Raw genomic sequence first — 133,786 nt, forward strand, 5'->3', positions numbered from 1 at the left:
CTTTGCGTCTGTACAGCCCTCGTAGGAAGGGTGATCCCAGACCCCAACCTGCCTCGCCCTGCGTGTGGGCTGAGTGTGCAGGCTGCACCAACGATCAGGGCTGTCGGCTATTACCAGGCGCTCTTTGGTTTAAATAATTCTTTTTTTTTTTTTTTTTTTTTGACAGGCAGAGTGGACAGTGAGAGAGAGAGAGACAGAGAGAAAGGTCTTCCTTTGCCGTTGGTTCACCCTCCAATGGCCGCCACGGCTGGCGCGCTGCGACTGGCGCGCTGCGGCCAGCGCACCGCGCTGATCCGATGGCAGGAGCCAGGTACTTATCCTGGTCTCCCTTGGGGTGCAGGGCCCAAGCACTTGGGCCATCCTCCACTGCACTCCCTGGCCACAGCAGAGAGCTGGCCTAGAAGAAGGGCAACCGGGACAGAATCCGGCGCCCCGACCGGGACTAGAACCCGGTGTGCCGGCGCCACAAGGTGGAGGATTAGCCTAGTGAGCCGCGGTGCCGGCCTAATAATTCTATTTTTTTATGATTAGTTTGAAAAACACACATACAAAGAAAAAGAGAAAGAGAAAGAGAAAGAGAGAGAGAGAGAGAGAGAGAGAGAGAATTCTCATTTACTGCTTCACTCCCCAAATGTCCATAATAGCCAAGGCTGGCCCAGGCCAAAATCCAAGAACCAAAGTACTTGGGCCACCACCTGTTGCCCCCAAGGGTGTGTGCAGGAAGCTGGAATCAAAAGTGCAGCCAGGACTCAAACTCAGGCATTGTGATGTGAGATGTGGCACCCCAAGTAGCTTCCTAGCCACTGCACCAAATTCCACTTTCAATAAGCATGTCTTTCTTTCTTTCTTTTTTTTTATTTAATGAATATAAATTTCCAAAGTACGACTTATGGATTACAATGGCTTCCCCCCCATACCGTCCCTCCCACCCACAACCCTCCCCTTTCCCACTCCCTCTCCCCTTCCATTCACATCAAGATTCATTTTCGATTATCTTAATATACAGAAGATCGGAATAAGCATGTCTTTCAATTTCATCTTTCCATGAACCTCTCGATGTATCCTGTATTACCACGATGCTGAAACAGACAAACACGTCGCAGCAGGAGCGGGTGGTTAAGATGCTGGTTGAGCTCTTGTGTCCCATGTCGGGTCACCTGGACTCAGTACCCAGTGCCAGCTCCTGGCTCCAGCTTCCTGCTAAGGCGGATCCTTGGAGATGGTTGTGAGGGCTCAAGTGCTTGGGTTCCTGCCACCCATGTGGGAGACCTGGGTCAAGTTCCCAGGTCCGAGCTTCATCCCCGCCCCCACACAGCTAATGTGAGCATTTGGGGAATAACCAGCAGATAGGAGATCTCATTCTTTGTCTATCTGTATATCTCTGTCTCTCTGCCTTTAAATAAATAACACACACAAAGTACAGACTCCTACGCTCAAATACAAACATCGATCAAAACAACACCAGTAAGATACTAGCGAATAAAATCCACAACAGATAAATCACGACCAATTGAGATGTACCCCAGGAATGCAAAGTTGGTTTAATGTCCAGAAAGTGATTAATCAAAGTATAAAGGGCATCTTACAAAACCCAACCCCTTTGCATAATAAACACACTCAACGAAAGGTGCATGGAAGGAAATGTCCCGGAGCTGGTGCTGTGGTGCAGCGGGTTCAGCTGCTGCTGGCAACACTGGCATCCCACGTGCAGCGTCGGTTCAAGGCTCAGTGCTCTGCTTCCCTGGGAAGGCAGCAGATGACGTCACAAGTGCTGGGGCCCCTGCCACCCCAATGGGAGAGCCAGATGGAGTCCAGGGCTCCTGGATTTTGGCCTGGTACAATCCTGGCCACTGGGAAGTGGGATGGGAATCTTGCATCCGCTGGAAGTGGATGGAAGATTTCGCTCTCTGGTCTCTCCCTCTCTGGCACTCTGCCTTTCAAATAAATAAATCTTTAAAAAAAAAAAAAAGGGATTAGGGTAGGGGTGGAGGGGTGGGGAATGGAATGTACTGATCTTCCTAAAAGGCCTCTGAAAAACCCAGCTCGGATGCCACATTGAAGGGTGAGAAGCCAGGTGCTTTTCCTCGGAGTCCAGGAACAAGACAAGGATGTCCATTCTCACCACTGCTGTTCCGTCCTATATGGAAGGTTTCAGCTAGGACATTTAAACAGGAACCGGAAGTGATGGGGCATGGGGACAGACATTCCGTGCAGCAGTTAAGACGTTGCTCAGCAAGTCTACACCGCATACCACGGGGCCTGGGCTTGAACCCTGGCTCCGCTTCCGCTTCCTGGGAGGCAGCAGGTGATGGCTCAAGTTCTTGGGTCCCTGCAACCCACATGGGAGACTTCAACAAAGTGCTGGGCTCCTGGCTTTGGCCTGGCCGAGTTCCAGGTGATGTGAGCATCTGGGGAGTGAACCAGTGGATGAAAGGTCTTTAACTGTCTCCTTGTCTCTCTACCTGTCTCTGTTCAAGTGAAAAAAATTTTTTAAATAAAAAATGTGTGCAAATTGGATAAGAAGTAAAACTTTCTCTTTGCAGATGACAAGGTCTGTCTACAGAGAAAACTAAGGAACCCACTGGGAGTGATCAGCAAGTTTAACAAGGATGTGGGACACAAGATGAATTACTATCACTGGTAGTGACATCAAGGAGGCGGGTCCTGAGTGACAGGAGAATGGAACCGGCAGGTATACCCTGGGCAGTGTCACCGTTAGTGGGCTGGTGACCACCATTCCCTCCCCTGACAGCTGCCTTCCTAGTGTGGGTTGATAGAGCCAGACCTGGTAGAAAGTCAATTGTGGGCCGGCAATTGTGGCTACTGCCTGTGATGCCAGCATCCCATTTGGACATGGGTTTGAGTCCCCAGATTCAGCTTCTGATATTCACTTCTGATTCACTTCTGATTCAGCTCCATGCTTATGTGCCTGGGAAAGCAGTAGAGGATGGCTCAAATGCTTGGGCCCCTGCACCTGTGTGGGAGACCTGGAAGAAGCTCCTGGCTCCTGGCTTCAGCCTGGTCCAGCCCTGCTATCACAAGTGGCAGCTTAACCAGATGAGCCACAATGCCAGGCCCCCTAGTTCTTTTATTTATTTTTTAACATTCTGTTTATTTATTTGAAAGTCAGAGCTACACAGAGTGAAGAGAGGCAGAGATTGGCCTTCCATCTGCTGGTTCACTCCCTAGTTGGCCACAACAGCTGAAGCTGTACTGATCATTTTAGAACCAACCTGTCCATCTCTGCAAATAATGCATCTGTAATCTTGAAATCAATTTTGTGGCACTTATCTATTACTTTGGGAACTTTTGGCGTCTTAATATTAAATTTTCTGATGCATGAACATGGAATGTCTTTCCACATATGTAGTACTAATTTAATTTCTTTCAAAAATGATGTTTTATAGAATTCAGAGATGTTTTTCTCTTATTTTGTGAAACTCAATCCTAAGTATGTCACTTGTTTTTGGTGCTACTGTAGATGGAATTGTTTTCTTCAAATTTGGTTTGCTCATTGTTAGTGTATGAAAAAACAATTAGTCGGGGCTGGCGCTGTGGCGTAGCAGGTAAGGCTGCTGCCTGCAGTGTCAGCATCCCTTACAGGCACTGGTTCAAGACCCAGCTGCTCCTCTTCCAATCCAGCTCTCTGCTATGGCCTGGGAGAGCAGTGGGAGATGACCCAAGTGCTTGGGCCCCTGCACCCACATGGGAGACCTGAAAGAAGCTCCTGGCTTCAGTCTGGGCTTGCTTGGATTGAACCAGGGAATGGATCTCTCTCTCTCTCTCTCTCTCTCTCTCTCTCTGCACATCAGCAAGAAGCTGGATTGAAGTGGAGCAGCTGGGGCTCTCTCTATGGGCTGTGGCCTCACAAGTAGCAGCTCAGCCCACTGTGCAACAATGCTGGCCCCCATAAACACACAACTCACTGAGGTTTCATACATCGCTAAGGCAATTCAGTGCAGAGAGAATACTTTTTTCAACAAATGCTGTGGGTGCAAGTGCTTAGCCACATGAAAAACAAAGAAAGTGGTTGGAGCCCCTTGCCTGCTTACCGTATGAACTCTGAATAGACCACGGGTCTAAATGGAAGGGATAGTTAGAGCAGAGTGCAATGGAAATATTCTAAACTTGTAGTGATGGGTAACTACTCTGTGAATAGTCACAGCACCGACTGACGCACCTCAAGCAGGTGAACAAGCTCCCAATAAATTGTTTCAAAAAGCAAAGTCAAAGCGATGGGCATTTGGCACAGTGGCTAAGGGGCTGCTTAGCGCACCTGCATCCACCGCAGACTGTCTGGGTTCGAGTCTCAGCCCTGTTTCCTATTGCAGCCTCCCAGGAGGCAGTGGTGAGGGCTCACATACCTGGGTCCCTGCCACTCCCGTGGGAGAGCAGGACTGAGTTCTAGGCTCCAGGCTTCGGCCCAGGTCCAGCTGTTATGGGCATCCGGAGAGTGAACCCGTGGATGGAAGGTGTCTGGTTGGTTCTCTCTTTCTCTGATTTTCAAATAAAAGTTAAAAAAAAAAGAAAGGACACTGAGGCTGGACAGAATAAGGATAAGAAATGAACAGTGAACAAGTCCATGTTCATGAATTTATTGACTTACAGGAAATGGTCCAATTCCCTGAAAAACAGAAACAAGAGAAACTCATACAAACAGAAATAGGCAACGTGACTATTTTACAGCTTTATTCAACAAGTAGCCACTCAAATAAGAAAGCACTAGGTGCAGCATTTTAAAGATTTGTTTATTTTATTTGAAAGGCAGAGTTACACAGACACACACACACACACAGAGAGAGAGAGAGAGAGAGAGAGAGAATCGTCTATCTGCTGTTCACTCCCCAGATGGTTGCAATATCCAGGGCTAGGCCAGGCTGAAGTCAACATCCAAGAGCTTCATCCACATCTCCCACGTGGGTGCAGGGGCCCAAGGGCCTGGGCCGTCTTCTGCTGCATTCCCAGGTGCCTTAGCAGGGAGCTGGATTGGAAATGGAACAGCAGGGACTCCAACTGGTGCCCATATGGGATGCTGGTGGTCGGCGGTCACAGGCAGTGGCTTAAACCCTTTTGTGCCACAGCGCTGGCCCTGATGCAATTTTCAATGCTAAATTGCACCAAAATACCTAAGGAAGAAAAACTAGCTCTTTCAGGCCACAGGGGCAGGAAGAACACTTCCTAACTCTATGCAGCTAGCATTCCCCTGATACCAAAACCATACAAAGAGAGTAGAAAAAAGGTTGTGGGGGGCGGGGGGGCGGGAGGTATCATTTATAAACACAGACACAACAAAACACTGAAGGAATTAGAGACCAGAGCCAAGTGGGATTGATTCTGAGTACGCTGATTGCTTCAACAATAAAAACCCATCAGTGTCATCCGCCATGTCTACAGGCTGATGAAGAAAACCCACAGGATCAGACCACTTGATGTAGAAAAGCATTTGCTTTGAATTCCGCCTCGGATTCAATGTTTGAAAACAAAAGGGACTTCCTCAACTTGATAAAGAACAGCTACAAAACAAAAAAACCCCAGCATGAGACATGTGGTGAAAAACTCAACATTTTACCCCCAAGACTGAGAGCTAGGGAAGCCAGGCCTGGGAAGAAGGAAAGGCAGTCCTACCTACCATCTTACCGGAAGTCTGGAAAGATAAGGGGCAGGACAGGAAAAGGACATAGAAGGTACAGACTGAGAAAGAAGAAAGAAAGCTGTCCACAGATGGAATGCTTGTTTGCTAAGAACTGACCGAGAAAATGCAAAATACTGCTGCTGGTCTAGCACCCCTGCCATGCTCCAGGTTAATGATGTATCGATAGCAATTGCTGTCCTGTATGCTACCAGTGAACACTTGGAACTCGAAAGTAAAGCACAGTACCAGTTATGATCATACTAAAAATCAAATACTTCAGTACAAACCAAATGAAACATGTACAGGATGTGGATGAGGGAAACTACAAAACTCTGATAAAAGAAATAAAAGATCTCAATAAATGGCAGGATAGTTCACATTCATGGATTAGGGCATTCAGCATTATTAAGAAGTGTAAGAAGTATTATTCCCAACTGAAAGTATGCAATCTATATAATATTGAAGTCCCAGGAAACTATTCTTTTTTTAAAGATTTATTTTATTTATTTGAAAGACAGAGTTAACAGAGAGAGGAAGAGGCAGAGAGAGAGAGTCTTCCATCCAATGGTTCACTCCCCAGATGGCCGCAATGGCCAGAGCTGCGCCGATCTGAAGCCGGGAGCCAGGATCTTCTTCTGGGTCTCCCACATGGGTGCAGGGGCCCAAGGACTTGGGCCATCTTCCACTGCTTTCCCAGGCCATAGCAGAGAGCTGGATGGGAAGAGGAGCAGCTGGGACTAGAACTGGCGCCATATGGGATGCCGGCGCTTCAGGCCAGGGCTTTAACCCACTGCGCCACAGCGTTGGCCCCGAAACTATTCTTAAAATGTATGTTTGTATTTGAAGGGCAGAAAGAAGGGGATAAGAGGGAGGGGGGAAGTTTAGGGAGGACGGAGAGGGAGAGAACCATCATCCGTTGTCTCTTAGGGTGCCCATAAGCGGGCAACTGAAAGTGGAAGGAACCGAGACTTGAAGTCAGGCACTAAGATATGGAATGCAGGTGGCTCAAGAAGTTTTTCTGTTTTTAAAAGATTCATTTATTTGAAAGGCAGAGGGACAGACAGACAGGGAGTCAGAGAGAAGACTTCCATCTGCTGTTTCACTCCAAATGGCTTCAATAGCCAGAGCTGGGCCAGACCAAAGCCAGAGAGTCAGCAGCTTCTTCCAGATCTCCCACATGGGTGCAGGGGCCCAAATACTTGGGCCATCTCCCACTGATTTCCCAGGCTTAGTAACAGGAACTGGCGGGCGCCGCGGCTCAATAGGATAATCCTCCGCCTGTAGCGCCGGCACACCGGGTTCTAGTCCCGGTCGGGGTGCTGGATTCTGTCCCGGTTGGCCCTCTTCCAGGCCAGCTCTCTGCTGTGGCCAGGGAGTGCAGTGGAAGATGGCCCAGGTTCTTAGGCCCTGCACCCGCATGGGAGACCAGGAGAAGCACCTGGCTCCTGCCATCGGATCAGCGCAGTGCGCTGGCCGCGGTGGCCATTAGAGGGTGAACCAACGGCAAAAGGAAGACCTGTCTCTCTGTCTCTCTCTCTCACTGTCCACTCTGTCAAAAAAAAAAAAAAAAAAAAAAAAAAACACAACAACAACAACAACAAAAAACAGGAAGCTGGATTAGAAGAGGAGCAGCTGGGACTCAAACTGGCGCCCATATAGGATGCTAGCTCTGCAGGCGGTGGCTTTACCCACTGTGCCACAGTCCCGGCCCCCCAGAAAGTTTCTTAACCCCTGCATCAAATGCCTGCCCCTAACAAACAATACTGAAGATAGCAACGCACATATTACCACATTTATATGAAAAAAAAAAACAGAAGATCCAGAATGGCTAACACAATAGGGAAGAAAAAAGAAAACTCCTCTTCTAGGCTTACTGTAAAACTAGTTATCAGCGGAGTAGTGTCTGAGAAAGAACAAACAAGCAGCCCAACAGAACGGAATGGAGAGCCTCACAGCACAGCCGACTGACCCTGACAATGGAGCCATCTAGTGGACAAAGGATCTTTTTTTCTCCAACAGATGGAGCTGGGACACGATTGGATGTCCACATGCCAAAAATATACAAAGGGGATTTTGACAGACCCTATTCCATTTATAAAAATTAATGCAAAGGGTAGGAGCTGTGGTATAGTAAGTTAAGCCTCTGCCTGTAGCACCGGCATCCCATATGGGCGCCAGTTCGAGTCCCAGATACTCCTCTTCTGATCCAGCTCTCTGCTATGGCCTGGGAAAGCAGTAGAAGATAGCCCAAGTCCTTGGGCTCCTGCACCCATATGGGAGACCCGGAAGAAGCTCCTGGCTCCTGGCTTCGGATCGGAGTGGTTCTGGCCATTGCGGCCAACTGTGTAGTGAACCAATGAATGGAAGATCTCTTTCTCTCTGCTTTTTTTTTTTTTTTTTTTTTTTTTTTTTTTTTTTTTGACAGGCAGAGTGGACAGTGAGAGAGAGAGACAGAGAGAAAGGTCTTCCTTTTGCCGTTGGTTCACCCTACAATGGCCACTGCGGCCAGCGCGCTGCGGCCGGTGCACCGCGCTGATCTGAAGCCAGGAGCCAGGTACTTTTCCTGGTCTCCCATGCGGGTGCAGGGCCCAAGCACTTGGGCCATCTTCCACTGCACTCCCTGGCCACAGCAGAGAGCTGGCCTGGAAGAGGGGCAACCGGGACAGAATCCGGCGCCCCGACCGGGACTAGAACCCGGTGTGCCAGCGCCGCAAGGCGGAGGATTAGCCTATTGAGCCACGGCACCGGCCTCTCTCTGCCTCTCAAGTAAATAAAGAGCCCCTGCCATGCATATGAGAGACCTGGATGGAGTTCCTGGCTCCTGGCTTCAGCCTGGCCCACACCTGGATGCTGAGCTATTGGGGGACTGAACCAGTATAGGGAAGATCTCTGTCTCTCCCTCTCTATTGCTCTGCTTTTCAAATAAGTAAATAATCCATCTTAAAAAAAAAGAGAGAGAAAATTGGAAAGATAAGGCAAATCCAGTAAGAAACTATTAGTGGAACACATATGATAAAGGACTTGTATTCAAAATACACAAAAAGAAGTCTTAAAAGTCAGCAAGTGGGCCACGGTGGCAGCCACCTGAGACGCTGGCATCCCATATCAGAGCACCAATTCGAGTCTCAGCTGCTCCATTTCTGATCCCGCCCCCTACTCATGCACCTGAGACTGCAGCAGAGTACTTGGGCCCCTGCCAGCCGTGTGGGAGACCCGGATGGAGTTTGAGGGTCCTGGCTTTGCTCTGGCACAGCCTTGACCATTGCAGCCATTTGGGGAGTGAACCAGCAGGTGGAAGATCAGTTTCTGTCTGTTCTTCTCTCTCTGCCTTTCTGCGTTTCAAATAAATAAATCTTAATTTTTTTTTTAAAAAATCAGCAAGATGGGGCCAGCACTGTAGCATAGTGGGTAAGCTGCTGCCTTCATTGCTGGCATCCCATATAGGCACGGGTTTGAGTCCTGGCTGCTCCACTTCCGATCCAGCTCTCCGCTATGGTCTGGGAAAGCAGCAGAAGATGGCCCCAGTCCTTGGGCTCCTGCACCTGTGTGGGAGACCCAGAAGAAGCTTCAGGGTACTGGCTTCAGATCAGCGCAGATCTGGCCACTGAGACCATTTCGAGAGTGAACCAGCAGATGCAAGACCTCTCTCTGTGTGTCTCTACTCCTCTCTGTAACTCTGCCTTTCAAATAAATAAATAAATCTTTATTTAAAAAAAAAAAAACTCAGTAAGAAAACAACCCACTGAAAATATGGGCGAAGACTTGAATAGAAACCTCATAAAGAAAGCAGTAAAGATGGCAAATGCCCATCTGGAAAGATGCTCAGCATCCTGTATCATTAGATAATTGCAAATGAGAACACCGAGGAGAGAGCGCAAGGTCGAAATCCAAAATCACCGCCAAGGCCAAATGCTGGAAGGACCGGGTGCCACAGGCTCCCTCCTTCGTTGCTGGTGGGAACAGCGTGTGCTACCTTCCGCTCTGGTTTGCAGCTGCTCACAAAAGTAAACACAGTTTTACCTTAGGATTCAGGAGTCACATCCCCAGGTTTGGGCCCAACAGATGGGAAAAGTCCCTTCCATACAGAAACTGGCACACACACAGATGTTCAGAGCTGTGAGATTTCCCGCAGCCCAACGCTGGGAACAGCAGAGATGCCCATCAGTGGGGAACTGGATCAGCTGTTAGGCATTCAGCAATACAAAGTAGCAACTCACTCAGAGATAAGTCCCAAATTACAGAGAGAAAAATAAAAAAAGCCAGACACACACAAACAGTACGTACTGTGTGAATCTATTTATATGAAGTTAAAGAACAGAGAAACTTGCCTATGTCGGCAGGTGCCAGATCAGCGTTTATCTTTTGGGGGTGGGGTGATTCCAGAGGTATTCTTTCGGCGGTCACAAAAGTGTCTTGTTATCCTCAAGTGTAGTAGTTATGGGTACATGTGTTTGTCAAAACATCAAAAGCTCTGCACTTCAGACACGTGGGGCTGATGTGGTGATGCAGTGGGTTAAGCTGCAGCTTGCGAGTGAGTGCCGGTCTGAGTCCTGGTTGCTCCGTTTCCGGTCCAGTTCCCTGCTAATGTGCCTGTGAAGGCAGCGGAACACGGCCCACGTACTTGGGTTCCTGCCACCCATGTAGGAGAGGAGGGTGGAGTTGCTGGTTCCTGGCTTCAGTCTGGCCCAACCCTGGCTGTTGTGGGCATGTGGGGAAGGCACTAGTACACAGATGCTCTTTCTCTTACGCTCTGCCTTTCAAGTAAATGAAAATAAACAAATCCCAAAGAGAAAAGTCAGCTGCCCTCTAGACTTCTCAGCACTATTTCCTGATCAGAAATCTCTGGTAAGCACAACTTAACATAAAACCAATTAAAAAGTTGTGTCGGGGCCAGTGCTGTGGCATAGCAGATAAAGCCGTCGCATGCAGTGCCAGCACCCCATGTGGGCACCATTTCGATTCCCGGCTGCTCCACTTCAGATCCAGCTCTCTGCTGTAGCTAGGGGAAGCAGATGGCCCAAGTCCTTGGGCCCCTGCACCCATGTGCAAGACCTGGAGGAGGCTCCTGGTTCCTGATCAGCGTAGCTCCAGCTGTTGCAGCCATCTGTGGAGTGAACCAGCAGATGGAAGACCTCTCTCTGTCTCTACCTCTCTCTGTAACTCTTTTAAATAATTGTTAAAAAAAAGTTGTGTCCATGCAACATGTACAAATGTATCAAAGTTTTGTCTGCCATATTCAAAACTTGGTAATAACTAAAATGTCTGCTTACAATTTATTTATTTGACAGGCAGAGAGACAGAGAGATCCCTCCCATCTGCTGGTTCACTCCCCAAAAGCTCGGGCCAAAACCAGGAGTGGGGAACTCAATCCTGGTTTCCCACATGGGTGGCAGGGACCCCAGGATTTGAGCCATCGCCGGCTGCCTCCCAGGGTGCACATTAGCAGGAAGCAGGAATCGGAAGACAGCTAGGACTTGATCCCAGGTACGTGAATACGGCACATCAGCATCCCAGTCGCTGGCTCAAGCGCCACACCCAACACTCAGCCCTCCTGTATCTTCCTAGAGGTGAATAAACACCTTATGGGATATCCATACAACGGAATGCTACTCAGTAGTAAGGAGACATGGACACTGACATGGGCAACTCGAACAAACCTCAGCGTCAATGTCCACTACACTGTATAACAGAAATCAAGCTTCCTCTCCCCTGGCGCCCCCCCCCCCATTCATGTAAACTTCTAGAAAACCCGAACTAATCAAGAATGACAGCAGAGAGGCTGTGTGTTAGCGAGGGGGCAAGGATTCAGAAGCACAGGGAACTTTTGGGGCTAGCAGACACGATCATCACGACCGTGGTGAGTTTCTCAGATACCCACGTCAGAGCTCACTGAGTTACATACTTTAGGGGCGCGTACCGTGGTGCCCATGTCCCATATTGGAGAGCCTGGCCTACAGTTCCACCTGTGCGTCCAATTCAGTTTCCTGCTAATGCACATCACAGGAGACAACAGTGATGGCTCAAGGATTTGGGTCTCTGTCACCCTCGTGCGGGACCTGGATTGAATTCCTGGCTCTTGGATTTGGCTGGGCCTGGGCTTGCTGCTATGGGCATTTGCGGACTGAGCCAGCAGACAGAAGCACATTCTTCGTGTCTCTGTCACATTTCTTTTCAAACAAAAGAAACTTTAAAAAATGTGTTTACTTGAAAGGCCACTAGGGAGAAACCTTCCATCATCTGGTTCACTCCCCAAATGCCTGGGCTGAGATAAGCCAAAGCCAGGAACTCCATGGAGGTCTCCCACATGGGTGCAGGAGCACAAGTCCTTGAGCGATTTTTCGCTGCTTTCCCAGTCGCATGAGTAGGCAACTGGATCAGAAGTGGAGCGGCCGGAACTTGAATCAGAGCCTGCACGGGATGTGTTTGCAGGTGTTGGCTTAACCTGCTGCGTGCCACAACACCTACCACAACAAAACAGTGTATTTTAAAAATGTTCATTGTATGTCCACGACTCCTCTTTAATAAAGCTATTTTCAAAAATCACTGTGTTTAGACAAGGTTCATCCCCCCTCCCCTCCCAACACTGACTGTACGGTCTTCATAAAGCAAGGGATTAGCAAAAATGTTACTGTTTTGACCTGCACTGACTTCCAGGTTCGTATGATGGAAGACTTCAAAACATTCAAGGGGTTGGGTGTTTAGCCCAGTGGTTACAACGGCATCCTGTATCCAGAGTGCCAGGATCGGAGTCCCAGCTCCCAACTCCAGCTTTCTGCGAATGCAGACCCGGAAGGCAATGGCAATGGCAATGGCAATGGCTCAAGGCAATGGGTTCCTGCTCCCCATGGGAGACTTGGATTGAACTCCTGGCTCCAGGCTCTGGCCTGATGCAGCCCTGCATTTGGGGAATTAACTGGCAGATGAGTGCTCTCTCAAAAAGAAAACCAAGGGGCCAGCCTTGTGGTGTGGTGGATTAAGCTGCTGCCTGCAATGCTGCCATCTCACATTGCCAGTTCAAGTCCCGGCTGCTGTACTTCTGATCCAGCTCCCTAGTAATGCACTTGGGAAAGCATCAGAAGATAGTCCCAAGTGCTTGGGGTCCTGCACCCATGCGGGAGACCCAGATGGAGCTCCAGGGTCCTGGCTTCGGCCTGGCCCAGCCCTGGTTACAGCCATTTGGGGGAATGAAGCAGAATATGAAAGATTCTGTCTAACTCTGCCTTCCAAATAAATGAATAAATCTTTAAAAAGGAAAAATAGTGTATTATGTAAGAACCAGATTTCAAAAATCTTCATCAAAAAATCTTTTAATTCCATTTTCCACAAACTTTTGGAAATATCTGTGTATTATGCACACTGACTAGCCAGCTTCTTTTGCAAAGGAGTATCTGAGCATTTTTTTCCTACTTTCACAGAGCACATCTGTAACACAGGATCCCAAGTGTCTGAATTCTGTCCTATGGCCATCTGTTAGACCATGTGACCCCTGGGACAGGATGTGCACAGACAGAAAACCGAGGCACAGGATCAGGATCCAGCAGTCACGGCGTCAGGGGCCTGTGACAGGTGGCTCCATGTCCCGGGGGGAGGCTGGGGAAGCCATCCGGGCTGTGTGAGGCCTCTGCAGGCCATGGCCCCAATCCTGCTCTCCTGCCTTCAACCGCTTCCCACCCCAGATAAGAACTTGGTGTTCCCACTCGAGGAAAGCTGTCTCCAGAGAGCCACAGGGCTGGTCCCCAAGGCCTGGGCAGAGAGGGTGCTCCCTGTCCCGACCTGGCTGCAGTCAGGACGCAGGGAAGAGCTGGAGACCTGTGCTCTAAGGAAGCAGGGTGGCCATCTTTTTTTTTTTTTTTTTAATCCACTTATTGAATTTATCCATTTATTTGAAAGGTAGAATTACAGAGAGGCAGAGGCAGAGGCAGAGGCGGGGGGGGGGAGAGGGGGAGAGAGAGAGAGGTCTTCCATCCACTGGTTCACTCCTCAATTGGCCGCGACGGCTGGAGCTGTGCCAATCCGAAGCCAGGAGCCAGGAGCTTCCTCCAGGTCTCCCACATGGGTGCAGGGGTCCAAGGACTTGGGCCAACTTCCACTGCTTTTCCAGGCCATAGCAGAGAGCTGGATCAGGAGTGGGGCAGCCGGGACTTGTACTAGCCCCACCTGGGATGCTGGTGTTACAGGCTGAGGCTTTACCCACCACACCACAGCACCGGCACCTGGCCACATCTTGTCCCCAGAGATGGAGGCAGAGGCCACACAGAAGCAACAGAGGGCTGGTCTCATGCCCCAAGGAAACAAGCCCGGGCCCCGGAGCACGGCAGTTACCTGGGGGCCAGAAGTGCCCACCACACGGCTGTGCCCTCCCGCGGCCTCCACAGCCCCAGAGCTGGATCTGCATGGGGCCACCGCGTGGACCCCTAGTACTTGAGACAATCAAGAGCCATCAGCGCCACCGCTGCGGGAGCAGTGGACTCTGCTGAGTGACGACACCGGGACAGAGCAGAGCTCAGCACCGCGGGAGAAACCGCCGCAGGCGTCCCAGACGCTCAGGACAGCGCGGACCGCTAGAGAAAGGTGCAGACGCTCGTGTACAAAACCCTCGTTGAGTCCTTTATTAACTCTGGAGATGGGTGGTACACACAGGTGACAGCGTCTCACGAGCGACAGGACAGGGGACTGGGAGCGCACTTCAGAACAAGGACCTCAGCGCTCTGAGCCGCCCCAGAGACTCAGCTCGGACGCACGCAGGACAGACGGCACCGCGACCTCACTTGGAAACGGTTCGTTAGAAAACACAGGAAGTGAGAGCTGCAGCCCTTCAGAGCGGGGCGCGGCGCAGCGCGGCCGGGGCATCCGCAGGGCAAACAAAGCAGCAGCGGCTGGGGCGAGGCTGAGGCTTTCTCTTCAGCGTGGACAGAGAACGGATGGTCCCGGCGGTTCGCTCAGTCCCGGCTCGGGACACGTCCTGCAGGGTTCTGCCAGGCAGGTGTGGTCTGGAAGCCCTGGGCGTCACTGCGCACCCGCGGTCACACAAGACACAGAGCGGGTTTGCCAGGGCAACGTCCCAGAGAAAGACGGCAGTCCATGGTGCCGGGTGGGCTCCGAGCCACTCACGCCGCAGGCTGCCCCGGGTCCCCCGGCTTGCACGCGAGAACTGAGGAGCACTGCCTTTACTCCAACGTTCCCGCTCGGAAATAACCGGAGCCCCTCCCCCACCGTCAGCCTTCCTCAGCTCGGTTTCCAAACTCTGGGTTCTTCTGGCTCTAGACTTTTTCCTTCCGCTTCAACTTGGACACTTTCTTGGCCGTCCCGTTCTTGTTGAGCAGCTTCAGGACGCGGTCTTTGTGATCTAAAACCTTAAGCATGGAGTCTCTGGCCTCACTGATCTGATCCATCACAAGTTTACACCTCTGCATATTTCCCTGAAAAAGAAGACAACAGCGGTGTCAGCGGGCAGCGGGCGCCAGGAGCTCCCCGGGGCAGAGCCACTGCGGCGCTTCCACCGAGACCAGTGACCTAGGAGCCCGGGAACACAGGCCCAAGTGTGGGTCGGGGAGAGGCCTGGGGAAGGCGGGAGACGGTGCACGGTCAGAGGGAAGGGCCCGCTCACACCTGTATCAGTTCATTTATTCGGTGCAGGTCATCATCGGTTGCTGCCTTTTTCTTTGGGATAATCCCTTCCTGGAGATTGGTAAGTCTCTCATAAACGTCATGTTCTAGATTCGTCTGCAACACACAAGAGGAAGACATTGCAGCCTCACATACTTGGCCGCGTCCACCGCAGGCAAATGACCCACTGAGCCCACCTGGAGCCACTTCTACAAAGCGGTGTGAGAGCTGGCAGGCAAGGGGCTTTTCCCCCAGGGACCAGGGTACAAGTTAACGAACAAGAAAAAGAACTTGAGCCACAGTGATTTACCCTATACCTGGCCTAGGTCAGAATCTATGCAGCGGGACTTAACTTTTAAAGACTGCCCTGATTTCGCAATTCACCTGAAAAGCGAGTCTAGAGGTTTCACAGAAAGAGGACGTTCTTCTAAGTGAAGGTCACCAAGGCACTGCATTTTTAAGAAATCCTGTTCTCCGGCTGCTGAAAGGAAACCTGTCCTGGGATTACAGAAATGGCTGCGCGTGAAGTCCAACACTGCACAGCCGAGACTGCCGGCCGTTTATCACTCAGATACCTACGCCAATGCCGGGGGATGGGGTGCCAACAAGGGCCACGTGGGCCTGCACCCAGGAGCACAATGAATGCACAGGGGCTCGTGGGAGGCAGGCTTTGGCGGGCCACATGGGTGTCCCCAGACTCAGGATATGGACCGGCGTACCCGAGCAGTGTCAAGAGTGGGCCAGGAAGTCCAGTTTGCGATTGGGCAGCAAGCACAAACTGCTTGTGCTCGTGCTACGGGTGGCTGCTTAACTAAGAGGTGCTACCTCGGGGACCAAAGTGGTGTGGAGGCGCTTACGGCTCAGTCAGCTGCGGCCCCCATTTAAGATGTCACGACATACAGTGCTGACCCCAACCCCAGCTGTGCCATGGATTTTGGATCTAGTACCAGGAGGCCAGATTTAGACTCCGAGCGTGTCACTGACCGGTGGTGCCTCCACCACTCCGCGCCCCCCCAGAGCCCCACCTACCAGCTGCAGCAGCTGTGCCGCACACAGGTGCACCTTCCAGCCCTGGGCACGGCAGGACACTCCTTTCTGGTTTGCTATTTCCTGCAGCATAGCTTTCTTCTCCTCTGGAACCATAGAAAAGTTAAGCAAATTTTGATTTGTATCAAGTTAAACCATCAAAAAAGTTGTATCAAAAACGTCTTCACATATTTTTAGAGGGCCCCTGCACTGAGGTCACTAGTGGGGACTAACTACATGAAGGAAAGTTTCCCATCCCCCTGTCCACCCAGAACCACGCCCGAATTAGAGCACAAGTTCAGACTTTAATCCCTTCCAAGAGGGGGACCAGTGTTCGGTGAGCTCAGCCTGGCCCAGGCTGAGGCAGACAGCCCACGGAGGGCTGCACAGGAGGCCTGAGAAGCTTTGTGGTGCTGTCTAGATCTTGGGGAAACCACATGAATCAAGTGTGAGCTACGTTTCAAATGTGGGCGGAAAAGCCCAGTGACTACAGGTGTAAAACAAAAAGTAGAAAGTACACCACCCAGATTGGAGAGATAAACGTGAGGGCTGAGGGACGCTGAAAGCTGAGCCTAGCTGGACCCACAGTTTCAATTACCACCTAACTAGGACTTCGAATGTACTCACATAGCATATGGCTAATTAAAAATCATTTTACAGGAGCCAGTGCTATGGGGTAGTAGGCTAGGTCTGCGCCTGTGGCACTGGCATCCCATACGGGCACTGGTTCAAGTCCTAGCTGCTCCTCTTCCCATCTAGCTCTCTGCTAATGGCCTGGGAAAGCAGTAGAAGATGGCTCAAGTGCTTGGACCCCTGCACCCACATGGAAAACCTGGAGGAAGCTCCTGGCTCCTGGCTTTGGATCAGTGCAGCTCTGGCCGTTGCAGCCACTCGGTAGGGTGGGGGTGGGGGGTAGGGGTGGGAGGTCAGGGGTAAACAAGTAGATGGAAGACCCTGCTCTCTTTCTCTCTCTCTCCCCCTCTCTGTCTGTAACTCCACCTCTCAAAAAAAAAAAATCTTTAAAAAAAATCTCTTTACAAATAAAATCATTTTTAAATTTAATATAAAAATATACAAATTTGTCCAAGCCCACAGTATATACAACACCAAGACTGAACTTTAATGTAGCCTACAGACTCTGAGCAGAGTGATGCATCAATATAGTTTCATCAGTTATAATAATCTGTAGTGTGGGTGTGCGTGGTAGGGGGAGGTGTGTGTGCAGGGGGTGTAGGGGTGTACTCTGTATTGTTCCTTCAATTTTGCTCTGAACCTAACTGTGCTCTAAAAAATAAAGCTTATTAACTTATAAAACCATCTAGTTGACAAATATTAAAATATTAACATAATTGAAGTAGTATTTCAGCCTTCTGAGGTAACTGTAAATTAACATGCAGCTGTAAGAATTAAGAGACCTCATGTACTCCATGCAATTTCTCCCAATGGTGGTAATTTTGTGCGTAATTGTGGTATTATAATGAGGACAACGTGACAGTCCACCAACCTCAAAGATCACCAGCTTTACATGTATTTGAATATTTCACTTTATGCATTTTCATTTGAATTAATTATAGATTCACAGGAAGTTGCAAAGAAAGTATAGTGATAACCGATAAGGGACTTGTACCTAGAACATTTAAAGAATTCGTACAACTCCAAGAGGAAATTCAACAGTAAAAAGACAAACTGCTGAAAAGGGGCAAATAAGCTAAATTGACACTTCTCTAAGAACAACATACAAATAGAAACAAGCACGTAAAAATAGGTTCAGCATCACCAGGCATTAGGAAAACACAATCACAAACCATGAGACACCACTCAGAATCCATCAGGAGCAACACAATCAAAAAGATGGACAATGCTAAGTGTCAACGACACTGTGCAGAAATTGGAAGCCTTGTAAATTCCTGGTAGCAAAGTACAACAGTGTAGCTGCTTTGAAAACATTATAGTAGTTCCTAAAGTGTTAACAATTATCAGAGAACACAAAGAAATTCCATTTTTAGGAGAAATAAAAACAGAGAATCCACACAAAAACGTGTGTGCAAATGTTTGTAGCAGAACTATCCATAACAGCCCCAAAGTGGAAAACACGCAAATACCCATCAAGTGCTAAGTGGAGCAGCAACATGTGGTATATCCAAAGAAAGGAAATTACTGTTTGGTAAGAAAAGGAATGAGGTACTAATACAGGCTATAACTGGATGAACTCTGAAGACATTATGCTGAGGGAAAGAAACACAAAGGCCAAACATTATATGGTCCAATTCATCTGAAACACCCAGCAATGGGACATCAACAGAGACAGAAAGCTGTCTGGGGTTGTAGGGCAGGCAGAGAGCAGGTATGGAGCCAGAATGGGGGATGACAGCTATGGAGTGGGAAGTCTCTTTCTGGGGCTCATAATATGTTCTGTTCTTTTAATAAAAATGTATTTCTTTTTATTTACTTGAAAGATACACACACACACACACACAGATAAGAGAGACCACGGATAAGTTAGTTGGCTCCCAAATGGCCACAACAGCCAGGGATGGGTCAGGTCAAAGCCAGGAACCTAGAATCCAATCTGGGTCTCCCTCATGGGTATCAGGGATCCAAGTACTTGAGCCATCACTGCTGCCCCCCAGGATGCACATAAGCAGGAGGCCGGATGGTAAGCAGCACTGGGGATTCAAACAAGGCACGCAGCCACGCCAAGCAGGGCCTCATTGCTGCCACAGATGCCCACCTGGTCTGTTAACATTTTTTTAATTAAAAAATTATTTAAGGGTCGGCATTTCTGTGCAGTGGGTTAAATCTCCACCCGTGATGCTCCCATTCCATATGGGAGTGCTGGTTCATGTCCTGGCTGTTCCACTTCTGATCCAGCTCTCTGATAATGCACCTGGGAAGGCATTCGAAGTTGGCTCAAGTACTTGGGCCCCTGCCACCCATGTGGGAGAACAAGATGGAGTTCCTGGCTCCTGGCTTCACTTGGTCCAGTCCCAACATTGTGGCCATTTGGGGAGTGAACCAGTGGATGGAAGATCTCTTTCTCTCCCTCTCTCCTACTATGTCAATCTGCCTTTCCAATCAATAAAAATAAATATTTTTAAAAATCATTTATTTATTTGAAAGGGAGAGAGAAAAGGGAACAGAGCCAGAAGCTGAACCAAGGCACTCTGATATGGGATGCAGGTGTCCCAAGTGGGGTCTTAACTGCTGCACTCAACACCAGCCCTATGAATATAAATAATATATTTAAAGTTATTCATTTGAAAGGCTGGATGGCAGAGAGAAAGATCTTTCACCTGCTGGTTCACTCCCCAAATAGCCACAATGGCTAGGGCCAGGCCAGGCCGAAGCCAGGAGCCTGGAACTCCACTCAGATCTTCCGTGAGTGTTGCAGGGACCCAAGTACTTGAGCCATCCTCTACTGCTTTCCCAGGCACAAGAACAGGAGCTGGACTGGAAGTAGAGAAGCTGGGACTTGAACCAGCTCTCCTGTGGGATGCTCTTGTGGCAAGAGACAGCTTACCACCGGCCTTACCCATGAAAATATTTTAAAGTTGCTCTGGTGAGGGACGTACAACTCTGTGAATGTACCAAAAACCAGTGATTTGAAAAACACTTCAACAGGTGAATTGCAAACTGTGTGAATTCTCTCAATGGTTATCATTGTCAAAAAAGTAATGTGAGGGGCCAGCACTGTGGTACAGCAGGTTAAGCCTCCACTTGCGGCACTGGCATCCCATATGGGTGCCAGTTTCAGTCCTGGCAGCTCCTCTTCTGATCCAGCTCCCCGCAAATGGCCTGGGAAGGCAGTGGAAGATGGTCCAAGTGCTTAGGCCCCCTGTACCTTCATGGGAGACCTGGAGGAAACTCCTGGCTCTTGGCTTTCAATCAGCCCAGCTCTAGCCATTGTGGCCATTTGGGGAGGGAAACAGTGGATAGAAGACCTCTCTGTAACTCTGCCTCCCAAGTAAATAAATAAATCTTTAAAAAAAAAAAAATAAAGTGAGGTCCCATGCAACATTCACCCCATTTCCCACATTGTTTATACCTTAAATTCATAACATCAAAACCAGCAAAGCACCATGACACTAAGTGTACCTCCCTGTCCTTTTCATGCTACATGCAGATCTGTATAACCACCCCTGCAATCAAATGCAGGACTCCCCCAGCACCACACCCCTCCCTCATGCCTCTCCCTTGGACTTTCCCAGCTCCCTGACTATGAACCCCCGTCCATCTCTAACATGCTGTCCATCTCTGTAATTTGGTCACTTGGAGGACGTAACACAGACGGAATCGTATGGAGTGTGTCCTTTTGAGAACAGCTTTTTCCCACCAGGCACAATGCCCTTGAGATCCACGCTGCTCCATGGACCAGTAATTCTCTCCTTTCCACTTCTGAGTCGCTTCACTGGGACCACAGTTTAACCATTTGCCTATGATGCTTATGTGAGTTGTTTCCTGGGTTTTTGGCTGTTAGAAAACAAGCTGCTTTGTGGTTTGTGTGTGAATGTGAGTTTTCCCTTTTCTGGGATGAACAGCCAGCAGTGCTATTGCTGGGAGAGGCAGTAAACATTTCTTTTTATAAAACTGCTGAGCTGTCTCCCAGAGCAGCTCGCCTGGATGTGTGAATGACCAACGAGGGGCAGCACGGCTCACTGACAGAGTACGGACCCAGGGAGCCAGTGAAAACCAAACGTGGCTATGCCACCATGTAAATGTCCACAAGTGGGCTCGCCGGCAAATGACAAATGAAGAAACGTGTGCACAACCAGTACCGCACTGTGTGAGAAAAGGGGTTGTGGCATGTAAACCCAAAGTGCTCCCGCTCTCCCCGCGCCCAGCTCAGCAACGTGGAGACTCTTCCAGCCTGCAAGGGGCCTATGCGGGGCTGTGTCTCCTCCCCCGGCCGTCCCCCTGAGAAGAGCAGGACATCAGTGGCTCTCATTCAACAGCTGGCCACCTATTTAAGTCCCGGGGGAGTGCCAGTGAGTTGAGGGGGCTCCCTTCTTGCACTTAAGGTCCACTTGGGAAACAGACATTGTACCTTAGGCGAGGCACGCTGAGAATACCTGGGACCCTGAGAACTCCCCTCCTGGCTCTAGCAGAAGAGGGTCCCAGCCTGCTCCCTCCCCTCCTTTTGCTTCACTGAGCAGAGCTGTCACTCAGAGAGAAGCGTGCCACGTCCCCACCACCAGCTCCTAAACCCTGGCTCAGAGCCTGCCCCAGGGAAGACGCGGGCTATTGAACAGGTGACTTCTAAGCTCTTCCTGATCGGCAGACTCCATCCACAAGAGTGTGGAGAAGCTCAAGCCTAGAGGTGCTGCCAGCAAGGACAGCGGAGGCTGTGGTGAAGGAACTGGGAGGAGACTGGTGCATCTCAGGCAGACACAGCCTGGCTGTGCGCACAGCAATCTGCAGGAGGGAACAAAGACGGAGACGGCTGGGAGGAGCCTTCTAGGGCAGAAAACACAGGCGACACTGACTGGAAAGAAACCATTCTGCCCAGGGAACTACAGTCTGAGCGGATTGGTTCTGGAAAGGAATCTGTGTTTGACGGCACTGCTGAAAACAGCCAGCACCTAGCTAGTAGCTGGATTAGTGGGCTATGGGCAGGGCAGGAACAGGAGAGAGCCCGACCAAAGTCACTGTCCTCTCAGAGTGTGCGGGAGGCTGTGCCAGCAGTGTAAGGGGCAGAGGACCTCACAGAGGAACACTAATGTGGGGGGGACAGTCAGATGGCACTAAATTAATCCAGCCGGTTACTGCACAAATAAGGAAATAGTAACAGCAAGTTCAGGAGTGGGGAGACAAGTACTGAGAACTGCTTCTACCCGTTATCTTAACAGCAAAGTATGACCCACACTTCTGAAAAGTAGGCAACAAAAACTGCCCATGAGAGTGACCCATGATAAATATGCTCACAGCCCCTAAAAGCTGTATGTATGAAATTTGTATTCATTAAATAAAAGCCTTCAAAAAAAAAAAAAAGATTTGACCGACAACCAAAAAACAAACAAACCGCTCACAGCACTAAGAGCACTAAGAGGAGGCACTGGCAGAAGAGGTGAGGGAGGGCATTATGACCATGCACGGCAGGTGCAACAGAAAATACTGACGAAGAAACAGAAATGACGAAATTCTCTAGAGGGGCTCAAAGCAGAACTGAGGTGGCACCAGGATAATGAGCAGCGCCCCAGTGAAATGCAGGGCATTTCTCTGAGAACCAACATGGGATGGGGCACCAGGAGGGGAGACAGAGAGAGAGAGAGGAGAAGGAATCCTCCAAGAAACAGTGGAAGAAAATTCCCCAAATTTTTGACAGACACCCTACACATCCAGGAAGCTCAAGGAACAACAAGTTTGACAAATGCAAAGAGAACCACAAATACACCTCCATAGTAAAAAATGCCAAAAGTCAAAGACAGGGAGAACATTTTCAAACTAGCGAGAGAAAAAAATGATTCTTCAGGGGTAGGTATTTGGCCTCGCAGGTAAGACCCACCTGGAATGCCCACATCCCATATGAGAGTGTCCAGCTCCCAGTCCCGGCTTCCTGCTCATGTGTACCCCAGGAGGCAGCAGCTGATGACTCAGGAACTTGGGCCCCTGCCACCCACCCAGGAGATCCTGACTGAGTTCCTGGCACAGCCCCAGCTGGTATGAGCATCTGTGGAGTGAACCAGCAGATGGGAGCTTTCTCTCAAATTAAAAAAAAAGAAAAAAGGGCACTGAAATTCTTTTAAAAATACTGAATTTACAAGCAAACCCCGGTATAATTAACAGCTGACTTCTTGGCAGAAACCACAGGGGCTGGAAGGCAGTCGGACGACAAATTCAGAGTACTCAAGGCCATGTAAGAGGAATCTAGTTTTTCTACTTCTGCACTGGCATTCACAATTGTCACTATTTTCTAACTCAGTTGTTTGAATGTGGTTTTTTTTGTGATCTCATTGTTCCTTAATTTGCATTTCTGTAATAGTTGCTAATGTTGGACTTTAATTTTTTTAATGACTTTTACTGTGCCAGGAACCTTTCCAGGAATTCAGATTGATTTCTCATTGTCTCCGTAAGATTCCTCTTGGCTGTGCCACTTCTCAGCCCTTGCTTATTTCTGACATCCCTGGCAACTGTGAAGCTAACGGTCAAGTATTCGGTACACTGTCCTGAGTCCAATGAATCTCTCAGGATCAACTGCCAATGGGTTTCTGAGAGGAGCACCAGAGACTAGGTGCCATGCTCCTCACATCCTAGGAAGGACACACAGCGTTAGTCAATGTGGCTCAGCACAGCTGGCGCTGACCTCGGCACCTGGCAGACATCTGTGAAGTTACCTCCTTTGCCTGTCTATACTGTACAGCATGGAAGAAAACCCCTCTGCATGCCCTGCAGTGCTATCCCATTGTATTCTTTTTTTTTTTTTTTTTTTTTTTAATTTTTGACAGGCAGAGTGGACAGTGAGAGAGAGAGACAGAGAGAAAGGTCTGTCTTTACCATTGGTTCACCCTCCAATGGCCGCTGCGGCTGGCGCACCGCGCTGATCCGAAGCCGGGAGCCAGGTGCTTCTCCTGGTCTCCCATGCAGGTGCAGGGCCCAAGGGCTTGGGCCATCCTCCACTGCACCCCTGGGCCACAGCAGAGAGCTGGCCTGGAAGAGGAGCAACCGGGACAGAATCCAGCACCCCGACCAGGACTAGAACCTGGTGTGCTGGCACCGCAAGGCGGAGGATTAGCCTATTGAGCCGCAGCGCCAGCCCCCATTGTATTCTTTTTTTTTTTTTTTTTTTTTTTTTTTTTTATTTTTTGACAGGCAGAGTGGACAGTGAGAGAGAGAGACAGAGAGAAAGGTCTTCCTTTGCCGTTGGTTCACCCTCCAATGGCCGCCGCGGTTGGCGCGCTGCGGCCGGCGCACCGCGCTGATCCGATGGCAGGAGCCAGGAGCCAGGTGCTTCTCCTGGTCTCCCATGGGGTGCAGGGCCCAAGCACCTGGGCCATCCTCCACTGCACTCCCTGGCCACAGCAGAGGGCTGGCCTGGAAGTGGGGCAACCGGGACAGAATCCGGCGCCCCGACCGGGACTAGAACCCGGTGTGCCGGCGCCGCTAGGCGGAGGATTAGCCTAGTGAGCCGCGGCGCCGGCCCCCCATTGTATTCTTGATAGTCAGGATTTGTGTATTCTCTGATTCTTTTTTTCCAAGAACTAGTTTCTCATTTTTGCTATTATTTTTGTTTTCAATTACATTTACTTCTGCTCTTTTTGTATTAAGCTTCTTTTTTTTTGGGTAAAGGTTTATTTATTTAAAAGGCAGATACACAGAGAGAGAAGGGGGGAGAGTGGGAGGAAGAGAGAGCAAGCGAGTGAGAGAGAATCTTCCATCTGCTGGTTCACTCCCCAAATGGCCACAATGGCCAGAGCTGAGCTGAGCCAATACCAGGAGCCAGGTTCCCACATGGGTGGCAGGGATCAAAGTACCTGGGCCATCCTCTGCTGCTTCCCCAGACATATTAGCAGGGAGCTGGATCAGAAGTGGAGCAGCCAGGACTTGAACCAGCATCCATATGGGATGCTGGCGCTGCAGGCAGTAGCTTAACAAGCTGTGCCACAGCACCAGCCCCAGCTTTTTTCTTCTGAAGTATACTTTACCTGAAAGCAACCTCTTTTTTTTTTTTTTTTTTTAATAATCCTTGTACACATTTTCCCATTCTTTTATTGTCAGTCTACCTATGTCACTGTAGATAGCATAACTGGATTGTGTTTTTTCATTCACTCTGTCAATCTGCTTTTTGTTTTTTAAAGATTTATTGATTTATTTACTTGAAACACAGAGAGACAGAGAAAGAAGGGAGATGGGGAAACAAATCTTCATCTGCTGATTCACTCCCCAAATGGCCACTAAGGCCAGAGCCAGGACAGGCTGACTCCAGGAGTCAGGAAGTCCATCTGGGTCTCCCACGTGGGTGGCAGGGGCCATCTTCCCTTGCTTTCCTAGGAGCATTACCAGGGAGCTGGACTGGAACCAGGGCAGACAGGACATGAACCAGCACTCACATGGGGTCTGCATTTCAGGCGGCAGCTGAATGTGCTGTACACCAAGCCAGCTCCCTGCCAGTCTGTTTTAATTGGTATGTTTAAACTCTCTGCGTTTAAAGCAATTGTTGATGTTCTGGTTTCAGTTTACTATGTTACTGTCCATTTTCTGTTTGCTTCCTGTATTTCAGCTCATTTCCCTATTTTTCACCCCTGTCAATTATTTCCTATAACATTCCAGCTTCATTTATTTTAAGAATAGGATTTCAAAACTTAGGTAAAGTCATTCAACTAAAGTTTAATAATTAAGAGGTTTGGTGCAAAGGAGGTTTCAGGCTCATAAACCTTTCACTTGTCAAGTTATCTTTCCCAATCAAGTATTTTTTACTATTTATTTTTATTTGAAAGGCAGAGTGATGAAGAGTGAGGGGAGATGATCTCTCATCTACTGGTTGACATCTCAAATGCCTACTACAGCCAGAAATGGGTCAGACTGAAGCCAGAAACTCCATCTGGGTCTCCCATGTGGGTGGCAGGGACCCGAGCACTTCAGTCATCTCTGCTGCCTCCCAGAGTGTGCATCAGCAGGAAGCTGATTCAGAAGCAGAGGTGGGACTTGAACCCAGGCACTGGAATTTGGAATGTGGGAATCCCAAGTGGTGGCCACAACACCCACCCTCCCGAGAGTTTTGGAGGAGGCGGCCCAATAAGCAGTAAGAATGTTTTAGTAAGGCTGCAAATCCCTGAATGTTTTATTACTGCGGAACTCTCCAGGCAGGAACAGATGTCTAGAGGTCGGAAGCCTGTCTCCACTGAAGGCTACACTCTCTGACTTCCACTAGTCTCATCTTTTCAAATCTCAGAGTACAGTCAGCCCCTCTGTATCTGTGAGTTCCACATCTGTGGATTCAACCAACTGCAGATTGCAAATATTTGGGGGAAAAATTTGCAGCTGCTCTGAACATACCCACACTTTCCCCTTGTTATCATTCCTTAAACAATACAGCATAGTAGCTATGAGGGTATTCAAAAGGCTCATGGAAAATGGAGTTAAAAGACTAGCTTGTTTTGGTGCAAAAACTTCTGAAATCCATGCATAGTTCTTTCATAATGCATGTTTTCCATGACTGTTCTGAAGTGCTTAAGACATCTTAGCAACCTAGGAACTATGTCAAACAGCAACCATACACAGCTCTCCCAGGAGCGCCCTGGGGGCTAAGAGCTCATTCTGCTAGCGCTTAGGGAGCTGTTAACACAGGGAATCGACTAAAGCCAAGGCTGTCAACTTAGCCATTAGACTCGAATTCCAATAAACACACATAACTTTCTGGGACAACCCAGATACTTCACTTAAACAACCACAGTCTCCAAAACAGTTACAACAAAAATTTGGTGTTTTGGAAACTGAAAAATTCTGATTATTTCTCTTTTTATATTGTGGTTAGTATACAGTCAAGTGCTATCCCCATTGCATGCATTAACACCAGATGTCTCTAGGGAAACTAACCTTTGACCCGGACGTCACTGTACCTCTGAAAGTGATGATAAGCAGCTTTCCAGGGATTCCGATAGTGACGGAGCAAGGTGATGGGAGGCCTCGGACGCACTGGGACATACCTCACACCTTCCTCATCTGTTCAAGAGGAGAGAAAAGAGGAGTATCAATAGTTTACTGTGTATCTTCAGTCCCATCAGCAACCCGTGGGTTAACACTGAAGCCATAAAGAAGCCCAGGACGGACTCCCGACTTCCGTGGGCAGGGCAGGCGACAAGAGCGGGCCTCAGCGACGTTACCGATGTACTCCTTGGGAGGAGACTTGCGCTTCTCGGCCTTCACCAGGAGACTCTTGGCAGTGGACTTCTCGTCATCAGTGCTGTTTGTCTCCATCATATCTCCTTCTTCCGTGGAGATCACATGCTGCTGCTTTCGCGGCTTCTTCCTTGGGGAGGCACCGGGTGGTAGGTCACTTGCAGGCATGGACAGGTTGTTGGCTAGCAATGCGAGCGATGGCGACACAGTGTTGGTAGCCAGGGGAGGAACTGCTGTGAGAGAAAATGCAGCAAACACAGCCATGAGAACCCAAACTCAACAGAGAACTCGCTTTGCAGAATTGACAGTCGTTAGAAGGCAGTTCAGGCAGCTAACATGGACCACACTCTCCTGTGCGGGTGGGGGCTGTGCCAAGCACAGCAGCGCAGATGCCGTCAGCTACTTCCTAGTGCACCGGGTCCTCGTCCTCCTTAGTTGCAAGGACCCTCACTGACACGGGCACAGTGCCACTCAGCTCAAAGAATGTGTTGCAGGTGTGGTCATTTAAGATGGAATTGGAAGGGTTCTATTGGACTTCTAGGAAGTTTCCTTAAAAGGAAGGTTTGACCTTCTACTTCTCATCTTCTTTCTGTGACTCCAGAACTCAGATGTGATGGCTGGGGCTCCAGCAACCCCTCAGCAGCACTGTCTGTATACAGTGTCTCTGTTCTTCTGCTTTCTCCTGGACTTGCTCCCAGTCGGGCCTTTACCCTTCTCATTACAGGAAAACCACCCTTCTCGAGGTCTCTGCACCTCCGCGTGGCTAAACTAAGGGGTCACTGCTCAGTCCCGCCTCCCCACGGCAGGTGATCAGCACAGCAGGTGATTCCCTCCTCCTGGGAATGTCGCTGCCCTTTCCTCACAGGACATGCCATACTCTGGCTTGCGTGCCCACCACTCTGGCCCCTCTCTTCAGGCTCCTTTGCTGAATTCCACCTCCTCTCCTGCCTCACAATGGTCGCTGTCTACAGAGTGCTTCTATTTCTATCAGGATTTCCTCCCTGGATGGCCTCATGCAGGCTCATAGGGGTTGTTGTTTTTTTTTTTTTTAAACTTTCTAAGGAAGAGGAAGAGAGAGGTAAGGAGCTCTTCCATCCACTGGTTCACTCCCCAAATGCCTGCCACAACCAGGGATGGGGATGGGCCAGGCCAAAGCCAGAAGCCAGGAATTCCATCTGGGCCTCCCACTGAGTGTCAGGAGCCCAAGTACTTGAGTCCTCCTCTGCTGCCTTCCAGGCGCACTAACAAGGAGCTGGATTGAAGTGGAGGAGTCAGTATTTCATCATAGGCACTGCGGTATGGAACGCGGGCATCTTAGCTGGTGTCTTAACAACTAGGCCATACACATGCCCCTTAAAACCTTTTTTAAAATTCCAGTGCTTACTTTTTTTTATCTTAAAGCTCTTGTCACCTAAATGAGTAAGATACTAGATTCTTACATTTGTCTCCTTTACTAGAACATAAGCTCTAAGAGGACAGAGGCATACTTGCTTTGTCCCATCAGTGCTGGAACCGTTCCTGCCATTGAGCCCTGCAGCCTGAGCCAGGGCTGCTGTCAGCTTCTAACACAGAGAGCCAAGGGAATCATCCAAAGCCGGAGAATAGACAAACAGCCCAACAGAGAAACTTTCGTATCCTCTCCTGGGTTTCCCACGGCATCTTTCCGTCAATGTGTCAGACTAAACATATTCAGGAAAGGACATTTCATGGCATGATAAACCAAAGTAAATAGATACAAGTAAACAAACAGTGAGTTTTAAAAACATATACATTATTGCTGTGGCTCAGTGGGTTAAACCGTGGCCTATGATGCCAGCATCCCTTATGTCGGTTCAGGTCCCTGCTGCTCCACTCCAATCCACCTCCCTGCTAAAGGACCCCTGCCACCCATGTGGGAGACCCGGATGGAGTTCCAGGCTCCTGGCTTCAGCCTGGCCAAGTCTTGGCTGTTGGAGTCATTTGGGGAGTGAACCAGCAGATGGAAGATCTATCTCCCTTTCCCTCTCTCTTTCTCTGTAACTCTGCCTTTCAAGTAAAATAATAAATCTTAAATAAATAAATAGCCTTTTTAAAAAGCCATGAACCCGTGTGAGTGAACGAGGCCATCCAGGGAGGAAATCCTGATAGCAACAGAAGCACTCTGTGGACGGAGCCCTGGGACACTGACCATTATGAGGTAGGAGAGGAGGCGGAATTCAGCAAAGGAGCCTGAACAGAGGGGCCAGCGTGGTGGGCACACAAGCCGGAGGAGGATGTGTCCTAAAGGTACAGAAAAAGAAGGGTGCTGAGTGCAGGGAATGATGCGGAGAGCAAGTGCTTTTGATGGTACAGATGACTTGGAAGAAGCATTCTGAGTATTCCTGAAGCGGCATCCGTGGAGGCGAGAGTGGGCGGGGCCAGAGCGCACCTGACCTCTGCTGGGAGCACAGCCAGAGAGACCATGTGGCCACGGTGCAAGTGGCATGGGAAGTGGAGGCTTCATCCTGAAACAGCAGACAGATGGGTAACAGCAGCACAAAGTCACTTGCTTTCTGCATTGGATAGTACACTCGCTGGGTTACTTTTATAGTCAGGAAAAACAAGACCTCACAAACAATAAAAAATAAAACAACACAAAAATCAAGCTCAACAAAAAAGAAACGCTTCCGAGTCACTTGGCTTTCGCAGACTGGGTAATGAACAGTTTTAACATTTGACAAGTCTCGTACCATTTCGTCAAGACAGCATCTTCAACAACGCAACTTTACTGCCTACCACAGCAACAACATTCAATAGAGGATAAACAGTAAGTCAGCATTACTCACCTATGGCCCTATTCTGACCCCTGGTTTCTTAACAAATGGAAGGACGCTTTATTGGAGGCTGTTCATGGAGAAACAGTAATCTCTTTCATGGTTTTGTTTAGAAATGAATTACTAAAAGGCAGTTTTTGCGTTTTCAAAGAAGTGTCTTCCAGTTGTTAAAAACTAATGAAACACACCATTTCCAATGGGCCTCAGGGAGCCAGGCCTGCTGGCCAGTATTCACATAAGCATTTGAATGCTGGAGAATCAGGAAAAGGGGAGGCAGCAGGGGCTGTGGACAGTGCTCTGTGAATGAGCTTACCAGAAACTGGCCTCATGATGTCCATGGGTTCTACTTCTTCTTTCACTTTGATCTCAGGTACAGGAGGGCCCAACACGGAAGAGAGGCTGCCACCCACAGTGGCTGACGGGGGCGGCGCTGCCGCAATGGTAGTGATGGGTGGAGTGATGGGGACTGCTCCCGGAATGGTTGAAAGGGCGACGGCTGGCTGGGATGGGGGGCTGGCTGCTGCGATCATGGTTGGAATGGCTGGAGGAGGTTGCTGGGCAGTGGGTGGGACTGCAATAGTAGGCTGATCGTTATTCTGATTGGATACAGTCTCCATGGACACCGTGACTGGCGTGGCCATAGACACGTGGATTTCGGACTTAGGCTTGGCACTGAAACACAAAAGCAAAATGTACAGAGGAAATGAGAGAAAACGTATTGGCCTGAACCACGTCAGGGTATTTGTGTGATTTTTTCCTATAGCACACAGCCCAGTGCACACACTATTTCTTGATTCTGAAGTTCAACTTTAAGGCAGCTTTTAAAGGGAATTCAAGTTTTTAAAATATCCTAGTTGGCCGGCGCCGCGGCTCAATAGGCTAATCCTCCGCCTAGCGGCGCCGGCACACCGGGTTCTAGTCCCGGTCGGGGCGCCGGATTCTGTCCCGGTTGCCCCTCTTCCAGGCCAGCCCTCTGCTGTGGCCAGGGAGTGCAGTGGAGGATGGCCCAGGTGCTTGGGCCCTGCACCCCATGGGAGACCAGGAAAAGCACCTGGCTCCTGGCTCCTGCCATCGGATCAGCGCGGTGCGCCGGCCGCAGCGCGCCGGCCGTGGCGGCCATTGGAGGGTGAACCAACGGCAAAGGAAGACCTTTCTCTCTGTCTCTCTCTCTCTCACTGTCCACTCTGCCTGTCAAAAAAAAAAAAAAAAAAAAAAAAAAAAATCCTAGCATGAGGGCACTTTGAAGGCTTTATGAAATATGAAATTAAAAGATAAATTTTGGTACAAAAACATTTGAAATCCATGCATGTGCAGGGTCTTCAAAAAGTATGTAGAGGGGCTGGCGCTGTGGTGCAGCGGGTTAAAACTGCAGCCTGAAGTACTGGCATTCCACAGGGGCACCAGTTCAAGTCCCAGCTGCTCCACTTCCAATCCAACTCCCTGCTAATTCACCTGGGAAAGCAGTGGAGGATGGTCCAAGTCCTTGGGCCCCTGCACCCACGTGGGAGACTTGGAAGAATTTCCTGGCTCGTTGCTTTGAATAGGCACAGCTCCAGCCATTGCGGCCATTTGGGAAGTGAGCCAGCGGAAGAAAGACCTCTCTCTTTCTCTGTCTCTACCCCTCTCTGTAACTCTTTCAACTAAATAAAATAAATCTTTAAAAAAAAAAAAAGGTACAAGGGAATGAGTATTATGAAAAAACTGCAGTTTTCAGATTGCGTTTACAGCAAAATAAATACCTTTTACTTCCATTTTTCCATAAACATTTTGAAATGCCCTTGAGTGTTCCTCTGTACCAAGTCTGCCTCCTGCCCTAAATAACCTTCTCAGGGTATATAAACAGTAAATCAATTAGCAGAGACAACAAAAACACTTTCAAGAAACTACTTTAAGATACATCATCATAAATGGATTAATAATTTTTACTACAATTGTACTTACAGGAACCTGGAAGTGCTAAGTTTCAATTTTATATATATTTCAACAACATAATATTTATTTCAAAGTTACTATGAGTGGTATATTGTTCACTTAAGTCTTATGGGTGTCCTATATATAGGATGATGAGACATAATGGGTTAATGTATTTTTCCTTAATATGTAAGTTATTTTTGGAGTTTTTCCTTTTTAACTACAGTTATATTCCATAAGTAGTTTCTTATAAACCCAATTTTATAAAAGCAGAAATTCAAGCACATGGCAAAGACCCAAAGAACACAGATTGGAAGGAAGTGAGTTCCCTGCACTTCACATGCCGAGTCCTCCACCCAGAAGCAGCACTCTTACAACTTGCCAAGGCTATTTTGCCAGGGATATTTCAGGCACTTAAAGTAGCTACAAATACACTGTGTAAAAATGTATATCCTAGGGGCTGGTGTTGTAGTGCAGCAGGTTAGGCCTCCTCCTGTGTCGCTGGCATCCCATACGAGCGCCAGTTTGAGTTCTGGCTGCTCTACTTCCGATCCAGCTCTCTGCTAATGCTCCTAGGAAAGGAGTGGAAGACACACAAGGGCCTGGTCCCCTGCCACCCACATGGGAGACCTGGATGGAGTTTCGGGCTCCTACCTTCAGCCTGGCCAAGCCCCAGCCCTGGTTGTTACCACCACATGGTGGGTGAACCAGAAAATATAAGATCTCTGTCCCACTTAGATGAAGCACCTAAAGTATTCAAATCTGTGGAAGAGGGAAGCAGAATGGTAGCTGTCAGGGGCTGGGGAGAGCAGGAAAAGGGGAGTTAATGTTAAATGGGAACAGAATTTCAGTTTGGGAAGACTGAAAGAAAGCTGACAATCTATTCTACAACAACATGAGTATATTAACACTACTGAACTGTACAATGAAAAAATGAGGCAGTTTACAAAACCTGAAACACACACGTGACAAATAAACAGTCAGAATAAAGAAAGAACTTCACAAACTCAACAGTAAGACAAGCACATAGTCTCGTGAGAAAATGGGAAAAAGGTATGAACCATAAATAGGTATTTCACTATAAAGAACACTAAGATGACCAAGAAGCAGATGAAAAGATTGGGATCAACTTTAGCAATAGGGAAATGCAAATTAAAGTCTTAATGATATATGACTATATATCTACTATAAGTTTTAGTAAAAAGTTAAAAAACATTTAATTCCAAGTGTGGGAAAGGATATACAGGAATTAAATGCACAAAACATCTCCTAGCACTAAGGAATTTAGGAAGGCTGTGGGGAAAAAAGATGTCTTCATCTTGCTAGTGGGAATTTAAAATGTTATAGCCATTCTGGACTACAGCTTGGCAGTTTCTTTAAAAAAAAAAATAAATAAAAGATTTATTTTATTTATTTGAAATAGTTACAGAGAGAGGTAGAGCCAGAGAGAGAGAGAGGTCTTCATCAGCTAGTTCACTCCCTAAATGACCGCAATGGCCAGAACTGAGCTGATCCAAAGCAAGGAGCCAGGAGCCTCCTCTAGGTCTCCCATGCAGGTGGCAGAGGCCCAAGCACTTGGGCCATCTTCTACTGCTTTCCCAGGCTATCGCAGAGTTGGATTGGAAGAGGAGCAGCCAAGACTCGAACCGGTGCTGCAGGCTGGGGCTTTAACCTGCTGTGCCATAGTGGCAGCCCCTGGCAGTTTCTTATAAAACAAAAAATATGTGAACCATACAACTTAGAAACTGCACTCTAAAGATTTTTGTCCTACAGAAATTAAAATGTTAAGTCTACCAAGAAAGCTATATACACGAACCTTCACACCAAGGTATCTGTTATAGCCCCAAACTAGAGCAATTCCCATGTACTTCAATAAGCAAATGGATAAATGCTGGTGCCACTATAAAACAACACGATACCAACCAACCAAAAAAGAACAAGTTATTGACATATGCTACAAAGGCATGAGACTAAGTTAAAATAAGCCAGTATCACCAGGTCACTATATACCTAATATATAACTTATTTATAAATTATTAGTACATGTGATACCACTTCCATCAAGCTCTCAAAATGTCAAAGATCATAGTGATAGAGACCAGCTGAGTGGCAAAGGTTTAGGGTTGGGAGAAAGGTGTGGTTTTTAGAGTATCTTCGCAGTGGTGAAATTATGGTAATGGCTACTCTAATCTATACATGGGATAAAATTTCAAAGTACTACACATTTTTCTCCCTTCCAAAAAAGAAACATATCTAAAAAATGGTGACATCTCAATAAGCTGGTAGTTCAGTCAATAGTACTGAACCAATGTCAATTTTCTCTTTTTTTAAAAAGATTAATTTTCTTTATTTGAAAGGCAGAATGACCAAGAGAAGCAGAGGCACAGAGAGAAAGAGCTCTTCATCTGCTGGTCAGGATCTTCAAAGGCTGGGCCAGGAGCTGGGTCTCCTGTACAGCTCCCAGTGGTCCAGACATTTGGGTCATCTTCGGCTACTTTTCCAGGTGCACTAGCAGGGGCTGGATCAGAAGCAGGATGGCACAGGTGGGACAGCACCTTAACCCACTGCACTACAATGCTGGCCCCAACTTTTCACTTCGAAAATATACTTGAGTTATGTAAGATGCAATCACTGGGGAAAGGGTGCATGGAGACTGTATTATTTCTGCGACTTTTTTAGTCTTAAACAATTTCAAAGGAAATGTTTAAGGAATACAAGGTGGATGGGGTAAGGTTTCTTCTGGAATTAAAATAAAATAATCAGACATTAGGCCGGCGCCGCAGCTCACTAGGCTAATCCTCCGCCTTGCGGCACAAGCACACCGGGTTCTAGTCCCGTCGGGGCGCCGGATTCTGTCCTGGTTGCCCCTCTTCCAGGCCAGCTCTCTGATGTGGCCAGGGAGTGCAGTGGAGGATGGCCCAAGTACTTGGGCCCTGCACCCCATGGGAGACCAGGAGAAGCACCTGGCTCCTGCCTTGATCAGCGAGGTGCGCCGGCCGCGGCAGCCATTGGAGGGTGAACCAACAGCAAAGGAAGACCTTTCTCTCTGTCTCTCTCTCACTGTCTACTCTGCCTGTCAAAAAAAAAAAAAAAAAAAACCAGACATTAGCAAAATAATGTGATTGAAGGTCTCTAATAAAATTCTCTCCCTTATGAGAGAAAAAAAAAAAGCGGAAAAAAAAAAACACCAAAAAATGAGTCAGCTTATCTAGAACTCTGGAAATTAATCAAGTTTTTGGGAATCTGGCAAAATCAAGAAAGCTGGCTGAACCTAGGTAAGGACAGCAAACTTTGTGGGATCTTAGCTGGCTCCATTCCTGTTCCTCCAGCTCTGCAGCAGACTTGCAAAGAACAGTCCACACTCGCAGGGAAAACCAGCAGACTAACGGGCACAGACAGGTTGAAGCCTCTTGGAGCTCATTCCCAGAGCATGGTCATTACAGGACTGGCCTGGCTGGGCCTGGAACACTAACATGTAAGACTGTCTTTATTTGACCCGACTAGTTTTGAAGGGCTGTTTGTTGAAAGAAATTAGAGGTAACTCATTAATTTACAGCTGATGGAGGGAGTGGTAGCAGCTGGGACTACAGCAGGCTATCCAAAATGCTTCAAGGAAAAATCCACAGGCGCTTTGAAAGCTCTGACATACTTCCGGCAATCTAGGAAGTGACACGTAGGTGTGGGACTGTGTGCAAACTCATGGCTGTGTATACAGCTAGGACCCTAAGCGCTCAGCTCTGGCTGACCTGCAGGCTCTGCATGGACAGGGAGAAAGTAGAGCAGAGCTGCAAACTGCCTGGCAGAGCACTGGAGTGTGACCCTAAGAAACACACAGCAGCCAAGGAGATCTATTAGTCACAGGCACTCAAGGAGAGCTCTGCTCAGCTATTAGCTGGCTACTAAGCTCTCCCAGAAGAGAATTCAGGGGCCACACAAGACATGGATGCAGAATGCACAGAGTTAGTTCGGTGCAGCTCTGGCTGTTGTGGCCATCTGGGGAGTGAACTATCAGATGGGAGACCTCTCTCTCTCTGCTGTAACACTGCCTTTCAAATAAATAAATAAATCTTCAAAAAAACCACTAAACAAATATCAACAGGTGGCAACAAGAGCACATTCTGAGTGGCGGGAATCTGATAATTCAGGTTTGTCACATACTGTTTAAAATATACAATTTTCAAAAACAAAAAAATACATGACATGTAAAGAAACAAGAAATTATGAACTATATACAGAGAAGAAAAGCAATTAACCAAACCATTACTGAGGAAGCACAGCTGTTAGAAAAAAAATTTACATCAGCTATTTTAAATATGTTCAAGACCAAGTTTCACTTGGGGCTGGCGCTGTGGCATAGCGGGTAAAGCCACCACCTGCAGTGTCGGCATCCCATATGGCCACCGGTTCAAGTCCCAGCTGCTCCACTTCTGATCCAGCTCTCTGCTATGGCCTAAAAGCAGTAGAAGATGGCCCAAGTCCTTAGGCCCCTGCACTCACATGGGAGACAGGGAAGAAGATCCTGGCTTCGCACTGACACAGTTCTGGCCGTTACAGCCATCTGGGGAGTGAATCAGCAGAGGGAAGATATCTCTCTCTCTAAGCCTCTGCCTCTGTGTAACTCTGTTTTTCAAATAAATAAATAAATATTTAAAAAAGAAGGAAAAAAGACCAAGTTTAACCAAAGAAAAGCATGAAAATTATGTCTCAGTAAGCTGAAACTACCAGTAAACAGAAATTATAAACAGGATCAAACAGAAATCCTAGAGTTCAAAAATCAAGATGCTGAAAGGAGAAAAAAATCACTACAGGGACAAGGGCACACTTGAGCAGGAGGAGTAAGACAGAATCAGGGTCAGCTGAGAGATGATGCAGCTTGAAAAACAGAAAATCGTGAGGAAAAGTAAACAGAACCCAGAGGCGTGCAGGGGTTAAGACACCTGTAAGCATGCCAATGTTTGCATAATGGGAGCTGCAGAAAAAGGGGGCAGAAAGAATATGTGAAGAAACAATAGATGAAAAACATTCATCGAGATATTCAAAAGTTGAACAACTTCCTTGTGGATCAATTAAAAGAAATGCACACGAAGACACACCATAAATATATTGCCTAAATGCAAAGAAAGTAAACGCTAATGTGTCTTAAAATACTAAAACTGCTAAATCTAACTGGTTAGTATTATTTTCTTTATTTACAGATTTTCATTTAGAAGTTACAATGAGAAAGCTTTACGATAAAAGTTATATCATCTAGAAAGCAGGAAAATAGGACAAACAGGATGAAAAAGGGTAGAGAGAAGAGTAAAAAAAAATTTATCTAAAAAATTAAGAGTCCTCCACTGTAAATAGAGGGAGGGAATGGAAGCAAACTATGAAATAAACAATGTACAAAGACTTCCCTGTACTGACCAACGTGAGTTTTCAGACTGAAAAAGCCACTGAGTACCCAGTACATTAAGCAAAAAAAATATTACTGTGACATTCCCGAATATTGGGAATATCCCTGAATATTAACGCATCTCGAAATAATTAGAGTTCAGAAAAATAGAAACGCATCAGATACAAAGAGCAGGATTCAAGAGCCGGCGCTGTGGCGCAGCAGGTAAAGCCGCCACCTGCAATGCCGGCATCCCAAATGGGCACTGGTTCGAGTCCCGGCTGCTCCCCTTCCAATCCAGCTCTCTGCTATAGCCTGGGAAAGCAGTAGAAGATGGCCCGAGTCCTTGAGTTCCTGTACCCATGTGGGAAACCCAGAAGAATCTCCTGGCTCCTGCCTTCCAATCAGCACAGCTCCGGCTGTTGCGGCCATCTGGGGAGTGAATCAGCGGATGGAAGACCTCTCTCTGCCTCTCTTTCTCTCTCAGTGTAACTCTTTGAAGTAAATAAATAATCTTTAAAAAAAAAAAAAGAAGAGTTAATAACGAAATAACAGAAGACAATAGAGGAAGTATCTTAATATTTCTAAGAAACAATGCTACTAAGGGATCGATTCAATAGGAAGATGTAACTATTATAAACGTATATACACCTAATTTCAGGGCATTTGGCAATTTAAAAGAAATGTAAAAGGATCTAAAGGGAGACATCGATTCAAATACAATAGTACTGGGGGATTTCAATACCCCACTTTCAGCAATGGACAGATCAACCAGACAGAAAATCAACAAGGAAACAGCAGTTAATCGACACTATAGATCAAATGGACCTAATAGATATCTACAGAACTTTTCATCCTGCAGTTGCAGAATACACATTCTTCTCACCAGTGCATGGATTGACCACATGCTAGGCCATAAAGCAAGTCTCAGCAAATTCAAAAAAATTGAAATCCTACCATGCATCTTCTTGGACCACAATGCAATGAAGCTGGAAATCAGCAACTCAGGAATCTCTAGAACATATGCAAACACATGGAGACTGAACAAAATGCACCTGAATGAACAGTGGGTCACAGAAGAAATCAAAAGAGAAATAAAAAAATTTCTGGAAACAAATGAAGATCACAATACAACATATCAAAACTTATGCGATACAGCAAAAGCAGTGTTAAGAGGAATGTTTGTAGCAATTGGTACCTACATCAAGAAATTGGAAAGGCACCAAATAAATGAGCTATTAATGCATCTCAAGGATCTAGAAAAACTACAACAAACCAAACCCAAAACTAGTAGGACAAAAGAAATTAAAATTAGAGAAGAAATCAACAAAATTGAAGCCAAAAAATACAAAAGACCAGCAAAAGGAAGAGCTGGTGTTTTGAAAAAATAAACAAAACTGACAAGCTATTGGGTCAACTAACAAAAAAAAAAAAAAAAAAGGAGAGAGAAGACCCAAATTAATAAAATTACAGATGAAAAAGGAAATGTAACAACAGACACCACAGAAATAAAAAGAATCATCAGAAATTACTACAAAGAGCTGTATGCCAACAAACTGGGAAACCCAGAAGAAATGGATAGATTCCTGGACACATACAACCTACCTAAATTGAGCCACGAAGACATATAAATCCTAAACAGACAAATAACCAAGATGGAAATTGAATGAGTAATAAATGCCCTCCCTACAAAGAAAAGCCCAGGACCAGATGGATTCACTGCTGAATTCTACCAGACATTTAAAGAAGAACCAACTCCAATTCTTCTCAAGTTATTCAAAACAATTGAAACGGAGGGAATCCTCCCAAACTCTTTCTGTGAAGCCAGCATCAACTTAATTCTAAAACTCGGAAGAAATGGAACTCGGAAGAGAAAGAGAACTACAGACCAATCTCCCTGATGAACACAGACACAAAAATCCTCAACAAAATTCTGGCCAATCGAATCCAACAACACATCAGAAAGATCATTCACTCAAACCAAGTGGGATTTTTCCATGGTATGTAAGGATGGTTCAACAGTCACAAATCAATCAATGTGATACATCACATAAACAAACTGAAGAACAAAAACATGATTATCTTAACAGGTGCAGAGAAAGCATTTGATAAAATACAACACCCTTTCATGATGAAAACTTAGCAAACTGGGTATCCGAGGAACATTCCTCAACACAAGGCAATTTATGACAAACCCACTGCTAGCTTCCTATTGAATGGGGAAAAGTTGGAACCATTCTTAGATCTGGAACCAGAAAATGGATGCCCACTCTCACCACTGCTATTCAATACAGTCCTGAAAGTTTTAGCCAGAGCCATTAGGCAAGAAAAAGAAATAAAAGGGATTCAAATTGGGAAAGAAGCAGTTAAACCATCCCTATTTGCAGATGACATGATTCTATATATAGGGTATCCAAAAGACTCCACCAAGAGACTGTTGGAACTCATAGAAGAATTTGGTAAGATAGCAGGATATAAAATTAATACACAAAAATCAACAGCCTTTGTATGCACAAATAATGCCTCAGCTGAGAAAGAACTTTTTAAGATCAATCCCATTCACAATAGCTACAAAAAAATCGAATACCTTGGAATAAGTTTAACCAAGGATGTCAAAGATCTCTACAAAGAGAATTACAAAGTATTAAAGAAAGAAATAGAAGAAGATACAAAAAAAAAATGGAAAAATCTTCCATGTTCATGGATTGGAAGAACCAATATCATCAAAATGTCCATACTACTGAAAGCAATTTACAGATTTAATGTGATACCAATCAAATTACCAAAGACATTCTTCTCAGATCTTCAAAAAATGATGCTGAAATTCATATGGAAACATTTCAAAGCCAGAGGCATCACAATACTAGATTTCAAGAAATAATTACAAGGCAGTTATAATCAAAACAGATGGATAGACTAACGGAAAGGAACAGAAATTCCAAAAATCAAACAAAGCATCTACAACCCACTTATATTTTACCAAGGAACTAAAACCAACCCCTGTAGCAAGGACAGTCTCTTCAAGAAATGGTGCCAGGAAAACTGGATTTCCACATGCAGAAGTATGAAGCAGAACCCCTACCTTACACCTTACACAAAAACCCATTCAAAATGGATTAAAGATCTAAATCTATGATCTGATACCATCAAATTATTAGAGAACATTGGGGAAACCCTGTAAGACATTGGCACAGGCAAAGAGTAGTTGGAGGAGCCAGCGCTGTGGCTCACTTGGTTAATCCTCCACCTGCAGCATTAGCATCCCATATGGACACCAGGTTCTAGTCCCAGTTGCTCCTCTTCCAGTCCAGCTCTCTGCTGTGGCCCGGGAGGACAGTGGAGGATGGCCCAAGTGCTTGGGTCCTGCACCCGTATGGGAGACCAGGAGAAGCACCTCGCTCCTGGCTCCAGATCGGCGTAGCTCTGGCCGTAGCGGCCATTTGGGGGTTTGAACCAATGGAAGGAAGACCTTTCTCTCTGTCTCTCTCACTGTCTAACTCTGTCTGTCAAAAAAAAAAAAGAGTAGTTGAAAAAAACTCCAGAGGCACAGGCAGTGAAAGCCAAAATTAACAAATGGGATTACACCAAATTGAGAAGCTTCTGTTCTGCAAACCAAACACTAAGGAAAGTGAAGAGGCAATGGACGGATGGGAGAAATTATTTGCAAACAATACAACTGATAAGGGAATAATAACCAAAATATATAAAGAGATCAAGAAACTCCACAATAACAAAACAAACAACCCAGGTGAAGAAATGAGCAAAAGACTTAAACAGGCATTTTTCAAAAGAAGAAATCCAAATGGCCAACAGACACATGAAAAAATACTCAGGATCACTAGCCATCAGGGAAATGTAAATCAAAACCACAATGAAGTTCACCTCACCCCTGTTAGAATGGCTTTCATACAGAAATGAACAAACAACACATGCTGGCGAGGATGTGGGGTAAAAGGTACCCTAATCCACTATTAGTAGGAATGTAAACTGGAAAAGCCATTATGGAAGGCAGTTTGGAGATACCTCAGAAATTTGAATATAGACCTACAACATGACCCAGCCATCTCACTCCTGGGTATTTACCAAAGGGAAATGAAATCAGCAAATAAAAGTTATCTGCACCTCCATGTTTACTGCAGCTCAATTCACAATAGCTAAGACATGGAATCAACCTAAATACCCATAAAATGAAGGCTGAATAAAGAAATTATGGGATATGTACACCATGGAATACTATTCAGTAATTTAAAAAAATGAAATCGGTCATTTGAAACAAAATGGATGAATCTGGAAAACATCATATTTAGTGAAATAAATCAGTCCCAACAGGACAAACACCATATGTTTTCCCTGATCTGTGATAACTAACAGAGCACCTAAAAGGAAATCTGTAAAAGTGAAATTGACACTTTGAGAAGCAATGACTTGAACAACCCTTTTCTTGACTGAGAAAGTTTTATTTATTTATTTATTTATTTATTTATTAATAGAGAATGGGACCAGGAATGCGAGAGGGAGGAGGAAGTCGGGTGGGCATGGGGGTGGGAGGGTGGGTATAGTGGGAAGAATCACTATGTTCCTAAAGTTGTACTTATGAAATTTTTACTCATTAAATAAAAGGTTTCTTTTTGGGGGAAAAAAAAGAAACAATGCTGTCCAATTTAAGATTCTCCCAGGCAGTCTAATATTAAGAGTGAAGGTAGGACTTGTTTCTGGGAATTGGAATAGGCATCATTTTTCCTATTCTTTCACTAAAGACAGAAATCACGAGCATTGGGGCTAGCACTGTGGGATAACAGGTAAAGCTATAGTCTACAGTGTCAGCATCCCATATGGGCACTGGTTCAAGTCCTGGCTGCTCCATTTCTGACCCAGTTCTCTGCTATGGCCTAGGAAAGCAGTGGAAGATGGCCCAAGTCCTTGGGCCCTTGCACCCGCATGGGAGAGCTGGAAGAAGCTCCTGGCTACTGGCTTCAGATCAGTCCAGTTCCAGCAATTGCAACCAACTGGGGAATGAACCATCGGATGGAAGACCTCTCTCTCTCTCTGCCTCTACCTCTCTGTAACTCTGCCTTTCAAATACACAAAAAATAAATCTTTTTTAAAAATTAAATTAAAAGAAAAGAAATCACAAGCATTCTATATAAAACAAAAGCAATTAGCTGCTAGAAGATGAAAACAAGGCACACTGGCTCGGGATCTCAGGACCCGAGGAAAGATACAGCAAGGAGGTTCCTGGGTTTTCTTTTTGCCTTGTGTGGCCTGGACTGGAAGCTGGAGAAGACGACCGGAAACAGCAATGGTAACATACAATAAAAAAAAGTATCATGGGGCTGTTCTCTCTAGCCAAAGAACCAAGGAAAATGTAGCTTGGCATAACAAAAAATATTTAGACAATAATCGTTTTATTCCAGGCAAACACCTAAGAACCACTGCAGCCCCGTGCCCACCTCCTCCGTCGAAGGCTGTAGAAAGCCCTGTCCCCTTGCCAGGCTGTAATGAGTAGCACCTCAATGCCCTCTCCTAAACCCACTACTCAGCATGGATAGAGGCCAACAGGGAACCAGGCTGTAACAAGGCAATGCTGCTCCATTTGCACAGCACCTCTGGGGAAATCTGAGAGGAGGCCTGTGAAAATATAACCTATCTGTAAACCCAGACTCTTAGTACCCTTAAAACGACCAGGTCCAAATGGAAAATCACTCACCTTAGCAAGGAAAATCATAACTTGAATAAGAGATGAATGATGCAGGAATTATTGTAAATTATCAATAAGCGATCATAAATTCACATGAAAATGAATGAAAACCAAACATCTCAGCAAAAATCAAAGTTATACAAAGAACCAAATGGAAATTATAGATCTAAAAAACTGTACTAACTCAAAGAACAACCTCATTGGATGCACTCAACAGTACAGTGGAGGTGAGCAAGGACAGAATAATTGAACTTGATCATGGGTACAGGAATACTGCTGGGGAGAAGGAATAGTGTCTTGCGTTCTACAGCACAGAAGGACAACCAGGACAATTAAATGAATTATTTCAAAATATAAGAAAGGATTGTAAATGTTCCTAACCCAAATATATGATGCATGTCTGCAGTGACAGATATGCCAGTTGCTCTTATTATACATTGTACATGGTATCACAGTGTTATACTATACCCCAGAAACAGTAATTACCATACGCCAATTAAAAATAAATTTTAGGGGGCAGTGTTGTGGTGCAGTAGGTTAACCCATTGCCTGTGATGCTGACATCCTACGAGTGCCAGTTCAAACCCTGGCTGCTCCACTTCCAAACCAGCTCCTTGTTAATGCTCCTGGAAAAGCAGGGAAAGACAGCCCAAGTACAGGGGCCACTGACACCCAGGTAGGAGATCTGAATGCAGTTCCAGGCTCTTGGCTTCAGCCTAATTATTGTGACCTTATGGAGATTGAACCTGTGGATGGGAAAATCTCTCTCTCTCTCTTCTCTCTCTCCCCCCCTCTCTGCCTTTCAAAAAAAAACCCAAATCTTTAAATTACATATATATAACAACAACAAATGAACTTGAAGACAGATCAGTGCAATTTGCCCAACATGAATAATATTGGCAAAAGAGACTGAAGAGTATGGCAAAATAAGGACGCTGACTCACAAAGTGACAAAAATTAACATCCTATATATTCTTTCACTACTGCTGAAGAAATATGTTAACAAAATGGGAGTAAACTAATAAAACGGAAGCATATGGGCTCCAGGAGAAGACCTGAAGGGAAGCCCAAGCATGATGGAGAAAGGAAACAGCACGGTGACGGCTGGGCACCAAGTCCAGGCAGCAACAGACACTGGCTGGCCAGGTGGAAGCAAGGCTTCCAAGACATGGTGGGGCGGACATCACCCAGGACACACGGAACTCTGACAGAGGTCTGACAGGTCTGCCTTATTTACAGGGGTCCTGGAGATTTGATGGAGAAACTGAGGATGAGTTAGTGATAGACAGAGAAAACTAAAGCAAACATCATCAGCCTTGAAATACGCAATCTCTTAAAATTCAATCTATCAGCCCTTAGAACTACTTAGATCCTAATATTTTGCATTTTCCAATGTCTTCAAAAATTAATTTCAAGATACACTGAGAAGTCTCTCTCCCTCCCCAACTTATCTACCACTACACCTCTACATAACGCAACTGTATTTCAGCATTTAATTGAATCTGAGATGCAAACAATTATACGGTGAATCCTACTTTGCATACTACTTAAAATACAAGATTAAATTACAGAATAAAAAGATACCATAAATTTTAAATCTATATCGTCTTTTTTTTTTTTTTTTTTTTTTAGACAGGCAGAGTGGACAGTGAGAGAGAGACAGAGAGAAAGGTCTTCCTTTTGCCGTTGGTTCACCCTCCAATGGCCACCGTGGCCGGCGTACCGCACTGATCCGAAGGCAGGAGCCAAGTGCTTCTCCTGGTCTCCCTTGGGGTGCAGGGCCCAAGCACTTGGGCCATCCTCCACTGCACTCCCGGGCCATAGCAGAGAGCTGGCCTGGAAGAGGGGCAACCGGGACAGAATCCGGCGCCCCTACCGGGACTAGAACCCGGTATGCCGGCGCCGCTAGGCAGAGGATTAGACTATTGAGCCGTGGCACTGGCCTCTATATCGTCTTATTTTAAGGTTTTAAAAAGTTATTTCTGGGGCCGGCATGGTGGCGTAGCAGGTAAAGCCACTGCCTGCAGTGCCAGCCTCCCACATGGGCACCAACAGAGAGCATTTTAAAATGGGTAAAAAGGGGTATGGGTATTTGGCCTGGCAGCTAAGATGTCCACATCTCACTTTAGAGTATCTGCTTTTACCACATGGCTCTTGCTCTAGCTTCCTGCTAACAAAGACTCTGGGAGACAACAGTAATTGCTCAAGTAGCTGGGTTGCTGCCACTCACACAGGAGACCTGGGTTGTGTTTCCCACTCCTGGCTTCAGTCTGGCCCAGTTCTAGATGTTGCGGGTATTTGGGGAGCAAACCAGTGTATAATAGTTCTCTGTCTGGGTCTCAAAAACTAGAATAAAATGGATAAAAAGGACTGCTTTTATGACCATTTCTAGCTTTATTATATTGAGACCAGAAAATATTTTCTGGATTTTGTTTGGCTTTCCCCTAGGCGTAAGAAAGAAATGACTAGTGCATATGTTCTACAGGCACTTGAAATATCGTTAATTAACATACAAAAGTTAATAATGACAATTCAATGTTGTTACTACTTAGATTTTGTTACTTATTTGTTGTCTACTTGAGCTGGCTTGGCCTTTGGCTCTTAACCTTTACTTTCTCCTTAAAATTCTTATAAATTCCATTTTATGCAGAAGATGAACAAAGTACTTGGGTTCTTGCCATCCAAGTGGGAAACCTGGAAGGAGTGCCAGGCTCTTGGCTTGGCCTGGTCCAGCAGCCATCTGGGAGTGACCCCTGGATAGAAGATCTTTTTTCCTGTCTCTCCCTCTCTATCTAACTAGTCTTTCAAATAAATAAATAAATAAATAAATTTTTTTAAAAAGTTACTTGAAACGCAGAGAGTCAAAGAAACAGAAAAAGAAACACATAGAAAAAGACCTCTGATCCATCATTTCACTCCCCAAATACCCACAACAGCTGGGCCAGGCTGAAGATGGGAACTGGAAACTCAATCCAGGTCTCCTATGTGGGTAAAGGGACCAAACCACTTGTGCCATCATCTGCTGCCTTCCAGGGGGTTCATTATAATGCAGGAAGCTGGAATCGGGAAGTGAAGCAGGGACTCAAACCAATCCCGGTGTGGGATGCAGGTGTCTCAAGTGGTTACCTCACTGCTATGCAGAATGCCCAGTTTATTGCAGTTTTAACTTTGCTTTCAGACTTGGTGTCTTTTACTTTTATACTGACTTCTGTCAATTCATGTGCCACCTCTTTCCATTTCCCATCACTCTGGAAGTCTTTACATTTCATCTTTATGTTTTCTCTCATAGATTTGGTCTTTTCTTCAATTTAGGATGAAACAATTTATTATAAATGTCATCTGTCCCTGTCAATGTTTTTCTGGTGAGTGTTCTCTGTGAACAACACTGTATGTTTTCTTGCTCTTTTCCTACATTTACATTTTAGTTCTTCCCAGCAATGCTTTTATTAGTCATCAGTGAATGAACTGGGCTATCCCTAAAAACAGATGTTTAGTTGAGATTCTTCCTAGTTGGGTGTGGGAGCGTCGGGAGTCTGCTCCTCCAGTTATTTTTTTCATAGGCCAAATGGCTTCTTCTTTCAAGTGCCAGAGAAACAGACTAACAGCCAGAAATAAGGCCAGTGTGGATGTCTACGTGGGGCCCTACACAGACCATTTCTCTAAACCACAAGAACTCTGCGAAAGCTTCTGCTGCATCCTCATCCCAGCTTGCGCAGCTGCTGTTCTCAAAGGGACAGCCGGGCACTCACGTCGTGCTCTTCACCTCCAGCAACTACTCATTATTCTCTAGCACTGGGAAACTAAGTCCATATGCTACTTGCTTAAAACACACACACACACACACACACACTTTAAACAAGTGAAAATGAATGCGTTACATCTTTAAAATGTTCTATCAAGCTCGTGTTGGCAAGAATGTGGAGAAAATGGGAACACATATTTCATAAGGATGTAAATGGGGATAGAGACTGGAAACCAGAATTTAAATTCAACATTTACTTTGACCCAGCAATGTTAAATTCAGAATCATTTCCTAAAGAAATGTTACAAAATGGCTCAATGATTCAAGACATTACTATAGTATTATCATAGCTATGAAAAAAAAAAAAAACTTGAGTGTTAATTAGCTAATGGCTAATTACAACACCAATGCATCTAGACACATCACACTGTATAGTAGTTTCCTTCTCTGGCTCTTCATTTTCCTGACCACTTAAGATGCTATACCCTAAGGCATATACATTGCACAATTCCTACTCTCTACTTATCCTCTATTTCACTCTCATGGTTTTAAAGAACATATATTATACAATCCCCAAATCTGTTATCACCAGCATGGACCTCTATCTTCTATTCTAAAATTCTATTACAATTGAATTCTATATCCAACCATCTATTTGACATCTACACTGGGGTTTTCAAGCACTTACATACTACGACAGTAACATTAAAAAAAAAACGAACTTGTTTTCTCCCTGCTACATGCTTCCTCATTTTGGAAAGGTTAATTCCTTATGTTTGGGGACAGCACTGTGGCGTAGCGGTAAAGCCACAGCCTGCAGTACCTGCATCCCACATGGGCACTGGTTCGAGTCCTGGCTACTCCGCTTCCAATCCAGCTCTCTGCTGTGCCCTGGGAAAGCAGTAGAAGATGGCCCTAGTCCTTGGGCCCCTGCACCTGCATGGGAGCTCCAGAAGATGCTCCTAGCTCCTGGTTCCTGGTTCAGATTTGTGCAGCTCCAGACATCTGGGGAGTGAACCAGCGGATGGAAGACCTCTATCTCTCTGCCTCTGCCTCTCTATAACTCTGCCTTTCAAATAAATAAATAAATCTTTAAAAAAAATTCCTTATGTTTAGCTGGTCAGGCAAAATCTCGACATTATCATTGCTTTTTCTCCACTCTATCATAAAATTGCCAGGTCTACTTTCGAAACAGATCCAGAATCTAAATACTTATTAAGACTTTCACTATCTTCCATGCAGGTCCAAGCCACGAAGGCAGTCCAAGGTTCTATCATCCCTTACTTGGTTTCCTGCTTCCATACTTGCCCTCCTGCCACTTATTTTCAACAAAGAAGCCACAGTGATCCTTATAAAACTTATACCACGGGGCCAGCACTGTAGTGCAGCAGGTTAAGCCACTGTCTGCAGCACTAGCATCCCATGTGTGTGCTGGTTCGAGTCCTTGCTGTTCCACTTCTCATCCAGCTCTCTGCTGATATGCCTGGGAAGGCAGTGGAGGATGGCCCAAGTGCATGAGCCCCTGCACTCACATGGGAGACCTGAAGGAGACTCCTGGCTCTGGACTGGCCCAGGCCCAGTCATTGAAGTCATCTGGGTGTGAACTAGCAAACAGAAGATCTCTCTCCCTCTCTCTCTCTGTATTTCTAACTTATAAGTAAATCAGTCTTAAAAAAAAAAAATCACTCCTATGCCTTAACCCTCCAATGGCTACCTTACTCACAATAAGATCCAAATCCTTCTGAATGGCCCACAAAGTTCTAAATAATTAATTACTCAATGGCATCTCTAAACTATCTATACAACTCCACCCCTTACTCTAGGCCACCTCCTTTGCTACCCCTGTACTGTCCTAATATACAGGGAGTCTTCACTTTCCATGATGCTGATGGGTATTAATTCCTCATAAACAGTTCACATACTGTAACCGTGGGTTCCATGTCCTTGGCTTCTGCATCTACAGATTCAACCTACCATGGATCGAAAATATTCGCAAAAAAAATATGCAGTATTGGAGTACAGCAGTTCAAATCGTTGCCTGCAATGCTGGTATCCCATACCAGAGCACTAATTTGAGTCCCGGCTACTCTGCTTCCAATCTAGCTCCTTGCTGATACACTTGGAAAAGCAGAAAATGGCCCAAGTGGTTCGGCCCCTGCCACCCCCACGAGAGATCAGGATGGAGTTCCTGGTTCCTGGCTTCAGCCTGGCCTAGCCCTGCTGTTGTGGCCATCTGGGAAGAGGACCAGTGGAAGGATGATTTATTTCTCTGTCTCTCTCACTCTCTGTCACTCTGCCTTTCAAAAAAATACAAAAAATATAAGGAAAAAAAAAGTCTATGTATTTATTTGTCCCAAATACATAGACTTGTCTTCTTGCCACTAGTACCTAAACAATACAGTATAACAACTATCTACATAGCATTTACATTGCATTAGGCAGTGTAAGAAATCCAGAGATGACTTAAAATGTATGACAGGATATATGTAGATTATATGCAAATATTATACTGTTTTACATAAGGGACTTGAGCACCCATGGATCTGTTGGGAGTTGGGGAACCATTCCTCCATGGAAACCTAGGGACAACTGTATACATTTAGCTACACTGCACCCAGTCCTCAACAACACTGTTCATATTTCAGCAGCCACTATATAAGTAACTGCATAAAGTACAAACTTTGCTGCTAGTTTTACAGTTCCCAAATAACTAACAGTGAACAGGTATGCATCAGGGACACTGATTTACCACATGACTTCTTTTCAAGTCTGTATACCAGACAGTTCACAAAAACGACAAAGCATCATACTGTGTTTATTCTCATTTCTCAATGATAAATTTATGTAAAACTTTACAAAAGTGAAAGAGTGGAAAAGAGAACTGGCCAAAAAAGATGAAAATGCAGCAAAAAAAAAAAAAAAAACATGATTGACTCTGGAAATAAAGTCAGATATGACTTGGGACTGACATTGAGCTTAGCTGCCGAGTTGCCTACTGCCCATACAGCGAAGAACACCTGGGTTCAATACATGAACACTGGCTCTTGACCCCAGCTTCCTGCTAATGCAGTAATGTAAGGCAGTGGTGATAACTCAAGTAATTAGGTTCCTGCCACCCACATCACTGGTTTGGATGGAGTTCTGAGCTCATGGCTTTGGCTTGGCCCAGTCCTGGCTGTTGCAAGAATCTGGGGAGATGAACTAGCAGATAGAAGCGCTCTATTTACCTGTGTGTGTGTGTGTGTGTGTGTGTGTGTGTGTGTGTGTATTTGTCTCCCCAAACAAATTAGTTTTAAAAAACTAGATTTAATGGGGCCAGCCCTTTGTGTGTAGCCAGTAAACAGCCACTTGCAACGTTAACATAACATATTGGTGCCAGTTCAAGCCTTGGCTGCTCCACTTTTGATTCAACTCCCCTGGAGACCCAAATGAAGCTCCTGGCTTTGGCCTGACCCAGCCTGGGCCATTGTGGCCATTTGAGGAGTGAACCAGCGGATGGAAGACCTCTCTCTATCTCTGCCTCTCCCTCTCTGTAATTCTAACTTTCAAATAAATTTAAGAAAAAAGAAAAAAAAAAAACTAGATATGAGTAGAAAATTTGAAAATGATCCAGTAAAGCAAAGGAATGACAAGACCTCAGCTCGTACAAACCTACAGTATGGATCACAATGATAAAGTCCAATGAATATAAAAGAGAAGGCAAAGTACTTTAATATCCTCTTTTAAATTGCACTAGGAACAGCAAGCCACTTACGGTGAAATGGAGGGCCTTCTTCTATTTTGAAGAGAGTTATAATTTAAAAAAATCAATCATTCAAGGCCAAACTGTTAAGATGCCATCCTGTAAGAAAGTAATTACACTACTGCCAGCAAATGTTGGACTCATCACTTCAGAAGTCCGTATCAATAAAACTAACTGGTGAAGCTGCCAGCACAAAGATGATGCTATGAAATTGGCAGCCAGAGTCCAAACAGTAGTGAAAGCCAGAAGTTATGATAAAAATGGATGAGGATGTCCCCAGAAGAGATACTAGCAAAAATCTTCACATTATAGGAACTCTTGGAGAAACTTCACAACATTGAAAAATGTAAAGGTCAAATGTTGACAATAGATCTAACCTTAAAAAGCAATATGACAATTTGCCAAGGCTTAAAAGGTTTCTTACTCTGTGGAGGCTGGCACTGTGGCACAGTGGGTTAAAGCCCTGGCCTGCAACGCCAGCATCCCATATGGTGCCAATTGGAGTCCTGGCTGCTCCACTTCTGATCCAACTCCCTGCTAATGTGCCTGGGAAAACAGCAGAGGATGGCCCGAGTCTTTGGGTCCCTGCACCCACATGGAGACCCGGAGGAAGCTTCTGGCTCCTGGCTTCAGATCAGCTCAGCTCTGGCAGTTGTGATCATCTGGGGAGTGAACCAGTGGATGGAAGACCTCTCTCTATCTCTACCTCTCACTGTAACTCTTACAAATAAATAGAATAAATCCTTAATAAATAAATAAATAAATAAAAGGTTTCTTACTCTGTCTGGTAAACACACAATGGGAGGAAGATGGTGCTGGTGCTGTGGAGCCGCAGGTGTCTGGCATCCCGTATCAGAGCAGCAGCTCGAGTTCTGGCTGCTCTGCTTTCCCAGCTAGCTTCGTGCTAATGTGCCTGGGAAGGCAGCAAAAGATGGCTCCAAGTTCTCAGGCCCTGACACCCACATGAAGACCATGAAGACCATGACGGACACCCACTTGAAGACCAGGATAAGAGTTCCTGCCTACTGATTTTGGGCTCCCCCAGCTCTGGCTAATTGTGGCCATCTGGAGAGCAAACCAGCAGATGGAAGATACTCCTCTCTCTCTGTCACTCTGCCTTTCAAATAAATAAATAAAATAAAACAAAAAAGAATCAGTTGGAAGGTAAGTATTGTTTCAACCACCCTGTGTTTCTGTTTTAAATTACAGTGTACTGGGCTGGCGCCGTGGCTCACTAAGCTAATCCTCCGCCTTGCGGCGCCGGCACACCGGGTTCTAGTCCCGGTCGGGGCGCCGGATTCTGTCCCGGTTGCCCCTCTTCCAGGCCAGCTCTCTGCTGTGGCCCGGGAGTACAGTGGAGGATGGCCCAAGTGCTTGGGCCCTGCACCCCATGGGAGACCAGGAGAAGCACCTGGCTCCTGCCATCGGATCAGCGCGGTGCGCCAGCTGCAGCGCACCGGCCACGGCGGCCATTGGAGGGTGAACCAACGGCAAAGGAAGACCTTTCTCTCTGTCTCTCTCACTGTCCACTCTGCCTGTCCAAAAAAAAAAAAATTACAGTGTACTGAGTAAACACTAATTCAACTATCTTTTCTTCTTAATTTTATTTATCTGAGAAACTTTCCCACATTGATTTATTTCCCAAAGACCAAAACTGGGCCACGCTGAAGCTGGGAGCCAGGAACTCAGCCCAGGAGGGTGGCAGGAAAACAATTACTGTCACCTCCCAGGGTCCACAGCAGCAGGAAGTTGGAGTTAGCAGCTGGAGCTGAGCTCAAACGCAGGTACCCTAATGTGGGAGACAGTGTCCACATTGCTAGGCTAAACGTCCACCCCTCACTATTCTTTTATTTCCCAATATATTGTAATCAACACTAAGTTTTTCAAAAATCTACAGGTCACAGAATAATAGTAATCATTCTTACTGATTGTTAGGATGCCTTTGCAGTTCTAGATTTAATGGTCATGTTTACATTCCTGCACTAAAGTGCACAGTTATAACTGCAAGTATTTCTGGCATCAGTACTGGTCCTGCTCTTCCTTCTGGCTAATGCATTTTTTTTTTTAAAGATTTAAAAATTTTCAAAGGCAGAGTGACACAGAGAGACGGTGAGACACAAAGACAGAAAGAAACACACACAGATAGAGAGAAGACAGAGAGAGGTCTCCTATCCACCGGTTCAGTCTCCAAATAGCCACAATGGCTGGAACCGAGCCATGCTAAAGCCAGGACACAGGAACTCCATCCAGGTCTCCCATGTGGGCAGCAGGGGTCCAAGCATTTGGGCCATCTTCTGCTACTTCCCCAAGTGCTTTAGCAGGGAGCTGGATCAGAAGCAGAGCAGCTGAGACCAGTGCTCCGAGACAGGATGCTGGATTCGTAAGCCGCAGCCTAATCTGTGCTGCAATGCCCAATTCCCTGGCTGAAACATTCTGACATGGCTTATTCCTTCATGCTATTTAACCCTCTGCTCAGCGAAGCCTTTCTTTACCTCATCAGCTCATTTACCCACCAGTTACTCATTTATATTGCTCCTTATTCCTCATATGTTTATTTCTCCACACTCACTAGAAAATAAACTTAAATGAAACAGACACTATGCGTACTAAAATGGTATCCAGTACAGACGAGGCATTTCCTAAACTTTTTCTTCCATGACATTTTATGAAGAGATCCAAATATTCTAAAGGGTAAGCTATTACTGATATTAAATAAGTAAAAAGTACAAGATACAAAACTACCTAATTAGCCAGACCCTGTTTTAATAATCTTTTTAAATAATTTATCGATCTGTCTGCACATGTACATAGAAAAAAATGTGGGGGGCTGGCAATGTAGCAGGGCAGTAGGGAAGGCCACTGCCTGCAGGGCCAGCATCCCATATGGGCACTGGTTCAAGTCCCAGCTGTGCCATTTCAAACTGAGCTCTCTGCTAACATGCCTGAGAAAGCAGCAGAAGATGACTCAAGTCCCTGGGCCCCTGGCTCAGCCCTGGCTGTTGCAGCCATTTGGGAAATGAACTAGCAGACAGATCTCTCTCTCTGTGTAACTCTTTCAAATAAATAAGTAAATCTTTAAAAAAAAAAAGTGAAAAATACTTAATAAAAATATTACAAATCAATATTATTCTGGGGAATGAGACTGACAAGGTCAGTGGGGAAGAGAACAATGATTCTGACTATGCTTTAAATATTTTTATAATTTGATCATCTTTTCCAAAACAACATTACATCTGGAATTAAACTACTGCCATAATGCCATTTTTGATAACTGCAGCAAGTGGGTGTTTACTACACAGAAGGTACTGCTCTAAATACATCATTTCATTTAAATACTTGAGAATCGTATGGGGCAGATATTATCAGTATGCCCTGATAATGGGGCTCAGTGCAGTTGAGAAATGTGTTCACGTCACATAGCTAGGAAGGACATGTGGAAAGATGCACATGAGAAAACCACGTGAAGTTGGAACTGAAGCACGAGTGATAAGGACGCTGGGTGTGCTCACCCTGCAGGCCTAGGTGACCCGGACGTACTCCGCATGGAGCTCTCCACTCGAGGACTAGCCACTTCAGGAGGCTGAGGAGGAATGAGGGTTTTCCGAACTGCCATTCTGAAAGAGATGAGACAAACACTGAAATAGCAGTCTGAGGGCATGAAAGGATAAGTACAAGGCCAGCGTTTACGAGGCAGATTCATGACAACATAAAAGCACTACACCAATGAGGTATTTTTAAGTGCATAACACAGAGATATTATCGAAAAAGCCAAATAGTACTAAAAGGCTTTCAACAAAATACAGCAGGTCCCTATCTCATCCCTCCCCACTCCCTGCCAGGAAGCGAAACAGACAAAGCCAAGTTTCTTCAACAAATAAACTGCAAGAAAAAGTGACATGGAAGAAAGCTATATACAAGAATCTTAAGAGTCACGCTGACTAAAGACATCACTGGAAAATTGGAAGAAATATATATATATATGTGTGTGTATATATATATATATATATCTGGTAGAAGGAGTAGGTGGGTGGTTGGGCACACAGATAATACAAAATTGGTTGTAAACAAACAAACTGATAATTGAAGTACAAAGTCATATGTTCTAAGTTTTACTATGTTTAAAATTTTCATGATAAAAGGTAAAGAAAAACCAAAGACGACCACCTCTTGGCCACCTTCCTCCTATCCTCACAAAATCACAAGAAAATCAAAACAAAGAAAAAAGCTTAATGATATATACCACTAATAGAGAGTGCCAGGGGTAGGTAAGTATCCTACTGGTCAAGATGACTACATCTCACATCAAAGCACCTGGGTTCAATTCCTGGCTCCAGCTCCTAATGTCAGCTTCCTACTAATGTGTGCCCTGGGAAGCAGCAGGTGCTGGCTCAAGTAGTTGGGTCCTTGCTACCCTTGTGGGAGACCTGGATGAGTTTCTAGCTTTGGCATTCAGGGAACAAAGCAGCATATGGAAGCACTCTCTCTCTGCCTCTCAAAGAAGAAAATAAAAAAAAGATTGCCAGTAAAAAGTGTTGATGAGTGATGCCCACATCTGGGAGAGGGCAAATGGATATAACCACTTGGAAATACCACAGGTACTTAATCTACCCGAGTTGAAATTAAGCACAATCTATAACCCAGCAAATCCCTTCCTCAGTATATATTAGAAACACATTTATATATGAATTAAAAGCAATGTACAAAAACATTCAGGATGACATCACTAGGCAGAACCTGGAAACAAGCAAAATAACCATGAATAAAGTACAGTACTGTTATATAATAGTATTTTATGTAGCAATGAAAAAAACTGCAATCACTTGCAGTGATGGTTGGATGAATGACACTAAAAACAAGTGGAAGAAGTCAGAAGAACACAAAAGTACACACACAATACTGCATAGGATTCTCCATGCAATCAAAACCTAGGCTGGCTATCTAGTTACCTTCTGAAGAAAGTGCTGGGGGTGGCACAGTATGTGTATAGGTTTAAGATTCCACCTGTGGCACTAGCATCCTATATGGGTCCCAGTTTGAGTCCCAGCTGCTCCACCAACAATCCAGCTCCCTGCTGATGGCCTGAGAAAGCAACAGAGGATGGCCCACATGCTTGGACCTCTGCAACCATGTGGGAGACCCAGAAAAAGCTTCTGGCTTTGGATTGGCACAGCTCCAGCCATTGCAGGAGTGAACCAGTGGATGGGCGACATTTCTGTCTCTCCCTAACTCTACGGACGGATGGACGGACGGACGGACAGACGGACTGACTGACTGACTGACGGAAGGGAGAGAGGGAGGGAGGGAGGGAGGGAGGGAGGGAGGGAGGGAGGGAGGGAGGGAGCGGGAGGAAAGGAAAGAAAAGGAAAAGGAAAAGAAAAGTGCTGGTCATGTTCTTAACCCACGTGGTGGTTGGGAATTGTGATTTCACACCCAGGAATTAGGCTGTACATGCAGCTGTTATCTGTGTTGATTTCCACTCTTCAATGTTTTTTTAAAGATACAGAATGGCAGAATTGGAGATAGCAAACAGACAACTCCTTTATTTACTTTGCAAAAGACAGCAAAAGCGGCACACACGGATGGTGGAGAGTACATGGTAGAGCAAAGTGGTGTTTATAATTCTTCTGTGAATTATCCAGGAGCAAGAACAACAATAGAGGGGAAAGAGGGAGAAGAGCAAGAGCAATGATCTGGAGTCAGCAAGAGAGGAGGAGGAGGTGGGTGCTTTGGGGAGGAGCCCCGAGAGCTGTCCTAGAGAGATGGGGAAGGGGAGCAGCGAGTGGACACTGAGGATGGCGGGTAAGCAGACTGATAGCTGCAGTCTGTGGAAATTCTCTTTTTATTTTCTCAAATTCATCAGTTACGAGGGAAGACTGGAGAGGAGAGGAGGCCTGTAATTTTTGATAGGAAGAAACACAAAATAGCTGTTCAGGAAAGTGGAATGAGAAAGCATACTTGGTGGCTCACCCTAAGGTCCCAGCAGAGGTTTCCGAGGCTGAGCAAGGCCAGTCAGCATGGTGGTTTTCCTTGCCACAACCTCAGCACATGTGCCAGTCACACATGAGGCAGAAAGTTGGATTTAATTTGGTCTTGACAAAGCAAAAAGAGGTGGAAGGAACCACAGGTTGTATGCCAGGAAATGATGTTAAGTGACCACAGTTCAAATAAGGGTGGGAGAGAAAGGACCCAAAAGGACTGATCGAACATAAGCAAACAGGTGGCTGGAGCAGTGGATTAAGGCTCCCAATGGGGCCGTTCACATAGGGTTACTGTGGGGAGGGAGGCGGGAAGTGATACGTGGGCTACGGGACACGGGAGCACAAGAAGAGGTCCAGCAAGGCCGCTGGACTTGGGTGCTGCTGAAGCCAACGCCGTGTGTTCTCCACTCAGGGAGCAAGCAGGGAGGAGCACTCAAGCACCTGGGGGTCAGGGAGCTGGAAAATCATCTTTGGGAAAAATCAAGCTTCAATCTGGTCAAGTCTCGAGACCTGCCCTGTCCAACATGGGAGCCACTGGCACCACTCAGCACCTGAAATGTGGCAGGGGGAACTGAGGAACATTTTCAACATTACAGCATTTCAATTAATTGGAATTTTAAAATGGATACTCACTCAGTTACTGGAAAACTTTCCATGTTCCCAGAATAACTTGACTATGTAAAACTACTTTTTTAACTGTCAACTGTATGAAATTTAATTACAGATCAAAGACTTTGGTAAAAATGGCAATGAGGCACGACCAGGACAGTCTCCCCACTCCAAGTTAAGAAACAGGAGGTGGCGGGCGCCGCGGCTCAATAGGCTAATCCTCAGCCTAGCGGCGCCGGCACACCGGGTTCTAGTCCTGGTCAGGACGCTGGATTCTTTCCCAGTTGCCCCTCTTCCAGGCCAGCTCTCTGCTGTGGCCCGGGAAGGCAGTGGAGGATGGCCCAAGTGCTTGGGCCCTGCACCCCATGGGAGACCAGGAGAAGCACCTGGCTCCTGCCTTCGGATCAGCGTGGTGCGCTGGCCGCAGCGTGCCGGCCGCAGCGGCCATTGGAGGGTGAACCAACAACAAAAGAAAGACCTTTCTCTCTGTCGCTCTCTCTCTCTCTCACTGTCCACTCTGCCTGTCAAAAAAAAAAAAAAAAAAGAAGAAGAAAGAAAGAAAGAAAAGAAACAGGAGGTAGAAGATAGGCAGCCACCACTGTGGAGAGCTGCAGGGGAAGTGGAGTCCCTGAGGAAGGGGCAGGTGTGAAGCAAGATGGCCTGGATAAGGAAGCGATAAAGGCACAGGTGACCCCTGTGATGACAGATGGAGTAACACAGGGCAGAGCAAAGGGGCTTTGAGAGATGAAGGAGTGTGGGCAAAGGCGGCGCCTCTGTCTCCACTGCTGCAATTTTCATAATCAGGAAATTCATGCGCGTCGGTGTGGGTCATTTTCTGTGGATTACTTTGTGACTGACCCTTCCTTCTCCCAACACTCTGGCTGAACCCCTATTATCTGGAGGCTAGATCCCCTGAACTGCTTCTTTGTCTTATCATTTTTTCTACTTTGTCTTTTTGGTTCAGTTTTGAGACGTCTTTATCTTCCAGCTCTTCTACTGAGTGTTAATTTCTGGCATCAAACGTCACAATTCAGGACACGTGCTTCAGCCCTCTGAACGCTCCTTTGTATGGCACTGTGTTCTGGTTTCAGGGATGCAAGTTTTTCTTTCTGAAGCTACTACTGGCATCCTCAAGCATCAATTCAAATTCAGTTTTTGTTTGTGTTTGTCCACTTGTTTTCAGTTTTATTTTCCCTACCTGGCCACTGTGTCTTGCCACATCCTATCCTGGGTATGTTTACTGTAGCTCCTGTTATCTTCGAGTGAGGGGGAACCCTCGGAAACCTCGCTTCTCCTGGTTCTGCTCGCACCTGGGCGTGGGGGATTGAAGAGCTGGCTGGAAGCACTGGGCTTTACTACCAGGAGGCTTACTGAAGGGTGATCTCACCTCTGTTCAAAGGGAAACCTTAGTGTATCTTTTTATTTATTCACTTTATTTAAAAGGTGGAGAGACTGGGAGGGAAAGACGGAGGGAATGGGAGAAAGATCTCCAATCCATTGGTTCACTCCCCAGGTGTTGGTAACAGCCAGGGCTGGGCCAGGCTGAAGCTAAGAGCCAGGAATTCAATACAGGTTTCCCACATGGGTGGCAGGAACCCACCTACCTGAGCCATCATGTGCTCCCTCCAGAGTGGGCAGTAGCAGCAAGCTGGAATCAGAAGTGAAGCTGGGACCCGAACCCGGGCACTCTGATGTAGGATGCAGACATCCCACGTGGCGCCTTAAAAGCTACGCCAAATGCCTTCACCCGTCAGTATCTTTAGAGCGTCCCACCTGGGCTGGACAGACTGCTCAGAAGGAAAGTAGTCTTTACTTTCTATTTAGATAGTCAAATCCAAATGCCCAGGTTCTGTCAGCTAAAAAGGGAAGCAGACGGGAAATCTCAGCATTCCATACATGGCTGATGACTCAATCTATTTTTACAAAAATACTTGTGCCCTAAGCTGTGCTGGTTGATCCTAGTGGGCAATCTACAGTGTTTAAAACTCCAGCCTTGGGGCCGGCACTGTGGCACAGTGCGTTAAAGCCCTAGCCTGAAGCGCCAGCATGCCATATGGGCACCGGTTCTAGTCCTGGCTGCCCCACTTCTGATCCAGCTCTCTGCTATGGCCTGGGAAAGCAGTAGAAGATGGCCCAAGTCCTTGGGCACCTGCACCCATGTAGGAGACCTGGAAGAAGCTCCTGGCTCCTTACTTCAGATTGGCACAGCTCCAGCCATTGTGGCCAATTGGGGAGTGAACCATCAGATGGAAGACCTCTCTCTCTCTCTCTTTCTGCCTCTCCTCTCTCTGTGTAACTCTTTCAAATAAATAAATAAATCTTAAAAAAAAAAAAAAAAATCCAGCCTCCTGCAGTACATCCCATGGTATGGGTAGGGAAGAGGCTCCAGGATCTGGGTTCTACCCACTTATCAAACAGATTTTAGTCTACTCTCCTTAAAAGAGCAGATGCCTTCCTTCACCCCCATTTCTACCCGTTCTTGGTCTTTCTGAAGATTCGGCAATTCAGATGAGAATGGTTCCCAGGTTTCTGCTACGTAGGAGTAGCGGTCTGCTTCCTGACAGCCGAGGGGGCATCACCTGCCTATGTGCTTGCTACCTCAAGTGCTGCTGCTGGTGCTTCCTCTTCTGCTCTTGTCGTCCTCAATTCTGCCCTCTCAAACATGCCTGGTCATCTCCCAGTCCAGAAGGTTTATACCCAGCAGCACAGCATGTGAAGTCCCCTTTGTCCCACTAAGTGAGAGGCCGAGTTGGCAACACAAAACCATGCCTGCCACTCAATGTGAGTCAACCCAGAGTGCTGAAAGATGAGATAACATACACAGTACACATTAACGTAATTATGTAGAAAAGCCTTACAAAGTAATTATTAGCTACTTTAATGGTCATTGTTTTAAACAGTGTCCATTAGACACTTAGAAACTGATACCTCTCTGACCTGATCATCTTAACATCCTATGGGCTGAGCTGAGCAAGGTTCTACTTAATAACTCTGTGGTCAGCTTTCTGCCAGCATTGGGTAGGAGCACTTGCTGTTTGTACCAGTTACATCCAGGACCAGAGGTGTCACTTGCCAGCACCCGGTTTACTTACCCATCGGTAGCAGGCTTCTTCCGGAGTATGCTTGGCCGGGGTGACGAGCCCTGGGCTGGAGCGTTGGTGCTGGCACTCTGACTGTGGGTCTGCACCACGGTTGTTGCTGCTGGAGCAGCACTGAATGGATTGCTAATAGGGTTGGCTACAATTGTGGCTCCATCTGCCAAGACCACTGCTGGAAAAAGACAAGAAGGCAGGAGAGAACAACCAGGAGAGAGACAGAGAAGAAACGTCACTAAAATGTCATTAAGACATAACAAAATGATTAGACCACTTGCATTAGGTAAGTATCCAACTTCAGGAAACGGCACAGGAGAACAGTGTGTATCTGTCTGAAAGCAGATGGCACAGTGGGAGGTTTCTAAGTACTGATGAACATGATCAATTCCACTATGTCCACTTCATAATCACAGTCACTACTGAATGAGAAAAGATACACAAAGCAGTACACAGACTATCTAACATAGTATCTCACTCTATTAGGTACCTTTACATTTTTACTTATATGATTCTTGTCATTCTTTAATTCTAAGAAATTTTTAATTTGGGAGGTCAGTGTTGTAGGTGCACTGGGATAAGCCATGGTTTGCAATGCCAGCACCCCATATTAGAACATGGCGCCACGGCTCAATAGGCTAATCCTCCGCCTTGCGGCGCCGGCACACCGGGTTCTAGTCCCGGTTGGGGCACCAGATTCTGTCCCGGTTGCCCCTCTTCCAGGCCAGCTCTCTGATGTGGCCAGGGAGTGCAGTGGAGGATGGCCCAGGTGCTTGGGCCCTGCACCCCATGGGAGACCAGGAGAAGCACCTGGCTCCTGCCTTCGGATCAGCATGGTGCGCTGGCTGCAGCGTGCCGGCCGCAGCAGCCATTGGAGGGTGAACCAATGGCAAAAGAAGACTTTTCTCTCTCTCACTGTCACAAAAAAAAAAAAGAACATCAGTCTAAATTCTGGCTGCTCTGCTTCTGATTCTGATCCCTACTAATACACCAGGGAAGCTAGCAGCAGATGGTCCAAGTACTTGGGTCCCTGCCAATTATGCAGGAAACTGGGATGGAGCTCCTGGCTTCTGGCTCTGGCCTGGCCCAGCCCTGGCTGTTGTGGACATTTGGGGAGTGAACCAGCAGTTGGAAGATCCCTCTTTCTCTTGCTCTGCCTTTCAAATGAATAAATATTTTAAAATTTTATTTTGGGGGCCAGCATCAAGGTGTAGTGGGTTAAGCTGCCACCAGCAGCACTGGCATCCCATGTGGGTGCTGATTCAAGTCCTGGCTTCTCCACTCTTGATCCAGCTCCCTGCTAATAGCCTGGGAATGAAGTGGAGGATGGCTCAAGTCCTTGGTCCCATGTACCCATGTGGGAGACCTGGAAGAAGCTCCAGCCTGGCCTAGCCCCGGCAATTGAGGTCATTTGGGGAGTGAACCAGTGGATAGAAGAGCTCTCTTTCTCTGTTGCTCTTTCAAGTAAATATTTACAAAATTTTATTTTTGGGGCCAGTGTTAAGGTTTAGCAGGTTAAGTGACCACCTACAACACTGGCAACCCATATGGGTGCTGGTTCGAGTCCCGGCTGCTCCACTTCTGATCCACCTCCCTTCTAATAGCCTGGGAAAGAAGCAGAGGATGGCCCAAGTCCTTGGTCCTCTGTACCCATGAGGGAGATCTGGAAGAAGCTCCTGGTTCCTGACTTCAGCCTGGCCCAGGCCCAGCCACTGAGGTCATTTGGGGAGTGAACAAGTAGATGGAAAAGCCTTCCCTCTCTCTATGTAACTCTGCCTTTCAAATAAAATAAAATAAATCTTAAAAAATTTTTTTTACCTTTTACTGACACATGAAAATTGAATATACATAGTAAGATATACCATGTGATAGTTCAAATCATGTAATGTTCAAATCAGGGCCCTGAGTTATTATTCCTTTATGGTGAAAAATTTCAAAATCCTTTCCTCAACAGCTGTTTTTTTTTTCTTTTTGTAAAATATCCAGTACACTTTTACCATTTATAATAATGTTATCACCTTTATCCCCATTTTTAAAACTTTATATACTTACTTATTTATCTGAGAAGCAGATACAAAAAAACAGAAAGAAACATGGCATGCTCTCCCATGCCTGCAATGGCCTTGGCCTGGGAGCCAAAGCCAGGAGCAAGGAAACCAATCCAGGTCTCCCACATGGTATGGCAGGAACCCAAGCACCTGAGCTACCACTGCAGCCTCCCAGGGTCTGCATTACCAGGAAACTGGAGTCGGGAGTGAAGCCAGGAACGGAACCCAGGCACTCTGATGAGGAATGGGGTTGTCTTAACCAGTATCTTGACTGCTAGGCCAAATGCCCACTGCCACAATGATAACTAAGATTAATATTCCATCTGATAAAGTCTTTTAACTACATCAGAAAAACAGCTAATCAATATTCCATTCACAGTGATTTATTCCATTTTCCAAAATGCCTATTCCACTAGTATTGTTTTTTTCAGATTTATTTACTTATTTGAAAGGCAGAATGACAGAGAGACCTTCCATCAAGTGGTTCATCCTTCAAATGGCTGCAACTGCCGGAGCTGAGTCAGGCCAAACCCAGAAGCCTGGAATTCCATCTGGGTCTCCAAGTTGGCAGGGGCTCAAGTACTTGGGTCATCATTTGTTGTCTTCCCAGGCACATTAGCAGGAAGCTAGACTGGAAGCAGAGGAGCTGGGATTTGAACCAGCACTCTGATATGGGATACAGGCATTGCCAAGTGATGCCTTAACCTGCTCTGCCACAATATCCACCCTTGTATCTCTTTTTAAATGCACTGACATCATTAGCTAACATGAGGATAAGATTTCACACTTTACATATAACTCTGAAGATCTAAGATGAATGAGAACACTACTTGTAAGGTGAATCTGCCCCATAAACTAAGAGATTTTTATGGAATGCTTCTCATTATTGAGCAAACATTTATATCTGTTTATATATGTTAGTCTGAATGTTTACAATGTCCCTGACGCTAAGTTCTAAGTGACTCATGTTACAAAGAGGAAATTAAGGCCTACAGAAACTTCTCAAGACCCCAAAGTCAGCAAGCGGCAGAGCCAGATTAAAACCCAGGTTTATTTCCCTACCCTATGCCACTTTTCATACAAAAAAGTTAAAATTACCTGAGGTCTTTCCTTCAGGTTGTGGCTGCTGAGCACCCATCGGAGCAGGCTGAAGACCCTGTGTGCTAAGTGGGGTGGCTGAGTGAATGCCCTGGGTGCCAATTGGTGCAGGCTGGATCCCTGGCGTCCCAATGGGTGCTGGCTGGATGCCCTGCGTGCTGATGGGTGCTGGCTGGATCCCCTGGATATGTCGAGCATGTGACGCATCCACTGTCATCAACTGCATGGGGTTTAGGTGGACTGTAGATGCTACTCCAACACCAGTCTGAGCTGTGATGGCAGAGTTTGGAGCCTGAGCTGAAACTAAAAATGATGCAAAGTGTGATTAAAGGTACTAGTGGCACAATCTGAATGACTTTCAAATGCCCAAAGTTAGCCAAGGATCCTACAGGAAAAGAATATGCAAACTCTGAGACTTCCAGACTGCTTTTCCTGGATTAGCAAAACACTACTTCTAAGTCAGAATGGTGATAGCTAAACATAATTGCACTAAAATTGAAAACACATAACAGTATCTCACAAAACAACAGAAGATTCCTAAGAGTATAGCTCTATCCATTCTACCTGTATACAAGTTTAAGAACTAACAAATATTATTTACATGATAATCCGCAGGGTGGGATAAAACTATGCAACTATTACCAACACTACCTTTTCATATGATCTTTTCAAAGATCATCAACATGGTGATTTAAGCCCTTATACAACCTTCAGATATGTTAGCCTTATCTGAATCTGGAAATCTGAACCTAGAATAATTAATTCCCATACTAGAAATAAGGCCTAATCAATTTGTATCTCATTGCTAGCAAAAAATTAAAATGCAAAGTCATTTTAAAAGTGGGACTTGTTTATACCTGGATACTGTCGGATAGTGGACACCGAACTGGTAATTGGGGTATAGGTGTGTGCTGCCAGTGGATATGCAGAAGGAGGGTAAGTTGGCAAAAAGTACTGGAACTGGACAGGAACAGAAGGTCTAGGGATGGAATAGAAACAGTGTGAAACAAAGTGGTTACTGGTTCTTTGCCTTTAAATGTCCCTCCTCACACCATTCGTAACTGCCCTGAGATTCTCTCAAACCGTGTCTTCAAAACTCTTAGATCAAAGGACAGACTGTAAAAATAAAAAATAAAAAAAAATAAAAAAAAAGTGAATACAGCAAACAACCACATGTCAATAAATCTAAAAACAGATATTTTATGGATGCTTTTTGAAAAGAACATTTACATTTAACAAAACTGACTCACACAAATTCAGTAATGAAAATCTTCCGTGTTCAATTCTACAAATTGTTTTTAATGCCAAATTTTGTCAAATATATATAAAACAGATAATCCCAACCTCCTACAAATTGATTCAGAGACCAAAAAAAGAAGAAACAAAATCTAACTTATTTTTTGAGATGTGGCCTTAGCACTAAAACAGGACACAGTATGAGAAGATAATAAACAAATCTCAATTTTCACTGTACACTGACACAAAAATAACTACACAGAATTACATTAAGGATTATATAGTGGTCAGCGCTGTGGCGCAGTAGGTTAAAGCCCCGGCCTGCAGTGTCAGCATCCCATATGGACACCAGGTAAAGTCCCAGCTGCTCCACTTCTGATCCAGCTCTCTGCTATGGCCTGGGAAAGCAGAAGATGGCCCATGTCCTTGGGCCCCTGTACCCACATGGGAGACCTGGAAGAAGCTCCTGGCTCCTGGCTTCAGATCAGCTCAGCGCTGGCTATTGCGGCCATTTGAGGAGTGAACTAGCGGATAGGAGACATATCTTTCTCTCTCTCTCTCTCTCTGGCTCTACCTTTCTATGTAACTGTCTTTCAAATAAATAAAATAAATATTTTAACAAAAAAATAAGATCATATAAAATTAAATACATCATGACCAAATAAGGTTTGTCAAGACAAGAATGATTCAACATTATAATTTCCATTCATGTTTTAGATGATATTTAAAAAATCAGGGGAACAATCACTTGAAATGTTGCAAAATATATGCACAAAATAATTGATGGCATTTCAATATTTATTCATGATGTAAATGCTTACAAAATAGGAATAAAAACTTCGAAAATGTTATCTACTCAAATCTACAAAGGAATTTCAGACGAATTTCCAGTCACTATCTTTAATTCAATAACATTTAATTGGAAACTCTATCCAGCAAAATAACAGGTATAAAAGATGAAAACACCTTCTTGCCATGCCCCCAACTGTCCTTAATGATATAAACATCTATATTAGAAATCCAAGAGAATCTATAAAACTTCAGAGTAACAGGAGTATTTGGCAAAGGGGGATCAGCATAATACTAATATATTAAAACCTGTAAATATTCCTACACACAATAATAAAAATGATATTTAAAAATCATCTGGGGAACTTTCCAGAACACTGAGGTGGGGAATAGTGCTGCCTGCTCAGGTTGCACAAGTACATGCTCCTTCCTTCGCTTCACACTGGCTCTACCTGGCTCACTGGCTGAAGAAAATGGTTTAAAAAATCACTTACTATGATGTTTTGGGGGTTCAAACCCATTATCACTCAGGAAGAACTGAAAAAAGTTAAAAGTTGGTCTTAAAAATACCACCTTTGATAGAATGACAAATGCCCTAAACAACACTCTGGCCTCAGAATCAGCCCTTAAGGCATTTGGATATGGCTAAAGTGCCCATGACAGCATTTCAGGCAAGGAAAGCCAAGACACTGTGGCAAAAAATGGCCTACATGAAAGATCTCTGTGAGTGAGAGCCCAGTGGAAAGAAGGGACCATCAAAGAAGGAGGTACCTTTCTCTGAAGGGAGGAGAGAACTTTCACTTTGCATATGGCCCTGTCTAAATAATGACAGAGTTTGTGGACTTAAAGGCTTCTGTAGCCTTGGCAGCTAATGTCAAGAGCCTCGAGTGATCACTAACGTCATAAATAAGAGTATCAATTGTTAAATCAACAACAGGAGTCACTGTGCACTTGCTCCACATGTAGGACCTCTGTCTTTAATGAGTTGTACTATGAGAAATAACGGTGAAACTTGTGTTCAAATAGTATTTTTTACTTTGTGTGTCTGCGTGGATGCAAACTGTTGAAATCTTTACTTAGTATAGAATTGATCTTCTGTATATAAAGTTAATTAAAAATGAATCTTTATGAAGATGGGATGGGAGAAGGAGTAGGAGGTGGGATGTGAGTGTGGGTGGGAGGGCAGGCATGCGGGGAAGAACTGCTGTATTCTAAAAGCTATACCTATGAAATTTATATTTATTAAATAAAAGCTTTCTAAAAAAATAAATACCACCTTTGGAGCAGCTGCCTTGGCACCGAAGTTGTCACCACCTGGGATGTCTGCATCCCATCGAAGACCCTGGTTCGAGTCCTGGCTACTCTGCTTCCTATTAAGCTTCCTGCTAATGAATACTCTGGGAGACAGCAGATGACGGCTCAAGTACTTAGGTCACTGCCACCCACATGGCTTCTGGCTCTGGCCCATCCCAGCCCTGGTTGTAGTGGGCATTTCGAGAGTAAACAAGTGAAAGGAAGCTATCTCTCCTTCTTTCACATAAAATAAATAAATAAAAACACCAGGCTGGTAAGAATCCAAATGGAGACAAGTTTAAATAAATTTTTGGGGGGCCAGCATTCTGATGCAGTAAGTTAACGGCTGCTTATGATGATGGCATCCTACATCAGAGCACTAGTTGCTCAGCTTCAGATCCAGCTCCCTGCTAATGCCCCTGAGAAGGAAGTGGAAGATGGCCCAAGGACTGGGGTCCCTGCCAGCCCACAGAGGACACCTGGGTGGAGTTCTGGGCTCCTAGATTCGACCTACACCAGTCCCGGACATTACAGCCATTTGAGGAGGGAAACAATGAATGAAAGAACTCTTTGTCTCTCCCTCACTCTGTCACTCTGGCTTTCAAATAAATTAAAAAAAAAAATCTTTAAAGAAAACCAGATTTCTGGGGCCGGTGCCATGGCTCACTTGGTTAATCTTCTGCCTGCGGCACTGGCATCCCATATGGGCACCGGGTTCTAGTCCTGGTTGCTCCTCTTCCAGACCAGCTCTCTGCTCTGGCCTGGGAAGGCAGTGGAAAATGGCCCAAGTGCTTGGAGACCAGGAGGAAGCACCTGGTTCCTGGCTTCAGATTGGCGCAGCTCCAGCAGTGGAGGCCATTTGGGGAGTGATCCAACAAAGGAAGACCTTTCTCTCTGTCTTTCTCTCTCACTGTTTATAATAAATATCTGTCAAATAAATTTTTAAAAAAAGAAAAAAGAAAACCAGATTTCTCAAGTTTACAAAGTCCTCGTTGATGCAAAAAGGGAATTATGTGACAAAAGAGGAGAACAATCAATTGAGGGTGGAGCAGAAGGTTTGGTTCCCCCATGGTCACCTGTATTGTTTGAAGGAGAAGAAAGGGATGCAGAGAGAACAGCGAGGTTATTTAAAAAAAAAAAAAAAAAGGTAGCCTCAGAAGATTAGATAATGGTGTAACAAGAACATTGGCTCTGCAAAAATAATGGGCTTTGTGACAAACGTGAAGGCCAAGGAGATTAGAAAAGAGCAATGAAGTGCTGTTCCAATTGCTGAGTTCCGGAAGTTCAAGTAAGAAGTCATCAAATGGTACCTGGACGGTTCTACACAGTCTCTGTGCATGGAATACCCGCATGCATCAGCCCTCCAGAGATGTACAAGCTACAAATGAGGGCAGTTTGACAGAAGAAAATTCCAGATGTTCATATTTTAAGGTAAGAAAGATAGCCTGAAAATAACATTCCACGGAGGAGCCCAGGAGCCAGCAGAAACTATCATTGTGCTACATCTGAAGAAGTATGCTCTTGTTACTCAGCAAGGAGACTTTTTCACATGTGTGGAAAACAGTGATCAAAGCATGATGTGGCTTCAAAAAGCCAACCTCAACTCTGGACAACAGAACCCAGTCACCATCTCTCACCCAGGTCACATTGTCAAGCATGGAGATACCAGGTACTGTCAAAGCCATGAAATTCATTAACAACTTTATAAAAAGGGTCACCTAACCACTGAATTCAAAGAAAGGCTTTCTCTTTCCTGAGAGGAAGGAAGCAGCAAACTGATGAAAAGGGTCAGATGGAAACTGGCAGATTTTGACCCAAATCAGGAAAGATGGCATCATTGCAATGGAGAAGCATATAAGGATGATGAACATCATTTCAGAAAGGGTGTTCAGTGTCAGATCTCTGAATGGGGTCAGCAAATAACTCACTGCTGCCATTTCATATACAGCAGTGAATGAGTGAAGAACCAAAATCAGCATGCCTCATTATTTGCTACTTTTTAATATTCAACTACAGTGTTTCAAAAGTTAAATGAAGAGGGCCAGCACTGCGCCACACCAGTTAAGCTGCTATCTGCAACGCTGGCATCTATCTGTATGAGTGCTGACTCGAGTCCTGGGTGCTCCAGCTTCTGATGCAGCTCTCTGCTAACGCACCTGGTAAGCACCAGATGATGGCCCAAGAAGTTGGGCCCCTGCCACCACATGCAGACCTGGATGGAGTTTCTGGCTCCTGGCTTCTGCATGGCCCAGCCATGACTATTGCAACCATTTGCTGAGTGAACCACTGGATGGAAGCTCATTCTCTCTGTCTCGGTCTCTCCTTCTCTTTTCTGTAACTCTGCCTTTCAAATAAAATTTGAAAAAATTTATTAAAAAAAAAGTTAGGAGGCTAGCGCTGTGTCATAGCAGGTAAAGCCATCACCTGCAGTGCTGGCATCCCATATGGGCGCCGATTCGAGTCCCAGCTGCTCCACTTCCGATCCAGCTCTCTGCTATGGCCTGGGAAAACAGTGGAAGATGGCCCAAGTCCTTGGGCCCCTACACCCACAGGGGAAGACTTGGAAGAAGCTCCTCGCTCCTGCTTTGGATTGGCTCAGCTCCAACTGTTATAACCAATTGGCAGGTGACCAGCAGATCAAAGATCTCTCTCTCTGCCTCTCCTTCTTGCTCTGTGTAACTCTGACTTTCAAATAAAATAAATAATCTTTTTTTTTTTTTTTTTTTGACAGGCAGAGTGGACAGTGAGAGAGAGAGACAGAGAGAAAGGTCTTCCTTTGCCGTTGGTTCACTCTCCAATGGCCGCCGCGGCCGGCGCGCTGCAGCCGGCGCACCGCGCTGATCCGATGGCAGGAGCCAGGAGCCAGGTGCTTTTCCTGGTCTCCCATGGGGTGCAGGGCCCAAGCACCTGGGCCATCCTCCAGTGCACTCCCTGGCCACAGCAGAGAGCTGGCCTGGAAGGGGGGCAACCGGGACAGAATCCGGCACCCCGACCGGGACTAGAACCCGGTGTGCCGGCGCCGCAAGGCGGAGGATTAGCCTAGTGAGCCGCGGCGCCGGCCAAAATAAATAATCTTAAAACAAAACAAAAGTTAAGTGAAGACTAAGCACAAATATAAAAGCTAAAAAAAATGCATCCAATTCTGAAATTACTTCATATACATGGATGAAGTACTGTATATGGGACAGGGCAATTGCTGTGAGAAAGGGAGATATAAATATGGAATGGGGAAGGTAACAGACCTGAACTAGAGGCATCAGCATGCACTCAAAATGTTCTAAAAATGTTATCTACTTCCCACTGCTGCCTGCTGAAAGGGCTTAGGAGAAATGAAGTTCCTGGCAGTAAGCAGGGCCAGTGCCTAGATCTTGCTTCCTAAATGATCAAAGTCTCCTTGGAAAATCAGCAGTGCCTAGGGCCTCCATAAAATTGAAGAGGAACACAGGAAAATAAGGCAGGACTAGAATGGAGGGGACCTAATAAAACTCACGCAAGTGATCAGAAGGGAACCCCAAGAACCAAACTGCAGACAATCTGAGACCCATAACAAAGAAATGTATTATAATGATGAATAAAATCCACGACCTTGGTGTGATTTAAAAAAAATTCACAAAATAGGTAAATGGAGGAGGATAAGAGAACATTTCTCCACATTAGAATGCCAACTGATAAACAGGGAGGAAATGCTAGTCAGAGAACACCACTACGGGGCCAGTGCTACAGCACAACAGTTTAAGCCACCGCCTATGATGCAGGTATCCAACGTGAAAGCTGGTTCAAGCCCCAGCTGCTCCACTCCTGATCCAGCTCCCTGCTAATGTGCAGCCAAGGATGACCCGAGTGGGGAAACCCAAATGAAGCTGCTAGATCCTGGCTCCTGGCTCCAGCCTGGCCCAGCTCCACCCCTGGAGGTCATCTGAGGAGTGAACCAGTAGATGGAAAATCTCTCTCTCCTACTCTCTCTCTCTGTAACTCTGCCTTTCAAATAAATAAATCATAAAAAAAAGAAAAGAAAAGAAAAGAAAAAGCCACTATTTTCAAATTATCATATTACTATTTGGCTCATCCATAAAAGTTTACTGGAGAACATGGAACAGTATTTTTGAACAGAATGTTTGCTTACAAAGGAGAAAAATGTGCCTTTTAGAGTAAAAAAAGTGGCACCCATGCCCTTCACTAGGTAATTCGCATGAACATAACCAATAATGGGGTGGGTAGCATGAGCTCCCTGACTTACCACAGTGAGAAGAATGCATCACTTAAGTGGGGTCTCTACAGAAATACCTAACATGAATGTACCCAGGAGGAAACATGGTTACATTCATTCTACAAAGCAACCGCACCCCCTAGGCTCTTCAACATGACTACAGTCTCGGAGGATGGAGAGGTCAGGAGTCACTTCTCATCCCTGTGATGTGCTCATGTGAGAGAACGACCTGGTTCTCAGAGCCATAAATGGAGGTGGTGAGGGGTAAGAGGTCAAGAGGCCACAGCCCTTAGTTTCAAATACAAAGTTAAACATAAAACAAAGAAAACATGGACATTAGGCATACAAAAGGAGAATGGCTTAAAAATTAGCACATTTTCATAATATTAAAAAATAAATCATGCAATGTTTTATTTTCAGGGAGAAAAATTGAAAATACATATAAATAAACATAGGACATATTTGTGGGACATTTTGTTTTACTGAAAACTCAACACAATGAATGACACAAGAGGGCAGGGTAACCAACACACTGCCTCCTACCTGTTATCACTTCGGGTTTCCATGGCCACAGGATTTGGAGAGGCTCGATGACCTGAAATGGGAATCAGGCTGCTCCTCTCTGCAGGGTAATCGGGCTGGATACGAGGAGAAGTGTGTGTGATCTGCTGAGGCACCACCTTAGCTACAAATAGTAAAATCCAATCGCATTACCACTCACATACGTTTACTGGCCTGCCAAAACATTCTGGGCTAGCAGCGATCATATGAATGCAAACAGTTATAAATAAGTCTGGGTTTTCAGTTGTAATCAAAATAAAAAAAATCCAAGTTGAGTAGAAGATATTTGACTGAATTATTCAAATCCAATAAGCCAGTGAAATATTCATACTATTATTTGTTAAAGCAAAGCTTAACATTAATAATGAAACAGAAATATCAGCAACCAGGCCCTTTCCTCTTGACCTGGCCTCTCAGAGATTTTTTTTTTTTGGTGGGGTGGGAGGAGCTAAAACAACAACAACAACAACAAAAAACTTTCAATACAAAAATGGCAAAGAACTTAAATTCTACTCCAGAACCAAAAGCTAATCAGCAACAATTACTTTCCAAGTCTCATCCAGACTTGGATGAAGAAGGATGAAGGATGCTTGCCCTAGAGTACTACTTAAGAGTTCCCAAGGTCCTCTGAGTGTCCTGTGACTTCGGATAATATGTCATAGCAAAATCAAAATCAGCATGCCGACAGGGTTTCCAAATTCAATCTGATGATTAAATTTTGCTCTTTTTTATGGCTTGCAACCAAATTTTGTCTAGAAAGTGTAACTGACCTGGGACACACTTTACTGTACCTTTGGCTGAAGATTTGCAAAGCAAAGCTATGACCTGTATCAGAAGATAAAGAGGGACAGCTTCCTTGTGTGCGAAGATCCAAGTTACACCGGTGACAGGCACGGAAGCACAGAAGACTAAGATGAGGTCCAGTATCATGACCACCAGGACTGAGCTGTGCAGTCACCATCTCACCCAGCTGGCTGCTGGGGACAACCCTGCAGGATGGCTGTGGGCTGCCAATCTGACCACCTAGAATGGCACTCTTCGGCCGATGCTGAGAGAAGCTGGCACCCAGGTTTCCCTTCAGGCAGGTAAGCAGAGTGGATGCTCATAAGAAGCAAGTTAGCCTTGTGTTTTCACTGGGCTCCCTAAAACGTGGGAGAAAATAATGCTTCCAGTAGAAATGAAGCTGCCACTTGGCAGAGTATCTAACCCATGGTAAGCAGACACTTGTCATAATTTTAAAGCTTTAGGTTTTTTTACCAAAAACCCAGCACAATTTTTTAATTAAAAGCTAAAGGAGGCCAGCGCCGCGGCTAAATAAGCTAATCCTCCGCCTGTGGCGCTGGCACACCGGGTTCTAGTCCCGGTCAGGGCGCCAGATCCTGTCCCGGTTGCCCCTCTTCCAGGCCAGCTCTCTGCTGTGGCCCGGGAGTGCAGTGGAGGATGGCCCAAGTCCTTGGGCCCTGCACCTGCATGGGAGACCAGAAGCATCCGGCTCCTGCCTTCAGATCAATGCGGTGCACTGGCCGAAGAGCGCCAGCCACAGCGACCATTGGAGGGTGAACCAACGGTAAAGGAAGACCTTTCTCCCTGTCTCTCTCTCACTGTGCACTCTGCCTGACAAATAAATAAATAAAAATTAAAAAAAAAAAACCTAAAGGAGGGGCTGGCACTGTGGCTCACTTGGTTAATCCTCCACCTGCGGCACCAGCATCTCATATGGGCACCAGGTCCTAGTCCCGGTTGCTCCTCTTCACATCTAGTTCTCTGCATAGAGCCCAGGAGGGCAGCAGAAGATGGCCCTAGTGCCTGGGTTCCTGCACCCGCATGGGAGACCAGGAGGAAACACCTGGCTCCTGGCTTCGGATCTGCTCAGCGCGCCAGCCGTAGTGGCCATTTTGGGGGTGAACCAACGGAAAGAAGACCTTTTTCTCTGTCTCTCTCTCTCTCACACTGTCTATAACTCTACCTGTCAAATAAAATAAATAAATAAATAAATAAAAAAGCCAAAAGGAATATGCAGCACAAGAAGTGTTAAGTCTGCCACAACGCTATCTTCAAAGAGAATCCCTATTTTCTGAATGATTTTTTTTAAAGATATATTTATTTACTTGAAAGTCAGAGTTACAGAGAGAGAGAGAGAAAGGTCTTCCATCCGATGGTTCACTCCCCAACTGGCCACAACGGCCAGAGCTGCGCAGATCCAAAGCCAGGAGCCAGAAGCTTCTTCTGGGTCTCCCATGCAGGTGCAGGGGCCCAAGGACTTGGGCCATCTTCTACTGCTTTCCCAGGCCCTAACAGCTGGATCGGAAGTGGAGCAGCTGGGTCTTGAACCGGCGCCCATATGGGATGCCAGTGCTTCAGGCCAGGGCATTAACCCACTGCACCACAGCGCCGGCCCTTGAATGATGTTCTCATCTGATTCTGCCTTCTGTAACTCTGAATACATTGTGTGGGCCAGACCGTGAGGTAGATAAAGATGGTATTCAGGGGCTGGCACTGTGGCATAGTGGGTAAAAGCTGCCACTTGCAGTGCCAGCATCCCATATGGGTGCTGGTTCAAGTCCTGACTGCTCCTCTTCTGATCCAGCTCTCTGCTGTGGCCTGGGAAAACAGTACAAGATGGCCCAAGTCCTTGGGCCCCCGCACTCGCGTGGGAAGACTCAGAGGAAGCTCCTGGCTTCAGATTGGCACACTCTGGCCATTGCGGCCAATTGGGGAGTGAACCAGCTCTATCTCTCTGCCTCTCTTTCTCTCTCTGTGGAACTGACTTTCAAATAGATAAATAAATCTTTAAAAAAGAAAAAGATGGCATTCAGTTGGAAACGAGCATTCACCAGAAGATCCAAGCTGGCGATTCATCAAGCTTGCCTTCCCTGACCTAAAACGTTCCCATTAGTAACAACGGCTGAACTCAACTTGCAACCTCACCTGGCAAAAGTGAGAGTAACTTGGAAAAGTCACTTAAGTGATTCTAACATATCTTCTACACCCCAACTTGAAAATCAATGCTCTAATGCTATAATAGTTATAATGTTTTAACAGTACCTTCTCAACCGAGGTACTGTTTATAGAGACCCTATGATGATGTAGCAAAGAAATACTTGGGTTAGAATACAAAAGGAAAACAAAACTGGACGATGAATCTGACAGGACGTAGGAATGAACACAGTCTAGTCTCCGGGAACTTTCAGTGAGTTTACTCTACAACGTGATCACATAGAGGACATGAATGCTGCCCTGAGCAGAAGGTCAAGAGGAATCAGGACAGTCACCCTGGGGCACATGCCCTCTTGGCTGGTCTGCTCTTCTTCGTAGCCACACAAATACTCACAGGTTCTTGACCGTACACCTTCAGAGCATGGGCTTGGCTCTATCACTATAGCACTGAGGACCACTCATGGCACCGTTAGGCAGAGCCAGAAAACAATGTGAAAGGACAATATAGAACAATCCATGATATTTTCCAAAAAAAAATTGTTAATGCTAAAACAATACACATATACACAAAACTTCCTTCCACGGAAGTGAATTTACCTCAGAGGGATATGAGTCATTCCAATGCCAAGTCACAACGAGCACTAGCACAAAAAAGCCCAGCTAGACGCCTTCTGAGGAACCCAGCACCCAGACAGGGCTGGCACGTCCTGCACGCTACCATTATTCCAGAAAAGTCCCTCCCAGATGCCTGACGGGCCAGGAAGCTACAGCCTACCCGATGTGTGCAGAAGGAAGGCTGGGACCCAACAGCTAGGGAAGCCACACCTCTGCATCCAATTACCACATTTCTGAGAGCTCTCTCTACAAAAGGCAGTTTTACTTCTAAAAGCACACTACACTAACAACATGGCAGTCGGCCCACATGTTCAGGAGCAGAGAACAGCAAAATGATGTGCTCAGTGTCACAGACTCGAGGCACAGGGGACGCTGGAAACTAAGACCTCATGGGCTCCACAGAGCAGCCTTCTGCCTCCAAAGCCACAGCCGCTGCTTTGGAAGCTGTGGGAGTGATCTCCTCCCCGAGGATAAGCACTGGCACAGTGCGGCCCTGGGCCCAATCCAGCCTGCTGCCTGTTTCTGCATGGCTGATGAGCTAAAAATGGGTTTACATTTTAAATGCTTAGCAATGAAAATCAAAAGAAAATTTCATGGCACATGAAATTCTACCTTCTCTGCCCCTAAGTAAAGCCTTATTGGATCCATTCACACCTGTATTTCCATGTCTATGGCTGCTTTGGTGACACAGAACCATGCGGGTACAAATCCTGAGACAGTGGCTACAAGGCCTTAGAGAAAAAATCTGCTAGGGCCAGCACTGTGGCACAGCAGGCTAAACAGCCACTACAAAAGCTATATCAGAGTACTGGTTAGTCCTGGCTACTCCAGTTCCAATCCAGCTCCAAGCTAGTGCACCTGCAAAGGCAGCAGATGATGGCTTAAGTACTCTGGTCCCTGTCACCCATGTGAGAGGCCGCAGGACGACCTGATTCCTGGCTTCAGGGGTCACTGGTGGAATGAAACAGTAGATGGAAGATCTCTATCTCTTACCTGTTTCAAATAAATAAATCTTCTAGAAAAAGGTTGCCAACCTCTGTGTTGTTGTGGTTTTTTTGTTTTTTTGTTTTGTTTTGTTTTTTTGACAGGCAGAGTTAGACAGTGAGAGAGAGAGAAACAGAGAGAAAGGTCTTCCTTCCATTGGTTCACTCCCCAAATGGCCGCCAAGGCCGGCGCTGCACCAATCCAAAGCCAGGAGCGGGGTGCTTCCTCCTGGTCTCCCATGTGGGTGCAGGGCCCAAGCATCTTGGCCATCTTCCACTGCCCTCCTGGGCCACAGCAGAGAGCTGGACTGGAAGAGGAGCAGCCAGGACTAGAACCCGGCACCCATATGGGATGCCGGCGCCGCAGGTGGAGGATTAACCAAGTGAGCCGGCCCCAACCTCTGCTCTTAATGACTAAAGTTTGACTGCCAGAAACTTTTTGCATTACCCAAGGATGCTGGCTCAACAATGTGTCAAAGTGGACAGGTTCTCTTTATTTTAGACCTCTGCTTTCTTTGTTTTGAGTTACTGTATGGTGAACTTATTTCACGACAAGGTACACACAGAAGAAGTCAAGTCTGCTGACTGTGCAAGTCCAAACTAAAGTTAGAGTATTCAAAGCCTGTTATCCTCTTTTCTTCCTACTGTCAATGAATGCCAAATCTGTACAGTAAGTAATATTAAAAGTCAAGTGAACTGTTGCTTTCAAACCCAAGAACAAAATACAAGCAGCCAGCAACATGGAGGCCAGGACAGAGGGCTGAAAAATCCCTCCCGGGCGTGTGTGAAGACTGCATGACACTCACCAACCGGGATGTTTGAGGTGGTCACAGCAGTCGCATGGGATGAATGGGAGGGCATCGTCATGGTGACAATCGTACTCGTAGGAGCTTGTGTGTGTGACACAGATCCTGAAAAGGGGGGAGAGAGGAAATTATCTAACAAAGCTCTTGGGACAAGTGAAACCGATTTTTCTAGCCTATTTTCTTCTCTGACTGAAGGCAAGAAACATGAAAAATGAACTCAGTATTTCTGCTGCCTCTTTTCCCATGGTTGGGGTGGGGGGTGATGGTGGTGAAGAGCAGGTTCCCAACTTACCGGCTGTCGTTGCTGACGGAATGGTGTTGGTCGCCAGAATCGGTGCTACTGTTGCTGCCGCCACAGGTGTACCAGTGCTGAAGATGGTCTTCTGTGGGGGAAATCCCACAGCAGGGTCACGAGTCAGCTTGCTTCCCGCCCCACCGAGTCTCAACCCAATCCCTGCCTCCACAACAGCCAGGTCCTCAGCCAGCAAGTGGGGCACCGGTGGCTCTTCAGCTCTGGCTTTACCTGCGCCATGGTGTGCAGCTGCTGCTTTGGCGTTCCCAGCGCGGGATGATTCGGCAGTGTGATTCTCGTCGTCACGTCCCGTGACTGGGCAGGCCGCTGGATGTTGATCGCTGCGGACGGTGGGTGCTGGATAGACAGGGTTGGCCGACTGAAAGGACACAGAGATACTGTAACTTTTCCAGAGCCAACGCAGGCAGCCAAGGCCACTTCCTATCTGTGCTAGACTGCAGTCATATAACTTGTATCTCTTTCGAGGTCTATTAAGTCCCGGTTAGACCCACACTTGGGCTTGGGCCTTGATCTCAGCAACGAAGAAAATGTCCTATTGAGTCTCCCTCCTGAAACTGCCGCCAGTGTCATTTTAAAAGGTATCAGTACCTACCACAAACTGGGCAAATGAATAACTTACTGTCAGTAACCCCACAGCAGTCATGAATGAACATGACTACAAAGACCACACTGCATTATGTGGCCAAATAGGAAGATAGACAGCAAGGTCCTTGTGGTAAAAATTTCCACACATTTCTTGAGGGAAATTCACAGACAATCTTGGTTAACAGCAGTTTCATCTGGTCCCCTTGCACAAACCACCTCGCCAATTCTGTGTCATTCCTCACCAGACACAGGAACACTCTAGAAAAAGACGCGGCAGCTATGACTGCCTCATGACCAAAAGGGACATTCACAGAGACAGTACGCCAAACTAACCTGTGGCAAGAACTGAAATTGCAACAATGGCAAGAAAACATCACAATGTACCAAAGCTAGTGTTTTATTTTGTTTTTGAAAGATTGATTTTATTTATTTGAAAGGCAGAGTTAAAGAAAGAGAAAGAGAGAGAGAGAGAGAGAGAGAGAGAGAGGTCTTCTATCCATTGGTTCACTCCCTAAATGACTGCAACAACAAGGACCAGGCCGAAGCCAGGAGCCAGGAGCTTCTTCCGGGTCTCCCACGTGAGTGCAGGCGCCCATCCTCTGCTGCTTTACCAGGTGCATTAGCAGGGAGTTGGATAGGAAGTGGAATAGCCAAGACTCGAACCAGTGTCCATATGGGATGCTGGCACTGCAGGCTGGGGCTTTAACCCACTGAGCCAAAGAGCTGAGGAAATGGAGATGGACAGTTTAAAAAATGATATGGGAAGACTATGCAGCCATTTGATAAAAATAAAATCAGACCCATGCCTCACACAGTACACTAGAACAAACATCAAAAGGACTAAAGGCAACTAAAACTACACATGAAGAAAAGATCGGGCACCTCTTTTCTATCTAGCCTTGCAGTAAACAGCTTTCTAACTATTAAAAGTTTTTAGAATCCAAAAGCTATAAAAAAAAAATCAATAAATTTGACTATGTGAACAAACAAAAAAGTAAACCTCCTACCTGGCAAAGTACCCTATAGACAAAATCAAAAGACTTAACCTTCCTAATGTACTGAGTCCTAGAAAACAATACGAAAAATAAAAGTCCAGTAAAAAACTGGGCAAAGGATATAAACGGACAGTTCACTACAAAACACAAATGACCCCTTAATGAAAGATGCTTACTCTCACACTTTATCTTTTCAACAGAGGTCTGTGGCCATGACTGCTATATTTTTTTATAAATGATTACTTATTTGAAAGGCACAGCAACAGAGACAGGGGTAAGAAAGGAGGAAAAGAGGGGGTACAGGGAGAGAGACAGAAAAAGGAACAGATCTTCCACCTGCTACTGGTTCACTCCCTAAATCCACACAACAACCAGACGTAGGCCAGACCAAAGCACCTGGCTCCCAGCTTCGGATCAGCACAGCGCACCAGTTGTAGGGGCCATTTGGGGGGTGAACCAACAGAAGGAAGACCTTTCTCTATGTCTCTCTCTCTCACTAACTTTGTCTGTCAAAAAAAAAAATGTTAATGTTTACATATGCACATTACATATCAGGTATGTTGGAAGTGCTTGCGATCTATTAGTATAGCTACTACCCAAAAGGATCTCTGAGGTGGGTAACACTACTGCCATTTTCTAGCCATTTCCTCTTGGACCTAGCATTGCCACTTCCACAAATGCTCCTTAAGGCTATTCCATCACAAACATGCAACAGCATGTGCCAAAATATCCCTGCACTGGGTAGAGCACAGCCAACACAAACGGATGAGTAAATAGTAGGAGTTCTAGGTACTGATCTAGAGTCATCTCCACATTGTATGAAGGAAATTCAAAACATCTGTATAAAAGTGAATTAAATGATGCAAAAACATTATAAAATTGTATATATGGGGGCCAGAGCTGTGGCGTAGTGGGTAAAGCCACTGCCTGCAGTGCCAGAGTCCCATATGGGCGCCGGTTCGAGTCCTGGCTGCTCCAGCGGTCTTGGGGTAGGTGCTGATCTTCAGAAAGCAGGACCCCTCATCATGAGTGCGTTTACGACTTTGAACTCTTCTTCTGAAACCATCTTCTGTGTTTGACCACATGAAAAACCAACTAATTACAGCAATGTCTTTACAAAACAAGCTTTTCATTACAAAAGAGAAAAAAAGATACACAAATACAAAAATCTAAGAAAGCAAGAAAAACCTGCTACATTTCATCTGGAAACCCCAATATGAAGACGGGATTATCTTGACTATCTTAACAAAGAGCCCAAATGTGATAACATCCCAACCCCTAGCACCCAGATCTTGGGTTCTAAATACTACTCTCTTAACTAAAAGGAACATAGGTCCTTGGAGAAATGGTGGATTTTAAGATCAGGCAAGCAGGCAGAGCGGGTCTGAGCATCCAGTGTCAGAATGAAGAAAGTACTCAAAAGATGATTAGGAGTTATCAATAGGGTACCGAGTCAGCTCAAAAGAGTTCTCACTAGCCACATTCAGGGCAACCGGGAGAAGATAAAGGGACGATGATGACACAGGGAATACAATATCCATGATTCAGATGTTCACAGCAACAACCTGCCTTGCCTAAAAAGGTCATGGAGATTAATAAGGTCACTTAGCAGAAAGTGCTAACTAATCTATTGTCTTAATCACTATAATATTTCTTTTTTTATTTTTATTTTTATTTTAACAGCTTCAAAGTGATTTCAGGAACAGAGACCCAATCAAGTAACTTGACATCTACCAAAAATAGGGGGTTGACTTATAACAAATGAACCTGCAATCATCCTCCAGCGTTTAGCTGGGTCCTTGACTGCTTTGGTATTTAAAAAAATTTTTTTAATTAATTTATTCTTGGGGCTGGCACTGTGGCATAGCGGGTAAAGCCACCGCCTGCAGCACTAGCACCCCATGTGGGCACCAGTTTGAGTCCCAGATGCTTCACTTCCAACCCAACTCCCTGCTAATATACCTGGGAAAGCAGAAGATGGCCCAAGTACTTGTGCCCCTGCGCCCATGTAGGTAACCTAGAAAAAGCTCCTGGCTTCATTTTAGCCAACTCTTGCCATTGCAGCCATTTGGGGACTGAACCAGTGAATGGAAGAACTCCTCTCTGTCTCTCCCTTTCTGTAACTCTTTCAAATAAGTAAATAAATTGTATAAAAAATTAATTTATTCTCATCTATTTGAAAGGCAGAACAACTGACAGAGAAAAAGAGAGAGAGAAATCTTTCATTTGCTAGTTCACTCCCTATATGCCCACAACATCCTGGGCTGGGCCAGGCTGAAACCAGAAGCCTGGAATTCCATCCAGGTCTCTCACAGGGGTGGCAGAAGCCCAAGCACCTGAGCCATCAGCACCGTCTCACAGGCTGCATTAGCCGGAAGTTGCATCAGAAGCACAGCACCTGAGATCTGAACTGGCAACTCTGATACGGGCTGCAGGGATCACAAGCAGTGGCTTCATCTACAGCAGCACAAGTGCCCCTTGCTTGACTTGTCTGGAGTACAGATAAGAGGACTGCAGGCAGAGACTGCCAGCCTGACATTTTCTCCTCCTGAGAACGGCACAAGAAAAACAAAAAGAGGAATGTGGTCTCCATCTTCAACACAATCAGGAGACACCGGAAATCTCAAACCACAGAACAGATAGCAGAACTGCCAAAGACGGGCGCTAACGAAACTAAAGGACGGGGGTTTCTGGAGCTGGGATTTCAGAGATAAGATCCAGTAAAATACGATTCTCCAAAGTCAGGAGCAGCACACTCACACACAGGGGACCAAAATGTTTTGCTTCGGAATACCGGAAACAGAGATGGCAGTGAGGCCGAACGTGAACCAGTTTGTTTGGTTAAGAAGCAAAGGACACGGGGTTGAAGCAGAAATCACACAGCTAGAGATAAGCCCCAATGTGGGGTGACGGTGGCAGAGGCGCTGCTGTTTTGAGTGGTCTGTCCTTACTGGCAGGAGAGAAGCACGGCCAAGAAAACCCAAAGGGTACTGAAGCATTCGGGAAATTGCTCTTAAGTCAGCACATGACCTGGGCGACAACACGAACAAATTACAATAGCTGATCCAGAATAAACTCGGTCCAACCAAAGACGCATACGCAGAAATGACAGGCATGGGGTTATTTAAAGATGCAAAGAAGAAACGTGAGAGATGGGGGAGCACACTGGACACGCTTCCACCGGGCTGGTGAGAGCTGCGCCAGGACTTTTAAGACTTTAATGAAAAACTGCTTCGTAGGATGAAAACACAAAGCAGATACAGGAACTCAGTGGAAGTGATAAAACAGAGGGAGAGAAAAGAAGTGGAAGAACTGAAGAGGGAAACAGCAGACCACCACTGAGCTGTTTCAGGAATGAAGGCAAAACTAAGAGTAGGCAAGGCAGACAGCACTGGAAAGCAGGGAGGGACAGGGATGAACAGAGTATGAGGAAAAGAGTTTAAAAGGGCAAGGTAAGCAAGTCATGTAAAAAGATCCAATACACACAAAAATGAGGACCCCCCCAGTAAAATGGAAAAAATGAATCAAATACAATTTAAGAAGACTTTTCATATAGTTTTATGCTATAGATTAAAAAGCACACCATCCATGATGGACAATACAAACACATAAAGAAGGCAATTGGGAAAAAAGATCAAGGTCTTTTTTTAGGAAGTTAAAAAAACATATATACAGCAGGTTGGCATCAGACTTCTCACCAGCATCATCTAGCTCCAGAAGAAGGGAAAAAATATCCTTAAAGAATTCATGGAATGAAAATAGAATCAAACTACTTCTTGTATAAAGATACATGGGAAAGGACTCTGAGCATGTAGGAACTAAAAATATTACTCCTTAAGATAAGCCCTTCTTGAAAAACCTAACAGAGTAAATCTCGATTGACTCAGTGATGACGGGGAAAAACAGTCAAAGAATTGGCAGACAGGACTGAATGTATTTCACAGAGGGAGTAAGACTCCCACTTAACTCTTTCTAGAACTTTCAATTCCTTTTCTGTATCTTGAACCAATTCTATCATTTGGTTCACCTGGCTTCGAGAGTTTGGTGAACTATCTGGAATCACTGGGCTGGCTGCTTTCTTTAAAAAAAAAAAAAATTTTTTTTTGAAAGGCAGAGATGGGGGGGAATAGGAAGGGAAGGAAGGGAGAAAGAGAGAGAAAGAGAGAGAGAGAGATTTATCTTGATTATCTTGCATCTGCTGGTTCTCTCACACATTTCCACACTGGGTGCTCACAAGTCAGCACAATCTTAAAATGCCCAAACCAAAGCCTGAATTATTCTTTAAACCTGCTCCTCTCCTGTTCTCCATCTCAGGTTAATGGCAGTCTGCCTTCCTGGGAGCACAGGCCTACTAGCACCAGCATAGTCCCCACTCTTCTTCTCTCCAGAAATCCTCCACTCCATCTTCCAAATCTGCCCGTGTCCTTCCATCTCCAGACCCCAGCTAAACCCTTCTGTGCAATCTTCCTGTGTCCTGCTGTGACTCTCCTCAGCCTCTTCTATCAAGCAACCAGGCTGATCCAACTCAAACTCTAATCACGGCACTGCTCTGTTCAAAACTGCTAAGGCTCCTCCCCACCCCGCTCATCCCAGCAAAGCCCAAACCTCAGACAGCTCATCAGGTATCAGGGGCCCTGACTGACTGCTAAACGCACCTCTCCCTGCTCTCCCACTTTGGGCCTCCTCCAACGTGCCAAACACACTCCTATCGCAGGGTCTTTACACGCACTGTCCCTGCTGCCTACAACATTCCTCTCCCAGATAGCCACAGAGCTCACTTCATTATGTCTGTCAAGGTTCTCTCAGAAACATTCCTACCGACAAAGCCCTCTCTGCCCACCTACCCTGCCACTCCAAAATCCCCCTCATCCTACTTAAATTTTCTCCAAAGCGCCTCCCACCTTCTAAAAAAATATTATTTACACTGTCTCCAGCCCCTAAAAATATACCTATGAGGACAGAACTTTGTTTACAACTTTAGCCCCAGCATCCAAAATACTGAAAGCAGCACTCAGCAGGTTCTGACTGAGAGAGGAAGGGGAGGAAAGGGGAGGCAGGCAGGAGGGGGCGACGGCACGCGCGTCACGCGCGTCACTGCCCCAAGCGTACCTAAGTGCTGAATCTGTAGCATGTGCGGCCGTCGTGGTGATGACTGGAGACTGAGCTCTGGTGGCTGACACGGTCGCTACCACAGCGGGCGGGATGGTATTAGAGGTGGTCACAGGTGGACGAGACTACCAAAAGAGAAGAAAACATACTTCACTGGAAACCGAGGGCCAAATAAAACATGGCAGGCCAAACACCGAACACGCCATCAGAAACTTGGGCCCCCAGGTTAGTATGTCTGTGTCCAAATCAAAGTTAATTCTCAACATGTGCGTAAGGAATTCTCTCTTCAGTTAGGATGTTATGAGACACAGAATTATCAACAGGTCCTATTGTGGCTGGACAGTATGCAGGTCGCTCCTTTCCAAATCGTCCCGGCCTACAGTCAGGTGTGGAGTCCCCACAGGTCAACTGTGAGGCCTGGTACCACACGACAGAGGGCCGACCCAGCTAAGGAAATAGATGGGGCTTTCAGGCCATCTAGTGGGCAAAAGCAAACACACAGGAACATGACAAAAGGTTCTTGCTTTCTGGATGTTTTCCCTTTTTTTTCTCCATTTTTCTTTTATTTATTTGCAAGGCAGAGAGAGAGAGAGAGAAACAGAGAGAAACATCTTCCATCTGCAGGTTCACTCTCGAGATGCCTGCAACAGCCTAGGCTAGCCCAGGGGCCAAGTGATGGCTGAACCCACTGAGCCAAACACCTGCCCAGTTTTCTGGATGCTTTCACACGAACATACTGTGCTGCCCTTACCACTGCAACTCATGTGAAATCCGCAGCTGACAACTAAGCTCCTTCCCCTGCTTGTCCACTGTCATTCTTCCAATCACCTGAGCTCTCCTGCTCATCCACCTTCCTGACCCTGACAGACGTGGATAAATCGCCGGACTCTGCCCATTCTTCACCTCTGCCTTTGTCCTCGGGCCTCTCCTCCACTGCTCCCTCTGTGAACAGCTGCTCGTCTCACCCTAGAGCCCCTGCAGCGTCTTCCCCACTAGAGAGCCCCTGTCTGGGTTCTTGACTTATACAATCCTTCATATAAACCATGAATACACCTGCGAGCCTAATTACTACCCAACTGAGTTTCACTGGCCACCAAGGTCTTTTGTTTTCATTTGAAAACTAGAAACTAGAAATGTACTGCCTAGGCAGTGTCCTGATCAGGACTTCCTTACCGTGGGAAACTCCGCAATTTCACACATTGTACCTTTCCAATTCCCAAAGGCATCTGAACTTCCTCCTGCTCATGCAGCTAAACTAATTTAATCTTTGATCTAACAATGCTAAGTTAAAAAAAAAACTCAGTGCTTGTTTGCCTACAAAATCAACTTTAGACTCCATCTCAGAGTTCCTCTTTACAGGTATCACAGTATCTTCTAGTATATTATACTTCAGTAGTACTGAGACCACATATTCCCTCGAAAAAAGGTTGGAAGGCATGAACCAACTTCCTGGAAAAGAGTGTGTGTATGTATATATACACACACAAATAGAAATATGCCCAGAACTTTTAGGAGTTCACTGACCTCTAGCCAAAGAAAATCCCTCTCATCCTAGCTAGTCCTTACCGCACACTGTCTCTGGCCATCACTCTTCCTCGTCATTATTTCCTGCTTCACCAGCCTGAATCCTCATTTCACACCCATTCCCACCAAAAGCCTCCCCTTACTACCTCTGCTCTGTCAAGACACTGCCTTTCCTTCACACTTCATGAAGGTTTGGCAACCAGATCCAGTCACTGAACTCAAAAGCTCTCCCAGTGCCTGGCAGAGGGAGTAGCTCTGCTGAGACACTTCACGCTTGATGGCTGAGTGCTCCCACCCTCGACGTACCTGGATTGGTTGGTGAATGATGTGCTGTACTGCTGGCTGAGCTGTGGCAGCATTTGGCAACTGTGAAGTGGGCCTCAGGACTGTGGTGACTTTGGAACTGGACATCACGGCGGCAGCAGCTGCACCTGCAAAAAATTACTAGTATGGATTATGGGCCCATGATTTTTTTCATTTCTTGAAAAGTTTATTTTTGTTTATTTGAAAGGCAGAATGACAGAGAGCCATTAGCTCCATTAGCTGGTTCACTCCCCAAATGTCTGGCTGGGCCAGGACAAACCCAGGAGCTGGGAGCTCAATCCAGGTCCCCCACGTGGGTGACAGGGACTCAAGTACTTGAGCCATCACTTGCTACCTTCCAGGGTGACCATCCAGGAAACTAGATGGCAAACAGATGTGGGACTCAATCCCTGCCACTCCCATGAGACGCCAGTGTCCCAAGTAAAGCTGCTTATCTCACACTAGAGCTCCTGAGGCGTCTTCCCCACCAGTAAGCCCTCGCCTGGGTTCTTGTCTTTGTGCCACAATGCCCATCCCTGGGCTCATAATTTTAATAGATCCAATTATATTCCCTACGAAAATAACCAGAACAATTTCCAAAAAACAGAGAGTGTGCTGTGTGCTGGTATTCAGCTGAAGTACAGTACACATACTTCCCATTTTATCACACAGAACATGAAGACTACGTGTACTCAAGAGATTAATAATAATAGTCTGAATCACTTCTTCAAGGACATTCTCAAACTAGCTGTTGTTCTGTTTTTGCTTTATCAATTCCAAGTGCACAGTAGGGAAGCACACAATGACAAGCACAGGGTGCTGCCACCGCCTGGGTTCCACCTACTGCTAGAGTAAGCACTTTAGCCACCAGTGCCACTTCCCATCAGCCACCACTGGTTCTGCACGCTGAGTGCAGACGTCAACACCACAAAGAAGGCAAATGATGTCTTAGCAGATCCCCAACAGGACCAGTGAACCACACCAACATAAACCACACTGAAAATCTAAATTGCTTTAAGTTAAACACATAAGAAATACAACCCAGCAAGCACAGAGTAACCATGAAAAAATGTGTACTGCTCCTCTAAGTTGATTTCTCCTGTCCTGTAACTTCAGTAAACTGATTCCGGATGCATTCTGTAGTACCCTGTTTTCTAACACATGTGTATCTGCAGCTCTGTTCTGAGAGTCAGAACAAAATGGGCAATCTTTACCTCGAGGCAAATGAGAAGCTCCGATGTGCAGCGGGGGCCCGGGAGCGTTGCTGCGGATGATAGACATCTGTACATTCGTGGTCATGATGTGATGCAGGTTACTGGGATGTCCCTGAAAGGAACGAGATGTAGCGTTACTTCCATGCGCTTGCTATGAACCACTGCCTTTGGGAAGTCAGGGGCCTCCAAACCCAGGTCATGTCAGTCCTTTTAGACAATGTGTGCCCCAAGGCAATGGGCTGAGGACGTGGCCTTTAGCTTTTTTTTATACAGCAGACTGTATCATGACCCCTGCCAACAGGCACGAGAGAAGCAACTGTGAGGACGCAGCACCTGCTCCAGGCTCACCGAGTTGCTGGGCCCCAGAACAGATGACGTATTTGGCTGCTTCCTTTTAGAAACTCTCATCTGCCATTCATTAGCCTTTCATGCTTGTTTTCTTCATCCTGGCCAAATGCTTATTTTGCCTCGCCCTATGTTCTTTGCATGCCACTGTATCCCTCCATTCTTCACGGACAGTCTTCTAAGTACATGCTGGGCAGCATCCCACAGCTACTCCCCTACCAGCTTTTCAGCTGATGCCTGACATAGCCCTTCCTCGCGCTTCCCTACATCTCTGATACCAGCGTTTCTCAGGTGGAGGTTCCCACACTTCCACAAGTACCCAACACTAGGACAAAAGGGAAAAACACAGCACATCTTTTCAGTTATCAGTGTTTTTTGAAAGCATAAAGGGAAAGAGTTTGAGACTCAGTTTTTTATTAGTAAATAATTTAAATTTGTTTTAATTTATATTGGACGCCACTATCAAGCATACATAATGGAGTAGGATTATAAAATTTCAAAAAAAAATTAAGAGATGCCAAGTTAAGTGTTCACAAGTAGAGGCTGCTTGAGGGAACACACCAGCACCCCAAGAAATGCACACTTAACTGGAGAAAATGCAGGGCACTACGCCCTCTTCTGCTGGGAAGCTTCTGCCCTATCAGAGTTGCCTGCCTCAACTCCTGAAGAGCACGGCTGTCGTATCTAGATGTCTATCCCACAGGGGGCAGGCCCTCCACCACAGCAGATGCTCTAAAAATACTGCCCGGGATGGAAACACAGCTTGGGACGCCCCCATCCCCTGTGAGTGACTGGGTCCGAGCCCTGGCTCCACATGTGATTCTAGCTCCCTGCTACGTGTGCTCCAGGAGGCTGCAGGCGATCCCTGCCATTCACGTGGGAGACCCAGATGAGTTCCAGGCTCCTGGTCTTGTCCTGGCCTAGCCTCAGCTGTTGCAGGCATTTGGGAAGTGAACCAGAGCAGGGAAGATCTCTGTCTGCCACTGTCTCTCTGCCTTTCCTGCAGATAAAAACAAACAAACCAATACTACCCAAACTACCACTATGAATACAGGCTTCTACTCCCTAAGGTAGCTCTCCCATCCTCACCCTCCTCCCCTTAAAGACGCCAGCTTTTTTAGGACATTATCTAGTATTCGGCTGGAATTCAATAAATAAGGGTTAACAGTTTTGCATCTCAGTTTGAAAATCAACAAATGAAGAGGAAAAAAACCTGTTGTCCACTGATTGTTGCCACAGGAATGGCTGAAGCTTGAGGGATGCTACTCTCCATGGTAACGGTAACCTGCCCTGGAACCTTGGGGGGAAGTGACAAGGTAGAAGGTGGAGCAGGAGCAATGGGACGGCTAGGCATGGTGGGCTTCGGGGGCGGCTGCAAACAGAAAACCATAAGAAATACATCAATAGCCTCATACTAGCGATGCATTCCACTCTCGAGTTAAAAGTACACAAATCAAAGCTGGAGAGTGCCAGCAAAGACGCCATACGTCTTATACAGTTTCTCCCCCAGCATAACAGCGTCTGCATTGAAGTACTAGCATTTCTACTTTACAGAGGAGGAAACATACAAAGCAAGGCTAAGTGACTCCTTCAAAGCCACACAGACAGTAAAAAGTCGAACTGGGAATAAAGCCCAGATCTGTATGGCTCCCAGCCCATGCCCTCACTTCTACACAATGCTGCCTCCCAAGTTTGGGTGGAAGTAAACAAAACTCCCAGTAACTGAAACATAACCCAAGGTCACAAGCAAGACAGTATTCTCAGATACCCCCAAGTTAGCCAGCTAGTAAAACAAACCTTGAAGAGTGCCACTCTTAAGACAAAAACTTAGTAAGTCCCTAAGCTGAATAATATCAGTATCAAAACGGGGGAAAGAGGCTGTGATGCCGACTGCCTGGCCACACAAGCCAGACACTGCAGAACAGCAGGGCTCTGAGTTACGGAGGACAGCTGAACTGACACGTGAAAAAGAAAAAATCCAAGTGTGAGCCTAGGACACAGCCTGAGATTCTGTGAACACTGTTACAGGTATCAGCTGGTCGTTAGCTGTGGTTCAGGGCAAACTTTTAAGCCTCTCCATTACCTTCATGAGTCCCTCCGAAAATGAGAGTGGCACTGCTGGCGTCAGGTGTGCTGGTGGAGCTGTCACTGCGACAGGTGTGGCCGATGCGACAGCGTGATGTGTAGACAACATCTGCACCTGTGGATAGGGCCTTACCACAACAGGCTCCTGCTTCTCTTCCCGAGACTGGAGGGAGTTGCTGGAACCCATGTGCTCCCTGGCACTGACTTCGGCATCTCGCCCAGATTCATCATTGACTGGTAAAGACAGTAAGGGTGAGACAGGATGGCATGATCTCCCAACGGTAATCAACGTGGCAGCACAGCTAAGAGTGGCACTTGCGCTAAGTTTCAGAGTTGACAAACTGGCCATTTCCTTGAGAGGTTTTCTTAACAATGAGAACTTGGGCACCAGATTCCCCTGCTGGGGAAATCAGCCCTGAGGGTCCTAACTGCAGAACACAGGATTTATCCTGGATATTGTGGCTTTTGCACCCTTACGAACATAGGGTCTGATGATCATACAAAATAAACTCAAATCACTGCAAGTACAACACAGGATAAAAAACAATTTCATCTGAGGAGCCACCGCCTCCAACACCAGCTTCCCACATGGGCTTCAATTCAAGTCCCAGCTACTCCACTTCTGATCCAGCTCCCTGCTAAAGCACCTGGGAAAGCAGTGGAAGATGGCCCAAATGCCTGGGACCCCTGCACCCACCTGGGAGACCCGGCTCTTGGCTTTGGCCTGGTCCAACCGTGGCTGTTACAGCCCTTTAGGGAGTGAGCCAGCAGATGGAAGATCGAGATATCTTTCTCTCTCTCTCCTTCTCTCTTTGTATTTCTGCCTTTCAAATAAATAAATCTTTAAAGTTCAATTACATTTGTTTCTTTAAAAAAAAAAGAATGCCGACCCCACCTCAACCACAAGATGCTGCTGTTATGCTTATTTTTCTGAACATAAAGATAAAATTTACTTACGTAGAAAACTTATTTGGAAAACCATAAAGAAAATAAAGCTTCCTCAAAATCTATCCTCGATGGCTCTAACAGTTATTACTTGGTGAAACCTTTAGAAATCTCTCATTCTTTCTTGATTTAGGGTGAGTTTTTAAAGTTTTTTTGTCATGGAAGTAAAATCTTCATAAAGATCAATGCACAAGCAAATGCCAATTGCGCAGTTCAATGGACTTCCATAAACTGAATCCACTTGAGCAACGAGGCCCTGGCTCAAGAAACCAAACACCAGTGATCCCTCAGAAGCTCTCCAGTCAGCCCCAAAGGATACCCCTGCCACGCTTGGCCACCCCCTAACTTGGAACACTATATGTCAGTGGTGCCTACTTTAGAACTTCATATAAACAAAGATGGCCTTTGTGCCTTCCTGCCTTCACTTACAGGTTTGAGAGTCATTCACATTACTATAGATCGCACGCGTTCTCAGTACCGTGAAGTATGTGACTGTGAACAAACTGCAAATCCACTGTACTGTTAGAAGACACTTTCATGAATAAACCTCAACTCATTTCACTGTTAAGAGGGTTTTTTTTTTTTTGCATTATGAATAGTAATATTTTTTACCTGTCCTTTGTTGAACATATGTTCCATTTCTACTCTGTGTGTGTGTATACATATATATTGAATTACTGAATAAGATACCCAATTACCAAATAACAGAGTATGTATACACTGTATCATTTTTAAAAGGCTAAGCAGGGAGTTAGCATTGTGGCAAAGCACGTTAGGCCGCCACATCAGCATCCCACATCTGAGTGATGCTAGGAGTACCAGATGCTCCACTTTGGATCCAGCTTCCTACCAATAGGCCCAGGGAAAACAGCAAGTGCTTGGGCTCCTGCCACCCACATGGGAGATGCAGATGGAAGTCCAGGCTTCTGGCTTAGGTCTGGAGCAGCCCCAGCCATTTGAGAAGTGAATCAGTGGGGGCCGGCACCGTGGCTCAATAGGCTAATCTTCTACCTTGCGGCGCCGGCACACCTAGTTCTAGTCCCGGTCAGGGTGCCGGATTCTGTCCCGGTTGGCCCTCTTCCAGGCCAGCTCTCTGCTGTGGCCAGGGAAGGCAGTGGAGGATGGCCCAAGTGCTTGGGCCCTGCACCCCATGGGAGACCAGGAGAAGCACCTGGCTCCTGGCTTCGGATCAGCGCATTGCACTGGCTGCAGCATGCCAGCCGCGGCGGCCACTGGAGGGTGAACCAACGGCAAAAAGAAAGACCTTTCTCTCTGTCTCTCCCTCACTGTCCACTCTGCCTGTCAAAAATAAAAAAAATAAAAAAAAAATAAAAAAGGAAGTGAATCAGTGAAGGGAAGCTCTGTTTCTCCCTCTCCCTAGCACTCTTTCAAATAAATAAATAAATAAACACATCTTTAAAAAAACAAAAGGCTAGCCGGCGCCGCGGCTCACTAGGCTAATCCTCCGCCTAGCGGCGCCAGCACACCAGGTTCTAGTCCCGGTCGGGGCGCCGGATTCTGTCCCGGTTGGCCCTCTTCCAGGCCAGCTCTCTGCTGTGGCCAGGGAGTGCAGTGGAGGATGGCCCAAGTGCTTGGGCCCTGCACCCCATGGGAGACCAGGAAAAGCACCTGGCTCCTGGCTCCTGCCATCGGATCAGCGTGGTGCGCCGGCCGCAGCGCGCCGGCCGCGGCGGCCATTGGAGGGTGAACCAACGGCAAAGGAAGACCTTTCTCTCTGTCTCTCTTTCTCACTGTCCACTCTGCCTGTCAAAAAAAAAAAAAAAAAAAGGCTAAATGGTATTCTATCACATGGGCATATTAGAGCTTTTTTAACCACTCTATCACTGAGGGACTTTTAGGTTATTTCCAAATTTTTGCTATGATCAACAACCTTGTCCAGTGACCCCTTCAGGAAAACAAAGTGTGAGCACTGGAAGAAAAGACTGATGCATACCTTCTGTTTTGCTATATATTAACTCTCCTCTCAGGTCAGTCAGAATTTTAAGAATCCTTATTTATAAAACCACTTTACAGAGGTGTAATTTACATACAAAATATGGATACTTTAAGAGTAGAGTTCAGTGATTTTCTACAAATATCATCAGCGACACCTAGAGGCAGAAGGCCTGGGTTAAGGGGTAAGCACAAGTTTAATGCTAAAAAAGTGTCAAAGGACTTTCCAGAGCAGCTGAACCATTCTAGCTTCCCCCAGCAGGTGAGTTCCAGTGCTCCTCATTCTCCCAGTGCTCACAGACTGCTACTCTATTGGGTGCGCAGTGTGGTGTGTGTGTATGTATGTATGCATATGCGTGTGTGTGTGTGTGTATCATCGTGGCTTTAATTAGTATTTAATTAGTATTTCTATGATGATGTGTACCAACGAGCATCTTTTTATGTGACCATAAGCCATTCATATACATTTTCTTTTATGAAGTGTCTACTCAACCATGTCTATTTTTAATCAATAAGCTTTACTGAGATACAACTTATATGTAAAATTCACTAATTCTTTGGGTAAGCCTAGATAAAATGTCACGAAAGTGGACCGCAGGATAACCACAATGTGATCTGGACATCTGGATATGGGGCTTTTCCCACTACTCCAATAAGCTCAGTCATGTCCACTGCAGTCCACTCCCTCTCCCACGGCTCTGCTCGCTGCCACTACAGCTTTGTCATTTCCGTAATTTCTTATGCACAGAATCACAATCTAAGGTCCTGTGTATCTGGCTTCTTTCCCTCAGTGTAATGTGTCTGAGGTTTAGCCATGCTGTTGGGGTGCTGGCAACCTGGTCTTTTTATTGCTGAGTAGTATTTTTTTTTTTTTAAAGATTTATTCATTTTGAAAGTCAGAGAGAGAGAAAGAGAAAGAGAAAAAATCTTCCATCCACTGGTTCACTTCCCAGATGTCTGCAACAGCCAGGGCTGGGCCAGGACACAGCCAGGAGCTTCATCCAGGTCTCCCATGTGGGTGCAGGGACCCAAGCATTTGGGCCATCTTCTGCTGCCTTCCAGGCACATCAGCGAAGAGCTGGATCACAGTAGAGCAGCTGGGACATGAACCAACGCACATATGGGATGCCACCACAGCTCTGGTCCCACTAAGTAGTATTAAACTGCATGGATATACCACCACAGTGGTAGTTTATTATTTGCATATGTCACAATTTGTCTATCACCAGCTAATAAATACCTGAGTTTTTCCCAAGTTTTGGCTATTATGAATAAAGCTTCTATAAGCATTTGAGTACAAGTCTTTGTATAAACATGTTCTCATTTATTCTAAGTAAATACCTAAAGAACGGAACTGCTCAGTTGTGGCATGTGTTCGACAAGATAATTGCCAAACTGTTTTCCAAAGCGGCCAGTCCCTCTTGCATTCCCATCAACAGTGCATGAGTTCTATCTGCTCTACATCCACACCAATACTTGGCAGTGCCCGCTTTCTAATTTCAGTCACACTAGTGGAATTCTCACTATGGATATAACGTGCGTTGTTCCGAGGATTGATCATTTCAGCACCTTTTCGTGTGTTTCATTTGCTCTCCTCATTTTGGTGAAGTGTCTATTCAAATATTCTGCTCATTTTAAAAAAACCAAGTTCTTTATCTTTTTCCTACTGAGTTATAATGCTTAACATATTCCAGTTATGAGTCCTTTATAGAAATATTTTTCACAAATGTCTTCTTGTCTTCTGTCTGTGGCTTGCCCTTTTTTTTTTTTTTTTTTTTAAAGATTTACTTATTTGAGAGGCAGAGCGACACACAGAGGAGAGACAGTGAGAAAATCTTCCATCCACTGCCTCACTCCCCAAATGGTCACAATGGCTGGAGGTGGGCCAATCCAAAGCCAGGAGCCAGGAGCTTCTTCTGGGTCTCCCACACGGGTACAGGGGCCCAAGCACGTGGGCCACCCTCCAACACTTTCCCAGGCCATCAGCCCAGAGCTGTTTCAGAAGAAGAGCAGCAGGACACGAATTGGCGCCCACATGGGGATGCCGACACTGCAGATGGAGGCTTAACCCACTACACTGTGGAGTGCCGGCCCCCAGGCCCTTTTATTTTCTTAAAGATGTCTTTTGAACAGCAGACAATTTAAACTTTGAGGATAATATATCGGTTACTACTTTTAAAGTTTTCTATTAAAAAATCAGTTACTACTTTCATGATTAGTGTTTGTTGTAATTGAGCGATTTTTGTTTAACCCAAGGTTGCAAAGTTTCTCTGATGTTTCTTTCAGAAAGTTTAAAAGTTATATTTAGGTCTTGAGTTAAGGTCAAGGTTCATCATTTCCCATATTCTAGTGGTCATTTCCCTACTGAATGACTTAAACATTTTGGTCAAAAATCGACTGACCACGTAGGTCTGAGACTACTTTTAGAGCTTCCACTTTTTTCTAGTGACAGATGTTTCTATCTTTTTTTCTCCTTGAAATATTCATTCATTCATTCATTCAGAGAGCGTTAAGGAGAGAGAAACAGAGACTGATCTTCCATCTGCTGGTTCATTCCACAGATGGCCACAAGAATCTAGAAGGGCCGGCGCCATGGCTCAATTAGTTAACCCTCCACCTGCGGTGCCGGCATCCCATATGGGCACCGGTTCTAGTCCCGGTTGCTCCTCTTCCAGTCCACCTCTCTGCTGTGGCCTGGGAAGGCAGTGGAGGATGGCCCAAGGTCCTTGGGCCCTGCACCCGCATGGAAGATCAGGAGGAGGCACCTGTCTCCTGGCTTCGGATCGGCGCAGCGCGCCGGCCGTAGCAGCCATTTCGAGGGTGAACCAACGGAAGGGAAGATCTTTCTCTCTAACTCTGCCTGTCAAAAAAAATAATAATAAAAAAATTAAAATAAATAAATAAATAAAAAAGAATCTGGAAGCTTCATCCTTGTCTCCCATGTGGGTGACAGGGGCCCAAACTCCTGGGCCATTTTCCACTACTTTCCCAGTCCATTAGCAGGGAGCCAGGTCAGGAACAGAGCATTCAGGACATGGGCCAGCAGTCATATGGGATGACCACAATACTGGCCCCTATATGTTTCTATCTCAACACTGATATTGCTTAGTCTTAACTAGTGCAGCTTTACAACCAGTCCTGAAGTAAGGGTGTAGTGTCCTCCCGCTTCTTCTTTGGTCAAAATTGCCTTGGCCATGTTAGATCCTTCAAATAGCCCCAGCAAGTTTAGAACCAGGCTGTCAATCTTTACAAAAGAGCCTGCTGGGATTCTGAGTAGGGTTTCTCTGAATCTTTAGATCACGTTGGTAGAATTATCTTAAAATTACTGAGCTTTCAAACTCATGACCTTTTCCTTTATCTAGTTTCTCCCTCTCTCTCTGTAACTCTTTCTAGTAAGTAAAATAAATCATAAAAAAAAAAAAACTCATTAATGCATTTGAAAAACAGCTCTTACAGGCACATTTTACTGTGAGTTGCCTATGTATTCCAGTACATGAGTACATGTGAATGAAGTGATTAAAATACTAGGGGAAAAAAAGACTTTTTCAAATTAGAATAGTAAAATACACTTTCTTCAACCTCAATACACTAGTATGTACTAAAACCCAAGATGAAATTAGCTGATTTTTAAGTTAGAAAACTGGCAATGTTGGTAAAGCAGGAAGCGATAAAGAATATTACACATCTCACCTGTAGCAGCTGGGTTTATCAATCCTGCAGAGCCACTGTTTGCAATCTGTGAAGGAGCCTGGCTCAGCCCGGTGGAAGGGGTTCCTAACCGAGGGAACTGTTGAGAACTCATTTCCACCTGTAGGACAGAGTCATGTCGTTATTACTAGATTCTAAAGCAGAATCGATATCTGCAACTTAAGCCACCTTTACTGTCTATGACATCTTCTCTTGGAATAGCTAATCTAGCATAATTTAACTAAAATAACAACTTGCAATCCAAATATGAGGTGTCTTCAAAAAGTCAACCATGCAGAGATCTCAAAAATATTCTGCATCTAAATAAACTTATCTTTAGATTCCATTTGCCATCAACTTGTTCAACTGCTCTTGTAAGTGCTGGCATTATTTAAATTATGTGTAAGTTTCTGATATATAGGAGATCAGTAAGTGTACCGTGCAGGGGGATACCTGTGGACTATGAATTTTGCAAAACAGCTACATGATAGGTATCACCACAATGCATAATGGACCTATAAAGTTTTAGGGAAAAAAATGACACGTCCCTTTGAAAGGTTCGAATCGCACAGCAAGGTGAGCAGAACTACGATTGGTGTGTAAAGGAAGGATTCGAAGGGGTGATTCCCAACCCAAAGGAGGGACTCAAAATCTCACATCAAGACGTGATGCAAAAGGAATTCTCCAGCGCTTTTCTGCAAAGGCCTCCATTTACGGATTTCTTTTATCCTCCCTCTCTCACAAGCCCCCGCTGAGCCAGGGGACGCCGAGACCTCCACCTTCTCTGAAATAGCCTCCCACTTCGCCCTCGAGAGTCAGGGTCTGCCAATCTCCCCCATTCCCCTGCAACCCCACCCCACCCCGAACCCCACGCCGAGGTCGCAGCGCCCAGGCTTCCAGACACTCCGGGTGCCTGAGACGCCGACCCCGGAGGAAGTCAGCGTCCCGGGGAGACCCCAGACAACACAAGCAGCGAGCCCCTTTACCTGTAGCCGCCGCCCGCCGCCCGCACCTCCGGCTTCCATCTCGCCGGCCTGGGGCTGCCGCGGAGGGCCCATCTCGGCGGCAGCGCTGGGCTCCGGGGCCGCGGAGAGGACTCGTGCCGGAGCGCTCCCCGCGCCCGCCGCTGTCCAGCCCAGCCAGCCCCGCTCACCCCGCCAACCCGGCCGCCGCGGGGCTCCCAGGCGTCTCTTCCCCCGAACCTGCCCCTACCTCCCCCGCCCGCCCATTGGCCCCACGCCCGGCGCGTCACTAGAGGCCGAGCACCAATCCATAGCGGCCTGAGAGCTCTGGGCCCGCCCCACCCTCCCGCCGACCGCCAGCCAATCAGGCGCGAGCCTCGCTGGGGCAGCCCAAACCCCTCGAGGCTGAGCCAATGGCAGGGGAAGACAAGCGCTCCCGGCAAGGGGGGCGGGGAGCTGGGAGGCCCCGCCTCGGCCGGGGTCTGAAAGCGGCGGGCGCAGGGCCCGGATGTGGAGAGTCACTTTAAACTGCTCCAGGAGCCAAACTCCCTGGGCCGCCCGCCCGCCCGCGCTCCCTCCACAGCTCCGCTTCCCCGCCGAGGCCCACGTCCGCCACGCCCCCATGCCTGGGTCAGCCCACCCCTCCCGGTGCCTCTCCCTTCCTCGCCGCAGGACACCCGGACCCTGCCTCCGCCCCAACCGCCGTGCGCAGCTCGCTAAAGACCCGGGGTCCGAGCCGCAGGAGCCGAGACACCTCTGCCCTTCCCCGGGGACGCGCAGCGGGACGGACGCTGCAGCCCGGCGCGGCCGCCCCGCCCCCTCGCCTCCTCCCCTCCCCTCCCCTCCCGGGCGCCCGTCCCGCCATTACCTGGGTGCTGCGCCGAGTGGTCGCCGCGCCGCCTCGAGCTCGCTCCCGTGCGCTCTCCGCCTGCAGGACCGACGTCCTCGGGCTCCGGACCCGCAGCCGCCGCCGGGGCGCTAGCACTCTGCCCCCCACCCCTCACTCCGGTGCCGCTGCTTCCGCCGCCGTAACGAGCTTGTCGCCTACTGGCTGGGGGAGGCCCCGCCTCGCCCCGGAGGAACCAATCCCTGCCCGCTGTGAGCCGGGGAGCGGACGGGCCTGCCCCTCGAAGCCGCGGGGGCCTCTGGGAAGTGTAGTCTCCGGAGCCAGGAGGGCGGGCCGGGAAGGAGGTGGAGAGCGCCGGGGCGGGGCCTCCCGGCGACTCGACCGGTGCTACACACCCCTTTGCCGTCTGGAGTCGGTTCTGCCTTTTCTCTTTGCCGAGTGAGAGAGGACGGTGGATCCCACCCCTTCGCCTCAGCCTGACGGCGCTAGGTTTCATTTTCCCGAGGGGCGGGCGGTGCGGCGCGGCGCGGGAATGGCAATGGAGGCCGAGCCGACCTCGGCGAGCCGGAGGGGCCGCGGGCAAGGCCGAGGGTGTTTCGGGCTGTGCTTGGGGCCTACTGTGGCTGCCGAAGGCCACGGCGGGCCAAGCCTGAGCGTCGCGGGAGGATGGGGTCTGCGCCGGGCCTGTCTCCGAGCCAGCTCCCGCGGTTGAAATCAGCGGGCTCGGAGCGGGGCTCTGACACGCAGCTCGGAAAGGCAGCTGCCCGAGCTCTCCTGGTCTTCAGAGAAGCCAGGAGCGGCGCTTTGCTTGGTTTGGAGTTTATACACCTGTCGAAGGCTTAGCCAAAACTAGAATACGGCCCCTCTCCCCTTCCCAGACGGTCATAAAGGCCTGGAGTTTCTGAATTAGTTAAAAAACAAACGGGTCGCAAATCCCTTCTTGGCATCCTGCAGACTTCGGTAATTTAGCAAGGAATTAGCCCCTGGCTACCAGGCTGCCTCTCAAGTGCCCCTCTTCCTCTTTCAGGTCACTTTTCTTCCCCCACTTTATTCTCCCCTTCATTCTCAAACTCCTCAAAGCAACTGATGGAATATTCTTTAGTCTCCTCTCTCTCCACTTGTTGGAATCTGCTGTCCCCCGCCTTTTCAAACTGCCCCACTAAAGCTGCTAACACCGACTTAACTTCACACCCAGGGCTGTGCTTAGATCTCTTGCTTAGCTTACTGACCAGGAATTCATCATTTAAGCCTCCCTTGCTCTCTCCTGGTTCTGCTCCAGTTTGTATCACTCCCCAAATGGCCAGGGCTGGAGCCAAGAGCTCAGAGCCCCACTCTTGGGCCATCATCCACTGCCTTCCGAGCACGTTAGCAGGGAGCTGGATCAGAAGTCGAGCAGCAGGACTTTAACCAGAGATGCCCACGCTGAAGGGGGTGGCTTAACCCGTTGCTCCACAGCACCCTTATCAGTTCTGCCAATTCTATAATGCCCAACTGGAAAGAAAATAGTTTCTCTTGTTCAAGAAACTTTCCTCAATTCTGCTTCCCCTACCCTCTTTCATACTTCTGTGGTGCTTTGTCATACAAAGGTGTAGGGGCCGGCTCATTGATCACTTGGGTTAATCATCCCATTTGGGCGCCGGGTTCTAGTCCTGGTTGCTCCTTTTCCAGTCCAGCTCTCTGCTGTGGCCTGGGAAGGCAGCGGAGGATGGCCCAAGTGCTTGGGCCCCTGCACCCGCATGGGAGGCCAGGAGGAAGCACCTGGCTCCTGGCTTCAGATTGACATAGTGGTCATTTGGGGAGTGAACCAATGGAAAGAAGGCCTTTCTGTCTCTCTCAGTATCTATAACTCTACCTGTCAAATAAGAAGAGAGAGAGGTGCTTCAGAAAGTTCATGGGAAAGTAGAATTAAAAGACTTATTTGGGGGCCGGTGCTATGGCACATCTTGTTAATGCCCTGGCCTGAAGTGCCAGCATCCCATATGCGTGTCAGTTCTAGACCTGGCTGCTCCACTTCTGATCCAGCTCTCTGCTATGGCCTGGGAAAGCAGTAGAAGATGGCCCAAGTCCTTGGGCCCCTGTACCCACGTGGGAGTCCCAGAAGAAGCTCCTGGCTTTAGATTGGTACAGCTCCGACCGTTGAGGCCATCTGGGGAGTGAACCAGCGGATGGAAGACCTCTCCCTCTCTTTGCCTCTCCTCTTTCCGTGTAACTCTGACTTTCAAATAAATAAGTAAATCTTCAAAAAAAAAAAAAAAGACTTATTTGAGCATTTAAAAGGTAACCTGTAGAGGTGAAACTGACACTACGAGAAGCAATTTCTTGAACAGCCCTTGTCTTGACTGTCAAGGAACAGTTCAATATTTCATTTTATTTATTTTTTTCTACTTAATACGATTGATTGAACTCTTTACTTAACAGAATTAAGCATAGGTCTATTAAGTCCATTGAAAATAGATCCCAGTTAAAAATGAGAGAGGGAATGAGAGAGGGATGAGCTGAACAGATTGGCACACATTCCCACAGCCTGTCCCTAAGGGTGAAGCTAAAAACTTGCCAAGGGACTCCAAATCCCATTAAGCTAAAGTGGCACTAATCACATCTTATGTGATAAAGTGATCATATTCAATGTGGAATTGATCATATAGATAGGACAAAAAGCAAAAGGGTCACATAAATAAGACCAAGTGCTTGGTAATAACAATAGATAGAATTACAAAGGAGAGAGAGTTCCAACATGGGAAGCAGTCCACACAGTAGACTCATAGAATGACAAATGCCTTGAATAGCACTCTGACCTCAGAATCAGTCCCTAAGGCATTCAGATGTGACTGAAAATCTCATGAGAGCATTTCAGGCATGGAATGCCAAGACACTGTGGCAAAAACTGTGCTGCATGAAAGATCTCTGTAAGTGAGACCCCAGTGGAATGAAGGGGCCATCAAAGAAGGAGCTACTTTTCTCTGGAGGGAGGAGAGAACTTCCACTTTGCATATGGCCCTGTCTAAATACTGATGGAGTTTGTGTACTCAAAAGACTTCCATAGCCTTAGCAGCTCATGTCAAGAGCCTTGGGTGGTCACTGATGTCAAAAATAAGAGTGTTAATTGTTAAATCAACAACAGGAGTCACTGTGTACTTAGTCCCCATGTTGGACCTCTGTGAGAATCAACAGTAAAACTTGTCTTCAAACAGTACTTTATACTTTGTGTGTCTGTGTGGGTGCAAACAGTTGAAATCTCTACTTATTGGGCCGGCGCCGTGGCTCAATAGGCTAATCCTCCGCCTTGCGCCGCCGGTACACCAGGTTCTAGTCCCGGTCGGGGCACCGGATTCTGTCCCAGTTGCCCCTCTTCCAGGCCAGCTTTCTGCTGTGGCCCGGGAGTGCAGTGGAGGATGGCCCAAGTCCTTGGGCCCTGTACCCCATGGGAGACCAGGAGAAGCACCTGGCTCCTGGCTTCAGATCAGCACAATGTGCCGGCCACAGCGCACCAGCCATGGCGGCCATTGGAGGGTGAACCAACAGCAAAAGGAAGACCTTTCTCTCTGTCTCTCTCACTGTCCACTCTGCCTGTCAAAAAATAAAATAAAAAGAAATCTCTACTTATTATAGAGTTGGGCTTCTGTATATAAAGTCAGTTAAAAACAAACCTTGATGAAGAATGGCATGGGAGAGGTAGTAGGAGGGGGGATGGGAGTTAGAGTGGGAGGGCGGGAATGGGGGGAAGAACCACTATATTCCTAAAAGCTGTACCTATGAAATTTGTGTTCATTAACTAAAAACCTTCAAAAAAAAAAAAAAAAGACTGTTTTGTGCATCCAGTTGAAGGCCTACCGATTTGAGGGTGAGATGGGCAAGGATGCCACCTTGAGCATCATTTGCGTGCCTGCTGTAGGGTCCTATGGGCAGCGCCCCCTTGCATATTCCCTTGTGTTGTGATACAGACTTGCTGTGAACCGTCTGAGAGCTCTGTGACAGCACTGACCTGTGTCAACCTGTATCCCTCTTGGAGTAGGCAACCTTGTGGGCCCTGTGGCCAGGAACTGCAAGTGACCTGTGGGGACTGCAGCAACCTCTGCAATTTGAAGGCAGCCTCCCGCCAAACACCTGCAAAAAGCGGGGACGCTCAGTCCTACACGCCGAGGAAATGAATTTGGCGTTGACCTGAGTGCCCTCGGAAGACAAGTCTTCCTTGGCCAAGCCTCCTTAGGAGAACCCGTCAGAACTCAGGTGCTTGAACTGGGGCCACCTGGATTGTCCAGAATTCTCTCCCAAGTTCCAGGCCTGTACCTTTTGTCACATGTGCAGATTCCCATGTATGGGATGGTAACATGTTCCCAGGCTGTATCCAGGGACTAGGGTGTGGGCGTCTTTCTTCTACCCACCCCCCTATGTCAATTTAATCCCCAGGAACCAGGGGACCTGGATTCTCTTCCTGCTCCAATGCTAGTTAGCTGTGGGACACTAGGCCACATCAGAAGTTCATGTCCTGGGAAGCCAGGACGTGGTGTCAGAGCCTGCTACATGGGTTGATGCTGCCGTAGGACCCATGGGTCCATAGCAAATGGAATAGCTTAGCTACCAAGAAACATTAGGTGATTGAGCCTAAGAATGGAAGCAAAGCTGTTTTCAAAGGGGGGAGGCAGGGGTAGCCCAGGGATGCCCCAAAGCTGTAATATAGGGCACTAGAGTGGGGTAGGGGGGCACCATGAAGGCAGGAAGGAGGCTGCGCTGTGGGAGCCCACCGTGTTGAGTACAGCCACACTGTGCATGGTGAATCAGGCAGCAGCTGGGGCTCACCAAGGCTCTGCCCAGCCCCATCAAGACTGCAGGGCCAACTCCCACAGCCATTGCCTGGACTCCAGGGACCTTCAGGTGTGCCCAGAATGGCTCCTTTGATTCTTGTGGCTTCAGGCCTTCACAACAGTTAGGGGTGTGATCTCACTCCTAGACCCAGAGGCAAAGGGAGATACTCAGCGCCTCGGTGCTGGCCTCCCTCCCACTCCTGCCACAAAGGCTTTGTCTGGAAAAATCCCCTGGTGCTCCCTGCTGCCTGGCTGCCTCTACTGACCGTAACTTTGGTCATCAGTGCCGTGAATTGTAGTCCAGTCCCTTTAGGAAAAAGCCAATCGGAAAATAGACCTGAGGGCCACCGCAGCCTCTCTTGGTTCTGGAACAGGGCAAGCACAGATGAGCGGCAGGACCTGCCCAGGCTGCTTTCTCTGCCTGGGATCCACGTGTCTCCAAGTCATTTGACGTCCTCTCACAATTGACTGCTCTAGAGAAAGCAGTGCTGTTTTTCAGTATTCTAGTATATTTTGTTCTCTCCTCTCCTCCTCCTAACCATGATACTTTTGTTTAATACCTGCATTTCCGCTGATCTGATGCCATGAATTCAGACATGGGCTTATTGCCTGTTTACCTTCTTAGCTCGGTTTCCAATCCCTCTGCCGCCCCCCGCCCCAACCTCTCTGATGCTCACGTAGTTCCTCTCTACACATCGGCTCTGAAAACTTCCCAGCCTTCCCTCGCCGCTGCCACCACCAACCCCAAAAGAAAGCTGAGTTTTTGGGGCTCAGGGGGAGGTGTGGGATCAGAAGATTTCAGTAGGCTGTGTCCCCAAGTGGGGAGAGTGAGGTGGAAGCAGCCTAGGTTGTGTGGTCCTGGTTCAGATGGACTTGCTGCCTGGAGGTCCTAGTCCTCGGGGAGGCTGCACAGAGCAGAGAAGTGGAGAAGATCCTGGGACACTGGCAGCGGCCCCTGCTACGAGGTCCCTGCATGGAGGAACTGAAGGCAAAGGAAGTAGCAGGGTTTAGAGGGACCAGAGAGACATTCAAATATTTGTATTTGAAACTTTTTTCTCCTCGTTTTATGATTTCTTTACCCTTGAAGTGCGAGTCCTAACAGTGTATGCCTGTATTGTCCCTAGGTTAACATGACAACACCAGACTTGACTTGTGCTCCACTGTATCGATCACTGGACTACTGCGGCCTTGAGTATCTGAGATAGCGCTGGAAAGAGCTCACACGGGACCAAGGGAGCTGCCTCCTACAAGGCGTGTTTGGACCAAGAAGCAAGAACTGGGTGTGTGTTCTAGGACGCTAGAGACAACCAGAGAGCAGCAAAAGGCAAAACAAAATCCTAACTAGTGAAGTATAGCAGGCCCATAGGAGACAAAGTCAACACATTAAACATGATATATCCATATTCTAGCAAAGGACTTTTAGAAAATGAAATCTGGGGAGCCAGCACCGTGGTGTAATGAGCTAAGCCTACACCTGTGGTGGCCAGCATCCTATATGGGCACCGGTTCGAGTCTCAGCTGTTCCACTTCCCATCCAGATCCAGCTCTCTGCTAATGGCCTGGGAAAGCAATAGAAGATGCCCCAAGTGCTTGGGCCCCTGTCACCCATGTGGGAGACCCAGATGAAGCTCTGGGCTCCTGGCTTTGGTCTGGCCAAGCCATGGCTGTTGCAGCCGTTTGGGGAAGGAACCTGTGGATGGAAACTTCTCTGGCTCCCTCTCTGCTAGAAAAGTAGAGCCTTGATTCAATTTTGGTGTCCGAGAAATAGGCCTGGTGGGAGGTCTGTGCCCTCAGTAGGTAGTTCTCATGAGAGTGTTGGTTATAAAAGCCTGCGTTAGGCCCAGTTTCAGCTTCCTGGCTTGCCATGTGATCCTTCCTCTGCCTGCACGCTGCCTTTCCCAGGTGCCAAGCCGATCAGGCTGTGCATCTTAGACTGGAACTTGCAAATGTGTGAGGTCAATGAGACATTTCTTCTTATAAAGTCAGTTGCCTCGGGTATTTCATTGTAGGAATGGAAACCTGCTTAGTACAGTGCCAACCATGAGCCAGGCACTATTTTTGGTGCTGGGAATGTGGTACCAAGAAAACTGGCCTCTCTTCATGTTATTTATAGCTTTGTGCTGTCTAAAACTAACTTCCAATACAAATAGACATTTGTAGAATTACAGAGATACAGGGGCCAGCAGCATGGCACGGTGGGTAAAGCCACCACATGCAGTGCTGGCTTCTCATGGGTGCTGTAGCCAAGACTGCTCCACTTCCGATCCAGCTCCCTGCTAATGCACCTGGGAAAGCAGTGGAGGATGGCCCAGGTGCTTGGGCCCCTGTACCCATGTGGGAGACCTGGAAGAAGCTCCTGGCTTCAATCTAGCCCAGCTCCAGCCATTGTAACCATTTGGAAAGTGAACCAGCAGATGGAAGAACTCTCTCTCTCTTTCTCTCTGCCTCTCCTCTCTGTAACTCTGCCTTTAAAATAAATAAATATTTTTTTAAAAAATGAAACAAAATAAAATAGACGTGCCCTGGTCAAAGGCTGAGGAGTCTGCCGGCTCATGCTGCATTCCCCGGGCATCCTTGCAGGGAACAGTGCTAAGGGCGGGGAACAAGAGCAGCGAGGATAGTCAGCATCATTCTAGTTGGCAAACAATCTCATTTAGCACCTAGTTGAAGTATTTGTGCAACAAAATTAGCTTATTTAAACAATTTTGGGCATTGCCAATAAACTAAATTTTTAATCACAGAGGAAACATGATTTCAGCATAGTCAAGATATTTAAAAGCTCAAAAAAAGCATTGTTATAGCAAGTTTAAAAAACAAAAACAGAGATGCTAGCCCTAGCTACCCTGTGAAGATGTTTTGAATAAACAAAATTAGAGATGTTGTTACATCTCTTGTATCTGTCTTAAAATTGTACTCATTACTTTCCACAAGAAAATCTGTAGCATGAAAGAAAACTATTTAGAGAAATCCTGAGTGGGTCATGGAATTAAATGTGACACTGATTTCTTGCTTACACTGAGGGGTCGTGATGAGACATGCAGATGGAAAACAGTCCACAATCCAGCAGAAAGACTGCGTTGGTATTATCGTCACTGTTGTCAGTGCCCTAGTAGTGTCAACTACAGTTTCAACCCAGCCTTTCTTACAATCAGAAGCAAGGCCTGATCTTGCATCCTCTGCACATACTGTATTGTCCTGTGCGGTTCAGGCGGTGTTAAATCTATGCAAAAGCAAGTGCAGTGGAGCAGGCATTGTGGTGCAACGGGTTAAACTGCTGCTTGGGACATCAGAATCCCTTATCAAAGGGCCAGGTTGAGTCTTGACTTCACTTCTGATCCAGCTTCTGGCTAATGTTCCTGGGAAGGCAGCTGTTGATGGCTCAAAGACATGTGCTATCCACATGGGAGACACAGATGAAGTTCCAAGCTCCTGGCTTCAGCCTGTGCCAGCCCTGGCTGTTACAGCCATTTGGAGAATGAACTAACAGATGCAAGATATTTCTCTCTCCATGTCTCCCCCTCTCTGTCACTCTGCCTTTCAAATAAATAAATAAGTCTTAAAAAAAAAAAAAAGAACAAGAACATTCATTACAAAACATATATATAGGTGCAAGAGGTCTTCAGAAAATTCATGGGAAATATGCATTATCTTGTAAATCCATTTTTCCACAAACTCTTTTGAGATACCCTGGTATTTGTCCTAACTAAGCAGGAAGATTTACCTGTTTGTTATGCACTCAATGTTTGTGTCTTCCCTGCCCCCAATTCCTGTGTTGACGCCTAAACCTCTAATGTGACCATGTTTGGAGGCAGGGCCTTGGGGAGCTAGCTGGTCAGGGGGTGGAGCCCTTATATAGAAGACACAAGAGATGGATCTCCCTTTCCCATGTGATGACACAATGAGACCACGGCCATCCGTACACCAGGAAAAGAGCCCTCGCCACACAGTAGCCTCCAGAACAGTGAGATACAAAGTCCAGGCCATCTGCGGCATTCTGTTATAGCAGCCAGCACGAACTAAGACATTGTGAAGTTTCAATATTAGCAAGTACTTTGTGTAAACATGCTTGTTTTTATTTCATATGAGTTGGATCCATGAAATTCATATGTTGAAGTCCTAACCCCAGGACCTCAGCATGTGACTGATGGGGCGGGGGGAGCATCTAAACAGTGACTAAGTTAAAGGGAGGTCGTGAGGGCAGAGCTGAATCCAGTTTGGCCAGTGTCCTCAAAAGTAGTAACTTGGACACATGGAGACACACGGAGAGACAGAGACACCCAGAGAGGGAAGGCCATTTGCCAGCTGGGAAGACAAAAGAAACCAGCCCTAGGGCTGCCATTGTGGTGCAGAAAGTTCAGCCAACAGCGTGGATGAGAGCACTGGCTCCAGTAGTGGCTGATCCAGCTCCCTGCTAATGCACCTGGGAAAGCAGAGGAAGATGACCCAAGTGCTTAGGCTCCTGCCACCCACACCTGAGAGACCCAGATGAAGCTTCTGGCTCCTGATTTCAGCTTGGTACAGCCCCAGCTGTTGTGGCCATTTGTGGATAGAAGATTCTCCCACTCTCTCCCTCTAACACCACCTTCCAAATAAATAATCTTTTTTAAAAGAAGGAGGAGGAGGAGAGAATAAGTTTCTGCTGTGTAAGCTGCTAAATCCATGATATTGTGTCCTAGCAGCCTTGGAAAATTAGTGTATTATAATGAAGAAGGTGTTGTTCAATGAAAGTGTGGCTTCAGGGCTGGCATTGTGGCATAATGGGTTAAGTTGCCTCCTGCAATGCCAGCTGCCCAAATGGGCACTGTGTCGAGTCTGGGTTGCTTCACTTCCGATCTGACTCCCTGATAATGTGCCTGGGAAAGCATCTGAGGATGGCCTGAGCACCCATGCTTGGGCCCCTGCACCCATGTGAGGGACCTAGAAGAAGCTCCTGGCTCCTGGCTTCAGAATGACCCATGCAGCCATTTGGAAGACCTTTCTCTCTCTCTCTCTCTCTCTCTCTCTCTCTCTCTGTAACTCTGTCTTTGAGATACATAAAATAAATCTAAAAAAAGAGCTGTGGTTTCAGTTGTGCCTGTGTGTCCTGGGTCTCAGTGTAGGATGCATTTCTTATTGTGGAGGTGCGTGTCAAAATGTTTGAAAAACACTGAGCTACAAGAAGCAAAAGAGTTTGCCTGTTGCTTTAAAGGAGGCCAATGGAACCAGAAGCTTCCACATGGCAAACCTAGAGAAACCCTGGCCCCATATCTGCCAGGGGGAGGACTGAGGGGGAAAGAATGGCTTCTCTGGCCTGGCATTTTGGGTGAGAGAGACCCCAGGGTAAGGGTTCTAAGGTACAGTCTGGGAATAGAACTGGGGTGGGGGGCCTCTGTGAACTTGCATGGAAAAAGAAGGTACATTTGCTTCCACCAACAGCTATTTCCTTTTGTTATAAAGGCCAACGACAGATTTCAGTGATCTCCGCAGTAGCTGCCACTTTGTCACTAATGGGAGTCACATCCTTGGGTATTTCCAAATCACATTACACAAACTGTCCCTCCATATACTTACTACAACCACCACTATATTGAAGGCACATGCGTTATGAGGTTTACTGATAAAGGTGGTTATTGCATGAGTCAATAAGGAAGCACAGGCATTACTATGCACGGGGTTTTTATATAACTGTGTATATAATCTGTTCCCTTTGGAGCCCTGCATATCTTTTTTTTTTTTTCCAAGATTTGGGTTGGCACTGTGGTGTAGCAGGTTACAGCCCCAGCCTGGAGCACCGGCATCGCAAATGGGCGCTCCACTTCTAATTCTGCTACTTGCTAATGGGCCTGGGAGAGCAGTGGAAGATGATCCAAGTCCTTGGGCCCCTGCTTCCCTGTGGGTGACCCAGAAGAAGCTCCTGGCTCCTAGCTTCAGATGGGTGCAGCTCTGCTGTTGCAGCCATTTGGGGAGTGAACCAGTGGATGGAAGACCTCTCTGTGTGTGTGTGTCTCTCCTTCTCTCTGTAACTCTACCTCTCTCTCTCTTTCTCTTTCTCTCTCTCTCTTTTTAAGATTTATTTATTTATTTGAAAATCAGAGTTACACAAAGAGAGAAGGAGAGGCAGAGAGAGAGAGAGAGGTCTTCCACCCGCTGATTCTCTCCCTAATTGGCCACAATGGCCATGGCTGGAGCTGTGCCGATCTGAAGCCAGGAGCCAGGAGCTTCTTCCAGGTCTCCCACGTGGGTGCAGGGGCCCAAGGACTTGGGCCATCTTCCACTGCTTTCCCAGGCCATAGCAGAGAGCTGGGTTGGAAGTGGAGCAGCCAGGACTTGAACCGGCACAGGTGGAGGCTTTACCCACTATGTCACAGTGCCGGCCCCAACTCAACGTCTCAAATAAATAAACCTTTTTTTTTTTTTTTAAGATTTATTTCATTTATTTGCCAGAGTTACAGAGAGAGGGAGAGACAGAGAGAAACATCTTCCATCCACTGGTTCACTCTCCCAATGCCTGCAATGGCTGGAGCCAGGCCGATCTGAATCCAGGAGCTTCCTCTGCGTCTCCCACACAGGTGCAGGGACCCAAGCACTCAGGTCATCCTCCACTGCTTTCCCAGGTCACAACAGAGAGCCGGATTGGAAGAGGAGCAGCCGGGACTAGAACCAGCATCCATATGGGATGCGAGCACCATGGGCAGAGGCTTAACCCTCTTCACCACAGCAACGACCGGCCCCTGACCAGTCTCTTCTAACTGAGGTCTGGGCCCCGCACTTGCTATCTCCCTACAGCTCCCTCTGCATTCCCCACCTTTGCTCTGGTAGTGCAGCCCCAGGTTCCTGGCCAGGCAGTGGTACCTGGACCAGGAAATGACTCCCAGGACCATGACCCCAGGACGGCTGAGGACCACCCAAGAGACTGTGTGTTGGCATCCTGGGGCCACAGGGCCACCCAGCTATCTGGAGGCCCATGGAAGCATGGCCAATGTCACCATCAGTGAGAATGGGCACCCGTTGAGTTCTACTTCTCCTGAAAGTGCTGGCTTTATTTTGGTGGCCTCCTTGGCCATGCCACTTCATAGGTAGGCGCTTGGCACCACAAAATACCTAATTTTCTCTCCACACTTTGCTCCACCGATGGTCACGTGGAATTTATCCACCTCCCACCTGCGCACTCAGCCGGCCAGCTCGGTCAGCCGGCCCTGCCTCGTTTTCCCCACGTGCCACTGCACTCCCATTCTGGCCCGCAGCCAACATCGCAGTTCCTCACCCTTGGAATGACAGAATATGACACCTGGAGGTGGAGGGCAAAGACCACTGCTAATTCTCCTCCAGCCAACTCCATTCATTCTAGGGGAGGCCAGCCCAGCGAAAACACCTGCTGGTCGACTCCGCGCGGACCGCGTGACAGTGGCACGCACTGGCCTCTAGAGGGCTCCCCAGGAACGAACAGCAGGCGTAGGAGCCTCTCCGGACCGTGGGGGTGGGAAGCCTGAGTCACCAGCCAGCCTGGAGAGTGAGCGGCTGAAACAAACCCTGAAGGCATCCCTTGGGCCGCAGCGCTCACCTGATTGCTCCTGTCTGGTCTGTTTGCCCCCGGGTCTCCGCCCACTGCCCATGTTTGTCTATGGGTGATCACGCTGCGGGGTGGATTCTGGACTGCCCGGGGCAGCGCCTGCTCTCCTCATTAGGACCCAAGCGTTGCCTCCCCAGAGACACTCCTGCTTTAGGCAAGAAGGTGCAGCAGGCGTATCTGGAAAGTAACCAGCCTGGGGCCAGTGTGTCTCTGCAATCTCATCTAGGCTTCTATCTAGGAAGAAACCATGTTCTGTGCAACGTTTGGCTTCGATTTTTCTCTTTAAGCTGCCTGTAAGAAGCGCTTAATAAAGACAGTCCCCAACTTATCATAGTGTTGACTTAGTGATTTTCCAAAGATAGGATGGTGAGGAAATGATACAGTAGAAACTGCGCTTTAAATTTTTAAATTTTTTTTTTTTTTAACAGCTCCGGGGGTTGTTTTGTTTTACTTGGCTTTTAGAGGGCTTAACGTGTGCAATACGCACGTTGATTCTCTCGGCAAGGATCTTGCTCTTACCCTGCTCACAACCATGCCCACAGCACGCTGGGTCACACTGCAGACTCTTCCAGTTTGGCCGCGGGGACAGGCCTGGCATTCCTTTTTGAAGAGTACCAGACCCCCCCCCCCCCCCCCCCCCCGGTGTCGACAATATCACCCTTCATGCAGGTGCACATTTATGTGACCACTGGAGCGACTGACTCCACGTTTTCTAGTAGGTCTGGAAAACATCTTTCAGGTGCGTTTCCTCTTTCCCTTTGTGTTCCTCATCCTGGTGCGCCGCTGGAAGATGGCGCTTGCGACTGAAAGGAAAAGAGAAAGTTTTGAATTTTGATCTTTTCCCGGGCTAGTCGTCTGTGGTGCAATCCTGTCTCCCAACGCTGGGCGGCGTCCGAGAGCACAGCTGCAGTCAGATCAGGAGAAGCAAACGGTGCTCTCCAGTGCGGTGTTGCTAAGCTGGGATGCCCAGGACGTTGGGTGCATGAATGCATCTTTTTAAAAATATTTTATTTATTTATTTGAGAGGTAGAGTTACATGCAGTGAGATGGAGAGAGAGAGAAATGTCTTCCATCTGCTGGTTCACTCCCCAAATGACCACAACAGCCAGAGCTGAGCTGATCAGAAGCCAGGAGCCAGGAGCTTCTTCTGGGTCTCCCACGTGGGTGCAGGGGCCCAAGGACTTGGGTCATCTTCTGTTGCTTTCCCAGGCCATAGCAGAGAGCTGGATAGAAAGAGGAGCAGCGGGGACTAGAACTAGCGCCCATACAAAATCCTGATCCGCGAAGCCAGGAGCCAGGTACTTCTCCTGGTCTCGCATGGGGTGCAGGGCCCAAGGACTTGGGCCATCCTCCACTGCCTTCCCGGACCACAGCAGAGAGCTGGCCTGGAAGAGGGGCAACCAGGACAGAATCCAGCACCCCGACCGGGACTAGAACCCGGTGTGCCGGTGCCGCAAGGCAGAGGATTAGCCTAGTGAGCCACAGCACTGGCAATGCAGCCATTTTTGACATCACTTGCTCTATGCCTTCACTCATTCCCCTAGTCATGTGTGTGATTGTGTGCATTTGTGTACAGCCACTCCCTCCCCCATCCCGACCACTGGAAAACAAGTTCAGGCTTTCTAAAAATACTTGAGGATGCATCCCTGAAGAGTAATAATTTTCTCCTACAAAACTTCAATATCATTATGTTGCTGCGATGAACTCCTGGGTCCCCAAAGGACCCGGGTCCTTGTTATGCAGTTAGCCGCGCAGGTGACAGCAGGTGGATCATCAGCAGCAGGCACCAGGTGCCAGGCAGTTGCTTCCAGTTGGTCCCAAGGGCCACACATTGGGCCACTGCTGCCTGATTCTAAGAGGCCGGACATCCAGGGTCCAGGCTTCTCAGGCACAAACAACCCACTCATCTTTCTAGTTTATGTTTCAAATCTTATTCTTTCGAACAGGACATGTAGTCTTTGCACAGGGCAAAAGTCCTCTCGCTCCTATGTCTCAGTTCCTTTCCCTGGAGGGCAAAGGACCAGCCCCAAGATTGCCTATGGATGGACAGGCACATTTGTGTGTAAACATGGTCCCTGTCCTTCCCAGAGACAGTAGCGCCTTATGCACTGTTCTGCTCCTGGTTTCACCTGCGCTTAACCAATACATAAGTAGAAGATAGGCCCAGTCTTGTATTGGAAACTGGTTCTACATCCAGATCGCTTTGTTGGGATCCAGCTTCCACTGTGAGACTTTCCAGGCAGAGGCTGGCAGTCTCTGCTACTTTAGGAGATGGGCTCTTGGCCGCAGCATTGTGATGTGAGAGGCTCTGTGACAAAGGGCATCCGCCTGCAGACTCCCGCCAGGCACTGCCAGCAGAAATCCAGGTCTCCTGTGGAAGACAATCCTGTCTAGAACCAAACTGATTCCCAGCTGCCCGTGTGCCTGTGCCGCACATCACAGCACTGGCTCTCTTCCCAGCACGATGTACCCACATGTGTCCCTTCTAATATGTAACTTCACAGCAAAAGACTGCGAAGTTCCCAGTTTCCTGGATGCCTCACGGACTATTTATTTATTTATTTATTTATTTTAAAGATTTATTTATGGGGCTGGAGCTGTGGCGTAGCATGTAAAGCCATCATCTGAAACACTGGCATCCTATATGGGCGCCAGTTTGTATCCCGGCTGCTCTACTTCTGATCCAGCTCTCTGTTACGGCCTGAGAAGGCAGTAGAAAATGGCTCATGTCCTTGGGCCCCTGCACCTGTGTGGGAGATCTGAAAGAAGCTTCTGGCTCCTGGCTTTAGATAGGCATAACTCCGGCCGTTATGGCCAACTGGACCAGCGGATGGAAGACCTCTCTTTCTCTGCCTCTCCTTCTCTGTGTAACTCGACTTTCAAATAAATAACTAAATCTTTTTTTTTTTAAATTGACTTTCAGATAAATAAATAGATCTTTTAAAAAATCTATTTATTTGAAATAATAGCCACAAATAACCACAAAAAAGCCAGGAGCCTGGAACTTCATCCGTATCTCCCATGTGGGTGACAGGGGCCCAAATATTTTGGGCCATCTTCTGTGCTCTCCCTGGCACATTAACGGGGAGCTGGACTGGAAGTGGAGCAGCTGGGACTCGAACCCACACTCATATGGAATGCTGGCATTGCAGGTGGCAACTTAACCCTCTGCAGCACAACACTGGCCCCTATTTTGTGGACACTACTGAGTTCCTAGCACTCTTGGAAAGCATGCAGAATACCCACCATGAGCAATTTGGGGTTTTCTATCTTTGATTTTTCGGAGCTGAGGGCAAAGGACAACTTGTCCTCACTGGCACTGACGACGTACCAACAACAGCAGATAAATCTGAGACCTCTGCATTTCGACCAGGATTAGAACCGGGATGCCGACTTAGCTCTATTTCTTTTCCTCTGTGGATAGGCCTCTCCGAGAATGCGCCAATTCTCAGCATTAATATTTATGATGGGAAGAAAATGCGGCTGAGCCTCCTTGAGTCTGACAAGAGGCATAAGGAAGAAATTTTGCAGAGTACAAAATAGCTAGAGTGAATGGTGTTAAGTCTGAGGGACAAATGGGGTAAAATGATACCTCTGATGCAGAAGAGTAATCATGTTACGAGAAACACAAATGTTTTAGAATGGCAGAATGACATTCATGGTCATGAGAAATTTGGCATTGTTGTAGTTGTAGCTACACAAAGGAAAGCTGAACATCCAAAAACATATTCTCTCAAAATCAGGGCCAAATTCAGGAGCAGCCCCACAACCACTGCTTGAGAAAAATCCGCAAGATAATCCTAACTATAGAAATGCAAATCTCCACTTCAGTGGTCTTGGCCTTGTTCTCCGAGCTAAGTGGGTCCTTCTGTTGGTTGGGGAGAAGAAAGCGAAGAGACGCTGAGAACAGCTTTCCGTGCCATTAGAAGAGACTGGGGCAGTGGGAGAAAGCTTTGGCAGCACCGCACTGATCCGAAGGCAGGAGCCAGGTGTTTCTCCTGGTCTCCCATGTGGGTGCAGGGCCCAAGGGCCTGAGCCATCCTCCACTGCACTCCCGGGCCACAGCAGAGAGCTGGGCTGGAAGAGCAGCAACCGGGACAGAATCCGGCGCCCTGACTGGGACTAGAACCCGGGGTGCCGGCACCACGGGTGGAAGATTAGCCTATTGAGCCGCGGCACTAGCCAGGTTGTAGTCTTATAAAACAGCAACAGCGGGGGCCAACTGGGTTAAGCTGCAGCCTGCAATGCTGGCATCCCATATGGATGCCGGTTCGAGTCCCGGCTACTCTGCTCCCCATCCAGCTCCTTGCTAATGTGCCTGGGAAAGAAACAGAGGATGGTCCAGGTGCTTAGGCCCCTGCACCCATGTGGGAGACCCTGAGAAAGCTCCTGGCTTTGGGTAGCCATCTGGGGAGTGAACCAGCAAACGGAAGATCTCTTTTTCCCTCTCTCTCTGTAACTCTGAATTTCAAATAACAAGATAAATCTTTAATAATAATTTAAAAAAAAAACTCCAACAATAGAGACAAATCTACCTGTCATGAAGTTCATGCTGGAATTTTTTTTTTTTTACTTTTTTAAAAGATTTATTTGAAAGGCAGAGTTACAAAGAGGCAGAGGTAGAGAGAGAGAGAGAGAGAGAGAGAGGTGGGGGGGTCTTCCATCCTCTGGTTCACCCCTCAATTTGCTGCAACGGCCAGAGCTGCACCAATCCAAAGCCAGGATCCAGGAGCTTCCTCCAGGTCTCCCACATGGGTGCAGGGGCCCAAGGACTTGGGCCATCTTCTACTGCTTTCCCAGGCCATAGCAGAGAGCTACATCCAAAGTGGAGCAGCCGGGACGCAAACCAGCACACATAGGATGCTGGCAGTGCAGGCGGCAGCTTTACCCTCTACACCACGGCGCTGGCCCCACCAAAATGTTTTTTTTAATTTTTAATATTTACTTATTTATTTGAAAGGCAGAATAGGGGGTGGAGTGGGGGTAGGGACCAGGCTGAAGGCAAGAGTCTTGAATTAGAGGCAAAGGAGACTTTCCTAGGTATAGTCCAGCAAGAGCATCAATAGCACGCTTGCTGATTATATCTTTTTTTTTTTTTTTTTTTTTTTTTTTTTTTTGTTCCTCTGCCTTAAGCCTCATGGAGTTGAGCCAGCGGTGCCAGACAGTTTCTGTGCATTCAGGGAATTTGTGTCTCGGCTGAGAATCGCTGAGCTGGAGGAACCTGCTGCTGGTTGATAGAAAGCAGAAAGCAAACCTGCTCTTTGTCCTGGAGGGAACTTCCTCATCCCTGGAGCTTCTGTTGCAAATGCAACCCTGAGAAACAGCCCAGGTAGAGGTGGTCAGGGAGCTGTATTCCTGGCAAAACCCAGCAAGATGAGCAGGAGAGTGAGAGACCCAGGCAGGACCGTCTCTGCCCACGCAGCTTTCCTATGTCACATTGCATTCGTCAGATGATATGAGAAGTCCCTAAAGAGCTTCCCGAGTGATCCACCCTCTGAGAATTTGCTAGATGGCCACGCTGATGGCACCACCAAAACTAAACATAGTAGAGCAAAGTTTATTAACACACCAGGGGGACTCTCAGGGGACGTGGGATTTCATTAGCAGGAAGGGTGACAGGCTTTCAGAAATGGCAAGGAAGACAGAAGCCAGAGTGTTTATGCATTAGTTAGGAATGGGCTACATTTCATACAAGGTGTCACCTGATTGGCTGGATTTGAACCTTAACCAACTCTCCCAGGTACCACCAAATTGTAGTCTCTCTCTCTCTCTCTTTTTTTTTTTTTTTTTTTTTTGACAGGCAGAGTGGACAGTGAGAGAGAGAGAGAGAGAGACAGAGAAAAAGGTCTTCCTTTTTCTGTTGGTTCACCCTCCAATGGCTGCTGCAGCCGGCGCACTGCGGCCAGCGCACTGCACTGATCCGAAGGCAGGAGCCAGGTGCTTCTCCTGGTCTCCCATGGGGTGCAGGGCCCAAGGGCCTGAGCCATCCTCCACTGCACTCCCGGGCCACGGCAGAGAGCTGGGCTGGAAGAGGAGCAACTGGGACAGAATCCGGCGCCCTGACCAGGTCTAGAACCTGGGGTGCCGGCGCCACAGGTGGAAGATTAGCCTATTGAGCCCCGGCACTGGCCAGATTGTAGTCTTATAAACAGAACACACATGGGATATGTGGAGTATCAGTTAAGGAGGGAATCAGGGGAGACACATGGGAGGACACCAGTGGGCAACCCCCTGTCAAATGGAACTATGTGAAGCAGTTGTCACTCAGACATCAAGAACTGGGGTCAGTGTTGATGGTGCAGTGGGTTAAACTGCCAGCAGCAACATTGGCATCCCATATTGCAGTGCTGGGTTAGAGACCCAGTTGTTCCACTTCTGATCCAGCTTCCTGCTAATGCATCTGAGAAAGCAGCAGGAGATGGCCCAAGTGCTTGGTCCCCTGCCACTCATGTGGGAGACCCAGATGAAGTTCTGGGCTTCTGGCTTTGGCCTGGTTCAGGACTGGCTGTTCTTGCCATCTGTGGAGTGGTTAGAAATCTCTCTCTCTCTCCCCCTCTCTCTGTCAGTCTGCCTTTCAAATAAATACATCTTAAAAAAAAAAAAAAAAAAAAAAAAAGGCCAGCACTGTGGCAATAAGCCTCTTCCTGCAGTGTCAGCATCCCTTATAGGCAATGGTTTGTTTCCCGGCTGCTCCTCTTCAGATCCAGCTCTTTTTTTTTTTTTTTTTTTTTTTTTTAAGATTTGTTTATTTGAAAGTCAGAGTTACACAGAGAGAGGAGAGGCAGAGAGAGAAAGAGAGGTCTTCCATCCAATGGTTCACTCCCCAATTGGCTGCAACGGCCGGAGCTGTGCCAATCCGAAGCCAGGAGCCAGGAACTTCTTTCCGGCCTCCCAAGCAGGTGCAGGAGCACAAGGACTTGATGAGGGCCAGCTCCTTGGTGAGAGCCTGGGAAAGTAATAGAATATGGCTCAGGTGCCCTGCATCTGTGTGGGAGACTCAGAAGAAGCTCCTGGTTCCTGGCTTAGGATCAGCTCAGCTCTGGCCATTTGGGCCATTTGGGGAGTGAACCTGTGGATGGAAGACCTCTCTCTCTGTCTGTCTTTCTCTTTGTCTGTAAGTATGGCTCTTAAGTAAATAAATAATCTTTTTTAATTAATTATGTATTTATTTAATTTATTTGAAGGGCAAAGAGTGAGAGTGACAGATTGAAAGAATTCTCAAACTCATTGGTTCACTCCCCCAAAGCGTGCAATAGCTGAGGCTAGGCTAGGCTATAGCCAAGACTCTGGAACTCAGTCTTGGTCTCCCATATGGGTGGCAGGAACTCAATCACTGTTGTTTTTTTTTTTTTTTTTTTTTAGATTTATTTTATTTATTTGAAAGGTAGAGTTACAGACAGGGAGGTCTTCCATCCTCTGGTTCACTCTCTAAATGGCCACAATGGCCGGAGCTGGGCCAATCTGAAGCCGAAAACCAGGAGCTTCCTCCTGTCTCCCATGTGGTTGCAGGGGCCCAAGAACTTAGATCATTCTCTTCTGCTTTCCTAGGCGCACTTGCAGGGAGCTGATCAGAAGTGGAGCAGCTGGGACTTGAACTGGCAACCATATGGGATGCTGGCGCTGCAGGCCTGGGCTTTAGCCCGCTACATCATAGCGCCAGCCCCACAATCACTTCATGCCCTACATGCTGCCTCCCATGGTGTGTATTAGCAGGAAGCTGGAATCAGGTGTGGATCTGGGCCTCAAAATCAGCCATTCTGATATGGGCTGCAGGCATCCCAAGTAGCATTTAAACCACTACACCAAACACCTAGCCTTTTGAAATTTTGTCCAAGCCCACCTATCTATCATTGTGGTGGGCACAGTAAGACATTCCTTTTCTGATAATAGTGTGGTCCATTGAATATTTACTATAGAGTGTAAATTGGATTGAAGGCAGGAAGGGAGCGACCGTGGGGCTCTGCAACCTATGTGTCCTTCATAATGTGCTACGTCCACTGGAACAAGGTGGGGCTGGGAAGGGATGCCTCTTACATTGACAGATCCAAACTGCACTGCTTTAGATTGCAAGCAAGTGAGAAAAACTTCCCCAAGCCACGACCCGTGTTTATGGGTTGGCTGGGCTCTATCATATGCTTCCCACAACCATAAAACAGATCTCCCGTAGAAAGAAGATGGGCCATGTGGCACATGACCACTCCATTTCCCACTGCTCTCTGTGCTCAAAAACCAGAAGCACATTTAAAAAGGGCAACTGCAGAGGCCAGTGATGTGGCATAGGGGGTAAAGCTGCTGCCTGTGGTGTGGACAACCCATGTGGGTACCAGTTTGGGTCCTGGCTGCTCCACTTCTGATCCAGCTCCCTGCTCATGGCCTGGGAAAGCAGTGGAGGATAGCTCAAGTGCTTGGGCCTCTGCACCCATGTGTGAAACCTGGAAGAAGCTTCTGGCTCCTGGTTTCAGCCTGGCTCAACCTGGTCATTTCTGTCATTTGGGGAGTGAACCAATGGATGGAAGATTCTCTCTCCCTCTTCTCTCTCTCTCTTTTTCTCTTTCTCCTCCCTCCCCCAGCCACCATAAAACTCTGCCTTTCAAATAAATAAATCAATCTTAAAAAAATAAAAAGAGAGTAACTGGGCTGGTATTGTAGCAAAACAGGTTAAGTCACTGCCTGCAATACCAACATCCCATATGAGCACTGGCTTGAGTCCTGGCTGCTCCACTTCTGATCTAGTTCCCTGCTAATGTGCCTGGAAAGCAGCAGCAGATGACCCAAGTGCTTGGACCCCTGCACCCATAAGGGAGATCTGGATCCAAGTTCATGGCTTCAGCCTGACACAGCCCCAGCCTTGTAGCCATTGGATGGAAGATCTCTCTCTCTCTCTCTCTAGCTCTGCCTTTCACATAAATAAATAAATCTTAAAAAAAAAAGGAGGGGGAGGGGGTACTGTGGTTTGCCATGCTGCTGGTTCATTTCCAAAGTGGTGGAAGCCAAGTACAGGTCAAGTACCATTAGAAACAAGAGCAACATTATGGGGGCTGACGTTGTGGCGTAGAGGGTAAAGCCATTGCCTGCAGTGCGGCATTCCATATGGGTGCGAGTTCTAGTCCTGGCTGCTCCACTTCTGATCCAGCTCTCTGCTGTGGCCTGGAAAAGCAATGGAAAGATGGCCCAAGTCCTTGGGCCCTTGCACCCACGTGGGAGACCCGGAAGAAGCTCCAGTCTCCTGGCTTCAGATCAGCTGAGCTCTGGCCATTGTGGCCAGTTGGGGAGTGGATGGAAGACCTCTCTTTCTCTACCTCTCTCTGGAGCTATGTCTTTCAAATAAATAAATAAATACTAAAAAAATACTAAAAAAAAAAAGAGTACTATTATGATTATGGACAGCAAGCATGGATGGGACTATAATCTGAATGGCTTCGCCCAAGGATCTTCTTAGTGATTGTGATGTCCCTAGGAATAAAATATATAGAAACTCCATTAACGTGTTATTTCCTGCAAATACCTGAAAGTGGTCCTGTTACAGCATCCACAAACCTGGTCTGAGACACTGCATTGTAGGGTTATTGTCTTTCACCCAGTTTTGCCCCCTGAGTAACTTTGTGGACTCAGAACCTCCTGAAGGAACTGGAGGGAAAGACCTTGGTGTGGGAAGACCCTACAGTAGGGCCACAGTTAGAACCACCACTCCTTTTTCCAGCCTCCCTAGGGGGGACCATTTGCCAGAGTGACCGTGCACTGTGGAGCGTTTGCTGTTTTTTCGTTGCTATAACACAATGCCCAAGGCTAGGCAATTGGTAAAGAAAAGAGATTTAGTGAGCTCATGGTTCCAGAGGTCCAAGGGTATAGCGCTGGCACCACCTCTAGTTCTAGTGAGGCAGTCATGGTGGATGGTAGGCAGCCCTACAGTAGGAGCACACTCAAGAGAGAGAGCTCATGGTGACACAGGAAGCTGGGAGGGATTCAGGGCTGGGGCTTTTTTTTTTTTTTTTTTTGACAGGTAGAGTGGACAGTGAGAGAGAGGGAGACAGAGAGAGAGAAAGGTCTTCCTTTGCCATTGGTTCACCCTCCAATGGCCGCCGCGGCCGGCGCACTGTGCTGATCCGATGGCAGGAGCCAGGTACTTCTCCTGGTCTCCCATGGGGTGCAGGGCCCAAGCACTTGGGCCATCCTCCACTGCACTCCCTGGCCACAGCAGAGAGCTGGCCTGGAAGAGGGGCAACCGGGACAGAATCTGGCACCCCGACCGGGAACCCAGTGTGCCGGCGCCGTAAGGTGGAGGATTAGCCTAGTGAGCTGCGGCGCCGGCCTTCCCCTAGTACCTTTTACTACCTCCTACTGATACTACCACACTGGGAACTAAGCATCCAACACGTGAACCCACAAGGGACAAACCACTTTCAAACCATAGCACATTGAAAGGGAAATGCCTAGAATTGTCAGGTCTACTTATTTATTTGAAAGGCAGAGTTATGGGAGGGTGGAGAAATTATCCTCCATCTGCTGGTTTACTCCCTAGATGGCTGCAATGACTGGTGCTGGGAGCTTAGAACTCCATCCAAGTCTCCCATGTGGGTAGTAGGGGCCCAAGCACTTGGGCCATCTTCTGCTGCTTTCCCAGGTATACTAGCTGGGAGCTGGATTCAAAATGGAGTAGCTGGGACTTGAACCAGTGCTCATACGGGATGCTAGTGTCACAGGCAGCAACTTAATCCACTGCACTACAATGGTGGCCCCTGGTGATTACTATTTGTTGTCTCTTTTTAATTTTTTTTTAAATGTATTTATTTGAAAGATAATTTCTGTCTGCTGGTTCACTCCCCAAAAGCCCATAACAGCTGGACTGGGCCAGGGCAATGCTAAATCTAGGTCTCCCATAAGGGAGGCAGAACCCAAGGTTCTACCCATCACCTGCTGCTTTCCAGGCTCTACATTAGTAGGGAGCTGAGGTAGCAAGTAGAGCAAGATGCAAACCCAGACACTCTGGTACAAGATTGGGAAGTCCTAAGCAAGGTCTTAACCACTACGCTAAACGCCATCCCCAGATATTGTCTGTTTGTTGATGCTATTCCTCGAGGAATCATTGTGTTGTAGGCTGAAAAATGGAAAACCCATTTTCTGGTTCACTGCCCAGGTGGCTGCAACAGCCAGGGATGGATCAAGCCAAAACCAGAAGGTAGGTGACAGGGAACATGTGGGTGACAGGAGCCCATGCACTTGAATCGTTATTGACTGCCTTGCCAGGTGCATTAGCAGGAAGTGGGATCAGACGTGGAGCAGCCAGGACTAGAATCCTCGCTCAGATAAGGGATGTGCGCATTGCAAGGATGAGCTTCACCTGCTGTGCCCCAAGGCCTTCCCCTTCCCTGATGTCCTTTCAATGTGCCAGAATCTAATCCAGAACCCCACACTGCATTTAGGGTTTCTGTGTTCTCTTCCTCCTCCAACTTGTGCTTCCTCTCTATGCTGATCCATTTCCTTGCCTTTCATGACCTTGACCTTCTGATGAATGAGGGGCAGGCATTTTGTGAAATGTCTCGGTTGAGGTTTGTGTGGCATTTCCTAGTGAGTAGACTGGAGTTACGCATAGATGTTGTGTCCTTCTCAGTGTATCCTCTCAGGAGGTGAATCGTGATGACTTGATTTAAGTGCTATCAGCTGCTTGTCTCTGATGTAAAATTGCTATTTTTCCTCTTTGTAATTGATAAGTATCTTGGGGGAGAGTTGTGGGGATTATGTTAATATCCTGTTTTGCCCACTGATTTTAATATCCCTTGGTGAATCTGCGACAATTACTGCTACAGTGTTTGCCAGCTAGTTTCTTTACATTTCTTTGACTCCTTCCAAATTTATAATTGATGTACTTCCATAAGGAAGGGTTGTCTCTTACCTCCCATTAGGTTTTTTATTCAATTACTGGCTTACATCATCAATATGGAGACCAGGACACTTATTTTATTTAATGAGTTATTATCCACTGCTATCATTGCTTATTTTCCAAATTGTTCCATTTAGAACTCTTCCGGTCCACTCTGTGTCCTTTTACATTCCCCTTTATTAATGCAAACACTTCCTTATTTTATGGCATCTCAAGATATTCCAGTCTCATTTTGTATTTTCTGATCCAGCTCCCTGCTAATGTGCCTGGGAAAGCAGTGGAAGATGGCCCAAGTGATTGGTCCTCTGCACCCACGTGGGAGACCCAGAAGAAGCTCCTGACACTTGGCTCCGGCATGGCTCAGCCTCGGCTGCTGTGGCCATTTGGGGAGTGAACCAGGGAATGGAAGACTCTCTCATTCTTCCTCTCTCTCTGTTTGTCTTTCTGTGTATCTCTGACTTTTAATAAATAAACAAATCCTAAAAAAAAAAAAAAAAAAAAAAAAAAAAGTGGAGCAGGCAGGGGAGGATCCATGATGGAAATTTTAGGCAGATCTAGGGTGGATGGTTAAGTTCTTTTTTTTTTTTTTTTTTTTTTTTTTTTGACAGGCAGAGTTAGACAGTGAGAGAGAGAGAGAAAGGTCTTCCTTTTCCCGTTGGTTCACCCCCACCAAGTGGCTGTCCCAAGTGGCCGCTACGGCTGGTGCGTTGTGCTGATCTGAAGCCAGGAGCCAGGTGCTTCCTTCTGGTCTCCCATGTGGGTGCAGGACCCAAGGACCTGGGCCATCCTCCACTGCCCTCCCGGGCCACAGTAGAGATCTGGACTGGAAGAGGAGCGACCAGGACAGAACCGGCGCCCCAACTGGAACTAGAACCCTGAGTGCTGGCACTGCAGGGAGAGGATTAGCCTAATGAGCTGTGGCGCTGGTCTGGATGGTTAAATTCTTAGCCACTTTGGTTCTGTGGGTAGCTAGGTCAGTCAAGCATAGCCTCCTGGAACGTTTACTCTTGGATCTTCCAATCATGTTATTAGTTCTCTATCACTGTTAGTTCTCTATCACTGCAGGCAAATTACTATAGTCTTTTAGCTTGAATCAGCCACATTGATTTGTTCAGAGTTTCTACAGGTCAGGAAGCTGCTTGTGGTGTAGCTGGGCCCTGTGCTTGAGGGTCTTTCACAAGGCTGCGATGATGGTGTTGCTCAAGATTGCAGCTTCGACTGGGGAAGGAGCCACTTCCAGGCTCAAATGGCTGCTGGTAGAACTTGGCTCCTTGTGGTTTGTTGGAATGAAGATTTTTTTTAAGATTTATTTATTTGAAAGGCAGAGTTTACAGAGAGAGAGAGGTGGGGACACACACACACACACACAGAGAGAGAGAGAGAGAGAGAGAGAATCTTCCATTCACTGCTTCACTCCCAAGATGGGCCAGTTTGAAGCCAGGAGCCAGCAGGTTCTTCTGGATCTCCCATGTGGGTGGCAGGAGCCCAAGTACTTGGACCATCTTTCACTGCCTTCCCAAACCATTAGCAGGGAGCTGGATCAGAAGTGGGGCAGCTGGGACTCCAACTGGTGTCCATGTGGGATGTCAGCATCACAGGCGACAGCTTTACCTGTCATGTCACAAGGCTAGCCCCTGGAGTGCAGATCTTATTTCCCAGCTGTCTCTTGGCTTGAGGCCACCCTCAGTTCCATGCAATGTGTGCATGTCCAAAACGGCTGCTTGTTTTATCAACACAAGCAAACAGAGAAGGCAAGAGAGAGTCTGTTAGTAAGAAGAATGTCATAGTCTATTTAACCTAATCACCAAGTGACACAGGCCTTTGTTGTGTTCTTACCCACAGCACTACACACCCACCCTGCTTTTGTGGTACTGTGTTGGTTAGAAGCAGGTGGAAAGGCTGGACCACACAGATGGAGAAGGAATTGCATGTGGGTGTGAACACCCAGATGCAGTAACCAGGGGATTTTACTGCCCAATGTGGTTGGTCTCAAGTTTTTTCACGTACTGGCTAGAGCGACTTCTGCTTTCCTGAGGGAATCCTAACTGGCCCAGCCATCACTCAGGGTTGCATCTGTCTTGCTTACATGAGGCAGGAGACCTCTTTCTGGCCTGATCAAAGCTGTGACAATCATAAACCCCTGTGGCTTCCATCTCCACACAGTCTTCCCCAACAGGCCAGGTTGGTTGGATCCGAGGCCTGCACCTCACGTCCCATCTTGAGTGTTCCTCTGTTCTGAGTGTGCTGGAGGATTTGTCTCAGGCCTTCCCTCTTGCAAGTTCCCACAGTCTGTGGTCTGAACACAGTGCAGATCAGAGAAACCCTTCTCCCACAGCTTCTTGGACAAGTTTCTGTGGGGCACTGATGTCTTCCCTGGGAGGCTGGATGTTACCTTCCTCATCCACTCCCTACATGTCTCCCTAACACCTCATCTGAAATTAAAAAATATATATTTTATTTACTTATTTGAGAGGTAGAGTTACATGGAGAGGGACAGACAGAGGAGGGTCTTCCACCCACTGGTTCACTCCCGAAAAGGTCGCATGGCTGGAGCTGTGCTGATCTGAAGCCAGGAGCCTGGAACTTCTACCGGGTCTCCCAAGTAGGTGCAGGGGCCCAAGGACTTTGGCCATTTTCAACTGCTTTCCCAGGCCATTAGCAGGTAGCTGGATGTGAAGAGGAGCAGCCAGGACATGAGCCGGCACCCATGGGATAAGGGCACCACAGGCAGAGGCTTAGCCTACTGCGCTACAGTGCTGGCTCTTAATCTGAAATTATTAAGAAGGGGTTCATGATTGTAAAGAAAGGGGAAATGGTCTTTTTAAATCCTGGTGAATCCTGGGAGAGCTCTACAGGGGATCTTAGGGTTGCAGAGCTGTGAGAAGCCAGAACATAGCTGAGGCCAGATGACAACTAACATGGCCGTGGGTTCCCCTGGGACTGGGGACCAGGATGATGAATACCGGCAGGCATGCGGAGGGCTTGGTGATTCCTTTATGGGGACACGCACCCAGCTTCAGCTCTCTTGCACTGGAAGAGCAGTAGACAGCTGGGAATCCTCAGAAGCAGACTGACAACTTCACATGACTGCCCCTCAATTAGATGACAATGATGAGTAATGTCAATGAAATTTATTTTTATTTATTTTAATTTTTAAAAATTTATTGATTTGACAGCTAGAGTTAGACAATGAGAGAGAGATAGAGAGAAAGGTCTTCCTTCCATTGGTTCACTCCCCATATGGTTGCAATGGCTGGAGCTGGGCCAGCCAGGAGCCAGGAGCTTCTTCCAGTTCCCCCACAAGGGTACAGGGGCTCAAGCCCTTGGGCCATCTTCTGCTGCTTTCCCAGGCGCATTAACAGGGAGCTGGATATGAAGTGGAGCAGCCAGGACTCAAACCGGTGCCCATGCCAGCACTGCAGGAGGATGCTTACCTTACTATGCCACAGTGCCAGACCCTAATGAAACTTCTTAATGTAAAAATGACTCAGAGTATGTCTCCTACTTTATATTTGGCAATTGAAGGGAAACTTGCTGGGTTTGACTTTAAAAAAAAGTTTAACATAAAACTTTAATAATAATTGTAATAACTCTTACATATTATAATAATATTATAATCATTCTTACAATAAAATACAATAAAAAGGGCTAGTCTTGTGGTACAGTGGGTTAAGCCACCACGTGTGATACCAGTATCCCATATTACTGGCTGCTCTGCCTCCAGTCCAGCTCCCTGCCAATGTGTCTTGGAAAGCAACAGAAGCACTTGGGTTCCTGCCACCCATGTGGGAGACCTGGGTGGAGTACAAGGCTCCTGGCCTTGGCTTGGCCCAGCCCCTACTATTGAGGCCATCTGGGGAGTGAATAAGCCAATGCAAGATCTCTTTCTCCCTCTTCTTCTGTCTCTCTCACTCTGCCTTTCAATTAAAACCAAATCTTTTAAACTAAATAGATAAAGTACAATAAAACACACCACAACCTTAAGACACTCCAGGGGACAGGAAAATAAAAGGGAAGTCCAGTTGAGCTAAGCAACCATCGCCGTGGATGGGAAAAGACAAAGGTTCCACAGGCAAGTCAGTCTGGTAGGAACAGAACAGAGGAGGCCCATGATGGAATAACTGAAGGCATTCTGCTTACCAATCTGGACAGGAAGGAAACTGGGGATTCCTAAAACAAAAACTAGAGAGATGAAGACAAGAGGCACAACACAGCTTCAAGTCACAACAGCTTTCTAGTGAAGAGTAGTTAAGCTGGTTTTTCTTTTTTTGCTTTTGTTTTTGTTTTTATTTTTTTAATTTTAAAATTTTTTTTTAATTTTTTGACAGGCAGAGTGGATAGTGAGAGAGAGAGACAGAGAGAAAGGTCTTCCTTTTGCTGTTGGTTCACCCTCCAATGGTTGCCGCAGCCGGCGCAGCGCGCTGATCCGAAGGCAGGAGCCAGGTACTTCTCCTGGTCTCCCATGGGGTGCAGGGCCCAAGCACCTGGGCCATCCTCCACTGCACTCCCAGGCCACAGCAGAGAGCTGGCCTGGAAGGGGGCAACCGGGACAGAATCAGGCACCCCAACCAGGACTAGAACCCGGTGTGCCGGCGCCGCAAGGCGGAGGATTAACCTAGTGAGCCGCGGCGCCAGCAAGCTGGTTTTTCTTTAAGTGATTGTGTTACTGTGCCTATGCAATGTAACTATTAAAACTATTAAAACAAAATCCCTGCTCTCTGGGTGCTTAAATTCTTTCTTCTTCTTCTTCTTCTTCTTCTTCTTCTTCTTCTTCTTCTTCTTCTTCTTCTTTTTTAAGTTTATTTATTCACTTGAGAGGCAGTTACAAAGAGGGAGAGGCAGGGGGAGAGAGAGGTCTTCCATCACCGGTTCACTCCCCATAGGCCACAATGGCTGGAGCTGAGCCAGTCCAGATCCAGGAGCCAGGAGCTTCTTCTGAGTCTCCCACATAAGCGCACAGGCCCAAGGTCTTGAGCCAACTTCCACTGCTTTCCCAGGTGCATTAGCAGGGAGGTGATCAGAAGTGGTGCAGCCGGGTCTTGAACCGGCACCCAAATGGGATGGCAGTGCTGCAGGCGGTGGCTTAACCCACTATGCTACAGCACCAGCCCATAGGGTGCTTAAATTCTTGGAGAGAGTGGGGAGAAACAGAAAAGAAGCAATAATTTCTGCAACGGCCTGAGCTGCACCGATCCAAAACCAGGAGCTTCTTCCAGGTCTCCCACGTGGATGCAGGGGCCCAAGGGCTTGGGCCATCTTCTACTGCTTTCCCAGGCCATAGCAGAGAGCTGGATCAGAAGAGGAGCAGCTGGGTCTCGAACCGGTGCCCATATGGGATGCAGGCGCTTCAGGCCAGGGCATTAACCTGCTGTGCCAGAGTGCCGGCCCCAAAATACATCTTTTTTAAAAAATAAATTCATCCATAGCCTTGGCAACTCATGACAAGAGCCTAGGAAGATTACTGATGCCATAAACAAGAGTGTCAATTTGTTAAGTCAACAACAGGAGTCACTGTACACTTACTCCTCATGTAGGATCTCTGTTCTTAATGTGTTGTTCAATGTGAATTAATGCTATAACCAGTACTCAAACAGTACTTTACACTTTATGGTTCTGTGTGGGTGCAAACTGTTGAAATCTTTACTTAATATATACTAAATTGATCTTCTGTATATAAAGATAATTGAAAATGAAAAAAAATAAAATAAATTCAACACATTGTGGTTGAGAAGATAATATGTATCTCATCTATCTTTTAAAATTTATTGTGGAACAGAAGCCTGCATCTCTTGTTGGAGTATCTGAGTTGGAGTCCAAGTCCTGCTCCCAACTCCAGCTTCCTGCTAATGCACATCCTGGTGGCCAGTCGATACCTGGGTCCCTACCATCCATGTGGAAGACCCAGATTTCAGTTCTGGACTCCTGGTTTGTCTTGGCCCAACTGAGGCTGTTGTGGGTATTTGGGGGGATGAACCAGCAGATGATAGATCTGTCTGTCTCTGCTTCTCAACCTTCAAAGAATTTTAATAGGGGTCCAGCAATGTGGTGCAGGGCGTTAAGCTGCTGACTGTAACATCGGCATCCCACATGAGCACCTATTTGAGTACTGGCTGTTCCACTTCTGATCCAGTTCCCTGCTACTGCCCCTGGGAAAGCAGCAGAAGATGGCCCAATGGTTGGACTCCTACCACCCACATGGGAGATCTGGATGGTGGTCCAGGCTCCTGGCTTAGGCCTGGCCAAGCCCTAGCCATTGTAGCCATTTGAAGTGTAAGTCAGCAGATGGAAGTTCTCCCTCTCTCTCTCTTGCTCTCCCCTTTCTGTCTCTCCTTCTCTCTGTAACTCTGCCTTTCGAACAAACAAATCTTAAAAAACAAAAAAGAAAGGAATGTGGCATTACTCTCAGTTGTATTGTCTGGTGAGAATACCAATATGGGGGGGTGGCAAATAGCATTATTGCAGTAAATAATAAATATATCAAAAGTGACAGAAATCATGAGGACAAATTATAAAATACTTTCAGGTAAATAAAAATCAGCACAACATACAAAATTGTGTGATATGCAGCTAAGAAGTGCTTAGAAAGCAATTTGTAACTCAAGATTCTCTCATGGGAAAAGAAGAAAAACTTAAAACAATGATCTAAGCTACTACCTAAGATGCAAGAAAGAAAAGAGCAAAATAGGTACAAGACAGCCAGCAATAATATGCATAGAATTTAATTAAAAATCACCCAACAGGGGCTGGAATTCCTTATGAGTGCCAGTTCCAGTCCCGGCTGCTCTACTTCTGATCCAGCTCTCTGCTGTGGCCTGGGAAAGCTGTGGGAGGCCTGGAGGAAGCTCCAGGCTCCTGCCTTCAGATCGGTGCAGCTCCAGCTGTTTTGGCCATCTGTGGGGAGCAACTCAGACTAGACTAAGTTACTCGAATTAAGACTTATTCTATGCATCTGCTCTCCCACAATATGGCGCTGGGAGAGGAGTAAACAGCTTCTACGCAGCTGCCTCTCGCCAACTTGAGTGATGACCTGCAGGAGCTGATCCTGCTCCTGATTGGAGGAGAGCAGCGTACTCGGCGTGTGGGTAGCAGAGTTGGGATTGGTGGAAGAGGACTATAAAGGAGGAGAGAGACAACATGCACCAGGAACATCTATCTGAAGGAACACCTGTGCAGCCCCCGAGAGAGCCGGCCTGCGGTGTGCCGCTCCCCCGCGGAAGTGGGGAAAGTGGCAGGGGGAACCGCCATTCCACAGAGGTGGAAGGGACGGTAGCCAACCCGGGAAGAACCAGCAGCAAACCCGGGGAGGGCCGAGCAGATGAAAGAACAGCGCAGGGTCCTGTGTCGTTCCTCCACGAAGAGGGGGAGCGACAGCCATCTGGGGAGTGAACCAGCAGATGGAGGACCTCTCTTTCTCTCTCTGCTTCTGCCTCTATATAACTCTTCCTTTCAAATAAATAAGTAAATAAATAAATCTTCATTAAAAAAAAAAAAAAAAAACAAGAATAGGGACAATCAAATCCCCGGGTTCTAGTCCCGGTCGGGGCGCCGGATTCTGTCCCGGTTGCCCCTCTTCCAGGCCAGCTCTCTGCTGTGGCCAGGGAGTGCAGTGGAGGATGGCCCAAGTGCTTGGGTCCTGCACCCCATGGGAAACCAGGAGAAGTACCTGGCTCCTGGCTTCGGATCAATGCAGTGCGCTGGCTGCAGCGGCTATCGCGGGGTGAACCAATGGAAAAGGAAGACCTTTCTCTCTCTCTCTCTCTCTGTCTCTCTCTCTGGTTCACTGTGCCTGTCAAAAAAAAAAAAAAAAAAAGAAAGAAAAGAAAAAAAGATTAAGAAATTTACAACTCTCAAGAAAGGCTCCTCAAGAAAAATACAGGGAGAAAATAAATTATCAATGAATGGTGCTGAAATAAATACCTATCTGTATGGAAGAACATGTTCACACAATTCGCAAAAACTAATTTGAGTTGGTTCAGAGGCTTAGTCATAAAAAGTAATTCTATAAAGCTTCTAGGAGAAAACCTAAAAGAAAATAACTTCACAAATTTGGCATAAGGCGATTTATTACACAGAACTTAGAAAGCAGTAAGCATAAAATTAGAAAACTGATAAATTGCACTGCATCAAGGTTTAAAGTCTCTCATCAGCACAGGACGTATTAAGAAAGTGCACGGAGAAGTTCTGGCTAGCCTGGGAGTGCCCAAAGCTGAACCCCCTCACAGAGCCTCAGGAACAATAAAGCTGTCAGTGAGCTTGTTCTAAGGTTTCCAGAAGTTTCTCCAGAGACGCTTGATGAGTGACGGAACAAAGGTATCACTGAGCTTATGATTTTTTCCACTGATAGATTTTATTTGGAAATGTGTATAGTAGAACAGCAAAACTTAAGTTTAGAGATGATGGGTGCCATCGTTTTAGACGGCATTCGTTTATATAATAAAAGAGACATGGACGTTATTCACGCAATGAAAGATACCGGAACTGGAATGGAATGGGTGGCTTCATGGGATGCCATTTCAACAGGGATTGCAGTCTACATGTTTTCCAAGAAAGTCACCCTCTCTAAACAGAGAATAATCGCTGTCGTTCAGCTCGGCTTTGGGGCCTCCACATTCTGGAGGATGAGCTCCATCCCCACCTTCCCAGCTCAGCAGGCAGAGTCTCTCTTCAGAGCCTGCTCTGTATCAGACAGTGATCACTGAGGGGGCCGGTGCTGTGCGTGGCTGGTAAAGCGCCGCCTGCCGTGCCAGCATCCATATGTGTTCTGGTTGAGGTGCTGCTCCACTTCTGATCCAGCTCTCTGCTATGGGCTGGGAAAGCAGTAAAGATGGCCCAAGTGCTTGGGCCCCTGCACCCATGTGAGAGACCTGGAAGAAGCTTCAGGCTCCAGGCTTCAGATTGGCCATTTGGGGAGTGAACCAACGGATGGAAAACTTGTCTCTCTGCCTCTGTCTCCCTGTAACTCTGCCTTTCAAATAAATAAATAAATCTTTTTTTAAATAAAAGTTACCATTGAGGAGCAGGAAAAACACCTCTGGAGTGATGCGTTCACTATATCCTAACACATATAGTAGTACGTGATCACAATTTGAACACCAGAAGAGTCAAGCAAACATATTAAATAACTTGCACGGGAAGGAATTGAACTCTTCCTAGCCTTTTCTTTCTTTTTTTTTTTTTTTAAGATTTATTTATTTACTTGAAAGTCAGAGTTACACACAGAGAGAAGGAGAGGCGGACAGAGAGGTTTTCCATCAGCTGGTTCACTCCTCAATTGACCACAACAGCCAGAGCTGCACCGACCTGAAGCCAGGAGCCAGGAGCTTCCTCTGGGTCTCCCACATGGGTGCAGGGACCCAAGGACTTGGGCCATCTTCTACTGCTTTCTCAGGCCACAGCAGAGAGCTGGATTGGAAGTGGAGCAGCCAGGACTTGAACTGGTGCCCACATAGGATGCCAGCACTCAGGCGGCAGCTTTTCCCACTATGCCACAGCTCTGGCTTCTCTCCCTAGCCTTTTGAAAAACAGGCAAAGTGAAGGAAAAATGAGCTGCATTTAAAAAAAAAAGAGAGAGAGAAAGTGTGGATCAGTAATTTCATTTCCATGCATATAGATTTTCTGTATAAAGGTCAGGGAAATGGGATAACGATGCAAGAACTCAGGGAATTCTGAACGCATACCGCTTGTTGAGACACGTACCTCAACAGCACAGCTCAACACAACGTTCTGAGATGAAGGAGATGTTCTACGGCTGTGGTTTCTATTACAGTGACCTTCAGCTGTCATAATGTGGGAGCACAGAGCTGGGCTGAGCTTCGTTGAACCAAGAGGCGCTTGAGGACGCTTTAACACAAGAATGCATGGTGAGCACGTGATCTGCTCAACTGCAGACCCCAGAATAAAGCCGACATGAACGTAAGTGGAAGACAATAGATTATGGTGATATTTTTAGGTAAATTAGAAGAAGAGTAAGGGCTGGCGCTGTGGCCTAGCAGGTAAAGCTGCCTCCTGCAGTGCCGGCATTCCATATGGGCGTTGGTTTGAGTCCCGGCTGCTCCACTTCTGATCCAACTCTCTGCTGTAGCCTGGAAAAACAGTGGAAGATGGTCCAAGTCCTTAGGCCCCTAAACCCATGTGGGAGACCTGGAAGAAGCTCCTGGCTCCTGGCTTCAAATGGGCGCAGCTCCGGCTGTTGTGGCCATTTAGGGAGTGAACCAGCGGGTGGAAGACCTCTGTCTCCCTCTCTAACTCTGCCTCTCAAATAAATAATAAATCTTTTTTAAAAATATAATTTAAATAAATAAAAAGAAAAGAAAAAAATCGAAGAAGTTATTCATGTACATGTAGAGGGTTTTTTTCTTTTTAAATCTACATACTAGGTCTTTTTTTTTTTTAAGATTTATTTATTTGAAAGTCAGAGTTACAGAAAGGCAGGAGCAGAGAGAGAGAGAGAGAGAGAGAGAGGTCTTCCATGCACGGATTCACTCCTCAAATGACTGCAATGGCCGGAGCTGGGCCGATCCAAAGCCAGGAGCCAGGAGCTTTTTCCATGTCTCCCATGTGGCTGGAGGATCCCAAGGACTTGAACCATCTTCCACTGCTTGCCCAGGCCATAGCAGAGAGCTGGTTTGGAAAGTGGAGCTGCTGGCACTGGAACCAGTGCCCATGTGGCATGCTGGCACTGAAGGCAATGGCTTTACCTGCTATGCCACAGAGCCAGCCCGGTTTTTTTGTTTTGTTTTAAGTGAAAAGAAAAAAAAGCACATGTTGGGCATTATGGCAGATCATGCCACCGCCAGCATCCCCCATGAGCCCTGTTTGTTTCAGGTCTTGACTGATCCACTTTCAACCCTGTTCCCTTTTAATGTGCCTGGGAAGGCTGCAAGAGATGTTCCAAGGGCTTGGGCCCTGCCACACACGTGGGAAATCCAGTTGGAATTCCTGGCTCCTGGCTTCAGCCTGGCTCAGCCCTGGTTGTTGTGCCACTGGGGAATGAATCAGCAGATGGAAGACCCCTCTCTCTCTCTCTCTCTTTTTCTTTCTCTGTCACTCTGCCTTTCAAACTTTCAAGTAAATAAAATATTAAAAAAAAAGACAAAAGCAGAGTGTGAAAGAGCATCTGAAATCTACTACTTTTTGGACAATAAATAAAGGGAAATAGGAAAAGTAAGAAAAATACAGGGCCTTCCGGAGTGGGCGACGTGCCTGAGAGGCAGCAGCGTGCAGGCAGATGCCCCGTGGTGTCCATGTTTGTGGACTCAGGAGAAACAGGAATTGGGGTAGCGTGTCCACCCTTCCCAGGGGAGGGGCCGCTGCAGTGCAGGTGTTGGGTATCAGGATGACAGGAACAGCTGCCTCCCTCTGGGAATCACGGTGCAGGTGTGGAGAAGGATTTCAGGAGAATTCTGGACTTTCAAATAAAATAAATAACTCTTTAAAAAAAAGAGACTGATACATTCAGTCACATAAAAACCTTGATTTATGCATGGCAAACCAAGATAAAATAAAAAATAAATGGTGCTGGGAAAACTGGATCTCTACACCCAGAAGTATGAAGCAAGATCGCTAGCTTACACCTTATAGAAAAATCCACTCAGAATGGATTAAAGACCTATATCTATGGCCTGATACCAGCAAATTATTAGAGAATATTACCCTGCAAGACATTGGCACAGGCAAAGGCTCCTTGGAAAAGACCCCAGAGGCACAGGCAATCAAAGCCAAAATTGACAAATGGATTACATCAAATTGAGAAGCTTCTGTACTGTAAAAGAAACACTCAGCAAAATGAAGAGGGAGAAATTATTTGCAAACTATGCAACTGATAAAGGGTTAATAACCAGATTATATTATTATTAATTATTATTATTATTTTTGACAGGCAGAGTGGATAATGAGAGAGAGAAACAGAGAGAACGGTCTTCATTTTGCCGTTGGTTCACCCTCCAATGGCCGCCACGGCTGGTGCGCTGCAGCCGGCGCACCGCGCTGATCCGAAGCCAGGAGCCAGGTGCTTCCCCTGGTCTCCCATGGGGTGCAGGGCCCAAGCACTTGGGCCATCCTCCACTGCCTTCCCGGACCACAG

General features: G+C 46.9%; 1 protein-coding gene and 1 long non-coding RNA gene across 11 annotated transcripts; one reads left to right on the forward strand and one right to left on the reverse strand.

Moving 5' to 3' along the window:
- Positions 1 to 14,218: 14,218 nt before the first annotated feature.
- On the reverse strand, positions 14,219 to 97,670 carry SAP130 (Sin3A associated protein 130). Of its 9 annotated transcripts, none has more exons than XM_070071035.1 (21): positions 97,497 to 97,670; positions 95,670 to 95,787; positions 89,080 to 89,315; positions 88,210 to 88,368; positions 86,652 to 86,763; positions 85,441 to 85,565; positions 83,611 to 83,735; positions 77,132 to 77,279; positions 76,901 to 76,991; positions 76,609 to 76,713; positions 71,250 to 71,391; positions 64,039 to 64,160; positions 63,182 to 63,484; positions 60,036 to 60,213; positions 53,866 to 53,970; positions 30,203 to 30,561; positions 27,082 to 27,327; positions 26,795 to 26,920; positions 16,268 to 16,371; positions 15,242 to 15,355; positions 14,219 to 15,051 (listed from the first exon to the last, which is right to left on the reverse strand). In XM_070071035.1, exons 2-21 carry the CDS (start codon positions 95,779 to 95,781, stop codon positions 14,893 to 14,895), a joined length of 3,171 nt encoding a protein of 1,056 aa, XP_069927136.1. In that variant the 5' UTR covers positions 95,782 to 95,787; positions 97,497 to 97,670; the 3' UTR covers positions 14,219 to 14,892. The 9 variants fall into 9 exon arrangements, with proteins under 9 accessions (XP_069927136.1, XP_008256686.1, XP_069927137.1 ...); XM_008258464.4 differs by having other exon boundaries at positions 27,082 to 27,330; XM_070071036.1 differs by having other exon boundaries at positions 60,036 to 60,210; positions 97,497 to 97,653.
- A 126-nt stretch (positions 97,671 to 97,796) lies between these two features.
- LOC103348736 (uncharacterized) lies at positions 97,797 to 105,185 on the forward strand. Of its 2 annotated transcripts, none has more exons than XR_011387330.1 (3): positions 97,797 to 97,913; positions 101,488 to 101,702; positions 103,402 to 105,185. It is a non-coding gene; the product is annotated as an uncharacterized lncRNA (long non-coding RNA). The 2 variants fall into 2 exon arrangements; XR_011387329.1 differs by having other exon boundaries at positions 97,830 to 97,964.
- Positions 105,186 to 133,786: the final 28,601 nt, after the last annotated feature.

The sequence above is a fragment of the Oryctolagus cuniculus genome, chromosome 3 (assembly GCF_964237555.1).
Source record: "Oryctolagus cuniculus chromosome 3, mOryCun1.1, whole genome shotgun sequence".
In the NCBI taxonomy this organism is placed as follows: domain Eukaryota; kingdom Metazoa; phylum Chordata; class Mammalia; order Lagomorpha; family Leporidae; genus Oryctolagus; species Oryctolagus cuniculus.

What these genes read in the sequence shown, in the direction of transcription:
- SAP130 (XM_002712341.5), bottom strand. Translation starts at nt 96,724, where the DNA reads ATGGGCCCTCCGCGGCAGCCCCAGGCCGGCGAGATGGAAGCCGGAGGT. An exon ending in TCCTCCCAAGGAGTACATCG is followed by an intron (nt 26,921 to 27,081) that starts GTAACGTCGCTG and finishes CCTCTTGAACAG; the next exon opens with ATGAGGAAGGTGTGAGGTAT. An exon ending in CAGTGACGTCCGGGTCAAAG is followed by an intron (nt 16,372 to 26,794) that starts GTTAGTTTCCCT and finishes CTATGGTTCCAG; the next exon opens with AGGAGAAGAAAGCTATGCTG.